At 40.1% G+C, this 116,388-nt stretch overlaps 4 protein-coding genes across 6 annotated transcripts; all 4 read right to left on the minus strand.

Annotated features, from left to right (window-relative positions):
- Positions 1-1,756: 1,756 nt before the first annotated feature.
- On the minus strand, positions 1,757-22,674 carry tnnt1 (troponin T type 1 (skeletal, slow)). Of its 3 annotated transcripts, XM_041969721.1 has the most exons (15): positions 22,627-22,674; positions 15,525-15,552; positions 15,416-15,429; positions 15,241-15,309; positions 14,999-15,016; positions 11,585-11,605; positions 9,623-9,644; positions 9,477-9,537; positions 8,220-8,336; positions 8,067-8,144; positions 6,565-6,678; positions 6,366-6,475; positions 3,286-3,376; positions 2,071-2,111; positions 1,757-1,972 (listed from the first exon to the last, which is right to left on the minus strand). In XM_041969721.1, exons 2-15 carry the CDS (start codon positions 15,548-15,550, stop codon positions 1,927-1,929), a joined length of 828 nt encoding a protein of 275 aa, XP_041825655.1. In that variant the 5' UTR covers positions 15,551-15,552; positions 22,627-22,674; the 3' UTR covers positions 1,757-1,926. The 3 variants fall into 3 exon arrangements, with proteins under 3 accessions (XP_041825655.1, XP_041825665.1, XP_041825676.1); XM_041969731.1 differs by lacking the exons at positions 11,585-11,605; positions 22,627-22,674; XM_041969742.1 differs by lacking the exons at positions 11,585-11,605; positions 14,999-15,016; positions 15,241-15,309; ... (1 more) ...; positions 15,525-15,552; positions 22,627-22,674 and adding an exon at positions 9,792-9,854.
- A 23,193-nt stretch (positions 22,675-45,867) lies between these two features.
- LOC121656950 (protein NLRC3-like) lies at positions 45,868-58,621 on the minus strand (the record flags this gene model as incomplete). The annotated part of the gene is made up of 5 exons (XM_042012217.1): positions 45,868-46,549; positions 46,681-46,690; positions 51,905-52,028; positions 53,391-53,564; positions 57,096-58,621. Coding segments are annotated over 5 exons (2,370 nt in total), but the record flags the coding sequence as incomplete, so codon positions are not given.
- A 22,532-nt stretch (positions 58,622-81,153) lies between these two features.
- LOC121649663 (NLR family CARD domain-containing protein 3-like) lies at positions 81,154-91,788 on the minus strand. Its single transcript, XM_042000668.1, has 6 exons — positions 91,578-91,788; positions 89,631-91,431; positions 86,619-86,792; positions 84,250-84,411; positions 82,038-82,084; positions 81,154-81,906 (listed from the first exon to the last, which is right to left on the minus strand). The coding sequence occupies exons 1-6, from the start codon at positions 91,753-91,755 to the stop codon at positions 81,380-81,382; spliced, it is 2,889 nt and encodes a 962-aa protein (XP_041856602.1). The 5' UTR covers positions 91,756-91,788; the 3' UTR covers positions 81,154-81,379.
- A 17,182-nt stretch (positions 91,789-108,970) lies between these two features.
- Positions 108,971-110,522, minus strand: LOC121656959 (stonustoxin subunit alpha-like). The gene is made up of 2 exons (XM_042012243.1): positions 110,435-110,522; positions 108,971-110,305 (listed from the first exon to the last, which is right to left on the minus strand). Exons 1-2 carry the CDS (start codon positions 110,520-110,522, stop codon positions 109,737-109,739), a joined length of 657 nt encoding a protein of 218 aa, XP_041868177.1. The 3' UTR covers positions 108,971-109,736.
- Between the last annotated feature and the right edge of the window lie 5,866 nt (positions 110,523-116,388).

Consider the following 116,388-nt stretch of genomic DNA (forward strand, 5'->3'; position numbering starts at 1 on the left):
TGGTAAAACTTGAAGAACTGGGACAACACACATGTATGTTAAAATCACCAGCAATTATCACCCTATCATATTTGGCAACAGTGCACACAAGAAAATCTGAGAATTCTTCAGTGAATTCAGTGGTGGCTTTAGGTGGCCTATAGATAACGGAACAGAATGTAGGTTGAGAGCCACAGAGAAGAAAGACCACGGATTCAAATGAAGAAAACGTATCATTAAGGAGGGCGGAGCTTTTGTAATCAGATCTATAGATCACCGCAATTCCACCTCCACGACCAGACAATCTTGGGTGATTAAGGCTAGAGTACTCAGGTGGACAGGCTTCAGTTAAGGGGATAGTACAGCCAGGTGTGAGCCATGACTCAGTAATAAATAAAAAATCAATATTATTTGACATGATGAACTCTTGGAAGGAAAGGACTTGTTTGTTAGGGACCTCACATTGAGAAGACAAAAATTAGTTGTGCGTGGGGGAAGAAAAGGAGTAGTAATTTTAACCTGAATTAAGTTTTTTCTAAGGCAAAAAGGAACAAATGATTTTAATTTGGACCCCATGGCACCATGGATTCTCTCCCGTACAACTGTTCCAATGGGAAATACCTGCAGTGGCCAGCAGGAGGCGACCTCAGCGGCGGTGGAATGTGCAGTCATCGGAGAAGAAGAGGCAGAGCTCACAGTGGGGGTGTTTGATGTAAATGTAAACAGTCATGCACGTGTGCAAGTTTGCACCGCGTGTTGCATATTAGCCGCAAGTATGCGACAACCCGACCTGTTCGGATGAAGGGCTACATACAGTTTTTTTCTTTATATAGTTACATATAGTCCTCCAGATGAGGCTAATATAAAGTCTGATCTAGTTTTTTGTAAATTTCTGGGGGCATTTCAAGAAACAGGGAGACATACACTGATCTGGATATCCCTTCAGACTGGGAGTGAAGAACTCCACTCTCAGTGACAAGTCTCTCATCAACCACATATTTAACCTCTTGCTTTTTGTTATATTATTGGGTTAAAGTTCAAATTGTAGTGATTGTGACTGTGAAGTGACTGTGCTCTTTACTGGAACTCAGGTCTGACAGATCACGTTCTTTAATTGGCAATTACACAAATTTATTTAAATTTCTTTGTAGATCTGATTCAGCTGAAAATTCATCAATACAAATAATTGCTTCACCCACTTCATATTTATCCCTTAAAACTATGGGTGTATCATCTGCTAGTTCAGTTAGGTTAAATTGTCCACCTAAAGAATTTATACCGTTAAATGTATTCATGTTTTATGTGTGCAGCCATGAGCCGTGCAACTAACCGAAATAATAACAGACTCACTGGGCAGCCCTATTTAATTCCATGATTTATACAGAATCTGGAGGATTCACTAAGCTGTTATATCCTTTATATAAATGTTTTACCGCTTTTTTTAAACCTCCAAATCCAAAAAAATCAGTAGTTTTATTCATTAACCTGTGACTGATTGTATCAAATACTTTATAGAAATCAACAAACAGAATGAAACTTCAGGGATCTAGTAACTATAATCATTCATGGCCAATATTAATCTTATGTTATGTTATGTTAATCTTATGAACCTAGCAGACAGATGGAAATTACTTTACTAAAATTCAAAGATACCGAGGTGTCCAGAAATAACTGATTCAATTCACCTTGCATTGTTAATTGAGCTTCAACAAGGTCATAAAATCACCACTGAATAAATGGAGCAGTGAAAAAAAAACACAACTCAAAACTTAGTGCATGGACTTTTATTATTAATTTATATTATCAGTATATTTTCCCCTCAGAAGCTGCCTTTACAAAGGCTCTGATACCAAAGGACCTTTTAGAATATAAGTTAAATTCTTCTGATGCTTTCCTTTCATGGTTCTCATTGTCTATCATAATATGTTCACCTTTATTTTTTTCTCTTTACTTCCAGCGACCGCCCACCTTCCCTTTTCCATGAACTTTTTTACTAAAGGAAAAAAAGGGGAAGGAGGAGGTAAGTAAATAAGCATTGAAAAATAAATAAATAGATGAAATGTTAGATTTTTGTTAAACATAAGTACTTACAATTTCTGGGCATGTTGGATTCTGTTCAGTAGCACAATGATCTGCAGGAAGGATGGAGAAAGTGGTAATAATCATGATGTTAATATTCGATAGCAACAGTTCAGAGAGCAGTGCCATTAGCAAACAATAAACATTTATCACTACATTTTTAAAATGTGGACTCATTTCCAAAATATGGATATGACTCACTCTGGAAGATGAAACCAGTTCACATGACAGCTGTTCAATGCATTTGGTCATGTAGACGTGGTCAAAATGATTCGCTGAGTACAAACTGAGCCTCAGGATGAGGAATAAAGGAACTTAAGTGACTTTGAACATGGCATCTCTGACCACAAAACATGGCCAACCTTGAAGCAGACTCATCAAAACTAGACAATCAAAGATGGAAAAACGTTGTCTGGTCTGATAAGTCTCCATTTCAGCTCCACATTCAAATGGTAGGCTGGTGGTGTAATGGTGGGGGGATTTTTTCTTGGCCCACTATGGGCCCCTTAGTACCAACATGGCCTAGTTTAACCACCACATCCTAGTATTCTAGTATTGTTGCTGACCATGTCCATCCCTTTAAGACCAAAGTGTGGCATCTTCTGATGCTACTTCCAGCAGGATAATGCACCATGTCAAAATGCTCAGATCATCTCCAGCTGCTTTCTAGAACATGACAATGAGTTCACTGTCCTCCAATGACCTCCACAGTCACCAGATCTCAATCCAACAGAGCAGCTTTGGAATGTGGTGGAACCATAGACTGTATATAAAAGATGGACGGAAGATAAACTTGACCTATTAATCCTAAAGTGGATTTTTGTACCAGGCTATAAACATATTTATTTCTGCTGTGAAGTTGGTCTTTAACTTGGGAGTCTATAGGGATTTGCTCTGTTTTGGAGCCAGCCCCTAGCGGATGAGGGGTGAACTGCAATTTCTTTGCACTTCTGCATACAGTAGGCTTCACATTTTACGGGCCGAGGTTGCCGCTTGGGTGGAATGGGAGATTCTCATCATGGATGTGCAGCAACTGTGTGACGCTGTCATGTCAATATGGAGCAAAATTGCTGAGGAACGTTTCCAATACCTTGTTGGATCTATGACACCAAGAATTAAGGCTTTTCTGAAAGTAAAAGGTGGCCCAACCACCTCGCACTAGAAGGTGGGCCTAATAACGTCACCAGTAAATGTACTTTGGAATACAGCAACTTTGTGATTATTTACCTCGTATTTCTGGTGTTTCATTTGCTCCATGAAGTCGAACTTATCCGATTCCAGCTGGTAGATCGAGTTCCACATCTCTTGAGCCCGTTTCCTTAGAAATACAAAGAGAGAATTCAGAATAAACTCTTACATATATTTATTGAGTTTTTTTCTAATTACAAAAATAAATGTCTCATTTAGATATAACTGCTGTAGCAACAATCCTCATTAAAGGGGTGATAAGTGGAAATTCATCATTTCTAGATTGAAAGAAATTATGGCTTCTATGTGAAGAACTAGAGATGTCATTTCATCTGGAGTATATCATGATTTCTCTGTGTTGATCTCCAGCTCTGTGTTTACCAGCTGTTCATTTATGTATGTTCATGTGAATCTCTGCCTTCTCTCTCCTCTCGTAGCCCTCAGCCATCTCTCTCTATAAAAGGCTTTAGCCAGTGAACAATGGCAAGGTGTAGTTTGAAGCTTTCTATCCATCTTCTATGTTCATTTTGTGTAACACATTTCAGTAAGTTTTCAGGTGCCAAATGGAGCAGTAGCACTGGAAATCGTGGGGGAAGTGTTGCGCAGTTTAGCTCTGCAAGAAGCTAAGATGTATTTAATGGCTGCACAAACCACTTCCATCTACTGTGGTGCCTCTTTGTCTCTTTCTGAGAATGTGCATTGGCTATGTTTACTGTGTTCTGAAACTGACGTAAAAGCTTGGTAGCAAACTCTGACTTCTGCACAATCCTCTAGTGAATGTATTGTAGAGATGGGATTTATGGCTCTTTGAAGTGAGCCGGATCTTGAGGAGCCGTTCCTTTCAAAGAGCCATTGAAAAGACTGGCTCGTTCTTACAATAACTTACAAAATTTCAGAATAAATAAGAATGACAAACAATCAAAATATGTACCTATATAAAATCTACTATACAAGATGAAAAAAATATAGGAAAAATATAGATAAAAAAGGATAAACCAGTCATTGGAAATTCTAGTAAATGTTTTGGCTAGAACTCACAGTATTATATATAATCTCTGCCCATAGATGCTTCACATGAATGAAGCATGTTGGACATCACACTTCTATGATGTCACAAATGTGGTGAAGGCAGTGCGGAAAATTTGTATATAAAAAGAATGGCTCAGAAATGAACGGCTCACAGCTGTGACTCGGTTCCCATTGTTCATTTAAAAGAGCTGTTCAAAAGAATTGATTCGTTCATGAACGTCACATCTCTAATACATATATATAATACATAATAATTTTGTTTAGCAACCATGCCAATGTTAAGGATGCATTAGAGTATGTAAGGCATGTGGCATTTGACGTTTGACACAGACAAAGCTATTTATAATCATAAAGTGCATAAATGAGCCCTTTATTTTCATGTGATGAAGAGGAAGCCACATACAGCTCTGGGAAGACCGTGCAGTTAGCTCTAATGTACTCTCATAAAACTAGAGCAGCAAAATGTCAACACATAGAGAAAAGCTGGAATTTATAAGTTTTACATAAGATGTAATCTACAAAACGACACATTATTAACCATGTGGAGTAACTATTACAAGTGACGACACAACAAATTTGAAGCAATCAGAGTGAGACATCATCTTCTTCCCTATCTCTGCTGATAGTTGCACATGTGCAATCTAGTCCCCCAGAGGAAAAAATGGCAGCGGACCAGGGAATAAAACGGCAGTAGAGGATGTTAAAAGTCTGAAATAACTTCACATTAAACTTACAAAATAAATGAGGTGTGTAAAGTGGACCTTGCGTGCCACGGAAGTACGTCTGCAATGCTCGAACATTTAAAGAGGAAACACGTCGGACTTACATAACAACCTCATGCAAGATTTCAAAGCTAAAAGTGAAATAAGATCCATTTATAATAATCATGAGATACATAATCCAATTGATCGACTAGTCGTTTTAATAGTCGGTGACTAATCAACCAATCTGAATAGTCATTAGTTGCAGCCCTCGATGTATGTGCGTGTTATGTTGACTTGATACTGAGAGGGAGATGCAGACCAGAAACTGAGCAAAGCTTAAACAGGCTGTGCATAGCCGTGTAAGTAGTGTCTGTCACATGACTGATCCATTTGTGGAGGGAATGCAAAAGAAAAAAAAATTCCAGTGTTCCCTAGAAGGCACTATGCTTCCTCCTTCATAATATAGAGGCTCTGAGATTATATATCTCTTATATTACAGGTGGGAAACACCTGATGGCTAAAATTCATTATTAGATGTTTTTCTCTCTGTGTTTAACAGGAAGGTAGCTTCACACAGCTTTGATATTCATCCTGCTGATTTGTTACCTAAAAGATCCTGAAATTTCCATCCTCTTTTGTCATATACTTTTGACTTTATTACAATAATATTTAAGTTGAGATTTAGAGGATATATGTTAACTGCTACTATGTAAAGCGAAAATTGCTGTATAAAGCAGCATATATATTTTTTTTAAATAAACCTAAAGTTATTGCACTTTTCTTAATTTAAAAGGTACTTTTAATATAAAAGTTTGCAATATATCAGTGATTTTTTTTAGTAACAATGTAATCAATCACAATTAAAAAGTTGCCCAGCAGTTATTTAAAACCAAACCAGCCTTTGCTGTCATGTGTACCGTTACGTAAAAATGTATTTCCTGCTCTGCTCATTCATTGTGAAAGTGTTTTTTTTTTTTTTTTTTTTGATGAACCTAAAACTTTGTGCACATTTGTGCAATGTGCCATCTTCATTTATTCTTTACTAGTAACAAACACTGATATTTACACATCCTAACAAATCCCCTTTTATTATGATTCCAAAAGTATTCAAACAGATGTTGCAGTTGCAAAGTTTTTTATGTATATTATGTATAAGTTTATTATAATCAGTTTATTATGAGTGTACAGTTTTTGGCCTAACAAAAAGGCACAGGGCTCAACGAGTTAATGCAGGTTTGCTTTTACAGTTTTGCTTTAAGAGGACCATTAATGTTCCCATAGAATAAATTCCATGGTAGGATCCACGTATAATGTAGAAATAAAAGCAAACAAAATAAACCTTGAGTGATGTCATCACAGTGCTGTCTGCAGCACAGCTTCACTCACCTGAGACCATCTTCCCTCATATTTTCGGTGCCTAGAGGCTGCCGTCTATCACCTAGAGTCTTCTTCTTGATCTCCTTGCCTGTCATACGTTTGCCTTTCCTTGACTCAGCCTGGAATATATCACACAGTCCAGTCACCCCTCTGTACGACCCTCTCTGTCACTCATTAGCACCACCGCTTACAACAACGGGTCTTTGACCTTGGCTAGGAATCCTCCAAAGTTAGCTCCCATGTTAGACAGCACTTTCTTTTTCTTGGCATCGTCATCGGCCTTCTTCTTGGCTTCTTCTTCCTCTTTTCGGTGACGTTCCTCCTGCCAGATGGAAAAGGATTTAAAGAACAAAATGCCTTTGTGTACTTACAGATTACAAACAGATTCAGCTGCATACTTAAACTACCTTTAGAGGGATTTTGCATACTTAAGAAAATCAGATCAAGACAGACAATGTATTAAAGTTCATTTAGGTTTTAAGAATAAATATTTTTAAGTTAGCCAAATTATAACCTATTACATTCTTAAGGTACAATGTGTCTGGCCCAGTCTTAATCTGTTGAACTGTTGAACTGTTTTGTAGTTAGCTTGTAAACAGCGCTTCTTTAAAATAACACATAATAAATAGATTTGTAGGAAAACCTTCTTTCACCTAAGTAATTTTGACAAAATGAGATCAGAGTGATCAGAAAAAAATAGTTCATATATTTCCTTCTTCAAGATTAAACATATGCAACTCCTTATGACTCCTTATGATTGTTCTTTCCCAAAACTGCTTTTAAATCCTTCATCTGATACAAAATGCTGCAGCAAGGATTCTGATGAGAACTAGCAGCAGAGATCACATACAGTTTTTTCTCCTCTTCACTGGCTCCCTGTTAAATCCAGCATATCATTTAAAATCCTTCTCCTCTCATATAAAGCTCTTAGTGACCATGCTCCATTGGACCTTAAAGATCTCAGAGCTCCACAATTTCCCGAACAGAACACATCCATCTCAGACTGCAGGTGTACTTGTGGTTACTAGAGGCTCTAAAAATAGAATAGGAGGCAGAACCTTTCAGTTATCAGACCCTCCCTGTGGAACCAGCTCTCAGTTTGGCTTCAGGAAGCAGAAACCGTCTTTACCTTTAAGATTAGGTTTCAAACTATCCTTTCAATAAATGTTATAGTTATGGCTGCCTTAGTGACCCTTGGTCATCCCTTTTGTTATGCATCCAATGATGCACTGAGCGCCTCCCTCCAGGTCTAGGTTCAGCAACATTATGTGCCCAAAGAATGAAGTCAGCTAGCTGTATAAACTGAATGACCATCAACAGATTTTTTTCTTCACTGATGCCACCACCAATAATCCAGAATGACAATCATTTTCACACATGGATTGGACACCACAGAGTCCAGACCTGAACCTCACTGAGAATCCAGTAAATGTGCTGGAGAGGATTTGTGCACAATGGCCTGACCCCCGTCATCAATACAAGTTCTTGAAGAAAAATGAATGCAACTCTGGATGGAAATAATGTAACATTGCAGAAGCTTACTGAAACAATGGCATATTTGAGGGTGTGACTTTTTTTTGAGGCAACAAGAAGTGTAAATGTTGTTATCATTAACTTATGCCTCATTTTAAATTTAAATTGAGTGAATTAATAAATATATAACATATTTATCGTATAATGTATAGTATACTTGTGTTTTGTGTATGTTACCGCGATCCTGTTCTGTCTGTCCTTCTCCTTCTCTGTTCTAACCCTTTGGATCTCAGCTCTCTCTGAACGACGGCGTTCCTGAAAAGAACATTTGCCATTAATCTTATTTACATTCCCAGTCTGACAATTTATCTGATATAAAAGTAGGCTCACAATTCGTTCCTTGAGGTAAATAAGTTCTTCCTCATCTTTCTTCCTTTGCTCGAAATGTACGTCAATCAAAGTGTGCAACTCCAGCAGGTCCTTCTCCATACGCTTTCTGTGGATGTCCTGGTAAAACACAAAAAGTATTTCTGATTAAATATGAGCAGAAGCAGGCAATAGCCAACGTTTTGAGACCAAAGGATGCTGCTACAGACTATTTCACATTATCATGAATTCCATTATGGCAATAGAGATCCAGATCAATTGTCATTAACAAGCACTTTTACTTTCCACAGCATAGTTCAAGAACCACTTCTCTGTTAACCATTTTCTGTTCCTGTAATTTCAGTATTTTTTTCCACTTAAAATGTAACAATCTTTTAAAACAACTACAACCTGAATTATACACATCAAATAGTAATGATAATTAGTAGTTTTTAAGCCTATATAGGCCAGTTTGTTTAGAAAACAATTTTTTAATGAAAAAAAAAAACATTAAAATAATAAAATAATTTCCATTAAACATATTTCAATGAGTGTTTCACTATTATTATTATTATTATTATTAATAATAATAATAATATAAATAATAATAATAATTTATTTATTTTTTTCATTAGGCCCATGACAGTAAATATGACATTTTTTTAATGAAAAAAAGAGAGAAAAAAAATCTTATAAAATGCTTTGTGTGCTATTAATATAAAAAAGTGACACAATCTGATGCACTAATATAAAAAATGAAAACAGAGAGCTGGTAGTCAAAATGAAACCTTCATGTTTATATGAATGTGGCATCACAAATGGCATTTACGTTTTTATGTATCTTAGCTATTTTAGGCTAATTCAAGGTACTGATATGAAAATTCTATATTTGTTGTTTTAAACAATTTTCTCTGGGAATTTTCACCTTTATTCAACACAACCAAAATGGTATGAAAACAAAATTCGATATGACACTAAATATCCCCCATGATCTCTTAATGTTTAAGTGAGTATTTAATGTGTCAAAAGCAGCACTCAAAACAGCAAGACAAATTTATCAACCCATCTTGTTTCTCTAGAAGTTAGAGATCAACTTTTCTCAGGATTAATCAATCATCTTTAAAATCTATTTTAGAGTATGACTCATCTGGTATGTATTTTGTGCCGTTCCCCGAGTTTATCTTTCGCAGCTGTGATTATGAGTGATTCATAAGACAACTGGAAAACCACAAAGGGATGCTAATGACACATCTGACTGGTTTTATCCCAGTCTTAACTTACGTCAAAATCCACTCTCTCACCCTCTGGTATTTTTGGAGGAGCAAGTTGGGGCACCATGGGTCTGTTGAAAAGAAAACAAGTTTACATAAAGAAAATAGAAGGGAGAATAACATCAGAAAATCTAGACCAAAAGATACGACACGTACTTAGGTTTAGGACGCTCCTCCTCTGTGGAGAAAAGAGGCAAAAATTAGCAGAAAAGAATCATGGGAGAATTTAAGTATTTCTCTAAAGTGTGTAAAAGGGCTGGGTGTTGTTTTAGTAGACTATTGAATAAAATAATATTACTGAAAACACAACAAGCAGAGTACTCACATAAAATGAGGGTTTATTTTTTAGACAATTAGTTGTGGCAGAATGAAAGCGTAAAGGCATCCTCCAAATCCAGTTCAATATACCTTCCTACAGCTACTTGTGTTGATTCTCCAGAAATGTTTTTCTAAAAATGTAAGATGCCTGAAAAGTAGTACATTTAAAATGTAAATTAAAAAAAAAAAAAAAAAAAAAAATCTAATCATTCCCAAATCTAATCAATCAATATTTTATATACAACATAACATAAACAACATATCAGCTGCTGAGACATTTTACCATTTTTGTGTAAAATACACACAAAACATTTCTGTAAAAAGTTGTAATGGACAAAAGAAGGCTTGAAAAATTAAGTTAAGTTAAAGTTAAAGTTAATTGGCAACAGGTCAATAACATGACCTGGGTATAAAAGGAGCATTTCAGAGAGGCAGAGTCTCTCAGCTGTAAAGATAGACAGTGGTTCACCAATATGAAACAAACTGGGTCTAAAAATTGTGGAACAATTTAAAAAATTGTTAATCTAATATGGAAAAAAAAACAATTTTAAAAATTGTTCCTCCGTGTAAAATTGCGAAGACTTTGAAGATCCCACTATCTAATACAGGGGTGTCCACCTCCGGTCCTCAAGGGCCACAATCCTGCAGGTTTTTGATGTGTCCCTCACACACACAAAAACAAAACCACCTGACTCAAATTGATGAGTCATTGTGCAAAACGTAATAGGCTGTTGGATCTATGTAATTTGAGTCAGGTGTGTTGAAGCAGGAAACCTTGGAAAATCTGCAGGACAGCAGCCCTCGAGGACCGACTCTGGGCACTGGGCACTGATCTAATATATATCATCATAGAAGATTCAGAGAATTGGGAGGAATCTCTGTGCGCATGGGACAAGGTTGAGTTTGAAAACTGGGTGCTGGTGATCTTGGGGACCTCAGGTAGCACCTAATTAAAAGCAGAGATGACTCTGCTAGTAATCACCCAAAGGCTTTTACAGTTTGCTTTCCTGCAGGTGCTCCTGATGATTGGCTGCTCTTACAGAGGCCATAGGATGTTTAGATTTTTTACAGGTTTGGCAGCTGGTTGGCTGTCTTTTTCTGCTTAGATTTGACTGTACAATTGTTGTGATTGTGTACTAGCTTATATACTGTATCTTTGTCTGCATTTTTTCTGTTCACACTCCCTGTTCTTTAGTCCCCACTGTCAGGTCCAACATTAATATGTAAATTCAGCAATAAACATATGTGAAAATTAAGAATAATGCCTAAGTGTCAGGGGGCTCCACTTTGCAAAGCAAATTTGTTCGGCACAATGCGGCAGGACTGTAGAGCAACTAGAATCCTGCATCAGACCATTATGGGACAACATTCCTCTCCTAACACTCCAGCAACTGGTCATTAAAAGAAGAGGGGATGCTACACAATGCTTAACCCCACCTTGGAACTACTTTTTACAGATGTGTTGCTGCCAATATATTTTCCATAAAATGTTAAAATGTCTCAGTTTTGACATCTGATGTGTTAGTGTTCTACAGGAAATAAAATATGATGAGATTTGTAAATAATTTCCTTCTGTTTTTATTTACATACATATTTAAACAAAGTGCCAACTTTTTGGGAAAAAAGTTTTAACATGGACTCATTTTATTCTGTTTTTGTGTTAAAAGCTGATTCTGGTTAAATTTATAGGACCAAATTGAATGTGTTAGATAATTATATTGAGGAATGTGGTATTGAGCTTGAGGAAAGAAATAACAGGTTTTTCCATATTAGGGGAACCACACTTCCACCATTTCTCACCTTCCTCCTGGGCATCTTGATCTGATGAACCAGCCACATAAAAACATAGTGAATGATGCAAGGATGGTAACAAAATTGTACATGAAATGACATAGATAACATTAATTAAATGTGAACATGAGGACAGTATGAAATGAGATACAGGAAGTGAAATAAATGAGACATGAGAGTGCAGAAAGCAGGAGGTCAGACAGATTAAGAGATACAGATGTGGAGATGGACATTGCAGGAAATGAAAGCAAAAAAGAAAAATGGGAAAACATACATGAAGGAGAGAAGATGGTGCAGCAAGACCACAAGAAGTACCAAGTTAAGATCTGATTCAACAGAAGCCCAAAGTTTAATGAAATAGCTCAACATTGACAATTTAGAACATACATCAATTGGCTTTATTTAGCAGAAGTTAGCAATAACACTCTTACATTGAACTGCTCATATAAAGGTAAACTCCCAAGTTAAAACAGCTTTAGATGTGCTGGAAGCTAGCTAGCTTTTTCCAGTGTTCGCTAAGCTAACAGGATGCTAGCTAAAGCTTTTACTGGAGGAACATGAATATACGTGCTTTTAATTATGTGTGCTTGTCTCTGTCATGGCTGCCCTCTGTGGGTTTGTTTGAAGCGTCATTTGAGTTTCCCATTCCGAGCCTCTTATGAAACATTGCAGATATTTTTTTTTACATTGTGGCCACAAGTTGTTATTTGCATTTGTGCAATTTGACTGGTTTGTTGCATTCAAGATAATATTTTTCTTCATATTATCTTATGAATGAAATTTGTTAAGTTGTGTGCAAATGTTAATATACTCTGCACCCATCACTAATGATACTTTAAGGGCTTCATGTTCTTAACTATTATGTAAAATACATTACACAAGTATTGCTTTAAAACTATCCTTTCCCCCTCATGCAAATAGTGGCACACTATTCATGAACTATATTATGTACCACTGATGGTGACTGTGGGGAAATGTAATCTTATGAAACATTCAGTGAACTTTCAATATTACATTTTGCACAATGGGATATTTTTGCTGTACAATTACATTAAAGCTGTAGTGTAAACATTGTTTGAGGTATAAATAATCACATAGACTGAATTAAACCTTAATAAGTCAGACTAAAGATCTATAGTCCAAGCATCTAACAAGCATAACTAAGACTGTGAGCTTTGCTGTAACCAATGGACAGCAGTCCCACATCATTATGTAAACAGCATAAGGCTTCTGAGTAGTCATTTTACCACATTTAAAACTAACTGTCAGCCAAAACATGGCAGCAATTTGGCACTGTCCTTTAGCATCTAGTTCAGGAGCACAAAGGCAGAGGTACAACATATATTGAAAAAAACAAAACAAAACAAAAACAATGTAGGACATTTAATGGTACAACATATTTCAAAACAGAAGCTGATTACAAAATCATATACTTGGATATAATCAATCTTTGTTCAGTCATCATTTGTGTAATCTTAGTAGCAGAGTTTTGTTATATCTGGTTCTACTTTGGATATAAATAAAGTAATATTTTACTCTGTCACAATATTTATTAATATTCATTTCTGAAAATAATGAGCTAATGTGGGTTTGCAACCTTCTTTGTGCAATCTGACAAAGGAACTGTCTACTGAAAATCTTCTGATTTCATAGTTAATCTTTTAGTTCTCTCTTCATCTCCCCTCCCTTTCTTGCTTTAACTTCCTTGAAATGTAGTTTTGCTTTGTTAAACACTGATTTAACTAATAACTCACCAGCTGATCTTTGGGACATCTACGTTCAGCTGTAATGTTTAGTCTTGTAATGTGATGGCAAAATTAACAGTGTTGTGAAAACATGGCTAAGAAGCGAGAAGTTCTTTCTTTTTCTCGATGCCGTTTTGGTCTGGTCAATTCACACACCACAAGAAGCTTCGTCCGCAATGGTGTGGGGATGGCTGCAAGGGGGGTGGTGTCTGTGTTAGTGCGCAATAAACAAATGGCCTTGTAATTTCATACTTAAAGGAGTAGTGCATCCTAAAATCGGTTTATTGAGCTGTAAACAACACAGTATTACTTAATTGTGATGAAAACTCCTACTGTTTTCAATAGTGTTGATAAAATTCATCATTTTTAAATTTCTTTAAAATGCAGGATTTTGTGGGTCAAAAATGGTTCAAAACGCCCCCTATAGGGTAAAACCAGGTTTTGTTTTTCATTATGTAGAGCCGTACTTGAACCATACTTGGTGCTTCTCTACATCATGAGAAATTTTTAAACCTCACAGCCCGTCCCTCCAGATTCAAATAGGCGGGTCCTCGCCTTGCAAGCATAGAAAACTGCACCCACCAACACCTATGAAGGGATGCAAACTTATATTGTGTAGATCTGATTGTTTCAGACTTCTATTCTTTCACAGAGTTTCTGATGACATATTCCTGCAAAGGGACAGATTTGTGCTTTTGAGGGGTGTAAAAGTAACACCGGACCTGATGATCCTCATCTGGCGACAGACAGCAGCTCAAATTGTAGCAGCAGCAACTTCCAGCAGCACTTCCTGCAGCTGCCACAACCTACCACGAGTCTCCACAGCTTTCCAGAGCTGCTGACAGACCAGCGTAACAGCGCCAGCGGCTCAGACTGATGCGGTTCAGGGTGGAGTTAATTAAAAATATCCGTTCAACCTTGCATCATTGGAAATGCAGACGTGACAACTTTCCGCTTCAAGCTTTTCAGCGTTAACCACACCCACCTCAAATGTCTGAACAATCACACAATTCTTCTTGGAGCTCTACAAGAAGAAAATTCTCTATGACTAATGCATAACAAACCGCAAGATGTCCTCAACCACAACATTTTGTTCTCGTGGCCTCGAGAAAAAGAAAAGAACTTCTTGCTCCTCGGGGAGTATCTAACAGCTTTTAGCAACTATTAACTAATGTCGCTAACTCAGCAGCTCATCTGTTCAGTTTTCCACTGGCTCTCCTTAGATCACCAATGAATTTTTCTTGTTCATTTTTCTGGTCCTCTTTCTTGCTTTCTTCCTTATGCCACGTTACAGCAGATCTGTGTTTATTTTAGGTAAATGAAGGACCGATACTTTAAAAATCTAAATGTCAATGCAGGATGTAGCCTACATAGACGTATGTTTTCAATCACAATGCTTTTCCTACATTTTAAGTCACTGGGTTTGTTAACCTGCACACTCAATTTTAAAATACAATCGTCATGAGCTTTCTGTTTTGAGTGTTTGAACCTTTAAAACAAAGGTGTCATGATGAGGCTATGAAAAAAAGGCAAAATGCATGATAACATGGCCTTTAGAATATGACATGATTTAATTTCTTTTTTTAAATTTATTTATTTAATTTTCTTTCTTCCCTTAAAGGTATAAATATTAAAGATCTTTTAACTTCATCAGGTTACAAAGTTTCTCTCATCTTACCTTGGTATTCCTGCTGCTCTGATGGGCCGGATCAGCACAGTATCAGCAAGTAGGAAAGCAGGATAAAGGATAGTTGATAGATAAGTACATTACCCATAACTCACACATAAGGGAGAGAGAAGCTGAACAACTTCCAGGTTTTTTGAGAGCATCTCAGACAACAAAGAAAAAACTTATCATTCTTTAAATATTTTCAACATAAATAATCAAAACTTTTTAAAATGAATTTAATCTGACCATACCTACTCCATCTTCCTCTGCCTGCTCAGCTTCCTCCTCCTCCTGCTGCTCAGGCTCAGGCTCCTCCTCAACTTCAAGGAGGAAAAACCAAAAGAGAAACAAGTCAGATACACGTCCTGCAGCTCAGAGTGTTTGTGAAGACAAAGAATGAAGACAAATATGAATGCATGAACTTACCTTCTACCTGCTCTCTGTGATTATGAAAAGGAACAGAGAAGCATATTGTATCAGAAACCATCATAGTTCATGGAATTACACTGAAATGTGACTGATTTTGTTCACTCACTCGTATTCTTCTTCTACATCTGACATAGCTGCAATACAAGAGACAAAAAATGTACGTCACAAGAAGACAATTGTTTAAATCTTATATGGATACGGAACATGTTTCATTTGAAATTTTCTTAAGTGGCAAAAATTTTCATATTTCTTCTTTATTTCAGGCTCTAAAGACACTCAACAGAATAGCTGAGGTAAATAATGGATATAACCCGTGTATTAAAAATGTGTTTTTGGCTTGTGCTGATGATACAGTGACATTTACTATGTACATTTCTGGAGCCACTGTTGTCTTATGAGGGTTTCAGCAGGTCAGAGATGATGCCTACATGGGGAACTTCACTATGTTAAGCTTTAAACATTAAAACTAAAAATTTAAAATTGACTGGCAACCAATGAAGACAAACTAAAACGGGCTTTATGTGTGATCTTCTGTTGGCGCCAGTTAAAAGTCTTGCAGCAGTGTTCAAAGGCTGAACCCCTAGCTCAGCCTTTGACACTAGCAGTCTGAGAACAATATAATGTCGTCAGCAAAGAGAATATTGTAACTGCTGCTGTTTATTTCCTTTTACAGAAAAGGTCATTTGCAGTGACCCATAAGTACTTGGAACCATGCATATAAATGTGGTTTCTTTGAAATTGGCTCAACAACTGCTTGTCCGTACTATGCCAGTACAAAGAGAAGTATTGATTAAAAAAAGATGTTGGAAAGACATCAAGGGGGCGGGAAGTTGGTTTTAAATGAACAAGCAAGGCACTGATGTCTGTAAAGCCCCATTTACTCTAAAGTTGGATTACACGTGTTACCCTAATCCCCCTGCACAAGGCTGGTGACGGCTTGACATGCACCTCTTCCAGAGCTTACCCCTTGGTGTCATTTATTTACCACCAGACTGTCGTAGTTTCCCCACTGTCATCTTTGGGAATTTTCTTTGTCCTTCTTAGTTTTGTCTTTAAAGCCGTGTTACTTTTAGTCATCCTGCTTGTGCAGTGCCTTAAGTTATTGTCATTATACCATCAATTCTTACATCTGTCTGGTTCCTGCTATTCACCCTGCCTTTGGGTCCTCATCCTCATCGCATCCTCATGACAAAAATGGGAAGGATGCCAGAGGATCCAATCTGAACCGTCCTATTTTTATGGGTCCCCCTTCCATTGGTGTCCCAGTCTAACCTATTCAACTCAAAAGGATGGAGCTTGACACACTGCAATCCACTGATCGATCTAAAGAGTCATCACTTTCTGCGCAATTTGGTAATAAAACAATGATGTCCACCATTCTCCTCCTCTGTTTCCGTGTCACATTTTTCTTTATTAATACCACTTTGACATCACGGTATTACATATCTGAATCACCAATCGCTTTCCGGTTAATACCCTGTTTACCAGGTTGGCTGTAAAAACGCAGCTAAAATAAGGGTTTACCAAACCAAACCGTCCCATACCAATCCAAACCCACTGGTAGAAACAGGGTTTAAGGTAACAGCAGTAAGAAAGGATCAATTCTCAAAGATAAGCAAATCACAAGCATGACTTGATAGAATGATAGAGAGATACTTGATGTGATGGCAACGACACTATTCACAAACACATTCATTACACTCAGACTTTGTGTACAACGGTACAGGAGGAAAATCAGGAGAGACATTAATCGTAATTGTATATCCCAACCGTGTAGATAAATTAATAAAGTAGTTAAATTTAGCACTCAGGGAAAACTATTTAATAGTGCTTGTTCATGTACAGATTTAATAATGGTGCATAAATTGTTGTGTTATCTTAACAAAAAACAAAAGTTTTTCTTACTAAAGTGTGAGCTTACATCCCAAATACACAAATGCTAACAATCATACTAGCTAACATCGTAAACAACTATACAATTAATTTGTTTATGACTCTGTAAGGACGGCGTTAAACTGCAGAACATCATGTATGAAATATAATACATTTAGCTTTACAGTGTTCCTTTTTTCTTATTTTTACAAAGATGAACAGATTTTTCTTTGTCAGTGTTCAGGGGAGTCAGGGGAAATGTGGGATTTCCCACATTTAAAACAATTTGGGCTTCCGGCTATGTGAAGAACAACAGGTGGAAGAGCTGATGTGGGGTAACTTTATGTCATTTCCACTTTGTGACAACACACAGCAATCATGAACATCCACTTCTATACATAATTGTATGACTTCTCATCAGACCCACAACAAATATAGAACTAATCCGTTAACAACTACATTGTGGATATTCTGAAAATGTCTTCATGAAGGCGCAGTGTCCCTCTCTGTGACAATGTTAACTATGCACCGGAGCCCCATGGTGAGGAATCGGGCCAACCTCCAGCTTTCTCTCAGAATGAGGGACTGACTGGACGTGTAGTAAAGGATGCAATTGCTGGAAATTCTTTGTGACAGGTTCTTCTCTGAATATGCAGCGATGAATGACAAGAGCATGGATCATTATATTTGTTTTTGTTGTTGAAGTTTGTTTCTGGGTTTATTTAATGGGGATGAGTTAATGTTATGTTTTATTGTTGTTGTACTATGCTGACAGGCTTAATAGGAGCTTATGCTACTTTTTTTTGGCTTGTTTAACGATTAAACAAGCCAGGTGCAACATATAAATATTAGTATATGCACTGACTGAATTCTATACTGACTAGATTCTATAATTTATTCAAATCTGAATTTTTACTGCAGTTTCCTCCGGAAAACCACCCAGTAATCCTACCCTTTGTTGGGATCGGGATAATCCTGTTTTCTTGGATCAAAGTTAACCAGATCCTACTCAAAAGTTTTGAACAACACAAACTGAAGGTTTTATCCGGATAACAACCATGATTGGATTACATGAACCAATCCAATTTTGGAATCCTTTTTTCCCTTGTGAGCAACCAATGGTGGCATGGAATGCATTACCAGTCATTTTGGTTTTAGAAACTGATATGGTAAGCTTTAAAAAGAAGCTGAAATTACTTCTGTTTACTCGGCAGGAATAATATTGTCTGTTTAGAAGTGAACTATTGAATTGTTTTCTTTACATTGTTTTGAGAGTGGTGAGATAATGTAATTCCTTAGTCAGGAGAGAAGAAAAGTAGAGTTACAATGCCATCGTTTTGCCTTCAGTGTCATAGATTTTATTTTTGTACTTTGAGCAAGTGTCTTTGTGTTTAATGTTTGTGTGGTTGTGTGCTGTATGTTATGTATTTTAAGTAATGGATGACCCTTAGGAAGAGTAGCTGCTATTAGAGTATCCAATCTGATAACCGAAATCTGACCAGATCACATTTGAACAACTGAGCTAACATTGGTATCTACAGCCCCACAGTTTCCAAACATAACTAAATTAAACATAGGAAATAAAAAATCAGGCTTGTGCATAGGCAGAGAAAAACACACTTCTACTTGGTCTGAAGACATGACGGAAGGGGTAATATTTTGATGCAAGTGCATAAATGATCTCATTAGAATATACTTTTCAGTTTGCTTTTATCTTCAGAGTCTGAATTTCTACTGTGTGACTGAATTTCTCTGAAACGAAAGGAAACTCAATTAACAGTATTCTGAATTGTAGGCTTGAAGGCATGAGTGGGTCATAATCACCAAACCACAGGTGGCCATATTTTCTACCCTCCTTTGATTAATTGCTTCAGTGATAGAGAGAAACACAGAGATGGTTCTAGCTATAAATTGTCCAACTGAGCTGCCATTGTTCTGACATAAAACCTTATCCAGACAGACATTCCCCCATGGGTGTGTGTTGCTGACACCTTCCTGGCTGTGGATGGGGGTGATTGACTGAGTGTCAACAGGTGAGAATGTGACATGGGGGTCAAACACATAGACACAACTGGGTAGATTGAGTTTCTCTCACTTTCTAGTGTCCCTTCTCATCCTCTTCAACTTCGTCCTGACACTGACTTGCTGTATCCTGGGCGGTCTGTGTGGTCATAAGTGGTCTGATGCTTTTAGATAGTGGGCAGACGAACACCTTAAAGATTTAGTGTTTAAACTTAATACATTCATCTTAACATCTGATTTACATCCTTACATGTTTGCAGATTAACTTGTTCACAACTGACAAACTTAAAATCTGTTATCAGCTTGGCTCAGTCAATTTCACATGCAGCCAAACATATTTCTACTATTACACAAAAGTACTTGTATGCTGTGTTTTTTTTAAAGATTAATTAAGGATTCCTCCTGTGTCAGGTTCTTTAACTCTGATGCCTTCAGGCAGAATCTTTAGTAAGTTCATGACTGTAAAGTTGTGTTTGTTATGCTGCTGTCTGCCCTTGTGCCAAATGTAATGCCAAACCTATCAGCATGGCATGCCAGAGCTTTCAACAGTACATCAGTAGGTCTCAAATCTTCCATTTAGTGCTTCTCATACTCTTTGTATACAATCAAGGGAGGCCTGTTGCAGCCTTCAGTTTTCCTAAACCAACTGTTGATTTGTCTCATTAAACAAAGAAAACATCTACACCTTGTTTAGCTAAAAACTACATGAGCCTAATACCACACTCGCCCATGTTTCACGAGAAATTTTAAGATAGAAATGTCTGTCCACAGGTATGAAAGTTGCAGGATGATAGATCTCGAGGACCGGACTTGGGCACCCCTGCTTTATTAGAATCCAAAAGTGCTGAAGAAATTTAACAAGCTCAAACAGTTGGCTGACAATCCATGGAAAACTTTTTTTTTTCTTTGCCTAGTCTGCTTTTGTATTGATTTTTTTGTATTATATACTTGTACAATGTTACGCTATTTTAACAGATCTTATATTGATGAAACAGCAGAGGATTGTCACCATACAGAAAACAGGGAACGTGATCAGAAGTGGCTTCCAGTATTTGCAAATGTTGATTATCTGTGTCTGATGGATCTAATTAGCAATAGAATTTTTACCACACCAGCTAAAGATGCCATTCACAGTGACAAAAATAATGTGCTACAGTTATTAGTCATCTTCAATTTAGAACTGTAGGACGAAGCCAGTATAACTTTTCCAGTTTTTCCCATGGAGGTGTCACATGTCTGCTTCTCAAGTTCATTGTGTGGACAAAGAAGTGGTGTATGTGAACTGTAAATGTTATCTGGACAGAAGTAAGAGAAATCTGTTGTATCTTTTGACTCTGTGAATAAAGGCATCAAGGGTAGTGTGAAGGGGTGGGTGGTGGGGGTGGGGGGGTGGGGGTGGTATGTGGGCAGAGAAATGGCAGATGGATGAATAAGAGGTGCACATTTCAACACCTCTGTTAGGACAGTTGGAAACAACCCACTTGTTGCTAAATGAGGGGAGGGTGGAGGTGTTAGAAAAAACTGGGGATTTAGGAGGAGAGTCATGTTCCAGTGGGCGACAGCCTTTAGTCGTCAAGGACAAGTGTGTGTGTGTGTGTGTGTGTGTGTGTGAGTGTGTATCAGGAGACCAGAAGAATGGGTGTGCAACAACGGGCCATTAGTGTAAAATGGAGTCTACTGTGTGCTATTATTGGGTTCAAGAGAATAGAAGAAGGTTTAGTAGAATCCATTTAAAAAAAATAATCCAGCTGTAATGGAACTCCACAGGACGGCTTTACTAAACAAAAACCAGAAAGGGATTTTAAGCTAGCTTAAATCTCAGTCAGACCTGGATTTAAGTTGTGCAAGGTCTTTTGAGTTCACCTATGAACTAAATGAAATGTACCCACATTAAATCTGTTTGTTTAAAAAGTATTTAACTCCACTTTTCTCTGACTGCTAAAGTAAAAAGTTAAATGTAAGTCAACCACTAAAGTAACTTAGGCTTAAGAAATAAATTATTGGTTCATTTAAATGATCACATTAGGTCAATTAATGTGTTTGTAGCTTGCAGTTTCATCAGGTAAAGACAGGACTGAAACAAAAGTGGATGATAGATGATGATAGATGTACACTAAATGGTATAATGTTGTTGAGTTTAGTGAATATGATTCTCATTTCATGTCAGTCAACCACTAGATCAAGTTAAAAAAAAGATGCTAAAGAAATATGGTTTACTTAAAAGAACACATTATGTCAATTAATGTGTTAGGTTAGCTAGCTTGCAATTTCATCAGGCATAGACAGGATTGAAAATAAAACTATGAAAGTGTGTGTACATTATTTACAAGTAAAGAGCAGTGGCATTTAAGTCAACCACTAAACCAACAAAAACAATATGCTTTAAAAAACAAATTATTGATTTACTGAAATTAACATATTAAGTCAGTTAAAGCATTAGTCTTACTGGCTTGGTGTTTCATCAAGTAAAGACCGGACCGAAGCAAAACTAGAATATGGATGTAAGTTTGTACTGTTTATAAATAAATAGTGACATGTCAGTCAACCACTAAACCAACCAAAAAATACAACCAAAATACATACAACATTAAATCAGTTAATGTGTTGGTCTTGCTAGCTCAGTGTTTCATCAGGGAACAGCAGGACTGAAACAAAACTACACTCTGGATGTGGGTGTACACTGTTCACAAGTAAAAGAACATGTCAGTCAACCACTGAAACATTTAAAAAAATACACCTAAGAATTGAATGACTAGCTTAACTAAATTAATGCTTCAATACAGTCTTTGCTTGGTTTAAATACAGATGATTAAACCCATGATTATGCACACATAGTCATTGACTAAGTTATACTTACACTACACACAATGCCTCCCCCCCACACACACACACATTTGAATACAATACATTTGAAGTCAAAGTTGTCATCAAAAAACATGATTGCAGATGAAGTTAACAAAATGACAATTTGTCAGTATTAGCCACTGATTTCTATTAAATTTACAGCATAACTCTCACTGGTCAACGCTTAAATCTAGGTAATACTTAGATTTCTTTTTCACAGGAATTCAATGTTGTGGATTTTTGTGATGTTATGGCATATCAGGCCTGCTTTTGAGAAACAGTTAAACTATAGATTTAGTATTAAAAATGGCTTTCAGCAGAGAAACGATTGTAACAAGGTCTTGCAATTACAGTAAATTAATGGAAACCAGTGACCTGGTAGTAAAAATCCAATTTCGATCACCTTAATTTTAGCTGTATTTAATTTCCTCTGTTATTCCACAAGAGTCAAACTTAAAAGATAGACATACCTGTTTTTTAAGGAGTGGTATCAGAACACACAAGAGACAAATGAAGAGAGACAAACAGAATGGCTATTGTACAAAGGCAAGGTCAGTTTTATACCTAGAGATGGGGGGGGGGGGGGGGGGGGGGCACATTGTGTGTAGTGTAAGTATAACTTAGTCAATGACTATGTGTGCATGCATGCTGTGGAATTACTGTGAGTCTGAGCATACAATACAAGAATAACTGCAAGTCTTTGCACATATGTGCAGATGTGTGTGTGTGTTGGTGTGTGGTCAGGGCTGGGGGCCACAGGTGGATTAAGCTGGGGCAGAAAGACGAGCACATCGCAGGATTAGGGAGAACAGAGGGATGACCTCACTGGACAAATGGAGGGGTGCCACTAGGCAGGTGGAGGGGGGATGAAAAAATAAGGTGGGTGTGATAGATGGGGGAGGGAATCAGGCAGCAATGAGATGAAAGGAGGAAGAAGCTTTTTGTGATGACACAATCTGTATTTTTCTTTCGCTCATTACAGCAGCAAATCTCTGTTATGTAAAGGAAGGAAAGGCGTTTTTGTGCTAAGTTAACTGAATGAATCTGTGCTGCTTTCATGCTGCATTTAAGGTGACGAGGAACTCTTTAATTCTGAAAATCTAACTTAAAATAAAAGATGCAAAAAGATGTCAAAATTCAGTCATATAAAAAGCAGCTTATATAATACCCGAACACAAACCATGCATTTTTTCCCATTCTTTAACCAATCAAACATTAGTGAACCTACCTAAAGCTGGGTACATGCATAACAATTCTTTTAATCTTATGACATTTTTTTATCCGGTCAAGACCTCACACGTGAAGATAAAAAAAATCAGTTGTAATCATTTTGTGTGTGGTGTGCTCCGAAAATATAATCACAGAACAACACACACATAACGATGCTGTCCCGCAACTCGTCGACAATCTTGTCCTCGATGTTGGACAAACTTTGAAACGTAGAAGAAGACCCATAGCAACAACTGGCAAAGAACGAAGAAGAAGTAACATAGTAACAATCAGAAAACACAACACTCAGCATGGAAGGGGATATATGGGATGAGGGAATGATGGTGGTCTTGGGACTTAAATCCCTTTTGGCTTCTCCTTTAGTTTTATTTTGTTAGTTAATTGGTAAGTGTAGAATGTGTTGGGCTAGTTTCGGTTTGTAGTTGTATATAATATTTTTGGTTAAATTTTAGATATTGGAGCTGTTTCACCTTGTGTTAATACACACACACACACACACACACACACACACACACACACACACACACACACACACATATATATATATAAGCAGCTTCGCTACCCCCAACAAGTGATACAGCACTGTTGTTTTTTGTATGGCTCCTCATTTCCACGTGACACAATGAAATCTGTCAACTCCCGGTTTTACATCTGTCCACAGTTCTCATTTTTTGTTACGCCCTTCATGCCCCTGTACTGGGTCGTAACAAATACTTATTTTTATTTGACTAAATCTAGATTAAAACCATTTTGAGTTTTTGTCAACTAAAATTGAGATGCCTGCCAAAAACAACACTGGTGGTGTTCAGCTATGATAAAGTCAGACTGTACTAACTTAATTATTTTAACTAAGTTCTAAAACTATTTGGTTTGAGATTCTAAATAGGAGGAAGGTTTACACTGTACCCTAATTTAATGTCAACAAATTGAAATGTATCCTTTCAGTTTTCTTTTACATGATGTGAACATTACTTTTAAAACCTGAGATCCCCCAACTGGGGAACTTTTCTCGCCTGAACTTTCTGTGCTAAAACCTCTCTAATTGTGTTCTGATTAATTTTTTTAGAGTTGACCTTTGGACAGTAAGCAAAGCAAGGTGCAGAAGAAACATTAAAAGTAAACTAAAATTAGAATAATTAAAACAACTAAAAGACAATTGTATCTAGGCAAGCTACAAATAGAAAGAGAATACACATACACTGAGTTACATGTGATACAGACATAAATAGGGACATACATTATGATCATCTTCATCATCAGAATACTTGAGGTTCTTAGATTCTTTAAGAGTACAATGGGAGGCAGAGCATTTGGCTATCAGGCCTCTCTCTGATGGAACCAGCTCCCAGTTTGGGTTCAGGAGGTGGACATCATCTCTACTTTTAAAACCCCCTTTTGATAAATCTTATAGTTAAGTTTGGTCCAGCCATCCCTTAGTTATGCTGCCATAGGCTTAGACTACAAGGGGACGTCTCACGATGCACTGAGCTCTTCCTTGCCTTTCCATATACACATTTATGACAGTATTGGCATCATTAACCTGTACTTCTCTTCTGCTGTCTCAGCAGGTCTTCCTAGCTATAAGTTGCAGTGTCTGTTAATCTCTCTTTCCTGCCATCTCCACCCTAACCAGTTGAGGCAGATGTCTGTCCTCTCTGAGCCAGGTTCTGCTGGAGGTTTTCCTTCTTGTTAACAGGAAGTTTCTTTTATTTTTGTTCCTCCAATCTCACTCGCTGACCTGTGAATGCTCATGATTGGAATAAGCGGTTATAGAAAATGGATCGAGGTTTGTATCAGACTTTAGATTTTTTGAAAGTTTGTTCCAGATAATAGGAACATAAAAACTAAATGCTGATTCTCCTTCTTTAATTTTAACCCTTGAGATGGAAAGTGGACTTGACTCAGGGGATTTTAGAAATCATAGTCACTCATATGGTCTCAGATCAGATCCGATAGATGCCTTTCAGGGGCGCAACGTCATTACGCATTCTACTTTACTTCTGATATTTTGAGTACCAAACACCGGAAGGGAGAGAGGCTCAGTGTTCGGTACAGATGTATATTTCTCATTTTAATCCATGAGAATTAAAAAGATACAACAAATAAATAGCTGTTATTGGATGTGATCCTTACGGAGTCACTGCAGAAGTTTTCCAACTGTTACCATCAACTGACAAGCTACCGTATTTTTCCTTTCACAACATTTATATCTACCTCATAAACAACCCCTCTTCGTATACAGGAGAAAGTCTGAAAGCTTTCAAAAACACGGATGCTTATCGATATTTCACGGCAGGCTGGGTCATTGACCCGAAAATATGGCATCTCAAAACAAGAAGATCTTTTTGCTGAAAAGAAAGGTAAGTTGTGTTCTGGTGATCGACTTTATGTAAACAATGGCTAATGCTATGTAGCTGTTAGCACCGCACAGGAGGAGGCTACCACATTATAAATAATCTACCGAATTATAGAGCAAGACTGATGAGCGATGTAAGAGTATTGTTAAGGTCCTAAATAAACTATTTTAGAATTACAAGTATTACGAGCATTGAAAGTCACCTGATACAAAGAATACACACAGACAGCTACTTGCAGTCGCCGTCCAGTTAGCCCTTCTGATCGATGAAAGCCATCTCTGACGACATTCTTCTTCCTTTGGTTCAGGTACACAGTGCAGGTAGTCAATATGGTGGCTAGCGTTCAAACGCAGTGGAACACGTCTATGATGTCAGCTGACATGTATGAATACAGCACATGTTGGATCACAACCATTCAGAGCCTTGTAAACAAGCAGCACAATTTTAAAATCAATAGTTTTTCTTATAAGATGCGAGTGTCAAGAGAACTGAAATGATATGTTCTTTTATTTAGTCTTTGTAAGGACACCAGTGGCGGTTTTCTTTGTGACAGTTTCACAGACACCTGTAAAAACTCCATCAGTGGTCAAGACTTCTGAAAACAAAGTTTGTCTGTTAGCAACATAACTCAATAATAATAAGGAACAAATTATTTGATTTTGGAGATGATCTGGATCACCTCCTGGATCCAGGAATTTTTAAAAGGATTACACATGCCCAAAATATGAGCAAAGGATGAGGAACACATACACATATCAATCAGCCCTGGAACATTTTCGTCTAGTCTCGTCAACAAAATGTCACAAACGTCTCATCATGTTTTAGTCATCAGAGAGCCATGTTTAGCTCATCACTGTCTCGTCATCATTGACGAAAACAACACTATACACCACCCCATTCAGATATCAGTATTAGATTAAAATAAGTTGTGTTTTTGGTTGTTAGAAAAAAGGAAAATTTTCAACATGTTCTTTATTAAAGACTCTTACCCAACTGTATCAATGTTTGATAATTTCCACTGGGATTGATGCTTCTGTGACTTGAAAGATTATATTTGTTTTTTTATTCGTTCTATTCTTTATTAACACCAGTTAGTGTTGAATTATGCATAGTTGGAAAAGCTTATTAGTCTGCTTTACACTGAGGTATGACTTGTAAGGATCACAGCTGAACGTGTAGGTCCAGTGCTCCGAAAATATGCACAGATCCCCTCCAATATTCTCATGTTGGTGTTCACTCTTGTTCTAAGTTTCTTGATGGATTGGATCATTTCACTCTCCAACGGTAAGAAGGAAAAACTGTTATAGACCTCCTTATCATGTGGAAAAACCAGATGTGATCCCAACAGCCAGACACCTCTTCCTCATGCTGGTCACCTGTCTGAACCCATAGATGCTCAGCTTGTTTGAGCTCTGGTCTCACGGCAGGTCCCATGTTTGTGGGGGAGTGTTGTCATCCTTGAAGATGGAGTTAGGTTCCAGTTTCTGACCCACTGGCTCCAGAATCTTATTCAAACATGTCCATCTATCACTCAGGTTCCAGTCAAACTTCTGTTTCTGACATATTGTCTTGTTTTTATCACTGTTTATATTAAATGATTTATCCTTATTTGCAACTCTTATATAATCAACTTTTCATTTTTATTGCTTTAATTGTGTGCTTTTATTTTTTTCTGTAAAGCACTTTGGGATGGTTTTATGCCTTTTACAAAATACAATATAAATAAAATTGAGCTGATTATTGCAATTAAATATGAATCTGTGTATTCTTAATTAATGACTGACGGTAGCAGCAAATGCTACAGATGTATTTGTTCCATAGAGCCAGTGTTATCAACATATCCATGTGGCTAACCAGTGTATGTGAAATACGGGAGGACATGTAACTGGGGTAATGAGCTTTGATGGTTTAGTGGGCAACCCTTCATTAGCCTACAAAACAGATCCATAAAGTTGATTGCTAAATGTTATTTAAAATCTGCAAACAGTTTTGTTTTTGGTGTTGGAAATTATTTGTAACTGTTATTTAAGGGTTTCCAAACACCTAAACAAATCCCTGTATTTCACAAACTGATTCTAAGCAAAGTTAACAATGACTTATTGGCCACCCCACAATAACTTCAGTCCTGGCCACCCCATTAAAACACCCTGGATACGCCACTACACACATTACCTACACCTACACTTGTAGTTTTGTTTTTCATTCTGCAGAAACATGATCCTTATAAGTTATACCTCATAAAGATGACTAATCAGGCCTTCCAACAATGTATAATACAACACTGATTGGTGCTATTAATAATGAGAAATAATTGACCAAACACATATTTCATTACTTTCTATGCAAAGCACTTACTTGCACATCTACTGTATAAAGTATGTAGCAAACTATAATGTAATAAGAGCCAATAATGTAATAATTTGGGTTATTTTAAAAGTGATAAAACCAATGATATAATAACTTGATATTATTATTTTATTATTATATTATTAAGTTATCAGCTGCTAGAAGGTAATAAGTTTATCTGTTCAGATACATGCTGAGTCTCTGAATTTAGCTCTGTGGAGGTCAGGATTCAGGTGGAGAATCTGTTTATTTTCATTAGTTTATGCCTTCAAAATTATTTAACCATCACTGATCACTGAAAAATACACCATAAAAAATCTTTTCAACCATTGTTTTCCAGTTATTTCCAGACTTTGCTTTGTCATTCCTCTGTTGGTGAAACTGACGTAGATGTGAAGTGATGTTCAGGAATCACTGGGGGGAAAAATAACTTCTCAACACAGAATCAAAGCCCATTACTTATCTGTCCCAAGGAAATACGTATGGTATGAGCTGTGAGCAGCCAACTGAGAGATGGCTGCAGCAGATCCAGAAATAGAGCAACTTCTTCATCAGCTTCCTTTTCCCATTAAGGGAATGTTTGCAGTTCACAGCATGAACTCTGATCTAAAATAGCCTCAGTAGCATCAGTAATTACAGACACATTATTTAAAGACCATGTAACACATAAAAAATTTTTAAGCCATTGTTACACAAGTTATTACTGAAAATGTAATGAAAACTCCTTCTGACATTTTCAGCTCGAGTGCAGCATTTGGAAGTAAGATGACAAAAAGCCAACCAGCAGGCATCAGTCTGACAGTCATGTGTCAGCTCAAAGACATGTGTTTACTGTAGTTAGCTGCTTTTTGAGACCCATACAAAAACAAGCATGAACACAAAGCACCTATGCCGTTCACTGTGTGAACTCAGCCATCAGTAAATGTAAGCAAAGCCTCCACTCACGCTACAAATGTGAACTATGCAGAAAGAAAAACAAATAAAAGTACATAGTAGGGTCAGAATGTCAGGCTGTCGGCACTTTTCAAGACTGTAAATCATGTTCACTCAACTGGAAGATGTTTTAAGATAAAGAGAGATTAGAACTGTATTTTAATCACTTTATTCCAAAAATATAAACAAGAGTTAAACCTGCATCTTCTTTTAGCAAGCAATGAGGAGTTTATCATTAATAAACAGAGAAATCTAACTATTTAACAGGAAAAAAACCCAAAGCACTTCTATTATTAGAGCATCTTTTTAGAAAAACAAACATCAGAATGTTGAACACACAGACTCACCAAAAGTGGGCAACAGAAGATGGAGAAACGTTGCTGGTCTGATGAGTCTCCATTTCATCTCCACATTCAGATGGTAGACTCAGAATTTCTTCATCATGAAAACATGGATCCTTCCTGCCTTTAATCAACAGTTCAGGCTGCTGGTGATGCAATGATGTGGGGGATATTTTCCTGCTCCATTTTGGACTCCACTTCGGTACCAAAGTAGCCTGGTTTAACCACCACAACCTACCTGAGTATTGTTGATGACCATGTCCATCCCTTTATGACCACAGCGTAGCATCTTCTGATGCTACTTCCAGCAGGATAATGCATCACAAGCTCAGATCATCTCCACCTGCTTCTTGAACATGACAATGAATTCACTGGACTCCAATAGCCTCCACAGTCACCACACCTCAATCCAACAGAGTAGCTTTGGGATCTGGTGGAACGGGAGATTCTCATCATGGATGTGGACACTAGGACAGCCTCAGTTGTAAGATTATGAGGCTAAAATGATGTAAAATGAATGTAACAATAGATATAGCATATTATTATATCCTATTTATATACAATTTCAGGGACATGAACCTCTTTTTGCTTTTTAAAACAGAATGCTATGAAGGAATATTAATGTCCATCCATCCATTTTCTGCCGCTTATCTGGAGTTGGGTCGCGAGGGCAGCTCTCTAAGCAGGGAAACTCTGACTTTCCTCTCCCTGGCCACACTCACCAGCTCGTCCAGGGGATCCCAAGGCTTTCCTAGCCCAGCTGGAAGATGTAGTCTGTCCAGCGTGTCCTGGGTCTTCCGCGGGACCTCCTCCCAGTGGAACTTGTCTACTCTGAGGTCACTACCCACATCTCATGACCATAGGTCAGGGTAGGAGCGTAGATCGACCTGTAAATGGAGAGCGTTGCCTTTTGGCTCAGCTCCTTCTTTACCACGACAGACCAGAGCAGAGTCCACATCACTGCAGGCACCCCACTGATCCGCCAGTTGACCTCCTACTCCATCCTTCCCTCACTCGTGAAGACCCCGAGATATTTGAACTCCTCCACTTGGGGCAAGACCTCATTCCCGACCCGCAGGAAGTCCACCCTTTTCCGGCTGAGGACCATGATCTTGGATTTGGATTCTCATCCCAGCTGTTTCACACTCTGTTGTGAATCACGCCAGCAAGAGCTGAAGATCACGACCTAATGAAGCCAACAGAACCTCATCATCCGCAAAGAGCTGAGATCAAATCCTAAGGTCACCAAACCAGATCCCCTGAACACCTCGGTTGCACCTAGAAATTGTGTCCATAAAATGTATTAACAGAATCAGAGACAAAGACCAGGCTTGGCAGAGTCCAATCCATGCTGGAAACAAATCTGATTTACTGCCGGCAATACAGACTAGGCTCTGCCACTGGCTGTACAGGGAGTGTACAGCTTGTACAAGGGGGTCTGGCTCTCAATACTCCCGGAACAATACCCACATGAGTCCCTGGGCGACATGGTGATGAGGGTGTAGAGCTGGTCAACTACTCCAATAAACTCACCAGGTCGGAGTACATTTGATGGCTTATTTCAGTTTGGTGGGTATTTTCTGTTTTAATACAAGAATGGCATCCAGTATGGTTCAGTATCTTTATTAGCTTGTGGAAGAAAATGAAGAAATAATTCGATCAGCCTCTCATCAACTTGATCCACTGGTTATTGTTTTTAAAAACGATGGTTACCACTCAAATTCAGTGATCCAGATCCAGAAACTGACCAATAACAAGGGAGTACCTCCGCGTAACCTTCAGTAGCAGGGGTGTACGTCAGGTCTGGAAGAAGTGTGCATCGAGCCTCTGCAGACCTAAGTGGCGCAACTATAAATCCGCCTTGAATGTTTAATTTTGGCTCAATGGGAGGACAGGACTCAACCAGAATACAGTATTTATGGTGAGAATCTTCCTAATTAAAGTATGGTTTCAGCATGGGATGGGGCAGGGGGTCTACAGCTTTTTAGTATTTGCATGAAGGGAAGGAAAATAGATTGGGAACCACTGATGTAGATCATAGATGAAATGACTTTCTCCTTTTTTCTTGGCATTGGGCAGCGTTTTGGTGCATAACCGCCACCAACTGTTGAGGAGGTGGAACCAGAATGCCAGATGGGACGACTGACTGGTCAGTATATCAAATGGGTCATACAGTGGCCATCCTCTAAATGTAAGGCTGGAAAGCTATCAGATTCTTCATAAATGAACAGGATAAAGTGGATCCAGGATCTAGTTTTAAGAGCACAAAATAAAAAAATTCTATAGAAGGCAGAGTTATGATGCAAGCTGGTGCAACATTTATGCTGAGATGAAGAAAAGTTTTCACCCATTTACTTAAGATTTAAGAAATGAGATGTGTTTGTCTCCTTGCTACATAGCACCTAAAACTATTCTTAATCTTTACAAACTTTTGGTTTCTTTCTCTATTTAATGTAAGAAATGAACCACATTCAAAGTCACATTCTGGACCTGGTTAATTCAAAAGGTATATTTCTTCTGTTGCGGCCACTGACTTGGCCTCGTCTGACCATTTTTGTATTTTGTTTTATTTACTGACCACTCAAAATGCCCAAGGCCAGAGAGCTGCATTTATCTGAAATAATTAACAAGAACGTCAACAATTCGCACACTCTGTTATAATTAAAAAAATTACAAATCCTCCTATACAGATAAGCCCAGAGCTCCTTTCCACTGAGAAATGCAACCAATTTGCCAACCTTTTTAGCCAAAAAATTAAAACAATTAGGCAAAATATTAACTCCACACAGTCAATCAAGAAAACTCATTGATGAGCACACCTGTTTTACATGGTTGGGTTCATTGTGGCTGCAAACTGTTCCATAACTAATATGAATCCTTGACATTTTTACATGATTGTAAGCTACTAAGTCAAACCCCATTGCCAGAACACTAAATCCTTTTACGGTAACAACTCCTTAAGCTCCCGTTTTTGTAAAGGCTATACCGGGGTACATTTAATAGCTTTATGTGATAACTGGCAACAAAACTATAAAAACCTGCTTCAGCAATGAACAAGCTCATTTAAGGAAAGAGTTTACTGTTAACCATTCAGGAACCCAAACCAACAGGCTAAACTTGACAGCCATTCAGTTCAACATGAACCTGAAACTGTTTGACCTTTGTGGAGGACTTTTCAAGCTCTTGTGGAAGTTATAGTCTGTATGTACAATGAAAACATTGAATAAATTTAACTTGCAAAATAAGACACATGACTTGTCTAAAAAAGACTTGGGATAAGATCCTTCAACAAATAAAAACTTAGTGCTCTTCATATTGTTATGATAGTAAAACTGATATGTGCCTCACGGATAAGAAGGTTTTATGAGAAGCTGCATGATGGCCCTCCTATACACTCTCTTTTCTACTTTTTATTATATATATTCTACATATTTCCTCTTTATTTGCAGGCATTATCACTGTTGCTCTGTCAACTAAAGTTGAACTTACATGTGGGTTGGGGCATGCAGGTGTTACCCCAAATTCTGTGACCCATTTGAACCAGTGACCACAGGAGGGCGACGACATGCATTTCTCTGCATGTACGTCTTTGAAGATGAGTGAAGTCTTGAAAACTTGTATTGAAGTCTGAGTTTATTATAATGCAGGCACACATTCTGATGGCTACCAGAAATGGTGACCTAGACCCCTCCCTCTTATTGTCTGGACTCCTCTAACATAATATCCGATATCGTGGACAGCTGTGAGGATCAGGGGGGCTTTATAACAGGAGTAGGACCAGCCCAAATATCCGCAACTGACAATACTTGCAAGAGACTTAATAGAAAAACAAGCTCAAAGTTGCAGAGAACAGGCAGATTTACATCGCAACTCTGCTGCTTTTCTCTGGCGCAGTTGTCTTTATCCCTGCTTTGTTTGATCTAGCTAAAGTTTATGGCTGTGCTGGGAACCTCACACTGATTGGCGGAGTGTACCAGCCCTTGGTCCTTGCATATGCAATTGGTCCTGCAAAATAACCAATTTTGCTTACAATTCAAATTTGTCTTATTTATTTAAAATAAGACATACATGACTCGTCTCAAAAAGACCCGGGATAAGACTGTGCAATTGGTCCATGTGTTTCCTTATGCACTTATGCAATGGGCTTATTAAAACAATGTTACCTTAATGTTTTGGTTGATTTCCTCTCACATTTACCTTTATACAACCTATTAAAATTTTTTTTCTACCTGTACTTCACCTACTTCTAATTTGCATCAGCAAGAAATACAAAACATATGTATTTAATTAATTCATCATTCATTTATACAATTATTTTATAGACTGACTTTTTTTTAAAGTTATATATTTTAATTACCCAGTTATTTAATGCTTTGTTGCATGTTTTTGGAAATTCTTCTGTTGTAAAGTTAAACATATACTAAATGACAAAATATTGTGAAACGGTGAAATGTTCTGCTTGTAATTCAAGTTTTTGTTGGTGTAAGCATTACTGAACCAAAAATGAAGTTAATTTATTTGTAATATATATTTTTTTAAAAATTGTCCGATTAATTGGTATTTAAAAATTTTTCTGCCAAATATCGGAATCGGTATCGGCCTCAAAACATCCATATCGGTTAGGCCCTAGTGTAAATCTATAAAAGTTCTGAAATATATTATAGCGGCTAAATCTACGCTTAAAGCCACTGAGGCGGTGTTTGCACGGGCACTGACGCGCTAACATCTGTTGTGTTATTGACGAATGAAAACGTATCAAGACTTCATCATTTTTCTTTGCTTAAGATTTATTATTCATCCAAACGAGTTGTCATTTTCTTGGCAACAATCCACAACACAGATCCATCTCCAACGTAAATTCCAATCATCACGTCAAACAATACAAGCAGTGACAGCGATAGCGGTCAAAAACTTGTTTGCTCCTTCCGTACAGCAACACCTGTCACCTGATAAACAGTTAACTGGTGCCAATTAACTGGTGCCACCTACTGGGCAAATTAACAATATCAAAAATGGCTCTTACACACCGGTTACTTACTGTTACTTTACATGACATTTCTATTACAAAAACAACAAAGAAAGAGCCATTATTAACCAAGGATGGAAATGCATACAAACAGTACTTATGATAACTCTTTAACCTTCGGTCTCATGTAACAAACAAAGCTTAGTCACGGGCCTTTCAATGACACTAGCCTTTGTTTGTAAACGCACTGAACGCACGAAATCCTTTCTTATCACGAACAGTGTCCAAAATCCTTCCGAGTGGCCAAGAACCTCGTGGAGCAGTAGGATCCATTATGTCTACAATATGGCCAGGCTTCAAATTTCTACATTTTTGATTCCATTTATGTCTTTCCTGCAGCAAAGGTAAGTACTCACGCACCCAGCGTTTCCAGAAAAGATCTGAAATGTACTGCAGTTGTTTCCATCTTTTCCATACATACAGGTCGTGGGGGTCAAACAGACCAGGAGGCAATACTGGCAACCACCAACTCTCAAGAGGCCTTTCTCTAGATATGGATCCAATCTGTGAACAGCACTTTGCCTGCTTACGGTGGTCTTCCCAGATGACAGCATAGAAATCTCTTCTCCACACCTCTGTTGCTGACAATACTGAACAATAGCCAGTTCAGCTTCCAAAAGGTCTTCTAAAGATAAGGCTGCTTTCCTTGACTTATCTTTGGCTCCGTGATCACCTTGCTGTGGGCTATGATCTCTATGAGTAGAAGTTTCTGGCATCCATTTGTTATGACTCCTTTGGAGAAGAGTCCTTTTCACCTTAAGGATGCATGCAACTGCCACTTTAAGCTTCCTCCAATCAGAGTAGTAGTTTATTAACTGACTTGTTTCATCAGGCATGTCCTTCACAACAGCATTCACTATGGCTTCTCTCTTGAGTTCAAGGTTGTCTTCTTCTATAGCATTTTCCACTATGTTAGTTGGCCAATCGCCTTCTGGTTTCTGTAGAAACTGTGGACCTTCAATCCACCTATTGTCATGAATGAAATCTTTTACTCTTACTCCTCTGGTGGCTGCATCTGCTAGATTTTCTTTGGACTTGACATACTGCCATGTAATGTGTAATGTGTGGCTCCTCTGATGACTGAGACCCTGTTTGCCACAAAGGTATGGAACCACTTATCTTCATGTATTGAAGCACAGAAGTGCTGTCTGTCCAAAAGACTGACTCTTGCAGCTGTAGATTCAGCTCAGCCTTTAGCATCAGGTCCACTCGAACAGTAAGTGCAGCAGCTGTGAGTTCCAAACGAGGAATAGTCACACTTTTTAAAGGTGTAACTCTGGCTTTGCCCATCAGAAATGCAACATGTCTTTCATGTTGCTTGGCATGTCCAACTCCTTCATATATTGCAACTCCTCCATAACATTACAACATCCACATAGAAAAAGAGAATAGACTTGCAAGGCTTTCACATCTTCAGATTTTATTGTTGCCCAAGATAACGCCTTTTCCATATATGCTGAAGCGATTTTAAACTCATTGCCAAAATGTTCTTTAAGCAAATGCTTTGCATGGCAATAACCTTGATCTGCTGCCATATGCTGCCAACAGCTCTCTAGGCTGACCTCTGGTGAACTGTTCCAGATAATACAAACAATCTTTATGACTTGCCTTTTGCTCCACTCCTTGCTCAAATGCTCTGATAAGAGAAATATATTGAAGAGGGTCACCAACAAACAAAGGAATTTCTCTTGCTGGCAAAGACCATAAATGTTGTTGTTGAACAAGAGCAGTTGTTATTTCATTTTGCCTTTGCATGATGGTGCAAATGTTGTTCAGCTGTGGACAATTTACAAGTGGAGCATTGGATAATGAGGATTGCCGATGTAGTGATTTTGAGTCCACTTGGTACTGTTGATGGGAATGCTGCACTTCAAAGTCACTTTGCTCATTTAGTCCATGACTGAGGCGGTGTTACTCTTGGACATGGTTTGTTTATTGGCAGTGACCAGTCTTCCCTTTGTCTTTGCCTTTCCCATACTACTGGTTCATATTCCCTTGCAGAAGCATTAAGCTTGCTTGATATGGCTGCTGCCTTTCTCATTTCCTTGTCCACATAAGAATTCATTGCATTGGATGCTTTAGAACCATGCTGACTGTCAGAGGCTTGCAAAACAGCTAATTTAGCAGTGGAGGCAGAAAGCAATGCTTCCAGTTCAAGTTGCTCTCTTCTCATCCTTAGCTTTTGTTCCTGCTCCTCTAAAGCATGTTTTTCTTTAAGTGCTGCTGCACGAGCAAGCAATGCAGCTCTTTCTGCCTCTGCTTTAATATTTACAGAAGAGGTAGTGCTTGATTTACCACTGCAAGAACTTTTTCAGTTTGAATGTTTGCTCGCATTATTTGAGACACTATCCTCTGGATTAACACCATCCTCTTCATTAACAATGTCACCAATATTACCACCATCAATGTTATTTGATACAACATAATCAGAGTCAGTAATCCAACTTTCCACCTCTGAAATTAATTCTTCATTTGACATAGTTTTTGCTTTAAACCAAGTGTCATGTTTTTCTTTTTCAGCAGCCGGTAGTAAGCACATTAAGGAACCATGAATATTTTTTTAATTCACCCCACAAGTTAAAGTCATTGAAAGCATCTTGCACTTCTGATGTTTTATTTTTTTTGCATAAGACCTTGAATATGCTTTTTAAAATAGCTAACCCTGTTAAGCTTAGCTTTTCTATCACTCTTTTTCTATCAATCTTTCCAACTTTTCTGCAAGTGCTTTAGCAGTTAACTTCACCACATGTTTTTCTTTGACAGCTTGTACACCATTACCATCAGTACTACTGGTAGTTTTGGCTAATTGCGTCACGCACTCAGCAGATTTGTTCACAGTTTCCTTTGCTTCCAGAATTCAGATATTTTCCCAGCTCATATGAACGAAGTAATGCAAACACAGTCATAAATCTTCAGACTTCAACCACCAATTCATTGGAATTACATCATGACTTTTGTGCACACTAAAGTGAATGGCCATTAATCCAAGGCCAATGTTAAGAAGACGTGGCTCAGATTCCAGTCCAGAGCCACTCTGCTCCTGCTTGATGACTGAAGAGCTGATCCCAATGATCCTCTGTGGCACACGTTGGCGTCCAAACCTCCCGAGCATCAGCTGGTTTGCGGCGTCCTCCCTACAATGAATAAGCATTGCAGGCAGATACCAGTAATGTAGCCTGAAGCTGACATTTAAATGTCCGATTTCCCGTGGACTCCCACTGATAACTCACAGCGACAACTAGCTTCCTTTGTAGCAGAGTTTGACTCCTCCAAATGTCACAGGAACAAGTTTTTGACTTATAGTATAAGCATAGCGGCTAAATCTATGCTTAAAACCACTGAGGCGTTGTTTGCATGGGCACTGACACGCTTGCCAAACTTCATCATCATTTCTTTGCTTAAGATTTATTATTCATCCAAACGAGTCGTAATTTTCTTGGCAATAATCCACAATACAGATCCATCTCCAATGTAAATTCCAATCATCACGTCAAACAATACAAGCAGTGATAGCGATAGCGGTCAAAAACATGTTTGCTCCTTCCGTACAGCAACACCTGTCACCTGATAGACAGTTCCTACCTATATGGTGCTGTAAATTAACTAGTGCCACCTACTGGGCAAATTAACAATATCAAAAATGGCTCTTATATCTTTAAACATTTGCCCTTCAGTCTTGAATGTAAACATTATATAATTTGTATGGGGGACACAACATATAAACAATTCTAAATTAAAACTCTTTAGACAAGCCCTGTTTTATTATTCTTAATACTGCCACTTCAACAGAGGTAGGCTGTAGTGCAGGAAGCACAGTTTCTCCGCATTCTCTCCATTGAGGGAGCTGTGCCTCTCCTCATAAATGTTACCAATAATGTTAATAATGTTAAGTTTTCGGTGCTTCAGTGAATAAATCTCCTCCCCTCTGTATTCACATCACCCCTTCGAAAATACGCCTCAACCTACAGCTGACAGAGTGATGAATGGTCGTTCTGTACTCTCAGATATTTTGTACACTTAAGTTATTTCTGTAGTTACTGGCTACTTAGCTAATCCTATGCTAGGTTGGGATAACAACAGCGATGTTTTTGCTAACAGACGGGGAGCACCTTATGCTAAATTAGCACAACTTTAGCAATGCAGCGTAAATAAAGAGCTGACTGACACAACAAAACAAGCGTCCCTCATCATTACACATGGCAAGCAGAGTTAAACTGAAACTGGAGACATGCTGAGTCATTAATTTCACAACATTATTATAAACTTGGCTGTTGGCAAGCTCCACTCAGCCCACTGCTGTAATGTTTCAATTAGCTATTCCTGTTGAAAAGACAGGGGGATGACTGTGGGATTGAATGGAATCAGAGCTTCATCTAGTGGGCAAACGCTGCAAGGACACCAATCTGCACGACTCTGACACTTGACAGCATCTACTGTTTTATAAAAAAGTAAGAATAAATCGATCTATAATCAGCAAAACAATGGCCAATATTACCCATTTTGAAAAGAGCTAATATAGGCCGAGTGGTCGGGCCCTAGTTTAGACTGCTTTATCAAAACGACATAGATTTGAATGTTGTTATGATAGATGGACTACTCGGAAAGAATACAGTTTACAAAGAGCTATGCTATTTTGATAAATAGGTTACAATGATACTTGATGTTTAATTTAGCTATAATAATTTCCAAGCTTAACATTTAACAAATTCAATCTCATGGCATTTTGGAAGAAAGCACTGGATGTTAATATGTCCATGCTTTAATGTTATTTTTCCCTTTAGCTTTAGTCATTCAAGAGATGCGTTTTAGCAGTGCGAAATTAATATGAAATATAATTCATAAAACTAACTGCTAGTGACTTCACAGTCGACTGTATGTCGAGTCGCCAATGCAATCTCTGTACAGTCAGTGGAGCTGAATTGATGGGTCATTTGCAGTTTAATGCCAAACTGTTAGAATACCTGCCTTAATGTTTTTATGGCTTTCCAGGGTGATTTTCAAACAGCTAAGTTATGTTAACAAAGGTTGCATCGTCTGTGAGCAGTGTTAGTGTGAAAGCTGACTGCGGTCAGTGAAGTGTGCTTCCATGCCAATTCGCAAACAATGAAGAGAGAGTCCACTACACCACTAATTTTATCATATTTTTCTAAGGAAGTAAGCACAAAACAGTCAGTCAACAGCAGAGGGACTGCAGTTACACCTTCCCAACAATAGTAAGAAGGAGGATGACCATGCAGCTAAGGGAGGGTCAGCAAGACAGCATGACTGAGACTCAGACTCAGACTCAGAACATAGCCACATCCCTACAAGGACCAAACATGAACAGGAAACAGATTATTTGCATTGCAGTGAGCAGCAGGGAGCAAGATCAGCCACAGAGAGCACTGGACCCAGAGGTAGGCCAGCCACTTCACCTGCACCTGGACCAACAGGTGAATTTATCTGTGTGTGCACAATATGAGGAATGGATGGCTACAGGTTAAAATCATGTTAATAAATTTGTGGTTAAATATGTTTAAAGTGAGTGAAGATGTTTCATGTTATTATATAAAACCTTTAGGATTCACCTTGATCAGTAGTTGATGTTCAGAACCGTCTGAATAAAAAAGTTGAAAGTTAGTGGGTATTTTTCTATCATAAAATAAGACACAAAGAACTCAGAGAGAAGTCAGCTTCATCGCGATGGGGAGAGACTGTGGTTCAGCACTCAGAGAGTGTCTGGTGTCAACTCCGAAGTCTCAACCCCAGTGCACCCTTTTTATTGAGCAGCTATCACACTTCAGTAGAGCAAGCAAAGTTCTCGCAAACTTCAAACAGGGAAACACATCAGCATACAACACTTTATGACCCTTATCACACAGAGCTGTGACTACCACATCCTGTCCTCTGCAGGGTGGGTGAGACCGCAAATCATTACCCATCCTTAAGGGAGAAACTTTAAACTGTTAACTTTAAACTGTCAACTTCGCTTACTCTAACAAAAGTCCAATATTACAATGTAATTACAATGAAGGACACTTAGTTTGTCACTATTTGTATTAATATTGTTCTTTTATTATTATTTTAAAATCCAATTAAATTGTTTTGTTTGTTGTATTCTAGATCTTTCTCAGACAAGAGCAGAGGGGCCAAAACAACCACAACTGAAGGTTTTCTCCAGGACTCTTCAGGGCGACAGAAGACAAAGTTTTAATAAACAGTGGTATTCCTTACACAACTGGCTTAATATTCTCAAGCCAAAGACTCTGCCTACTGCTATGCCTGTCAACATTTCAGTCTTCCTTCTTCAGGGGATTACTTCTGTAGATGGGTTCAGTAAATGGAAGAAGGCCATGTACAAAGATGAATTTTCAAGTTATTCTAAATCTGAACCACATCTTAATGCTATGTTAGCTTGGGCAGAATATGAGAAGGCAACTGCAAGCAATAGCTCTCTTTCAGAGATTATAAATGCACAATATCAAAAAGTAGTGAAGGAAAACATGGAATGTATAAAAACTATCGGTGAAACCCTCCTTACAGCAACACAAAATATTGCAGAGCGAGGCCACAATCAAACAGAAGGTGAGGACAAAGGTAATTTCCTGTCCATTATGGAACTTTTAGCCAAACATGATAGTTGCATGCAAAGGAAAATGATAGGCCCACGAAATGCAACCTACCTTGGTCCTGGAATTCAGAATGAAATTATTGACTGCGTGGCAGAATAATAAGAAGTTTCCCAAAGTGATGTTTTCAGTATTTTAGTTGATGTAACTAAAGACATAAGCAAGAAGGAACAGATATCCTTTGTAAATACGTAATATTACAAAGGAAAAGTACGTGACCGTACGTTTCCTAACACTTGAAGTGGCTGAGCATCTTGATGCAGAGCACTTGCACTGCAAAAGTATCGCCTTGCTCACAAAAACCACCTGGTAGGGCAAGGCCTTAATAATGAGTGGTAAAACACTTGTGTGCAGGCCCGCATTAAACAGAGGCTCCATTAGCTTTCTACATTCACTACAATGCACATTGCTTGGATTTAGTGTTAGTCAACACTGTAAAAAGCATCCTTGAAACCTACCATTTCTTTTCTTTTCTGCAGAAACTATGCATTTGTCTCTGGGTCATATGTGCACCAAAGGTGGCAAGAGGTACAGAGGGAGATGTTCCCAGGGATAGTCCCAAGAGAGTTGCAAAGGCTGACAGACTCATGGTGGGCTTATAGGTACAAGTCTTGGAAGACAGTGATGGACAGACTACCTGCCATCATACAACAACTGAAAGAAATATCATAAGATAGAAATGCTGACAGAGTTTTAGAGCCAAGAGGTCTGTTGGCCCAAATAGATTTGACATTTGTTGGTCTTCTTGTATCATTCACTAAAATATTTTTAAAAGTAAAATTTGTTTCAGATGTTCAACAAACTCCTCAACTGAATTTGGGTGCAGCTGCTACTCTTTAATTCACTTGTTGGCATATTAAGCAGTGTTAGAGAGGGACCTCCCTTTGAAGAGATTTGGGAGAAAGCAAAGCAGGTACTGCACCTCAAGGCTGCCAGGTCACACCAAGCCCTAGTCTTAAAGGCTATTACATTTCTACTCTGACTGTGCAAAAACAGGGCAACACAGATAAAGAATCATTTCATAAAGTTTCATTCATTCCAGTCACTGATGTGCTTCTCTCTGAGATAAAGACATTTTTTCACGAGAACTGTGTTATAATGGGAGACATACAAGCCTTGAATCCATGCAGTCCCACATTTTGTGAGAAAAATACAGTCTCTGCATTTGCCTCACTATACAACTGCAACTCTGAGGATCCAGAATTTGAATTACCTCAGCTTAAATGTATACTGAAAAGGAAGAGAAGCAGTGGCTTGGAAATACCAAATAGTTTGATGGAGCTTACAGTTTTCCTTTAACCATATATTGAGGTGTTTGACACAGCGTTTAAATTTTGCAAAATAGCACTTGCATTACCTGTGAGCTCTGCAATGTGCGAGCACAGTTTTTCTATGCTCAAATTAATCAAGACTCACTTAAAAAACACCATGAGCATTGAGTAACTTGGGAGTTTTGAGTATTGAATCAAAAAGAGCCAAAAGAGAGAGAGAAATTTTGCTGCATATGGTAATCACTCATATTTACCCATATAATAATCATACGTTTATTCAGTTTTCTTTATTCATTTATAATTGTTAATCCATTCACTATTACATTTTCATATTGTGTTCTCATTTTACAGAATATTGAAGTCACTGTTTTTCTGCAGGTTTATTGTGCATGCTTGTGTGAGGTCAGACTGACCACTCTCTTCCAGACCTTGGAAATGGGAAAGTTAAGACTGGTTGACGCAACTGCTAGATAGCAATAGCTGTTTAGAATAACAGCCTATTTCTGGTCCTTGGGTGCTTAAATCTCCTCTGAGAACTGGAGGAGAGTGGCGCCATTAAGTCTGCTTTCACTCACTTTATCAGTTTTGTTATTGACCCTCAGCTGGAGACGGGCTGAATAAAACTGTTTTTCTGTGATGAGTCAGGAGAGCCCTCTCCTGACTCACTGTGGGTCAGAAGACTGCTCTCAACTTGCAAGTAATTCTGTATTCAATAATTATCCTGTAATAAACTTTATATACTTTTACTCATTCCAGACTCTTGGTAACAACATATTTACCCGGTAAAAGAGATGTTAGTACAATATTTCCACTCTACTCTTTAATAAAAGACATAATTCCAAGATGGTGCCATCCTAGCGAGAGCCTGTTGTAGTAGCTCTCGGTATTTTTTGTTGGTCTTTGTAATTTAATTGTGTTTGTTGTTTGCTTTTTTTTAATTACTTTTTTCTTCTTTCACAAAGCACAACAGCGAGACTTTTTTCAAATGGATTGGGCACTTTTTACTAATTTTAATTGCACTCGGGTCTCTCCGGATTACTGGGAGCCATGCCTGCTACTCCGCTGGCCTTGTTTACACCGTCAACCAGCTGATGGCCCTGACTCTGTTGGCCAGAGAAAGACCCACCGTACCTGAGAAGCTTAAAAGGAGGAGGCGAGGCTGCAGAGCAGGGCTTAAACAGAGGATGAAGAAGAGAAAGATTAGACGTTTCCAGTGATGACTAGTCATCACTGAAACCATCGAAAGAGACACCATCGCAACTGGCAAGAAGAAAGAAAGAGGGCTCGCTGTGTCTGTGAATAACAGTTGGAGTCACCCCGGGCACATCTCTGTCAAAGAGCAGGCCTGCTGCCCGGACATCGAGCTTGTTACCGTCGGCCTTCGTCCATATTATTTGCCAAGGGAGTTTACCAGTGTAATCACTGTCACTGCTTACATTCTACCATCTCAAAACATAGACGCAGCATGTGACACCATTCACATTGTGATTGGGGGATAGCAGACAAAACACCCGGGGCCTTCATCATCATCACAGGTGCCTTCAACCATGTCTTCCTCTTATCCACACTCCTGAATTTCTACCAGTTTGTAACATGCGCCACCCATGAAAATAAGAATTTGGAGCTGCTGTACGCAAATGTTAAGGATGTGTACAGCTCTACTGCCCTGCCACCAGTTGGCAGGTCAGACCACAACCTAGTCCTGCTCTCACCATTATACAAGCCTGTGGTTCAGCAGCACCCAGTCACTGTGAGGAACTGTGAGGAAATGTTCTCCTGAGGCCATGGAAACACTGTGTGGAGCGCTGGAGGCTACAAACTATGCCTTCAAAGAGTGCCAGCACTCTGGAAAACATCCTGCCTGGTCCCAGTGCCCAAAAAATGACATCTTGCTGCACTGGAGGATTACAGGCCAGTGGCAATGACCTCTCACATCATGAAGGTCATGGAGAGACTGCTCCTGGCACACTTCAGACTGCTGGTGTGTCCATCGTAAGACCCCCTGTAGTTCGCAAATCAGCCTCATGTTGGGGTTGATGGCAATCATCCACATGCTGCAGAAGGCTTACTCCTCCCTGGACAGACCCAACACCTCAGTCCACATCATGTTCTTCGACTTCTCCAGCGCCTTCAACACCATCCAGGCTCAAGTCGTTTCATGTCTGCAACAAGGTGCTGCAGATGTTTTATCAGTCTGTTGTGGCAGGCACCATCTTCTTTGCTGTGGAGTCCTGGGGTGTGGGCATTAAGGCAAATGATGCCAACAGACTGAACAAAGTGATCAGGAAGGCACAGTCTGTTGTTGGCTGTAAACTGATCACCATGGAGGAGGCGGTGGACAAGCTAACGAGTAGCTTCAGGAACAGACACATTCAACCCTGCTGCTCTAAGGAATGATACAGGAAGTCCTTCCCACCTTCTGCAATCAGACTTTACAACTCATGGACAGCTACATCCTGACCATAACACCACTCTATGGCTCTACTGACCTCAGCTATGTATCCACACTCTGCACACTTTGCACAGGTGATATAAAGGCTAATCAGACTTGCTGGGCTTAAGTCACAGAGTTTAATGTTTGTTCACATTAGACAATAATACTGCCAGTTTCTAATGTTCACAAAAATGGACTTAGTTTTTATGGGGTCATTTTCTTTTTTCACCCACTCTCCCCCTTTTTTGTCATTTTCCTCCCACTTTATTCTTTTTTCTCTCTCTCTCTCTCTGCACTCTTTTTTTTTTTTGTATGGCCACACACGCACGTGTGATGCAACACAAACACACTTGTCTCTTCATCTTCTTCTGACTAGATGCTGCTGATGTTTGTGTGTTGGTATGTTTCTTTGCAGGTACGTTTGATGATTAATGTACTTTTTCAAATCATCATTATTCTATTTTTCGTTATGTATCATGTTGTACTGCGGTAGTTTGAATTTTTTTTTGTGATCTGTTTTAGGCAGCCTAGACAACTGTTATTTCCACATTTTAATCCTGTCCTTTTCTCCTTTTTTTTTCCCTCTTCCTCTATCTCCCTGTCAGGTTCAGCACTGACATATAAAGACTAAAGAAAATAAGATTACAACAAAAATAATAAAAATATCATGGGCAGCCATGTATATATCATGTCTCCCTTGGTAGAGCAAATCTGTCAAGCAAAATATGGCACACAGACCACCGTTCTGTATGTTAGGATGCTGGACAGGACAGGGTAAAAAAAAAGAAAAGAATAATTGAATTAAAATAAATAAAATTTAAATATGAAAATTTTTAATGAAAATTATTTAAATTCTAGATTTCATGAGAAAGTCAAACATTTGTGGTGAAAAATGAAGCAAAACATAAAATTTCTGAAGTAAAATGAATCTTTAATTCAACATGTGAAAATGTCAGAAAGTCCAAATAAAGACAGAATGAAGCAAACAAACTAAGAGTAAAACACTGGGAGGATTTTCATTTCCAGCATCATGAAGTGAAACTAACTGCAGCTGACATGAAGTGAACACAACATCCTGATATTCAGTGTGAAGCTTTGACTGGAAACAACATTTGGATCCTGGAAGAAGCACAGCTTCCATCTTTAAAGGACTGGAAGAGGAAGATGTTTTCAATGAATCATTTAGAAGAGTTTCACACAGAAACTGATTGAATCCATGAATCTGAAAAGGTGTTTCTGAGTGAAAGAGACAGACATGTACAGACTGAACTATCTGCCAGAGTTTCTCTGCTATGATCAGACTCTTGACATTCAACACAGAGACACCCAGGAACCAGGAAACCAGATCCCAAATCCAGCATAGAGAGGATGAGAGAATGTGGTGATGAAGGTCTGGAGGTGGATCAGTGAGTCAGAGGAGACTTTGTAGAAGGACAAAGAGCCAGCAGGACAGTCCACATACACTGCTACTCTGTTAGAGACAGAGGAGGAGGAGGAGGAGGAGATGGGTGTTTTTCTGTTATTGTGCCAGACAGAGTAACCTTCATCATCAGAGCAGCTCAGACTCCAAGACTGATCATTGCATCCAAACCTACAGTCACTGCTGTCTCCTCTCCTTCTGATTTCTCTGTAACTCACTGATATATAAACACCTCCTCTCCACTCGACCTCCCAGTAGCAGCGACCAGTCAGAATATTTTCACACAGCAGCTGAGGATACAAGTCAAATCTGTCTGGATGATCAGGATATGACTGAAGCTCCTTCACACACGTCACCTTCCTGTTGTTGTCAGACAGTTTGAGGTTTCTGTCCACTGTGTTCATGTTGATTGTGAGTGGACAGGAATCTGATGGAGAGAACAAACACAATCCAGCTGCAGTTATTGATCTATTGACACTTTGATGTTGACTGATGAATGAGTGATGGGAAAGTGTGAAGATGGTTGAATGTGATGAATCCAATGAAAAACACACTTACACTTCTTCAGACCTGGTCTCAACCATGGTTCTCCAGCAGGCTCCACCCTGAAAGCAGGAGAGGGGTCAGAGCATGCTAACATCCTACGGCATGGCTCTGATACACATGTTCTGTTCTATTCTATTCTACAGTCATTTAGCAGATGCTTTTATCAAAAGCAACTTACATCTGAGAGTAAGAACAGAACAAGCAAGAATTCAAACAGGAGGAGACATAATTAAGTAGTAGTCAGACTGCTTTGAGCTTACTGAAACCAGAGTCTATGTTTATCTTTGAAGCAATGTCTTACTTTTTTTCTTTTTTTTTTTTTGTTATATGACGTTATAGTGCTGACAGTAAGAGATTTTGGAGGAATGTTTTTTCTTTGTTTGCACTTAAATGTAAAATAGCTTAAACGTGTACTTAGGATTATTGAGTGCTTTTTAATACTAAAACAAGGAGTTGAGGATTTTGGGTTCAAGTGACAGGAAGGTTTTTGTTATGTTACTAATGGAGTTCTTGGGGAGCTTGCTATGTTTTTTTTGGCCGCCATCTTGTTGTGGGGTGGGTGGGCAAAAGGATGGTCTTTATGATGCCAGTATTGGCTTATTAGCCTTTATAAGTCACATGCAGTACATTTTGGGTCCACTATGTTCTTTATAATCCTGGAACTTTGACACCATTGGTATTTATCATTGTGCACACAGCTGAAGACTGTGGATAGAACATTAAAGTTTGTCAGCTGGAATGTCAAGGGTTTAAACCATCCTGTCAAGAGGAGAAGAGCATTTTCACATATTAAACAGTTTAAGGCAGCATGTATTTTTCCTGCAAGAGACATGCATACGTGGCTCTGATAGTTCCCACCTGATGTTGCAGTGGGCGGGGCAGCACTTCTACGCCTCATTCCAAGAGAAAGCCAGGGTGGTCTCTATTGTTGTTGACCAAAACTTTCCTTTTGTGCATCACATTGTTATATCAGACACTAATGGCCGTTTCATTATTGTCTCAGGGAAGTTATATAATACAAAGATGGTACTCACTAATGTTTATGCTCCAAATGTAGACAATGCAAGCTTTTTTGAACACTTCCTTTCCTCTCTCCCAGACCTGAGCTCATACACTCTTATACTAGGGGGTCATTTTAATTGCTGGTTGGATCCCACTTTGGATCACTCTTCTTTTAATCCAGATTTAGGTAGTAGGTCCTCCTTATTCAGTCAGTCTTTCTATCCTATTCTGGTGTCTCTGATGTGTGGCATTTCCTTCAACCAAATACGAGAGAATATTCTTTTTTCTTACACATACTTTTATTAGGATTGATTACGTTCTCATTGCTAATGAATTGTTACTACTGGTGCGATCCTGCAAAGTAATATCAGACCATGCCTCTGTTGTATTATCTCTGACCCTACCTGACCTTCTTCAAATTAAAAAACACTGGCTCTTTAATTGAACTCTCCTGTCAGATGATGATTTTATGACATTTATGAAAGAACATATATCCTTTTTCTTTCAGACAAACATGTCTCCGGATACATCCAGTCAGGTAGTCAGGGATACTCTTAAGGCGTACCTCAGAGGGCAAATAATTTCCTACACTGTAAATATGAAAGAAAAAGGCCCATAAAAAACAATAAAGATAAAAAATATGCTCAAGTTAAACAACTCGAATGAAGCTTCAAACCAAATTTGATTGGGCCTCAACCCATCCTATCAAGTGCCAATTCTTGAAAAACAAGCACTTGTTCTATATCCATGGTGAAAAATCAGGGAAGTTATTAACTAACCAGCTGAGAGGACTCAAAGCAAAAGGCAGATTGCAAATATAAAAATGGAAGATGGTAACATTACTTCAGATAGCACAAAGATTAATGACACATTCAGGAATTGTTATTCTCAACTTTACACCTTTGAATCCCCAAATAAAACTATACTAATGGATAATTTTTTTAACCAGCTAAAAATTCCCACTCTCTCCCCCGGCCGTAAAATGAGATTAGACGAACTCATAAAAAAAGAGGAGATAGATGTTGCTATTTCCTCAATGCAGTCTGGGAAGTCCTCGGGACCCAATGGGTTCCCCATGGAATTCTTTAAGGCATTTTCTTCACTACTCTCGCCTCAGCTAAGCACAGTGCTATCTGAGTCATCCGAGCAGGGCAAGCTCCCACAATCATTTTACAAAGCATGTATCACTCTCATTGCAAAAATAGATAAGGCTACATTGGAGTGTTCTTCATACAGGCCAATCTCTTAATTAAATGTTGACGCAAAAATTCTGGCCAAAGATTTGGCCTGAAGATTGGAGAACATTTTACCATCCGTCATATCTGAAGACCAAACGGGTTTTGTCAAAAATTGATATTCCTATTTCAGTATACATAGACTATTTGATATTTTATACCTCCTCTCTGGTGCGATGCCTGTGTGTCCTGTCTCTAGATGTGGAGAAAGCATTTGATCAGATAGAGTGGACATATTTATTTGCGACCCTAGAAAAATTTGGATTTAGTCTGAATTTTGTCACCTGGATCAAATTGTTGTATTCTAGCCCCGCTGCTTCAGCCCTCACCAACTCTCAGCTGTCACGACCTTTCAACCTCCACAGGGGAACCTGGCAAGGGTGTCCTCTAAGTCCTGTGTTGTTTGACCTAGCCATAGAGCCATTGGCAACAGCAATCCGCAGTTGTGAGAATATCTCTGGTATATCGAGGAATGGAGCAGGAGACATAAGGTGGCTCTATATGCAGACGACCTCTTTTTATGAGTGAGTTTCATCTCATATCAGGATACCTCCCTAAACACCATATTGTCTATACTGAATGATTTTAGCCAAATCTTGGGATATAAATTAAAATGAAATAAATCTGAACTTTTTGTTGTCAGTGAGGGGACACCAGTATCAGACTACTCCAGTTTCCCTTTTACGATTGTAGAAAATAAACTCATTTACCTTGGTATTACAGTTACGAAGAGGCACAAGTGCCATTTCAAAGAAAATCTTCTCACTTTGCTGAACCACACAAAATGGTGCCTGTCACAGTGGTCACCCCTTTCTACATCCTTGGATGGCCAAATTAATTCTACCCACCCTAACTCAGTGGCTGAGAGACGTTATGTTTTATTTAGGCCTAGAAAAAATGCATTTTTCAATTTGCAATTCCAGAGAAAAGTTTAAAAAAGTACGGGGACCATTTCTGGAATACTTCCATAACCTCCATCTAGCTAGGGAATGGATCCCTTAACCGCATTTTACTTTGTCTTTATATCAGCAATACCAGGTGTGTAAATCAGCCCTTTCTCGGGCTTTTGTTCTGATTCTTTCATGTACAAGTCTGGCTCGGTAATGATGGGTGGGCGGGGTGGGTTGAATAAGTTTCATTTTTCTTTCTTTCTTTTTCTTCTTTTTTGTGCTTCTTTTTCTTTTTTCCCTACTATATACAGACAGGTTAATTGTTCTCGGCTTGAGTTAAATGTATATTTAACAAACCTCCTGTCAACATTGTATAACTTATTTATTTGGAAACAAAACTTTAATAAAAATATCTTACAATATTGTACATTTCAGAATTATACAAAGGGAACACAAATGGGTTAGAAATTTAAAGCTGTCTTGCAGCAATGGAGGGTGATCAATCCTTGAAAGCCAGTGCTACTAATTCGCACAGTTGTTCCAACTTTGTTGGATTACTTACAACCTTGTAGTCTGCATAAATGCAGTGTTTGAACACACTGTGGCACCATACCCTTGTGAGCATCAGTATTGTACTGCAGAAAGTGGTCTGTTACTACAGAAATGGCAAGAAAAAGGCAGTTAACAATAGAGGAAAACGGTTTGCCTGGGCCAGGAAACACTGCCATTGGACTACTGAAGACTGAAAGTAGGTAATATGGACTGATGAATCCGAATTTGAAATATGTGTGACATACACTGTCAAACATGGAGGAGGAAGTGTGATGGTCTGGGGCTGGTTTGCTGGATCTGGGCTCAGTGACTTGTACAGAGTGAGTGGCACCCTGAACCAAAACAGCTACAACAGCATTCTGCAGCACCATGCAATAGCTTCCAATAGCTTTGCATGCACCTAGTTGGTCAGGGGTTCATCGTAAAGCAAGATAATGACCTAAAACACTATTTCAAGCTGTGCCAAAACTACCTCAGGAAAAAAGAACAAGATGGTAAGCTTGAAAACATGGACTGACCACACAGTCTCCAGAATTAAACCCCATCAAGCTGTTTTGGGATGAACTGGACAGAAGCGTTAAAAGCAAAGCAAACTACCTGTGCCAGACTTCTGCAACAGATATGGGAAAAACCCTTCAGAAGAATATTTGATTTTATTGTAAAAGGAATGTGTGTTCAATTGTTATATCTCCGAAAGGTGGCTACTTTGATAAGTCAAAAGTTTAAAATACATTTTGGTCTATAAATTGATTCATTGATTTAGTTTTTTTTTAACTATTTGTACTATGCTTTCATTTCAGAATACATTAAACTGCATAATTTACAATAAATAACTGGAAAAATTAGGGTGTTCTAAAACATTTGGCTGTTGAGTGATTATTGACAGTAAAGTGACAAAGTCTGGACAGTAACCCAATGACTCTCTCAGTCGTTCTGATCTGATTCCTGTCCTCATTATGAGTCCGAATCATAAAATGCTAAGAAAGAACTTGTGTGTTCCTGTCTAACTCCTCTTTTCAGATCAGATCAAGAGGAAGGGGTTCCACTAACTGTCTCAATCATTTTGATCAGCTGTGTGCAGCTAATTACAGGAAACTTAAAAAAATACTCCAAGTACATTCATGTGTGACATTGCATGGAGCACCGGCACCAACAGAAGACGACATGAATGAAAGAATCTAGAGGGAACAAGTCTTCAGGGACCAAAATACTTCCTACTCTATATGTGTCTCATCTAAATTCATGTTGTGGGTCTGCTGCTGTGATTCAGCATCAGGAGCCTCCAGTAAGTGGGAGAATCACTGAGCATCATCATTCATGGGAAGCTTCTCATCAATCATTTGCTTTAATGTATCTATACAGAGGTAGGAATACAGGTAGGAAAAGGCTCCTACATGTGTCATTGGTCATATAACACTCATATTCAGCATGAATCAGGACTGAGTGAAGAGCAGAAAAAAATGTCTGCAGATCTTTCTCCTCTATAAGACATTGTGTGGCTGCAGCAGCCTCTCCATACCTGAGTCTGTGTGGATCCTTCAGTGCAGCCATCAGCAGCTTCACTCCTGAGTCTCCTGGATGGTTGTATCTCAGGTCCAGCTCTTTCAGATGGGAGGGGTTGGAGGTCAGAGCTGAGGCCAGAGAAGCACAGCCTTCCGCTGTGATCAGACATCCTGACAGGCTGCAGAAAACAAGTATGACAGAAACCGAGAGAACTGCTGTGAAACTAAAGCTGAATGTCATCAGAAACACTGGACCTGTCTCACATTTTTGGCTTTGTGTCTTAATTTGTTCCAAGTTTATGACTTCATGACTGTTTGTGAGAAATGTCAAATTTCAAATTTACAAAATATGAACTTAAAATTGTGTTTTTTTTTTTTTTTGTTTGTTTTTTTGGTGATGAGAACAAAGTTGACCTGGAAGCTTGAGGGTCCTGTTCGGTATCTCAGCTGTTCCTAGGATTGATCTCTTCTGGATAGAGATGTCTGATGTTTATCCAGGTATCTGTTGGAGCCACTTCTACAGTGTAGGAGACATGGCCCCCAGTGCTCAAATGACCACTGGTACAACTTCATCTTCCAGGATTTCTCCAGTTCTTCATTGTGTCCTTGGTATTTCTCCAGTTTCTTGTGTTCCATTTTCATGATATTTCCATCTTTAGGGATGGCTACATCCATCACTATGGCTTTCCTTTGCTGCTTATCCATGGTCACAATATCCGGTTGACTGGCCATCACCATTTTGTCCCTCAGGATCCGGAAGTCCCCCAGGTTTTTAGCCCTCTCATTCTCCACCACCTTGGGAGGTGTTTCCTATTGTAACCTAGGGGTCTCCAGTCCATATTCTGCACAGATGTTTCTGTAAACTACGCCATCTACTTGGTTATAGTGTTCCTTGTATTCTTTTCCTGCCAATTTCTTACCCCCTGCTGTGAGGTGCTGGATTGTTTCAGGGGTCTCTTTGCACAGCCTGCACCTGGGATCCTGCCTGGTGCAGTAGACGTGGGATCCTGCCTGGTACAAATTTACCATCCTCACTCATGCAGACACTAGATAACTGGATAAGTTTTTAAATAGGTTCCACTGTAATGGACACTATGCAGTGAAGGGTTAACTGTTAATTCAAATTAAATAAGGAAATGCACATCATTTAGCTCTATTAAATCAAATTAAATTAGTTTGACTGAAAATTATTTTGATTTTCTTCTTTTCAATGGCAACTTATGAAAATGAGTGGGATTGACTTACCTCTCGTATTTTGCATAAATATTCAGCCCACATCATTAAATAGAACAAAAACAGCCCTAGAAAAAAACTAGGTTCATTCAGTTACTTATCTGAAAAGTTTTGTTTGTAAAGCACCTTAAACTTATTACAGACCCTGAACCAAGTTTTGAGAGATTCAGGATGTGGAACCGGTTACTGGTTCTGGTATGTTCATGTGGTATAAGAGGCCAAATTCAGAGACATTCGTACAAACACATTCTACAGGTTTTCTATTATTCATTAATAAAATCACATTTTAAAGTTTGATGAATCCTGACCTGAGAGTTTCTAGTTTGCAGTTTGGACTCTTCAGTCCATCACAAAGCTCCTTCACTCCTGAGTCCTGCAGGTCATTGTTACTCAGGTTCAGTTCTGTCAGACTGGAGGACTGGGAGCTGAGAACTGAGGACAGAGGTCCACAGCTTCTTTCTGAGAGACCACACGCACTCAGCCTGGAAACAACATTACAGCAAAACACAAATGATATATGTGATGAAAAATTCAGCCCTCATGGTGGAAGCAGACTGAAGGACCACCTGTAAGGCAAGGCATTATTTGTATAGCACATTTGATGTATAGGACAATTCAAAGTGCATAAAACATTGAAAGCATCACAGATATTAAGAAATAGTAAAATGCAGTAACAAATAGCAAGAATCATAATAAAATCATGAATTAAAATGATTAAAAGCAAGATAAGTTAAAAAGTTAGCATGCAGATTTCATGCATAATCGCGTGAGAAAATAAATGTTTTTAATCTGGATTTAAAAATGTCTACATTTGGTGAAAGTTTAATCTCCACTGGCAGTTTGTTCCACTTGTTTGCAGCATAACAGCTAAATGCTGCTTCTCCATGTTTAGTCTGGACTCTGGTCTGAACTAGTTGACCAGACTTCTGCTAAGTTTATATTCTGGGCATAAACCGTTCTGGTATTTGTAAACAATCAGAAGGTAGAGAAAATCAGGTTTCTAACCCTGTTATTGTCTCCATGTGGTGGATTTAATTGCTCAACAACATCACGAGTGAACAATGATTCAGCATGGTGGCTGAACATTAGATTCATCCAACAAAGTACATCATGTACCTCAAGAACTAATCCATCAGGTTGATGGGTGGGGCTGATTAATTTCAGATCAGTGAGGAATAGAGTTTAGCATTTATCAGCACATCATGAGCTTTGTGATGGTGGAGCTGTGTCACACCATCAATGAGCCTGTTTACATGAACACCAACAATCTGATCATGGTCCGATTCCTGGAATTAACAAGGTTAATCAAGTCATCATTTTGACAGCATAAACTGATATCTTTTATCAGATAATCTGGTTATAAAAAATCACATTAACACACCTCCATTCATCCCTAATACTCTTCTAGCTTAGTGCATGTAGACACACATCTGATTTCTTTGTTTTTTATATCTTTGTACAACAAACTGTACTATATTAAAAGATGAAAGCAATGCAGTCAAAACATGAGAGGAACACAAAAGAAAAATACGACGAAATGCAGCAGTGTGAAACCAGAGTATAAACAAAGTAAAGCATTCACAGGTAATTTGTTTTGCAGGATTATTAACTTTCACTTTTTTTTTTCTTTCTTTTTTTTTCTTTTTCTTTTTACCTGTCCTGTCCAGCATCATAGCAAGCAGAAGGATAGTCTGGTTGCTGTGTTGTGCCGAACAAGTTTGCTTTGCCAAGTGGAGGCTTAAGGGTATAAGGCTCCTCTTGATAATCAGATTCATTATTTAATGTATTGAATTATGAAATCTATTAAATCTTGCTGGATCTGACTGGAGGGGACAGAAAAGGAAGAAAGACAGCAAAAAGAAGCAAAAGGGAAAGCAGAAAGAAGAAAGAGAAGACAAAAACACCACAGACAAAAGGCAACAACCCTTCAATCCAAACTATCACCAGAGTGCTATGCTTGTACATAAACACACCAGCAAATTTCCTACAATTTTTACAGAAAACCAGAGCTGCCAGTGATCAAGAGTCCTTAAACAATAACCCAATCAAAAAGACATATTAACTTTCACATTAGCACAACTGATGCTAAGACTGTAGGTGATGTCATGTTCAACAAAGACCAGATGTTCTACAGATATCTGGAAGTTTGAATATTACATCACCAGGTATGTATACTCCATCAGAAATCCAATATCGGATGGAAAATATAGTCCAGGGTTTTTCATAATATCACATATCAGAAGTGCATATAGATGTGTCACAGTGTTTGGCTGGGGTCAGGATTTCCCAGCCGTCCCTGAAGGCATCCTCCCTCCAGCTCTGCTCTGATTGCTGATGCGCTCCACCTGTGCTATGCTCTTTATATACCTGTGTGTGACAACTTCTCTCTGCCAGATCGTCTTGGTTTATTCCCTGCACGTTTCCAGCCCTGTTCTTCTGCCTGCCTGCCTGAATTGATCTCCGACCTGCTTCTGACCCGGATCTTCTGATTCTGCCTGCCCCAGTCTGGTAACTCTGTTCTGTCGTTTGGATTATTCTGGAACTCTGACCTTTTTGGATTGTCTCTAGGACTAGGATTTTGGATTACGGACTTAACCTTTATTACTGGAAGGACCCCTCTGGACTCCCATCGGAAGGATTAGTCTGGAGCATATTAACCCACTACTAGCCCCATTCTAACCATCTTTAATTCAGCTGCTCAACAGAGTCGCGGTGGAAATCCTTCTGGCTGCCCCTATCATCTCATCCAGAAATATCTGCTGTGTGGGACTCCTTCATGCCTTCTGGTACGTGGCCCCAGTCAGTTGAGTTTTGTCACTGATTATTCTGCCTGCTCACCCCTCTTCTCCTATGTTCACAGACGAGCTACCTGAAAGGATCCTGACACCGCCTTCCAATCCAGTACATTGTTCAAATAAACTATCTTTACTCCAATCCTTGGGTTACTGACTTTCACTGGGTCCAGTCTGCTGAAACGTGACAAGATGTGTCTATATAATTATTACAATAGTGTGATTTCTCCCAGTTACTGAATTTTGATGGTCATGCATCTTGAAGCTGTTCTCGTCCACTGAAATGCTGCAAACCACATACCGCAATCAGTTTAATATCCAGATTATCAGATGTAAATTCAAGAGATCTTGGAAGATCTAATTAAAAAATCCTGCAGCTTTTCATGTGAAGCTATCCGCAAAAAACTGTTCAAATCTTTGTTCCATTATTTGATAAAAGAACTAGGGCTGTCAAATTAAAATTTTTAATCACATTAATCGCTGCTTACATAATAATTAATCATGATTAATCATCATTTGCAACTAAGCCTGCAATCTTCCAGTATTTTACTGTATTATATCAATAGAAAGAGCCAGTGCTTAAAACAAAATTAATGTTAACTGACCTTCCCTTGGGTAAACTTCAGTAAACAACTGTTGATAAAAATATATAATATTGGCTGTTTGTTTTACAAGTTTTCCTTCACTTTTTTACAATTTCATCACTTTAGTTTTAATAATCAATTCAATATTTTATCAAATCAAGATCTAAAAAGGTCTTATTTGTGCCTCCATTTTCCTGACCAGTGCCCCTCCTTGGCCCCCCATCAAATTATGTGTAGACGCCCTCTCCTAATCTGCTGAACAATAAATGCAACAAGAGAGACGTCTGTCATCATTCAACAAGAAGAGAAGGAGGGGGAGGAAGCACACTGCAAAGAAGACCAGAAAGCCACTAAACTAGATAGCCAGGTTTGTGATCAATTTTTTTTTTTTTAATGGGGAAAATGTGCAGGTGTGGAACCCTCACAACCCAAAAAGTGTGGGTGTTAAAACACCATCATCCTCCACTGGGAAACGCCCATAGGTATGACAGAGAAATAACAGCTTGTCATGCTACACAAAGGCAATTAATTGTGTTAAAAATATTAATGTAATTAATGACATAAATTATTTAATCAATCGTCTTTTTAAACTCCAGCAGCAGTATATTTCTCCACATCCTGCTATATATGTACTTACAGAGCTTTGTTGGAAGCTTTGACCACTGGCAGCAGCCTCAGAAGAACCTCCTCTGAAGGAGAGTATTTCTGCAGGTCGAACACTTTCAAATCTTCTTCTGATGACAGTAAGATGAAGATCAGAGCTGACCACTGAGCAGGAGACAGTTCATCTGTGGAGAGACGTCCTGATCTCAGGATTTGATGGATCTCCTCCTCTAGAGAACGATCATTCAGTTCATTCAGACAGTGGAACAGATTGATGCTTCTCTCTGCAGACACATTCTCACTGATCTTCTCCTTGATGTACTGGACTGTTTCCTGATTGGTCTGTGAGCTACTTCCTGTCTGTGTCATCAGGCCTTGAAGGAGGCTCTGATTGGTCTGCAGTGAAAGACCCATGAAGAAGCGGAGGAACAAGTCCAGGTGTCCATTTGGACTCTGTAAGGCCTCGTCCACAGCTCTCTGATGGAGATGTTTTAGATCTGGTTTCTTAAAAAATGTGGACCACCTGAAGTGTGATTGTTGTTCTACCATCAGGTTGACTCCAGAGTTGATGAAGGTCAGACGGACATGAAGAGCAGCCAGAAACTCCTGAACACTCAGATGGACGAAGCTGAATACCTTCTCCTGGTACAGTCCTCTCTCCTCTTTAAAGATCTGTGTGAACACTCCTGAGTAAACTGAGGCTTCTGTGATATCGATGCCACACTCTGTCAGGTCTGATTCATAGAAGATCAGGTTTCCTTTCTGAAGCTGATCAAAAGCCAGTTTTCCCAGAGACTCAATCATCTTCCTGCTCTCTGGACTCCATGTTGTATCTGTTTCAGCTCCTCCTTCATACTTGACCTTCTTGACTTTGGTCTGGACCACCAGGAAGTGGATGTACATCTCAGTCAGGGTCTTGGGCAGCTCTCCTCCCTCTCTGGTTTTCAGCACATCCTCCAGAACTGTAGCAGTGATCCAGCAGAAGACTGGGATGTGGCACATGATGTGGAGGCTTCGTGATGTCTTCATGTGGGTGATGATCCTACTGGCCTGCTCCTCATCTGTGAACCTCTTCCTGAAGTACTCCTCCTTCTGTGTGTCAGTGAACCCTCTGACCTCTGTCACCATGCCAACACAGTCAGGAGGGATCTGATTGGCTGCTGTAGGTCGTGTGGTTATCCAGAGGCGAGCAGAGGGAAGTAGATTCCCCCTGATGAGGTTAGTCAGCAGCACATCCACTGAGGTGGACTCTGCAACATCAGTCAGGGTCTCATTGTTGTGGAAGTCCAGAGGAAGTCGACTCTCATCCAGACCATCCAAGATGAAGACAACCTGGAACTCTTCAAAGCTGCAGATTCCTGCTTCTTTGGTTTCACTAAAGAAGTGATGAACAAGTTCCACCAAGCTGAACTTTTTCTCTTTCAGCACATTCAGCTCTCTGAAAGTCAGTGGAAATGTCAACTGGATGTCCTGGTTGGCTTTGTCTTCAGCCCAGTCCAGAGTGAACTTCTGTGTTAAGACAGTTTTCCCAATGCCAGCCACTCCCTTTGTCATCACTGTTCTGATTGGTTCATCTCTTCCAGGTGGGAGTTTAAAGATGTCTTCTTGTCTGATGGTTGTTTCTGGTCTGTGTGGTTTCCTGGATGCTGTTTCAATCTGTCTGACCTCATGTTCATCATTGACCTCTGCAGTCCCTCCCTCTGTGATGTAGATCTGGTTCAGAAGTGTTGGGTTTCCTGCTGTAGCAATCCCCTCAAACACACACTGGAACTTCTTCTTCAGACCAGATTTTAGTTTACCTTGGCAACCTGCAGCAAAATATTCTGAAAGAAAAGAAGAAATAAGATGAGTCAGTAAAGATTTCAATCCTCTGAGGAATGAGGATGTGAATATGTGATGTTCATGTGTTGAGACATCAGTAAATGTGTCATTTATCCAGCAGCTTCAATCTTTAGAGAAATCCTCTTACTGCTCTGCAGACGCTCAGCCAGCTCCTCCTGCTTCATCGTCCTCAGGAAGTCCACTGTGATCTTCACTAACGCCTCTCTGCTGCTCTTCCTCTGCTCCTCTTCCTCACCCTCCAACACTGAGCTTTCTGGGTAATCTGGACTCAGAAGCTTCTGGATCTTCTTCAGCTCCTTCTTCATGAAAGTGATCATGTTGTCCTCCAGCAGCTTTAAGAGAAACGATTTGAAGGACACAATCAGACTGAAATCATGGAGCCAAACATCAGATCCATGTTGGACACACTGACAATCCACTGGTCTACAAAGGTCAGCATGGAGATGATGTGAACAGAAGAGATGGAAAAGTAGTTGTTGTACATGTACAGACCATAAATATGGAGTCCAGCTGTGTTTGATGCTGCTGGGCAGACTGACCACTGGGAAACTCTGAGCTCTGCTGATCCACTCTGTGGAGGAATCAGGAAGAATCACATCACATTCTGTCACATGGAGAAGCTGCTTTCAGCTTTTAGGAAGCTCTCACCAACACCTTGATGAAGCTCTCCTTCCCTGCTGAAGTATTCTGGAGCAGGGCTGTCATCACCACTGTGTGGTTGTATCAGAATGGATTGACTGGGCAGATCCCTGTGTGAATGTCTTTGACTTTTTATGTGAGATACAGCTGATTATCTTTGAAGCTTCTCATTCTCATCATCATCTTCCTCATCATGGTTCAAACAGTGAGAGGAAGCCAATGTCAGATGGAGATCGATGAGAAGAACTGTTAGAGTTTTAAAACCAGAAATAGTTTTGGTTTGTTTGTGAGTCAAAGGGAGTTTTAGGGAATGTGCTTTACATGTGGAACATGCAGGAATTTTGTTCCGTGAAAGGTTTGGAAGTTTTCTAAAATAAAATAAGCCAAAAAACTTCAATCTGCCAATAATGTTCAAGTAAACCAACTCAACAGCATGTTCAAAACTATAATTTTCTACATGTTCACAGAGCAACTTTACTGTGTTTAGGAAATGGAAACAAAGGTGGTATTGGAAGCAGCAACACATTCAGCAACAACTGTAAATGCTGTGACAGCTTTTGTCCACTAGATGTCACACTTTATCTCATTACTGTGCTAACATTAGCTCATGGTGACTTCCTGTTTACTTACCTTTAACCAGGATGCTATTCTGTAAGCTCAGAGAGACCAAGGGCTAGCGGACATGTTAACTATATTGTCAAGCAAGACTAAGTTTAACCAATCCCCTCCCATTCGGAGCTACGAGCGGGCAAAGTGGTTCGTACAATTATTTTGTAACCTTCATTTGTTGTTCTACACTCTGTATGTTTGTAAACTCGTTGTTTATTTCATGTTTTTAGTTCTACGGTGGTGACGGTCTGATGCTAGCAGTGCTAATCAGAAGCCAATAAAGAAAACCATCTGTATTTAAAGAACCGGAGTCCTCGCATGCTTCAGTGGGCGGCATAGTAGAACACTTCACCGCGTCCAAGTTGAAGACTCCATAGGAAGAAGGAAGCCCGGTAAAGCTATGAGGACGTCGGGTAGAGGAAGTCTGCAGATGAAGATGTATCGAGTGCTCTGGTGAACCCCTGCACTGGAAAGGAGAAAGGAGCGGCGGTGTGAACGAGGCTAAACAAGCGAGCACGGTGAAGACGACGGCTCGGAAGTAGCGCGAGTTCAGAGCTGCCTCAGGACTTTCTACCGCACAGGGATTTCTCTGCGTTCATCATAAAGAAACGGCGGACTTTTCTCTACACCTGGCTGCATCATAAGAGACATGTGACTGCATGGGTAAAGTCATTCATGTTGACTGACTGCAAGTTCAAGGTAGTACGTTCTCTTCTCTAAGTTTTGCATTTCTTTGCATTGCAAGTGTGTGCATTGTATTCAGATTGTGTGAAAGTTGCTGTTAATGAAGATAAGTGGCCATTATTATTTGTCCTTTATATTGGCCTCCCTGATTGTGTTTGATTTCACTGAATAATATACTCTGGAAGTGATTTTGCGTTTATGTAGCTTTATAATTCTGAATTTTATGAAGCCAATTTGTAGGTGATATTTACTTATTGTAATTCCAAGTTTAAAAAGGTCAATTTTAAGTTGATATTTACATTTCATTATCAGCCAACTGTACGGTTTTCATCTCATTTTTGAGCAGTCTATAAAATAGACATCTGTTGATACATTCAATAATCAAGCTCAGGCACTGGCAGAATTCATTCTAGTCTGTTTATAGAAATTTAATTAATTTGTTGTGTCATATATGACTGTAAAAGATAAGTGTCTCAGATCAACTTAACATTTTCACTATCCATACTGAAAGTAAGAATAGACTGATCTTTCCTTCTAATACTTCATTTTAAGGTCTAATACTATTGTTAACATGTCACACAAAGGTGATGTAGACGATACATGTAGCGCTCTAGAGAACGCTAATATTGATGAGCCAGTAGGAGCCACTACTGAAGAAAGACAGGCTCAGTCTGAGACACATAAGGAAGCTGATAATAGTGAGAGAGCTGTGTCATATACACTAGACTCATCACCTCAGGCTAAAGCAGATTCTACATTGCCTGTAGGCGTTAGAAAAAGTGAACGCACGCGGACGCTTACTGAAAAAGGTCAAGCTCTTGTGGACACTAAGCTGAAGAATCTGAAAACGAACTTCAAGAAGGCGTATGAGAGGTGGAAACACAACATAAACGGACTGAAAAAATCCATCAAAAATAATGATGATTCTGAAATAATGGAGATCATGAGTAAAGTAAATACTACCCAGCTTGAGATTGATGCTACTTATGTCAAAATAAGAGGGATTTTACATCCGGATCATCCAGATTCAGAAATCCGTAGGATCAATGACACATGCCAAGCGCTCACCAAGGTTGCAAACAAAAAGGCTCAGCACTTTCTTAATGACACTGGTTCAGAAGTTTCGACGTGGCCTGATGCTGAATCTGTGTTTGAAACTACAACCTCTAACGTCTCTTTATCTACAGAAAAGACCAGACAGTCTAAACAGTCTTCCCACATGTCACAAGATGCTATACAAGCTGCAGCAGAAGCAGCTGCCACTAAAGAGGTACTCAAAATAATGAAAACACAGAGTGAGCAAGAAGAAGAAATTCGAAGACTCGAGCAGGAGGATCTAATGCTGGAGGCTGAAAATGAAGCAGAGAGCGCCAGGAAAAGAGCTCAGTTTATAGCAGAGAGTGCAGCTAGAAGGATGAAGCTAGCGGAGAAAAGGAAAGATGTTGAACGGTTAGAAGAACTTAAAAAGCTCAATGCTGCAAAGGCCAGGCTAAGGGTGTACTCCCAAAGTGTTCATGGTGATAATGAAGAAGATCATGCGTCATTATCTCACTTATCCAGCACCTTCCCCAGGTCTCTCATCAAAAGAACTGCTTCCTCTAGCGCTTTCATCACATCAAGCCAAGCCCACTCCAACAAACCAAGCCACAGTCCTACAGCCTCACCAGGCTGTTGTCACTCAAAGCCTGAACCCACATGCACCCATCTATACTTCAATATCTGTGCCACAGGCAGCCACTTTTATGAAGGCAGACATAAGTTATCAGCCCATGTCCACTAAACCTCCTCTCTTACAACAAACTGAATACCATCAAGCCTCTCCAACTCAAAAGGCTACACCAGATACATCCAACGATCTGTTGAGATTATTAGCTGAAGCTATCACTGCAAATCGCTTACCAATCCCAGAACCTGCTGTCTTCATAGGAGATCCCCTCAAGTACACTGATTGGAAGCTTTCTTTCTTAGCTCTAATCGATCGAAAGAACCTCCCAGTCCAAGAGAAACTGTTCTTCCTCCGCAAGTATGTCGGCGGGGCAGCCAAAAGAGCTATAGAAGGTCATTTTTTGGTGGGAACAGAAGCGGCCTACTGTGCTGCCTGGAGCGTGCTTGAAGACAGATTCGGTGATCCCTTTCTGATCGGCAAATTGTACCGTGACAAGATACATACATGGCGAAGAATTGCACCCAAAGATACTCAAGATCTTCGTGAGTTTGCTGATTTTCTAAGCAGCGTTGAATCAGCCATGCCCTATGTACCAGGGTTACAAGTTCTCAACGATTGTGTTGAAAACCAAAGGATAGCACAAAAACTCCCAGACGGGTTAAGTTCACGGTGGAACAGAGAAGTTGTAACAATCCAGGATGAGACTAATATGTTCCCTGACTTCAAGGACTTTGTATCATTCCTAAAGAAGGAGGCTCGTATAGCCTGCCATCCTGTTACATCTTGGCAAGCTATGAACTCAAAGGAAGAGAAATCAAGGTCAAGTGAACAAGAGCTCTTTAAGAAACATCAAAGACGCAACATTGGTGTCAAGACATTTACTACAAGCTCAAGTGAGAAGACAGATAACAAGTGTCTGTTCTGCAAAAGGTCAAACCACTCTTTACATAAGTGTCACAAGTTCATCGAAAGACCAATCGAAGCGAGAGTCAAGTTTGTGCAGCATGAGAAACTCTGTTTTGGCTGCCTCCAAACTGGTCATCACTGCTCAGGTGGCCCTGCCCCCTCCTCAATGCAGTTACTGCCCCCCAATTTTAACCCTCTTTTTTTAATTGCAAACAGCACATAATATATTCCATCACTAGTGAGGGAGGGAGGGGGATGGGGTCTTCAAGCGCCCCTGTCTCCATGGATGGCCCGGGGGCGGGGCGGGCCGGGTGGCCTGTCGCGTTGGCCCGGGGCGTAGGCGGGCTGTCCCGGGGGGTTTTGGCTGCTGGCCCTGGGGGGAAGGTGCTGTTTTGGGGGTGGGGAGTGGGGGGCGGGGGCGGGGTGGGGGGGTGAGGGCCTGGCTCGTGTCTCCTCGCCTCCTGGCTGGGGCTGTCCCCCCGCGGCGTGGGGTGGCGGGAGGATGGTGGTTGGGGGATGGTGTTTGTGTGTGTGTGTGTGTGTTGGGGGGGGGGGTGGTGTGTGGGTGGGAGAGTGGTGTGGGTGTGGGGGGATGGGTGGTGGAGGGATGGTGTGTGGGAGGGTGCGGTGTGTGGAGGTGGATGCGTGGTGTGTGGGAGGGGGGGTGGTGTGGGTGTGGGAGGATGAATGGTGGAGGGATGATGTATGTGTGGGAGGATGGGGTATGTGTGGGAGAATGTATGGTGCAGGGATGGGGGAGTGTGTGGGAGGATGGATGGTGGAAGGATGGTGTGTGTGCGGGAGGATGGATGGTGTATGGGAGGGAGGATGGTGTGTGTGTGGGGGAGTGGTGTATGTTTGGGAGAGTGGGTGATGGAGGGGTGGTGTGTGTGTGTGGGAGGATGGGGTACGTGAAGGTGGATGTTTGGTGTAGGAGAGGGAGGACGGTGTATGTGTAGGAGAATGATGTATGTGTGGGAGGATGGGTAGTGGAAGGATGGTGTGTGTGTGTGTGTGTGGGAGGTGTGAAGGTAGATGAATGGTGTATGAGAGGGAGGATGGTGTATGTGTGGGAGGATGAGTGGTGGAGAGATGATGTGTGTGTGGGAGGATGGGGTAGGTGTGGGAGAGTGTATGGTGGAAGGATGGTGAGTGTGTGGGAGGAAGGATGGTGTGTGTGTGGAAGGATGGATGGTGGAAGGATGGTGTGTGTGTGTGGGAGAACAGAGTATGTGAGGGTTGAATGGTGTATGCGTGGGAGGATGAATGGAGGAGTGGAAGGAGAGTGTGTGTGTTTGTGTGTGTGTGTGTTGGTCTGGGGGGGGGCAGGACTGGTTCTCGGGGTGTGCGGCTGGGCGCTGGGGTGTGGGGCTGGCCTCTGGTGGTGGCCGTCTGGGCGGGCCGGGTCCCCCCGGGTGGCGTGCTGGCCCTCGGCCTGTGGGGGGGGGGGGTGTCCCTGCGCTCCTGGGCCCGGGCCCTCTGCCCCGTCTGTCCCGGGCGGCCGGTGCCCGGGGGGGTCGGGTACTGCTGGCCTCGGCCCGCCGGGGCCGGTGCCCTGTGTCCGCGGGGCGGCTCCTGCTGGGGTCTCCTGCTGCTGCCTTCCTGGGCGGGCGAGTGGTCGTCTCTGTGGACCGGTCGGGATCTGTTGCCTGCGGGGGGGCTGGTGGCCTGGGTCTCGGGACCGCTGGCCTGACTCTGGCCTCTGTTCAAGTGAGGTGGCATCTGCATGATCACTCTGCATGGTCACTCCTTCCTGAACGTCTCCACACAGTCTTTGCGTCGCCGTGTGGCCGAGTTCTCCAACACATCCACACAGGTTTCTCTGCGCGTGTTCTTGAATACAGCAGTTTCACTTATATCTATTATCATATTTTTTTTTTTTTATTTTTTTTTTTTTTTATTATTTCTGTTCTTATTATTATTACTCTTACTCTTATTATTATTATTGTTACTATTACCAACTAGCTGTGTAATGACCTACTGGCTAGGATGATCTTAGCTATATATGTTGTAAGTAGTATGGATTACATGGTCTTCTGTATGATGTTTCAAGTCCCCACCCGCACTCCCCACACCCTTTCTGTCCCTCTCTCTCCCCTCCCTCTTCTCTCTACTTTCTTGTCTCTCTCTCTCTCTCTCTGTCCCCTCCGGTCGAGTCCAGCATTAAGAGTCTGATTTAATAAAGTTTTTCATGTCATCAAGAGGGACTTTATACATGTAGTATAAATCCCTGCTTGATAGAGTAAAATTGCCCAGCATCAGACGGCAGCCAGACAATCATTCTGTTTGCAACGATGCTGGACAAGACAGGTTAAAAAAAAAAAAAAAAAAAAAAAAAAAAAAAAAAAAAAAAAAATAGAAGCACATGTGACACGTGTGAAAAACACCACCCTACATGCTTACATCAAAACCGTGAGAAAGTGGGACAAAGACAAGGAAAGAAACCAAAGGAAAACCAGTCAAAGGAAAGTGATGACAAAGACAAGTCTGAACAAGACCAACCAAAGGAAAATGATAAAGATAAGAGATTTAAACCAAGGAAGACACTGGAGTCAGATGGAGAGAAAAGTGGCACTTACACATCACCAATTGTTCCAGTCTTTGTGTCCTCACAGACTGAACCAGACAAGGAAGTACTAGTGTATGCATTGCTCGACACTCAGAGTGACACTACCTTCATCTTGAAGGATGTAGCTGACACACTGAATGCCAAGAAAGATCCAGTTAAGCTCAGTGTCCACAATAACTTCAAGAACAAAGGTTGTGTCCAGCGAAAGAGTGTCAGGTCTACAAGTGAGAGGTATGAGGTGTGAAACCAAGATCAAGCTCCCAGTAAGTTACACCCGGGAGTACATTCCATCTAACAGATGCCACATACCCACAAGCGAGACAGCAAAGTCCTGGCCTCACTTAGAACATCTGGCAGATGAGATGTCTCAAGAACTGGACTGTGAAGTGGGGTTACTGATAGGCTATAACTGTTCACAAGCCTTGGCCCCCAGAGAGGTCATTCATGGTAGTGAAGATCAGCCTTTTGCTGTCAAGTCTGTGCTGGGTTGGAGCATTGTTGGCTACAAGAGTGGTGCCACTGACTATGAAGATGAAATAGGTGTGAGCCATCATATCATCATAAGGCAACTCACACCAGCTATCATGGCTCATTCAGAGCTTAAGTCTGAAGTCCACTTTGCCTCCAGAACCCAAGTCAAGGAAATGATCTCTCTGTCAGACATAATCAAGGTGTTTGAGTCAGATTTTGCTGAAAAGGCAAGTGATGGAGTACCAATATCACAAGAAGACCTTCAGTTCATTACAAAACTGAAAAAAGGCATCAAACAGAAGCTGGATGGACATTATGAAATGCCGTTGCCCTTTAAGGTAGAAAGGCCAAGTCTACCAAATAACAGAGCATGTGCCCAACATCGTCTAAAATGCCTGAAGAAGCGTCTGAAAAGAGATGAGAAATACCGCAAGGATTATGTAGCCTTCATGACGGACATAATCGAAAGAGGCGATGCTGAAAGGGTCTCAGAGACAGAAATAGATAGTCAAACGGTCTGGTATATCCCTCACCATGGGGTATACCATCCTAAAAAACCTGGAAAGATTAGAGTCGTGTTCGATTGTTCATCCAAGTTTCACAACACATCGCTCAACGAACATCTGCTGACCGGACCAGACCTCACAAATACCCTCATCGGTGTCTTGTGTCGTTTCAGAAAAGGAAATGTGGCTATCATGTGTGACGTGGAGCGCATGTTCCACCAGTTTCATGTGGCACCACAAGACCAAGACTATCTCCGATTCCTGTGGTGGGATGAAGGCAATATGGAAGATCCACCATCAGTGTATCGCATGAAGGTCCACTTGTTTGGCGCTGCATCTTCGCCAGGATGCGCCAATTTCGGGCTCAAGCACCTGGCAGCAGTAGGAGAAGGACAGTTCAGTGAGTCAACAGTGAAGTTCATTCAACGTCATTTTTATGTTGATGACGGATTGATTAGTGTTGACAGCGAAACGGAAGCTATCCAGCTTGTCCAAGAAGCAAGAGAGCTCTGCCAATCCGGAAAGCTCCGCTTACACAAGTTCATCAGTAACAACAAAAGGGTAATTGACACAATTCCTAAAGAAGAGTGTGCTGAAGGAGCAACTGGCCAGGACATGGCCCTCGGAGAACACAAGATGGAAAGAGCTCTTGGGGTCCAGTGGTGCATCAGCTCCGACAAGTTCCAGTTCCGAGTCGCAGTTAAGGAGAATCCTTTCACCAGAAGAGGAGTGCTTTCCATGGTAGCCTCAGTCTTCGATCCTCTTGGATTTCTTGCACCCTTCATCCTAACAGGAAAAGTTCTGCTGAAAAGCATGTGCCAGGACAAGATAGGTTGGGACGAGCCACTTCCTGATGACCTCAAGCCACCTTGGGAAGCTTGGCTGAAAGACCTCCACAATCTGTCATCGGTAGAAATACCACGGTGTTACACACCATTAACAGCCAAGGAAGTTCAGCAGTATGAACTACATCATTTTTCTGATGCTAGTTCATCTGCCTATGGAGAATGTTCTTACCTCAGAACTGTTTCCAAGTCTGGAGATGTCCACTGCACTTTTGTTATGGGAAAGGCAAGAGTTGCACCAACAAAGGTAACAACAATCCCAAGATTGGAACTTTCTGCTGCGGTAGTGGCCACAAGGATGAGTGACCTGCTTAGACGAGAGATGGAATTGGAAGGCCTGCAGGAATATTTTTGGACTGACTCGAAAGTTGTCCTTGGATACCTCAATAATGATGCAAGGAGGTTCCATGTATTTGTAGCCAATCGAATACAGCAAATTAAATCAAGCACCGAACCCAAACAGTGGCGACATGTTGCCTCTGAAAATAACCCAGCTGACTACGCGTCTCGCGAACTCACTGTCAGGGAGCTTACAGAGTCAAACTGGTTTACCGGGCCCCACTTCCTATGGCAAAGAGAACTCCCTACAGAGGAAGCGACTCAGGCGGAAGAGATTGCTTATGACGATCCAGAACTTAAAAGAGCACAGGTCCTAACAACCAAAGTGAAGGAGGAAAGATCGCTATCAGATCGCCTTGAGAAGTTCTCGGACTGGAGAAGAGTACTAAAGGCCATAGCGAGACTCAAACGTCGTGCAAGGGAAGTAAAGGGTTTGAAGCCAAAATCAAATGAAGCTACCACACTCGAAGAAAGACAAGAGGCTGAACACTTTGTAATCCAGTTTGTTCAAGGTGAAGCGTTCGGTGAAGAGATCAAAGCTCTAAGCCAAGAGAAAGGGATGCATCAAACCAAGTCAACCTACCTCCGCAAGTTAAGTCCCTTTGTGGACAGCCTTGGTATCTTGAGGGTGGGAGGAAGATTGACCCAAGCTGCACTTCATCCACATGTCAGACACCCAGCCATTCTACCAAAGGGACACCATGTCTCCCATCTCCTAGTCAAGTATTATCATGAGCAAGTATGTCATCAGGGTCGTGGCATGACAGTCAACGAGATACGTGCGAATGGATTCTGGATTCTCGGATGTAGTGGCGAAGTGTCATCTCTCATCTTCAAGTGTGTCAAGTGCAGGAAGTTAAGAAAGCCCAGTCAAGAACAAAAAATGGCCGATCTTCCACCCGAAAGGATGGAAAGTACGCCTCCATTTACGTACAGTGGTATGGACTGTTTCGGACCGTTTTATGTCAGAGAAGGAAGGAAAGAGCTGAAGAAGTATGGGCTCATATTTACCTGCATGTGCTCAAGAGCTATTCACTTAGAAGTATTAGATGACCTCACCACTGATGCCTTTCTTAACGCTTTGCGTTGCTTTATTGCAATAAGGGGCAACGTCAGACAGCTCCAAAGCGACCAGGGCTCCAACTTTGTAGGCGCGAGAAATGAGTTCAGCAATATGATGAAAGTATTACCTGAAGAACGTGTGAAGGAACTAGGATGCACCTTCATCATGAACCCTCCTGCTTCCAGTCATATGGGCGGTGTCTGGGAGAGACAGATTCGCACTGTAAGGAGTGTCCTCACAGCTATCCTCGAACAATCTGCAAGCCGACTAGACAGCTCTTCATTGAGAACATACCTATATGAGGTAATGGCTATTGTAAATAGCAGACCATTAACCGCTGTACATCTCAATGATCCATCAGGCCCAGAACCCTTGACCCCCAATCACATCCTCACAATGAAACCTTCAGTCATCATGCCCCCACCTGGCGAGTTTGTAAAGGAGGACCTATATCTTCAGAAGAGATGGAAAAGAGTTCAGTTTTTGTCAAATGAGTTCTGGACCAGGTGGAGGAGGGAATATTTGCTCACCCTGCAGCAAAGAAAGAAATGGACTAAGAACAGGAGAAATGCTAAAGTGAACGACATAGTCCTGCTGCTAGATGAGAATTTGCCAAGAAATCAGTGGAAGTTAGCAAAGGTAGTAGAAGTCTTCACAGCTGCTGACAACAGGGTTAGGAGAGTCAAGCTGTTAGTCAGTAACACATCACTGGACAACAAAGGCATACGCACATCACAACCACTTTATTTAGAGAGAGCCATACATAAAACAGTGTTACTACTTGAAGCTGAGTAAAGGGTTAACTGAAGATTTAATCGTTTCCTTGCTGTTGCAAACTATTTATTCTGTGACGTTTTAAGAATCACTTTGCGTGATTGGTGGGAGTGTAAATGCTGTGACAGCTTTTGTCCACTAGATGTCACACTTTATCTCATTACTGTGCTAACATTAGCTCATGGTGACTTCCTGTTTACTTACCTTTAACCAGGATGCTATTCTGTAAGCTCAGAGAGACCAAGGGCTAGCGGACATGTTAACTATATTGTCAAGCAAGACTAAGTTTAACCAATCCCCTCCCATTCGGAGCTACGAGCGGGCAAAGTGGTTCGTACAATTATTTTGTAACCTTCATTTGTTGTTCTACACTCTGTATGTTTGTAAACTCGTTGTTTATTTCATGTTTTTAGTTCTACGGTGGTGACGGTCTGATGCTAGCAGTGCTAATCAGAAGCCAATAAAGAAAACCATCTGTATTTAAAGAACCGGAGTCCTCGCATGCTTCAGTGGGCGGCATAACAACTGTTGGCAAAGTAGGCCATAAAAAGAAGCTCTACATGGAGCAGCATATTATTTCCTAACAGTATACGGACTGGATATTATATGTAATACACAACATGAACAGTAAGGAGGAGCTCATTCACACTGAAAACATGAATCACACTGATCTGACTGGGTTTGGGGATCAAACTGCATCTGTTTGTTGGTTGAACCATCTGATCCAACTCATCTTAACATTTGAGCCCATCTGAATGTCCTGATTCTCAGATACTATAGAAGCAAAACGATTCACAACACAAAGTAAAATCTGACAACTACTTACTGTCTGTTAGATTCAGGACTTTGATGGAAATCAATAAAACGTCTCTTTGATCGGTTGCTCTTCATGGAGACACAGCTGGGTCCAGGTCCAGGTCCAGGTTCTAGTCTCTGAAGGATCCTGATAAAAAAGCAGAAATGTTTTAAAATCTCAGATTTCAGCCTAAAACCCATCAGAGACCTGCTGAAGTTCAGAACAGATGTTTTTAGTAGAGCTCATGTCTGATGAAGAGGAGCTGTCAACGAGACCAGATGGACATTGATGACAGACTCAGAAGTTCTCCCAACATGATCAGAGATCTAAATCCAGCTCAGCCTGCTGATAAAAAACCTCTGAAAGACCTCAGTTCAGTCTGTAACCATACTGACACACTCATCCTAATTCTCTGATAAAGTTTTTACTGGTTGATTGATCAGATAAATTCTGCTCCTTAGTTGACAAACTACACTGGAAACAAGCAACACTGGAACATCTGATGTTTGCAGGTAACAGTGGAATTAAAAAGAAAGAAAAGAACTTTAAGAGAATGATGTGAACAGATCTATTTGCAGAGAATGAATCATTGTAAAGTGATGGAGGTCATTTTGATGGAAAGTTCTGCTGAGCTAAAATAAATAAAAAACACAAATTTCTGACTTTGAACGTGAACTTTAATGTTGTTCAGTGAAGCTGTTTTCACACATGAACTGCAGCCTTGAAATGTTCTAGAAATGTTCTGGATGCAGGTGAGAAGAAAAATTCCTGCAACATTCACTTGTAATTTCTTGCAGAGATTTTGCAGCCAGCTGTCTGATCAGAGATCCAGAAACCAGGAGCTGCAGCTGCTTTTTGGAGGTGAAACCATGGAGGAGGAAAGGAATTTATCTAATAAGCAGCTCTTTCTGTTAGAAGGTCCAACAGAGTCAGACTGATGTCCCAGAATGTTCCAGAAAGCAGCAGCAGCTCATTCAGACACCAACATGTTCTTCTTTCTTCATCGGGTCCGATTTCATTTCCACATCTTCTCCTGAAAGGTGCAGCAGATCTCAGCTGATGAAGCTGGTGTGTCTCTGCTTTGATCATCGGCTTACGGACCAGGAGGAGACAAAACTGAAAGACTTTGGTGACACAGCTGATCTGAGGAAGCTGCTCAGCTGTTTTCAGGGAAGAGAGCCACCAGATCTGTGGCAGCTTCCACAGCTAATGATCTCTGAACTGACCAGACTTTCTCCAGGTGATGAAGACCTTGGAGCTGAACTTTAATCTGCTGCATCACGGACAGCTGCAGCTGCAAAGACTGTGTGAATAAAGTGTGTCAGCTCTATGTTCCATGTAATAAGTGGACTTCAGAGGAGACATATTTGTATGGAACATCCAGTATGACCAGTAAGGAGGAGGCTCCCTCACACACTGGAACCATGAAGCTTTGAAACACAACTGAGTTTGGAGAGAACAGAATCAGATGAAATCAGACTGATCTGACTGGATTTAGGATCAAACTGCAGCTGTTCTATAGTTATTGGAGGATGCAGGAAGTTCAGATGTGATGAATCGGATCAGATTGTGCAGCAGCAAAGATTCACAGTAAAACCTCCGATTCTAAGTTCAGCTTTGACTTTTACATTTTAATATTGGCAACTACTTACTGTCTGTTAGATCCACAACTTTGTTGGAAATCAATAAATTGTCTCTTTGGCCGTTTGCTCTTCATGGAGACACGGCTGGGTTCAGGTCCAGGATGGTTCCTGTGAATCCAGATGTTTGGTGATGTGAGTTCTGATCTCTGACATGGAGAAGAGTCATGGACAGTTAAAGATGGACATCTCACCTCTGAGTGGTTTTAGAGGGAGGGACTCCCTCCTCTCTGTCCTGATCCATGATGCTGGATTCACATCAGCTCACACACACTTTCTATCTTCACCTGCAGAGGAAACACACATCATTCATCTGAACATCAACTGAAATCCTCCTTTCCATCATCTGCTGCTCCTCCTCTAATATGCTCTGAGTTTCTGCTTCATATCAGAGTCAGATGGATGCAGTCAGACAGCAGTGAGGAAGAGGAAGCTGCCTTCAGCTGCTGGACTTCTATCAGGACACCAGATGGAGGGATGGAGCTACAGACCAGCACAGACCATGATAATGAAACTATTTACAAGACAAAGAGGACTATAATATGCAGAATAATTATCATTCACCATTACATTTCATTCACATTTTCATAGCAAATATAAACAAGAACATAAAACCAACAGAAGCACATTAAACACAGTGGAAGTGGGACAGTTTGAGTTAGAAAATTTCTCTGAGTGGGTTAATCAGATGTTGGAGCTGAAAACAATCCTCCAGATGAGCTGAGAGTGAAAGATAAAGAGTTCAGCTTTAAGCAATCTGAAAATGAACAGAGGAGCTTGACCATGAAGAGCATCTAGAAGTTCTCACCACAAACCAAATGAACTGGAAACCATCACAACAGCATGGCTTCACAGGAGAAGAGTCCAGCTGCTGAACTGGCCTGCCTGCAGTCCAGATCTTTTACCAATACAAAACATCTGGAGCATCATGAAAGCAGAAATCTAGAAACCAAGGTCCAGGACTGTAGAGCAGCTAGAATCCTGCATCAGACCAGAATAGGACAACAGGACTCCTTAATCTCCATCAACTGGTCCCCTCCCTTCCCAGACATTTACAGACATCTATTAATAGAAGAGGGGATGCTACATGATGCTAAACATCACCCTGGAACTACTTTTTAGACAATGCTGACCATCATTCTGGAACTACTTTTACACACGCGTTGGTGCCATCAGATTCACTATCAGCTCATATTTTCCATCACATGGCAAAATGTCTGTTTCATCATCTGATATGTAATTTATCTTCTACTGGGAATAAAATATGACTTGACGAGGTTTATAAATGATTGAATTCTGGTTTTCCACACTTTTTCACAGAGTCCCAACTTTGTTGTAATTGGAGCTGTTTATGTAAAACAAGGTGGAGGTGAATTTTGATCAAAGAAATAATGTTACAACCCTTAAAACCTGAAAAATCTGCCTGTTTTTACTGCGAACACAAAGAGAAACTCAAAGTTCTAGTTTTTCTGTAGAGCCACATTCCCGCCTCATTACACATCAACAAAACCACAGTTTGATCCTCTGAGAAATAACGATCTGGTCATTATGTAGAATTTTCTTCAAACAGCAGAGATCAAAGTTGGAGCTGAAATCAGAAGTGAACAATTTCTCCAAAAATTCCAGAAACAAAGAATAAAGTTCAGACTTACACTTTGTTCAGAGAAAAAGAAGAAGAAGAATCTCCACTGATACACAGGTGAGCTCCTTCCTGGAATGAGTTGCATTTCTACTTGTGATGGAGGGAGTACAGGTAGGAGGCAGGACAGGTAGAAGAGAGGGCAGGTAGGATGCAGGACAGGTAGGTGGAGCAACATCAGACCTTCCTCCACCTCTTTACAGTTTACACTCTTACACAAACATGGCTGACATGTTTTACAGTCAGTTTAATCTTAAAGTGTCAGATTTTTCTCATCAGTCTTGTTTTCATCTGGAATTCCACACATTACCTGTTTTCTACCTCACCTGTCTAGTTCTTACTCCTGTCAGTCCCAGTCTTTTCATTTCCATCATCATTAAGGTTTTCTCCTGTTTAACCATCTTAACATAAATAAAACTGAATTTGTTGTCTCTAGAGACCATGATGCAGATTTAATTTCTGAGCTGGTGACTCATAACTGCAGCCTGCATCATAAACACGTGGAACTTACTGGTCAAAAAATTTGTGGACCCCACTTTAACACACAACTTTCCTATGGCTGAACTGGCCAGAACGAACAGTTCAATGTTGGTTCTCTGGTCTTGGACAGCAGCTGATGTGGCTGAAGCTGCAGCCCATCTGCCAGACCTGACACTATCAGGTCCAAAATTAGCTGATGATGTCCTTGTCTTCTGCTGAGAAATCAGACCTACTGGTGCTAAAGTCCACAGACTGCTGTCCATAGGAATGAAGGTCACTGATATAGCCTGTTGCAAATAATAACTACCAAGTTGCTATCGGCAATCTCTGCCAGGCAGTCCGAACTGCTTTCCCTGCTGACATTAAGCTCACTAAAGTGTACACCTGCAAACAGACCAGGCGAATCCTCTGAGGATTATGTCCACCAGCTCTACACATGGTGGACACCCAGTACCAGATAATGGATGGGATGGAAACACTCCTGGAAGTTGGATTGCTCTCAAACTGATAAAGACATTGTTGGGTGGGAAGGTGCACCTCCCAGCAGATGTCTGCAGATATGCCAGGCATGACAAGACCATCGTCAACAATCTCACCTCTGGAAATGACCATGAATTCTGCCCTATCTGATGCTGGAAAAGACAGAGGTGTGGGACGAGCTCGAGGGAGGGGCCGTGGACACATACAGAAGGAGGGGAGAAACAGATGGGATACAGAACTATGTTATCTTTGTAGAAAGATTGGACATTAGAAGACTGTCCTCGGTTCAAGCTGCAGTGTCAGATCACACTATTGGACTGACAGGAGAAGGCAGAAAGGGAGGGACCGGTGCGATGCTCCCCTCCAGAAAGTGAAGTAGACGCTCACACATCTCTTTCTGAATCTTTTCCTGCTTACTTCAGGGACTCAGGAACTTCACTGGAGACCTAGCACTAACTAACATTTTTACCATTTCCCTCACTCAGGCCAGAGTCCCCAGATGCTTCAAAACATCCACATCCACAAAGAAATCAGTCTGAATGACCACCGCCCCGTTGCTCTGACACCAGTTGTGATGAAGTCCTTTGAACGGCTTGTTAAAACACACATCACTGCCAGCCTACAGGGATGTACAGGGATGTACAAGGGTAGAATTGAACATCTAGATGGCTGGTGCAGAGAGAACAACCTGCTGCTCAGTGTGCACAAAACGAAGGAGATTGACTTCTGGAGGTGAAAACCTGAGCATGCTCCTTTCAGCATCAGTGTCTGTACAGTGGTGAGAGTGGATAACATCAAGTTTCTTGGAGTGCAAATATTGCAGGACCTTAACTGGAATAGGAACACCTTCGCAATAGTGAAACAATCCTAGCAGAGACTGCAATTCCTGAGGAAGCTGAAACAGGTACTGGGGGCCTGAGGTTATGAGATTATCCAGTTCTACTGATTAGAGACAGAATATACATGTGGTGAAAGGGTCATTGGCCATTAAAAAAAAACAAAAAAACAATCTGGCTGATCCATGGCAGAGCTGACTCAGAGATGGAAGCAGTCATGTTTGACATGATGATGGTGAGATCCTTCTGATTTCATACTATAAATAATCAATGACTTGATGCAAAACTTTGTTAATATACTAAAGTTAAACAGATCTTACATCTTTTATGGAAAGAAAGTGCTATAGAGTAAACAGAAGAAAGTTTAATTTCTAGACATTTCATACACATAAAATAAGTTCACAGTTGGAGCAAACACATACAGACACACACACTCATTGCTGCTTGCCACTGGTCCACATGATGTGCTATTAACCCTGTTTTGTTTTCGCAATTTACAAAGAAGAGAATATGTTTAGTGAGCTTGTGACGACAACCTTTCCTCAGTTATTCAACACTGATTGACACACCTTTGACAAAACATAAAGATAAATAAATAAAAACAAGATGGAAAATAATATTTTATTTGATCCCTTCAGATAAATTATTATGGTGACTCACTGACACGTGAATTTATATTTCCTCCAGATTACCCCGTCTAATTGCTGCTGCAGGATCTGATGAGATGGTATTTCTCTCATTTATACATCTGGAGAAATGGGAGTGAGTAAATCCTGTTTCTACCTGAGGTTTGAATGCCAACATACTGATCCTTATGTGCATTCACATAAATACTGAATGGCAGTTTTCCCTGGTTGGTTCTGTGTGGTGAGATGCAGGTTACAAGTCCCCTGATTTCCTGAAAAAGGGTGTGCGTGATTTGCACTAAAACTGTTCATGTGTCTCTGGGTCCTGATTATTTAAATTTTTTTCAGAATTGGCTCAAGTTAATGTTTTGATAATCCTGGTACTTTGTTTATATATATATATATATATATATATATATATATATATATATATATATATAGAACAATAATTGAATCTGAAACAGCTTTTAAGGATATAGACTTAAGGCCTGATCTTTTTCAGTCAAGTGCACTAAGGATCCAAAATTAGTCTGAAAACGGATGTGTCATGTTTCTGTGTGTATGTGTGTCTGAGTCTTTCAGGTAGGGCCGAGCAGGTTGCCATGAGGGTGGAGGCTGGAGCCTCAATTGACACCACCTTACCCAGAACTCAACTGCATCTTGTAAGTTCTTGGGAAAATTCTTTCCCTTCGCACCTGTTAAAGCTGTCCTTCCAGTCTTCACCCCCATTAAAAGTAATCATACCTGTTTTGTTAGAACCAGTAATACTGGAATTAAGGTTGTATTATCCCCTAGTTCTGGTGTTTAACTACTGTTAATGTTTCTGATTACTCATATTATGAGTAAACTATTTGTTGCTAGAGCTGATCTCTGGCAGTACTATAGAAGTCGCTGCCTGCTGGGCACATTGCCTGGAAATTGGCTGGGGGGGCTGAACAGTGCTCTCCCTGGTCATGTCAATCAATCTTTTCCCGACTACCGCTCCCACTTTAATTGACCGTGCTCACATTGGTAGTCTTCTCTCCCGCCATAAGAGAGCCACGTCAACTAAATTCTCCATAACCCATAATTCTCCTGTCTACACAAATGCCGTCAGAGTCCCACGAGGTGTTCCAGATTAGTATAAATTAGTGGACCAGGTTGCAGGTGGTTTTGAATCCATTTTCTTGTTTATTGTTGTAAATAAGAATGTGGATGGAATAAATTACGTCCACTACAATATCCAAAGGTTGACCACCCTTACTAAAGATGCTGTTTCTGGTCTTTACCAGCAATTGGATGCTACTTAGCTGATGGCTTAACAAAATAGGATGGCTTTAGATTTCCTCTTAGCAGAAAAAGGGGGTGTATGCTCAATGTATTTATACTAATGCTAATTATGCAGCTCCTGATGGCTCTGTTTTCCATGCTTTGTCTGGTCTGCAGTCTCTTTCTAAGGAGCTCAAAGAACAGTCAGGTGTGGATACTCCTTTTAATGACATGATGACACGTTGGTTTGGGAAGTGGATGGGTGCTTTGCAAAAGGGAGAATATGTAGATAAATTTATTGGGATACTAATCAAGGAATTACTCAGGTGTGCTACTTATTTGACTTTATATTCTTACTCTATTAGTTATATTAAATATCTCTTATTAAAAAGTTTATATATTTTACTAACACTGTGTAATGAATGCATGTGAAACAATGACACTCTTCATATGAGGAGGTGTGAGAAGAACATGTGAGGGGCTGACTAACACTGTGTTTCCAGTAAAAGAATATCTGACATGTTGTATTGGAGGAAATTTCTAGGTCAACCTGAGTCCAGGGGAAATCCCTTGCTTGTCTGTGCATGGTCTTTTTTGTTTTCTGTTTTTAGAGTATAACAAGACACTGATGGATCGTTGTCACAAAGAAGGCTGTAGACATCTGCATGTGGTTGACCTGTGACTGCATCTGATCTGACTCCAGCAACTGCAGCATTATTCAGCAAAAATTGTCTACAGCAATAATGTATATAAGGGTTCAGAAATCAGTTGGAGGGTTTCCTGTCTGTAGCGGTGAACACGACATTTCTTATGTCTGTTTGCCAGGGATAGATATAGGCCCAGGGCTCGGTAATTTGCACATTCTCTTACTTTGTAAATGAATAAATTGTCAACTGAGAGAAGTACACACTTGGACAAAATTGTTGGTACCCTTCAGTTAATGAAAGAAAACCTCACAATGGTCACAGAAATAACTTGAATCTGACAAAAATAATAATAAATAAAATTCTATGAAATATAACCAGTGAAAGTCAGACATTGCTTTTCAACCATGCTTCAACAGAATTATTTAAAAAAATAAAAACTCATGAAACAGGCCTTGGAAAAAATTACAGTACCCTTAACTTAATATTTTGTTGCACAACTTTTTGAGGCTATCACTGCAATAAAACGATTCCTGTAACTGTCAGTGAGACTTCTGCACCTCTCAGCAGGTATTTTGGTCCACTCCTCATAAGCAAGCTGCTCCAGTTGTCTCAGGTTTGAAGGGTGCCTTTTCCAGACAGCAAGTTTCAGCTCCTTCCAAAGATGCTCAATAGGATTTAGGTCCAGACTCATAGAAGGCCACTTTAGAATAGTCCAGTGTTTTCCTCTTAGCCATTCTTGGATGTTTTTAGCTGTGTTTTGGGTCATTGTCCTGTTGCAAGACCCATGACCTGCGACTGAGACCAAGCTTTCTGACACTAGCCAGTACATTTCTCTCTAGAATCCCTTGATAGCCATGAGATTTCATTATACCTGTACAGTTTCAAGACTGTCATGGTTCATGGTGCTGATTCCTGATTCTTGTTTGATTTTTGTCTGTTTTGGTTTGTTATGCCTTGATCTTGGTTTATAGTTTTGGTGTTGTGTTCAGCTTGTTACGATTATGGTTTAGGTTTTCAGTTTTGTCATGTTTAGTTCAGTTTTCCTGTTTTCCCTCATGTGCTTATTTCTCTATTTCTGGCTCGTTACTTCACCTGGTTAGATTTCTCATTCACTTCACCTGCCCCTAATTATTCCCTCTGTCTACAAATACCCTGTGGGTTTAAGTTTGTAGGCATAGGACGTGTGTGCGCACACTTTGATAAATCTGAAGCAGGACTAAGGTCCAGTAAGCCTAAGACTAACATTTTTCCATCGTCTGTATTCAAACACATGTGATTAATGACTTTGGTCTGAGCAGTCGCAGTGCTGTGGTGCTGTCTAAAACCTGACTGGAAGACATCATAGCAGCTGTTTTTGTTAAAAAGTCATTTAGCTGATGAAAAACAGCTTTTTCGACCTTACTTAGAAAAGGAAGATTTGAGATCAGTCTGTAGTTGACCATTTCTGTCCTGTCTAGATTGTCCCTTTTTAGCATAGGCTTGATTACAGCTGTTTTTAGAAGCTCTGGGAAGATGCCCGAAATTAAACACAAGTTCACAACCTGTAACAGACCTGGCTCCAGATTCTTTGAGACCTTTTTGAAGAAACTTTTGGGCAGGATGGCCAAACAGCAAGAGGCGGAGTTCAGCTGACATAAGATGCTGCCCAGATCTTTGCTGTTAATGGTATTAAACCGTGTCATGGTGTTTAAACTGGTTTTCAATGGACATAGTAGCTATGTCTGTTGAACCTGCTGTTGATTCTGGATTTTTTCTATGAAGAATTTGGCAAACTCATTGCAGGCCTTGGTGGAATAACGTTCAGGTGCTACTGACACAGGAGGATTTGTTAATCTGTCGACAATCGTGAATAAGACCCAAGCATTATGATAGTTTTTTGCAATTAATGTCAGAGAAATAGGACTTCCTTGCATTCCTCAGTTGTAAATTAAAAGAATGAAGTTTTTCTTTACACGTGTCATAATGAACCTGTAGATGTGTTTTTCTCCATCTGCACACAGCTTTCCAACACTCTCTTTTTCCATTTTTCACCAGTGTGGAATTTCTCCATGGAGATTTCCTCTCCAGAGACAACCTTCACCTTAATAGGAGCAATGGCATCCATAATATTTAACTTTTTAGCATTAAACCTTTGATGCATATTGTCCACTACAGAGGACATTTAATATTTAAAGGCTGTTTTTAAATGTATGCATGGGTGTGGATAATACATTAGCGACTTCATTGAACATTAGTGAGTCACCAATACTCTGCCACATATGAAGAATAACTGTCGTGGCTGTAACCCCTGAACCCGTTGGTGGGCACCGGCAGTAAGGAATGCCATCAAGCTGAAGAAGGAGTCCTATCGGGCCTTTTTGGCCATTTCAGAATCTGTTTCATCTACTGGTTCACTGGAGCCGTCATCATCATCATCATCATCATCATCAAGAAGAAAGATTCAAGGTGAGTCACAACAGAGAGAAAATATATTGAATGATTTATTAAACTAAACAAAGAAATTAAATATAATAAAAAACATTAAAACATCTCAAATAAAATTCCAATGAGTTGCTAAAATAAAACAAAGAAAATTAATCAAATGGAATTTGATATTGTATATCAAAAACACATAAGAGAAATTAGAACATTATATTTTCTTCATTAAACATCAAATATTTTAACAAAATGTAATGTAAACAAATTTTAAAGTTTTTAATGAAAATTGTTTAAAATATACATTTCAATTAGAAAGTCAAACATTTGTGGTTGAAAATTAAGCAAAATATTAAATTTCTGATGCTGAAGCTTTAACTGGAAACAACATGTGGATTCTGGAAGACGCACAGCTTCCATCTTTAAAAGAATGAAAAACGAAGAAATTTCCAAGGAATCATTTAGAAGAGTTTCACACAGAAACTGATTGAATCTACAAATCTGAAAAGATGTTTCTGAGTGAAAGAGACAAACATGTGCAGACTGAGCTATCTGTTCACCAGTCAGAGTTTCTCTGCTATGATGAGACTCTCTAGACTCAACACAGAGACACCCAGGAACCAAAGGACCAGAACCCAAATCCAGCATAGAGAGGACAAGTGAATGTGGTGATGAAGGTGTGGAGGTGGATCAGTGAGTCAGAGGAGACTCTGTAGAAGGACAGAGAGCCAGCAGGACAGTCCACATACACTGCTACTCTGTTAGAGACAGAGGCAGAGGAGATGGAAGTTTCTCTGTTATTGTGCCAGACAGAGAAACCTTCATCATCAGAGCAGCTCAGACTCCAGGACTGATCATTGTATCCAAAGCAAAAGTCTCTGTTGTCTTCTCTCCTTTTGATTTCTCTGTAACTCACTGAAATTAAAACGTCTCCTCTCCACTCGACCTCCCAGTAGCAGCGACCAGTCAGAACATTTTTACACAGCAGTTGAGGATACAAGTCAAATCTGTCTGGATGATCAGGATATGACTGAAGCTCCTCCACATATGTCACCTTCCTGTTGTTGTCAGACAGTTTAAGGTTTCTGTTAACTGTGTTCAACTGGATGGTGAGTGGACAGGAATCTGATGGAGAGAACAAACACAATCCAGCTGCACTTATTGATCTATTGACACTTTGATGCTGACTGATGAATGAGTGATGGGACAGTGTGAAGATGGTTGAATGTGATGAATCAAATGAAAAACACACTTACACTTCCTCAGACCTGGTCTCAACCATGGTTCTCCAGCAGGCTCCACCCTGAAATGAAGAGGGGAGTCAGAGCATGCTAACATGGATATTACATGGCTCTCATACACACTTTCTTCTACGCTGAGAAAGGAACAGTCCAACATCTGGATGCGTCCACAAGGAGCAGAATCAGGAAGCTGATTGGTCCACACCCACACCAACAAAACTGCTTTGTAGAAGTCACAGTTTCTTCTTTCAACCATCTTCTCCTTTTCATCTCTTCACAGATGAAGAACTCTGCAGAAACTCCTGATCTAACCAAGAGCTGCATCTTCTCTCTGCCCTGAAGTCTTGTTGATCAGCTTCTGACAATAATATCCTCTGCAGAGCAGATTGGCTCAGATTCTTTGTTCTGACTCAGCTGGGAAATGTTAAAGTGGCTTCTTTTCCTGCACATGAAGCTAAATGACTGTCAGAGACTCTGTTTGAGGCCATGATGTGTGTGTTTGTAGCTGCAACGGCTTGTTTCCTACTGACCACTAACAGCTGCTTCACCATCACACTGATGATTTGTTCCCCCCATTATTACTGCAGATCCTGCTGCTGTGTGGACACAAACACATTTCTTTCTAAAGCAGGAACAAATCAGAGGGATCAGCAGCATCAAATGGTAAATAGCCTGTACTTACATAGCGCTTTTATCCAAAGCACTTTACATGTATGTCACATTCACCCATGCACACACAAATGGTGGACGCTACCATGCAAGGCGCTCAACCATGACCCATCAGGAGCAATTAGGGATTCGGTGTCTTGCTCAGGAACACCTCAACGTGAGCTCTCTGGGCCGGGCTCGAACCGGCAACTCTTGGGCTGTAGGACGACCACTCTACCCACTGAGCCATGCCGCCACAACTCACCACACTTCTTCCACATCTGATCCAGTCTGCTGATTCATTTCCAGTTTGAAGTGCAGTCACATCACCCAGCTTCTACCTGACCAAAATCTACACTGTTATTGAAGCTGATTGATCATCTGATGGATTATTGAATTAGTAATTATTGAATCAGCACCATGGGATCATCAAAGCTCTAAAGTCCTGAGTGAAGAGGAGAGGTTAGACTGCCTCTGGTGGTCAGACATGGAGCTGCAGCTGCTGAAATACAGGATTTGACAGGATTCAGGAAAGTCTGTCTCATCTTTCCTCAACATCAGCTGTGAACATACTGAGTCCTTTCACATTAACCAGGAAAACCGATGTATCATCATCATCTTCATCACAACACATATACACACTGCGATCTCCAGTCACCTCCTCCAGCACCCAATCCAGCCATTATCACATGACTGAATCAATATTATCAGTAGTTATCAGTCATTTCCAACAGGAAAGTAGGGCTCTACTCCTCCTCCTAGTGGCTCCAGTAGGTCCTTATCATCTATTTACACCACTGATCAGCAGCACTGATGCAGGAAGACTCCTGATTCAGTTTGACAGGAATCCAGTCTAGCTGGCAGGTCTGAAATCTTTAGGATTATGGTGCATTTTCTGGTAAAACAACATACATTTAAGTCACTTGACTGAGTGAATATTAACTGTAAAGTGGCAAAGTCTGGACAGAAATCCAGTGACTTTCTCAGTCATTTTGATTCATGTCCTTATTATGAGTCCACATTATAAAACACTAAGCCATACTTCAGGAGCATGAAGAAGTAAAGAACTTGTGATTTCCTGTGTAACTCCTCTTTTCAGATCAGATCAGGAGGAGGGGTTCCACTAACTGTCTCCATCATTTTGATCAGCTGTGTGCAGCTAATTACAGGAAACTGATAAATACTCCAAGGACATTTATGTGTGACATTGCATGGAGCACCGGCACTAACAGAGGACGACTTAAATGAAAGAATCTAGAGGGAACGAGTCTTCAGGGACCAAAATACTTCCTACGCTATATGTGTCTGACATATGACAGAATGTCCCTTTAACCTGCAGAGATGTTTCCAGAAACTCTGACCAACAGACAGTTATCACAGTTGTTCCTGCAGATGTTCTCCTTGGAGACTCTCCTACTCAAATATCTGCTGTGAGCAAAGGAAAAAAGCTCCTACATGTGTCATTGTTCATATAACACTCATATCCAGAATGAAGCAGGACTGAATGAAGGACAGACAAAATGTCTGCAGATCTTCCTCCTCTATCAGACATCGTGTGGCTGCAGTAGCCTTTCCATACCTGAGTCTGTGTGGATCCTTCAGTGCAGCTATCAGTAGCTTCACTCCTGATTCACCTGGATGGTTGTATCTCAGGTCCAGCTCTTTCAGATGGGAGGGTTTGGAGGTCAGAGCTGAGGCCAGATAAGCACAGCCTTCCTCTGTGATCAGACATCCTGACAGGCTGCAGAAAACAACACGTATGACAGAAACTCTGAGAGAACTGCTGTGAAACTAAAGATGAATGTCATCAGATGTTCAGAAACACTGGACCTGTCTCACATTTTAGGCTTTGTGTCTTCATTTGTTCCAAGTTTATGACTTCATGACTCAGTTTGTGACAAATGTCAAATTTCCAGGTTTCTACAGAGATCGACCAATTATGTTTTCAGGGGAGTTTATATCTTTCAAAAGGCATCAATCCTCTTTCATTTAGCCTAGTTGAGTTAGAAAGAGGCTGCTCTGCTGACTTTACTTATTCTGATTAACACATGTGGAATAAAGTATGAACTTAAAATTATGGTTTTATAGTGAATGAGAAGAAAGTTGACCTGGGACCTTGAGGGTCCTGTTCAGTGTCTTAGCTCTTCCCAGGATTAATCTCTTCTGGATGGAGATGTCTGTTGTTTCTCCAGGTATCTGTTGGAGCCACCTTATCATTGTGTGGGACACGGCCCCCAGTGCTCCGACCACCACTGGTACTACTGTTGCCTTCACCTTCCAGGCTTTCTTGAGCTCTTTGTTGAGTCCTTGGTATTTCTTCAGTTTCTTGGTATTTTATTGTCTCATGCGCCTTTTTCCTGATATTTCCATCAGCGGGGAAGGCTACATCCATCACTATGGCTTTCTTTGCTGCTTATCCATGGTCACAATATTGGCCACCACCATTTTCTGGGTCTGTATCTGGTAGTCCCACAGGATCTTACCCCTCTCATTGCCCATCACCTTGGGAGGTGTTTCTCTTTGTGACCTTTGGCTCTCCAGTCCATAGTCTCCAGGGATATTTCTGTATCTGTTTCTGGATGTGGTCTACATGGAGTTTGTTAAGGCTCTGGATGTTGCAGGGCTGTCTTGGCTGACAGTTCCCCTCTACTGGCAGACTGGGGTGGTGGTCCCCCTCTTTAAAAAGGGGAATCAGAGAGTGTGCTCCACCTACAGGGGGATCACACTCCCCGGCCTCCTTGGTAATGTCTATTCAGGGGTCCTGGAGAGGAGGGTCGATCGGATAGTCGACCCTCGGATTGAGGAGGAACAGTGTGGTTTTTGCCCTGGTCATGGAACAGTGGACTAGCTCTACACCCTCTTCAGTGTCTTGAATGTGGCATGGGAGTTTGACCGTGTCCCCTGGGGAGTCCTGTGGAAGGTGCTCTGGGAGGATATAGTTATGGCGTTCCATGTATTCTTTTCCTGCCAGAGTCTTCCACCTTGCTGTGAGATGCGGGATTGTTTCAGGGGCCTTTTTAAACAGCCTGCAGCTAGGATCTTTCCTGGTGTGGTAGACCTGGGTTCCTGCCTGGTGCGGTAGATCTAGGATCCTGCTTGATAATAGTTTACCATCCTCTTCCATGCGTACACTAGAAAAACTTTTAAATACATGTCCACTGTAGTGGACACTATGAACTGAAGGGTTAACTATTAATTCAAATTGAATAAGTTAATGTTCATCATTTAGATCTATAAAATTAATTTACTTTGACTAGAAATTATTTAGATTTCTTGTCAATGGCAACGTTTGTGTCAGGCGAATCCAGAGAGAAGCCGAACAGTGCAGATAGGAATAAAGGGTATTTAATAAAGTCTCTAAGCACAATAATGACTGCTGTGAGTTAAGAGCAGGATAAAGAATACTACACAATGCAGTAGTCTGTGCAAGGAGTATATAAAGGCAGATGATCAGGCGCAGACTGATGATGATGATGATAGGAGGCAGGTGTGTCCAAGATGGCTGGAGCAGAGGGTTTCTGGGTAGCGTGGTGCTGTAACCGGTAATCAGTACTCAGGAGATGCAGAGCACACTCAAAAGGAGGGAGCAGGCATGACAGTATGAAAATGAGCAGGTTTAACTTGCTTAAACAACTTTGCATGAATGTTCAACTCACATTAATAATTTGAAACATAGCAGGGCTAAAATTAAACTGGATTCATCCAATTATTTATTTGAGTGCATCTGAAAAGTTTGTTTTGTGAAACACCTTAAACTTATTACAGAACCTGAACCAAGATCTTATTTGTTCTGAAAGGATCAGGATGTGGGACCACTTACTGGTTCTGGTAAATTCATGTGTTGTAAGAGGCCTAAACCAGAGACAGTCATACAAACACCTTCCACAGATTTTCTATTAGTCATTAATTAAAAGCTCTTTTTAAACTCTCAGTTTGATGAATCCTGACCTGAGAGTTTCCAGTTTGCAGTTTGGACTCTTCAGTCCATCACAAAGCTTCTTTTTTCCTGAGTCCTGCAGGTCGTTGTTACTCAGGTCAAGTTCTGTCAAACTGGAGGACTGGGAGCTGAGAACTGAGGAAAAAGGTCCACAGCTTCTCTCTGAGAGACCACACACACTCAGCCTGGAGACAACATTAAAGAGAAAAACATAAATAATATGTGTGACAAAATAATCAGCCCTCATGGTGGATGCAGACTGAAGGACACCTGTAGAGAAAATCCGGTTTCTAACTTTATCGTGTCCATGTGGTGGATTTTAATGCTCAAAGATATCACGAGTGGAGGATTCAGCATGGTTGTAGAGAATCAATGACAATCTGAACAACTGATTCATACAACAAAGTATATCATGTACCTCAATACACAATCTATCAGGTTGATGGGTGGGGCTGACCAAATCACATCAGAGAGGTATATAGTTTAAGCACACCATGATCTTTTTGTGATGTTGGAGCTATGTCACACCATCAATTAGCCTGTTTACATGCACACCAACAATCTGATCATGATCTGATTCCTGGAGTTAACAAGATTGATCAAGTCATCATGTAAAGAGCATAATCTGATATCCTGGATAACCTGGTTATAAGAAATCACATTAACACAACTCCATTCATCCCTAATACTCTGATATCTTAGTGAATGTAAAAACACATCTGATTTCCTTGGGTTTGATAACTGATTAAGTCAATATGATCCAAGCCACATTAAGTTACACTGATTACATCGTCTCTACTGGTGAGTTGAAACGCAAGACAAGAGTGTGTCTTATGAACATGCAAGTGTTACATGTTACGTGATCTTACACCACCGGTAGCCAATGTGCCACCACCCATTTTAGTCCCAATTACTACTGGTTGTTCTACTCTTATTGTGGTAAATGTTCACACTGTTTTACTTGATGATATTTTATCCACAAAGTTCATATCCTGATTAACTGCCTGACTGTCTAATTCAGAGATGTTAAAATCTCTGAACACCTTTGCCACAGTGGTACACCCTCTGACATCTTTACTGAACCTAAAAAACAAAATTTGTGTGGACTCTGTCGTGCCAACATGCATTTGAGAGCACAAAGTCTCTGCTGGTGCATGCTCCAGTTCTCGCTTACCTGAATCTGACCAAATCTTTTAAACTGGAAATTGATGCCTATGCTGTAGGAGCAGGTGCTACAACCTGACAAGAAGACAATCTTGAAATTTGTGTGTGCCCTAGGCCTGTCAACTTGTTGGCCAGGTATGTAAATGGGACTGTGCCAGTACTTGCAGGTAAATGGCCGCTGTTCCTGTGCCTATGGAACCACCTTCATTCTCCAGGATTGGTTGCCATCTGCTCTGTCTCCCCTGTGGCTGGCCAATCATGAAGGCTCCTCACTATATAAGCTCCTGATAGCCTTCTTCCTGGGCAGCTGTGTCAAATTGAAGCACAGTTTGCCATTGTGGGCAAGACCTGAGTTTCTCAGTCCCCATATATATACATATATATATATATATATATATATATATATATATATATGTGTGTGTGTGTGTGTGTGTGTGTGTGTGTGTGTGTGTGTGTGTGTGTGTGTGTGTGTGTACCAGTAGAAAACTGAGAGGAAATAAGGAAATTATTTTTGTTTATTTGTAGAAAATATTTTCCCTTGAAATTACTCTAAAAAAGAAAAATGCATATAGAACCATACGTATAACTGCAACAGATTTGAATGGAATATTTTTTCATTTATTTATTTAATTATTAATGTTGTTTTATAGGCAATAACAAACAGTCTCTGTTAGTTCGAGGATCAGTGTGTACAATAAGGTCGTTTTAAAAAAGGCTTTTAATAAACATTGAACCAGTCCAGCCCTCAACTTGTTCCAATTTTGCCATCTTGGCCCACTGTGTATTTGAGTTTGACACCCCTGTTCTAAATAAATCCACTTTTATTGAAAGTATCCATCTCCGAACATTTATGTTGCCACCGAATTTCCCCTAGACTCAGTAAGGGTTGTAACACTAACAAAAACAACGAGTTTAATATCCAGATTATCAGATGTAAATTCAAGAGATCTTGGAAGATCTCGTTCAGAAATCCTGCAGGTTTTCACGTGAAGCTTTCCGCAAAAAATTGTTCAAATCTCTGTTCCATTATTTGATTAATGCACTAGGGCTGTCAAATGATTAAAATTTTTAATCACATTAATCACTACTTACATGATAATTAATCATGATTAATCACCATTGGAAACCGAGCCTGAAATCTTGCAGTTTTTTACTGTATTTATCAATAGAAAGAGCCAGTGCTTAAAAAAAAAATTAATGTTAACTGACCTTCCCTTGGGTAAACTTCAGTAAACAACTGTTGATAAAAATATATAACATTGGCTGTTTGTTTTACAAGTTTTCCTTCACTTTTTTACAAACAAGATGATCCCTTTAGTTTTAATAATCAATTCAATATTTGATCAAATCTAGATCTAAAAAGGTCTTGTTTGTGCCTCCATTTTCCTGACCAGTGCCCCTCCTTTGCTCCCCATCCAATCTTGTGTAGATGCCCTCTCCTAATCTGCTGAATAATAAAAGCAACAAGGGAGACGTCTGTCATCATTCAACAAGAAGAGAAGGAGGGGGAGGAAGCACACTGCAAAGAAGACCAGAAAGCCACTATACTAGATAGCCAGGTTTGTGATAATTTTGTTTTTTTATTTATTTATTTATTTATTTTAAATAGGGAAAATGTGCAGGTGTGGAACCCTCGCAACCCAAAAACTGTGGGTGTTAAAACACCATCATCCTCCACTGGGAGACGCCCATAGATGTGACGGAGATATAACAGATGTATTGGGCTTGTCATGCTACACAAAGGCAATTAATTGTGTTAAAAATTTGAATGCAATTAATTACATGAATTATTTAATCAATCATCTTTTTAACCTCCAGCAGCAGTATATTTCTCCACATCCTGCTATATATGTACTTACAGAGCTTTGTTGGAGGCTTTGACCACTGGCAGCAGCCTCAGAAGAACCTCCTCTGAAGGAGAGTATTTCTGCAGGTCAAACACCTCCAGATCTTCTTCTGATGACAGTAAGATGAAGACCAGAGCAGACCACTGAGCAGGAGACAGTTTATCTGTGTAGAGACGTCCTGAGCTCAGGAACTGATGGATCTCCTCCTCTAGAGAACGATCATTCAGTTCATTCATACAGTGGAACAGATTGATGCTTCTCTCTGCAGACACATTCTCATTGATCTTCTTCTTGATGTACGGGACCGTTTCCTGATTGGTCTGTGAGCTACTTCCTGTCTGTGTCATCAGGCCTTGAAGGAGGCTCTGACTGGTCTGCAGTGAAAGACCCAGGAAGAAGCGGAGGAACAAGTCCAGGTGTCCATTTGGACTCTGTAAGGCCTCATCCACAGCACTCCGATGGAGATGTTTTAGATCTGGTTTCTTAAAAAATGTGGACCACCTGAAGTGTGTTTGTTGTTCTACCATCAGGTTGATTCCAGAGTTGATGAAGGTCAGACGGACATGAAGAGCAGCCAGAAACTCCTGAACACTCAGATGGACGAAGCTGAACACCTTCTCCTGGTACAGTCCTCTTTCCTCTTTAAAGATCTGTGTAAACACTCCTGAGTAAACTGAGGCGGCTGTGATATCGATGCCACACTCTGTCAGGTCTGATTCGTAGAAGATCAGGTTTCCTTTCTGTAGCTGATCAAAAGCCAGTTTTCCCAGAGACTCAATCATCTTTCTGCTCTCTGGACTCCATGTTGGATCTGTCTCAGCTCCTCCATCATACTTGACCTTCTTGACTTTGGTCTGGACCACCAGGAAGTGGATGTACATCTCAGTCAGGGTCTTGGGCAGCTCTCCTCCCTCTCTGGTTTTCAGCACATCCCCCAGAACTGTAGCAGTGATCCAGCAGAAGACTGGGATGTGGCACATGATGTGGAGGCTTCGTGATGTCTTCATGTGGGAGATGATCCTGCTGGCCTGCTCCTCATCTCTGAACCTCTTCCTGAAGTACTCCTCCTTCTGTGTGTCAGTGAACCCTCTGACCTCTGTCACCATGCCAACACAGTCAGGAGGAATCTGATTGGCTGCTGCAGGTCGTGTGGTTATCCAGAGGCGAGCAGAGGGAAGCAGTTTCCCCCTGATGAGGTTAGTCAGCAGCACATCCACTGAGGTGGACTCTGTAACATCAGTCAGGGTCTCATTGTTGTGGAAGTCCAGAGGAAGTCGACTCTCATCCAGACCGTCCAAGATGAAGACAACCTGGAACTCTTCAAAGCTGCAGATTCCTGCTTCTTTGGTTTCAGTAAAGAAGTGATGAACAAGTTCCACCAAGCTGAACTTTTTCTCTTTCAGCACATTCAGCTCTCTGAAAGTCAGTGGAAATGTCAACTGGATGTCCTGGTTGGCTTTGTCTTCAGCCCAGTCCAGAGTGAACTTCTGTGTTAAGACAGTTTTCCCAATGCCAGCCACTCCCTTTGTCATCACTGTTCTGATTGGTTCATCTCTTCCAGGTGGGAGTTTAAAGATGTCTTCATGTCTGATGGTTGTTTCTGGTCTGTCTGGTTTTCTGGATGCTGTTTCAATCTGTCTGACCTCATGTTCATCATTGACCTCTGCAGTCTCTCCCTCTGTGATGTAGAGCTCTGTGTAGATCTGGTTCAGAGGGGTTGAGTTTCCTGCTTTAGCAATCCCCTCAAACACACACTTGAACTTCTTCTTCAGACCAGATTTTAGTTTATGTTGACAAACTGCAGCCAGAAGTTCTGAAAGAAAAGAAGAAATAAGATGAGTCAGTAAAGATTTAAAGCCTCTGAGGAATGAGGATGTGAATATGTGATGTTCATGTATTGAGACATCAGTAAATGTGTCATTTATCCAGCAGCTTCAATCTTTAGAGAAATCCTCTTACTGTTCTGCAGACGCTCAGCCAGCTCCTCCTGCTTCATCCTCCTCAGGAAGTCCACTGTGATCTTCACCAATGCCTCTCTGCTGCTCTTCCTCTGCTCCTCATCCTCACCCTCCAACACTGAGCATTCTGAGTAATCTGTACTCAGAAGCTTCTGGATCTTCTTCAGCTCGTTCTTCATGAAAGTGATCAAGTTGTCCTCCAGCAGCTGGAAGAGAAACGATATGAAGGACACAATCAGACTGAAATCATGGAGCCAAACATCAGATCCATGTTGGACACACTGACAATCCACTGGTCTACAAAGGTCAGCATGGAGATGATGTGAACAGAAGAGATGGAAAAGTAGTTGTTGTACATGTACAGACCATAAATACGGAGTCCAGCTGTGTTTGATGCTGCTGGGCAGACTGACCACTGGGAAGCTCTGAGCTCTGCTGGTCCACTCTGTGGAGGAATCAGGAAGAATCACATCACATTCTGTCACATGGAGAAGCTGCTTTCAGCTTTTAGGAAGCTCTCACCAACACCTTCATGAAGCTCTGTGCCGAGGTGCCCTGGAGCAAGGCAGCCACAGCCAGTGTGTGCTTGGACGAGACTGGTTATATATGGACGAGGTAAAGGGGCACAATTTGTTAAATAATTAAAATAATAATTAAATACATAAATGTATTATTAAATGTTACATCAATGAGTTCATCAAACTGAGTTCGATGGGCTAGGTTGACAGATAAAATAAATTCATGATGCTCTGCAACACACGACCATGAAACAATTTATTAAATAGTGATAAATTTATAAATGTTTTTTACATATATTCATTTGTATTTTAATGAATTGATACAAATGAATGTATTTAATTATCATTTTAATAGTTTAAGTAATTATTTAATGATTGAAGAAGTATGATGATGTATTCAATTCATTCATTTTGTCACTTTTAATCAATTAATTAAACATTTAATAAAACATTAACATGTTTAATTATCATTTTAATTATTTAATGACACATTTAAGTAATTATTTAATGATATCTTTAATTAATGCATTGTGTCACTTTACCTCCTCCATAGTTATACAGGCCAGGTCCCAGTATAAATGTGTATGATGTTGGAATTTTTAACTAAGAAAAAGTTTGGTGTGTTTGTGAGGAGCCAAACTGACTGCAGGTCACTTAGTAACTGAGGTTCAGAGAATCTCCTGAACTTCTGGAAAACGTCCAGAATCTTTTCCTTTTTCCAGAGGAGGAAAAACTCTCATCTGCTTCTACGTTACACAGATGAGAAAGTTGAATTATGGAGATTCTATGTTTCCTGCACTGAGACAGAATCCTCCTGATTATTCTCAGCTCACAAGAAACATTTAATAAAACTCACATGTTTATTATTAGAGCTTTATCTGGATATTTCAACATAAAATACTGAAGATATTCTTTATTATTATTATTATTATTATTATTATTATTATTTTGAAACACAAGATGGAATAAAACTAAACTGATGTAACAATTTCACACAGCTCACCTCTGTGGGTCTGATTTAAAATCGGGAGGAGATTCCTTCGACCAGTCGCTCTTAAAGGACAAACAGCTGGGCCTGGGTCCTGGTCCAGGTCCAGGTCCAGTTTCAGATTCAGATTCAGGTCCTGCTCTAGGTTCAGGTTGATTCCTGTGAATAAAGATGGTTCAATGATTTCACAGCTGAATTCTGAAATTGTTGAACATTTAGCTTGAAGAAGAATCTGGAAGACGAATCAAATCTATTATGACAATCATGATGCTGCAGATTCGTCTCAGCAGAGGCGTCCAGAAATGATGAACCTGAAACTGGTTTTCAACTGAAAACTGATCCAACCTCCACTGGACTCTGACTGATACTCACTGCTGGTCGGACCTGAAATCAGGAGGTTTATTCATCGACCAGTCGCTCTTCATGGAGACACAGCTGGGTTCAGGTCCAGGTCCAGTCTGGTTCCTGTGAATCCAGATGTTTGGTGATGTGAGTTCTGATCTCTGACATGGAGAGGAGTCATGGACAGTTAGAGATGGACATCTCACCTTTTAGAGGGAGGGACTCCCTCCTCTCTGTCCTGATCCATGATGCTGGATTCACATCAGCTCACACACACTTTCTACCTGCACCTGCAGAGGAAACACACATCATTCATCTGAACATCAACTGAAATCCTCCTTTCCATCTTCTGCTGCTCCTCCTCTGATTGGCTCTGAGTTTCTGCTTCATATCAGAGTCAGATGGATGCAGTCAGACAGCAGTGAGGAAGAGGAAGCTGTCTTCAGCTGCTGGACTTCTTTCAGGACACCAGACGGAGGGATGGAGCTACAGACCAGCTGCACAGTATGATGAGGCAGATCAAAAGAGGAAATATTTCTCCTCCTTTTATTACCATGAAAAGAAGCTGAAACTAAATCAGATGGAAGATTTAAAACAGGAAGAAGAAAAAAAGTCTGACATTTTCTGTCTGAAATAGAAACTAAAGTTAAAAAAGGAAAAATGAAGTGATTCCAGTTTCCGACTGAAGAAGCTGGAGAATCACACACTGTAGGTTCTGATCCGGTAAACTGCTTCCTGTCAGCCACTCCTCATCTTCATCATCTTCACACTCTACAGGTGGATTATCAGCTCCATCACAGCTGCTCACACTCAAGCTTTTTTCCACATTTAGACTCAATTTTATTTCAGTTGTTTCAATGAAAATCTTCCTGCAGCAGTTTGACTCAAAGAAGGTGAAAGTGTTTAGATCAGAGCGGAGACCAGCTTTATTTCTTTATTTATTTGGTTCATATAAAACTGTAAATAAATTCAGATATTGAGAGGTTAAAACGTTCAGATTATTTAGAAAATTTTCCGTAAAGTTCCTGATGTTACTTAAACGAAAAGCATTAATTGTACAACTGCAGACAAAATGGTGCTACTGTGAGTCATTAAGTCAAAAGAAAAGATCATTGGCCGTCCCCTACCCCCCCACTGGATAACCTATATAACCTTGTCATAAGCAACCTAGGCTGTCGCCCATGGCACTATTTGTTGGAAGGGGCAACAAATTGCAGTCAAAAAAAAAATTTTTTTTCAATGCTCATTTGATTTCCATTCCATTTCATCATAAATAATAACTAGACCAAACAAATTTTAAAAATAAAAGAAGCTACAATATTTTGTGATGATGACAACCTCCTTGCCTGATCTGCTGCTCCTGCCGCTGCGGGCTGGCAGGTGGGAGAGTGGAGGGAGGGGAGTGGTGCACCCAGGTTTGTAATGATAATACTAATGGATGACATTATCTTGTGGTGTGTTGCTAACAAGAACATCATTTAAAAAGTTTATAATGAAAGGACGATCCAAGGTGCTGCTTACAGAAAATGTAGGAAGGAGGAAAAACAAGCCCAAAGTAGAGGCATGTCTGAGTTACTGAACATTAAGGCAGCGTGTGTTGACTTTTAATTTTGACAATGCTAGCTAAGACAGATACTATTATACCATAACAACAATATCTGAACAACATATTATTTAAGTTCCACCTATTTTATGCAAAAAAAGCATACATGTCAAAATTACATAAAGGTTTGATACAAAATAAAAATGTTCTAATTGTAATTGCAATACAGTATTTATGCAACTGTCTGTATATTGTAAGTAATGTAAGTAATGTGTTAAATTTATATTTGTCCAGATGTGCTGACAAAACTTTTGCAGCCACAACAGCACCTGTAAAAGAGGAGGCCTCAGCCTCATTGTCTTCACCAGAGCCTCTCGGAGAGGAATGTAGGTTAATTCAACAAAGAGTAATGACTGCAGTACTATTACGTTTAATGTTTTTTTTTTATTTAACAACTATTAAATAATATTTGTATATGTGGCAAGCAGAATTAAATGAAGAACACTGAATGCACAATGTAGAAATGATTGAATCCAGACAGTCTGTGTCTCTGAGTGGTGGCCTGGTGGCTGGAAGTGCATGAGGGAGATATTTTAATAACTAAACCACTTTGTGTTACAACTTACATATGAAACAATTCTTCAAAAATTTAATTTGATAGCTTAATTGATTTTTTGTTTTACACAGTAGCATTTTTTTGTTTTGTTTATCATAATTGTAGCAGTTTAATAATTTAATGTGTTTTTTCATTTCTTGCCCTGAACTTTGGCATTAAATGTTATTTATTTTTAACTAAATGTTATTTATCTGTACATTATATACAATGTACAACCTGCAGGCTTAGGGCCAGCCCTGCTTGTTACATCATGCTACCTTCAAGCATCATAAAGAATCTCTCCCACCCTGGTCATCACCAGTTTGAACTACCCCCCCCGCATTTGCTATTAGCCTACTGAACATAAAATGACTAACTCATGACCCCTTGCACTTTATTAAGCACTAGTCTAGTCACTTTCGTGCAATTTTTATTTACTTATTTAACTGGTATTAGTTTTTTTTAAACTGTTTTCAATATAAAATATATTCTATGTGTTGGTGTCATTGCCTCTGTTTTATGTAATCGGAGTACCTAGCAATCTTGTTGCACTACTATGTGTGATGACAATAAAGTCTTTGAAACTTTGAAATTTAAATAATTGGTCAGTGTTGTGTGTTTATTTCTGATCATACATCAGATTATCTTTCAGTGCGATGGACAGCAGCTTTCTTTGTTTGTTTGTTTGTTGTTGCTGTGAATCACTTCTTTTGCTTTAGATGGTTGCTAGAACAACTTTCTGTCCCTACGTAACAGGATTCTGTTTGTGTTAGCTGCAGACAATAGCAGGATGTTTCTGGAAAAACCTTTTCTCAAATGTAAGTCGCTTTGGATAAAAGCGTCTGCTAAATGACTGTAGAATAGAATAGAATAGAACTCATGTGGCTGCCTCTGTGCTCTTGGGGCTCGGGGGCCTTTGTTCTGGCTGCCCTGGATGGCTGGTGCCTGGCGGTGTCAGTGGCTTCCAAACTTGGCCTGCCAGGACCTGTGCCCCATGACTGTGGGGGCTCTGGCTGGAGCCTTCCTTTACCACCATTGGGGTGGGTCCGGATTAGTCTTTGTGGGGGGTGGCTTGGGTTCATGCTCCAGGATTTATGCTGATCGCCCAGGTTTCTGGGCTGCCCTAGTCTGCCTCTAGCCTCCATAGAAGCGTGTTCATATTTGTATGATCTTATTCATCTCTGATCCCTCATCCTCTGCATGCTGACACAGTCACTGAGTTGTCCAGTGGGTTTATACACTAAGAGCTACTTTGGTTTAGGTTTTTAGGTGTGTGTCTTTGGTACTTTAGCTGTTGGGAAACATCTTGTTGTTACTGTCTTGGTTATTTATTTATTTTTTGTTTTACAAACTACTGATGAGTTTGACAGCTGTAAAAGCTGTAAGAATTTCTCTGTTGTGTTTCTGTACAGGTGTAGCAGTTGGTTGTGTGTTGTTAGATTGCTTCTATCTAGTGTATCTTTTTCTCAGCTTCCTAACTTTCTACTTTTCTTTTTACTTTTCTTCATTATTCAGCTTTTTTTTTTTCAATCCACTCTGATCAGGTCCAACAAGATTAAAGAAATCCCATAATTTTAAATAAGATAAAGCAATTAATTAATAATGAAATAAAAAATGAGATCATCAAGAGGAGCCCAAGAAGCTCCCCTTAGCAAACCAAGTTTGTTCAGCACAACACAGTAGCCAGACCATCGTTCTGCTGCTACCATGTTGGACTGGACAAGTTAAAAAAAAAAAAAAGAAAAACAGGAAGTCGGATCCCAAACATTAAAACAAACACTTCATCTTTTCCAGATAATCAAACATTATATGAATATTTTGACATGACTCACTTTCCAGGTTTACACTTTTAGTTGCTCATTTCTGGTCACTTTGCTGCTTTTAAGTTTTGTAACTAGTTATTTTTTCTTAACTTCTGCTTTAAGTCGCCTCATTCACAGCAACCCTTCCTGGTCTCAGATTGTGCTGTTCTTTGTTCCCTAATGTCCTCTGTGGTTCTTTTGGACCACTTCTCCTCTATCCTGGTTCTGGATTGTTCTGGACCTCCACTCTGATCAATTAAACCAAATAGAAATGGCTTCAGTTTTACCTTCAGATGGAGGATTTCACAGAGAAATTCAGCTGCACCACGATGACCTGAGAGGAAGTGAAAGAAAACCCAGAGAGCTGCGGTTAAGCCAGCCTCCTCTCATGTATTCATGGTCAAACAAGCCCCCACTGTTTTGTAAGTGAGCATTTACTCTCAACTTTGTGGTAAAAACAAAGAAACAGCTCTGGAAAGCTTTTGGAAATTATTTTCTATTCCCTCTCTCAGTCTCACACACGGGGTGGAATTAAGGGATGTATTTTAACAGTAAATGTTGGTTTATGAACCAAAAGAACATTGACAATGTTCAATTTAAAATGTAACTGCACACCGTACTTTTTGCATAATTCCACCCACTGTCAAATTTGAAAAATGCCTGAAACTGCAAGGGTTGGGGTGTGAGGTGTAGGGTGATCAGGGGGCAGAGAGTGGGCGGGTCAGGATGCACAGGCAGAAATGATTGACAGACTGCAGCTCAGCTCAGCTCACTGACAAGATGGAAAGCGAAATTCACAACGCAGCTACACCAGAGAGCGGACTTTGAAGTGGAAGACTTTTCTTCTCCAGAAGAAGAACCAGAACCAGGTAGTCCTGAACAGTATCAGTCTGAGCTGTTAGTGCTGTTATGGGTTCGACAAACGGGAGGCAACGTCGCTCCTTCTCCATTCATTTCCTATAGAACCTGCGTGTTGAGGCGAAAATTGCTGTCCTCCTCCAGCCAAGCGACAGGCGACATTCATGCATGTGAAATGTTGTGCTGGTTCTTGTAGGCGTGCACACGGTGCTTGCGACGGAGAAAATAAAAAAAAATGTTTAATTTTTGTCACTGTCGCCTGGCACTACAGCCATAGAGTCTGGAAGTACAAGAAACACAAAATATATGTATAACGAAACAAAATAAGGGCTAATACTCTCAAAAGTTCAAAGTAACATAATTTTGATTTCCGTCCACAGTATTCCAGTAAATGGGAAAACAGCCTTTTTCAGGGCAAAACGAAGGATGATGCTCTGAAAACCCTTCACAGATGAAGTCTGGTGGTGAGGGCTCAGTTTTGCAACATCCTTCAGAATTCTTTTGTTTATCAGCACCTTCTTTATCTTGTAGAATGCTGGGGGTGCTACAAACAATAAAAAATACATATTTACATACATATTTGTTAACTTGTCATTTTGACATCAACAGTGGGCTAACGCTAAATAAGATAGATATTATTGTACCGTAACAACGATATTTTAACAACATAATAATTAAACTACATCCCATATTAAGCAATAAAAACCATGCACACCATAATGTCAAAATGACATAAAAGTTTGAGATGACAAAAATTTTCTAATTGTATATGCAATGCAATTAAAAATGGAACTTTTTGCTAAGGCACATTAGCTCTATGTTTACAGACTGAAAAATAAAGAGAGGGGGTTGTTGCAAAAATAGTGGTCTGGTCCAGACCACTGTGATGAGTGGTCCCTGCCACTAGGAGATATTTAAATCAGTGGTAGCTACATACTATACATTTCAGATATCAATATAAGAATAATATATATATATATTTTTTTTACATTTTTAATGGAAGAACAAAATTAATCATGAATAAAAAAGAAATTTGGTAAATTAATATGAAAAATGAAGTATTAGAGCATTAGATTTATAGTCATTAGTGGGTACCATTAAAATTAATTTGTTAAAAGCTTTTTTTTTTTTTTTTTAAGAAATTTTTTTAACAAAGTTTTCTCCCCATGCTTCCACTTTATGGAATAATAGAGTGATAATCATTAATAGGAAGCCAATATTTATGAAAAAGGCATTGTCTTTGTAATGGACTTTCTTGACATAAATGGAAATATTTTATCAACATTTTTCTGCTAAATTTATTTATTTATTTTTTTTTTTTTCAAATTTTTACACAATTTCATAAAACGCCCTGTAAGATCCAAAGTCACAGAAACACATTTTGAAATTATTGTACTCCATTCTACAGTTATTTAGCAGACGCTTTTATCCAAAACAACTTACATTTGAGAGTAAGAACAACACAAGCATGAATTCAAACAAGATGGGACGTCATAATCAAGTGGTAGTCAGACTGCTTTGAATCCAGTTGGACTCAGGTGCTGTCATGTAGTGCTAGAGGCAGTGCATATAATTTTAATTTCTTTTTAGTTTTAAATAGTTTTTTTGTAAGTCATTTTGTTTAAATGCAAGATCACAATTTCATCAAACAATATCAACTTGGACGTAAGTGCACACAGCTTCTTCAGTACTTGGTTGAGCCAAAGAGCTGGACAAATCTTTCTAACTCATTCTGAGTAGAAGAGTTAAGTTAAGTGTGGAAATGCTCCTTTAACAACTGAGTCTTTAGCTTGCTTTTAAAAGTGGATAAGGACTCTGCGGATCAGATGGAGTTTGGTAAATCGTTCCACCACTGGGGGACAACACAGGAGAAGAGTCTACTACTGATTTTGTGCCATGTTGTGTTGGGAGAACTAGGTGTTTTTCGCTGGCACAGCGTAACTGTTGAGAGGGAGTGTAGCTCTGGATTAAGGAGTGAAGGTAGACCGGAGCCGTTTGGGTTATTGTTCTGTAAGCCAAAGGCAGAGCTTTGAATTTGATGCGTGCTGCAACTGGAAGCCAGTTTTTATAAAAAATTATAAATAAAATTATAAATAAAATCTATCCAGTAACAGAAATTTTAAAATGTAGATTTAAATTTAAGGTGAACCATGCTCTTTCTGTAAGGTTGCAATAAAATCCTTACAGCGTTTTTTTCCTGCACTCTGTCAAACTGTTTCTGGGTTGATGTCAGAGGTGGCTGTCACTAAAGATATACAATATTCCATCCTTTAGGCTTTTGACATTATGCCTACTTTATAGTTAACCTAAATCCAAATTTTTCTGATGTTATCAACATTTTTATTTTAATGGGAATATAGAGAAATAACAAAGAAGTGGATTGGCTAATCCGGTGCATTCTATACATTTATAAAGTGTACTTTCCTCACAAAAGATTATACATATTAGCAGTATTAATAAAGAGAAAATACAATCTGCTGCACAATCGTTTAAATTGATTTATTGTTTTTAATGTTTGATTGTGGCGATTTATATTTTAAATGTATTGCACTTTCATTTTGGTATTTTATTGTAATGCATCTGAGTGTCATGGCAAGCGCTTTATTTTATAAATACAATGCCCAGGACCACTGTAATGAGTGGTCCCAACCACTAGTCAATGGTCCAGACCACTGTCATGAGTGGTCCCTGCCACTAGTCAATGGTCCAGACCACTGTTATGAGTGGTCCCTGCCACTGGGTGGAAACTAAATCAGTGGTCTTTCTGTGGTCCTTATTCTCATCACCACAGAGCTACTCAATTCTAATAATAATTAGCCATTTGTGATAACCGAGGCCAAGGGGTTACTGTACAATAATTTAACCCACTGTATAAATGTTTCACCTAGATCAAATGAATGTAAAATATGATGCAGATAAGGCCACTCGACACGGTCAAAGGCCTTCTCCGCATCTAGTGAGATGACCAAACTGTCCACATCTTGTGCTTGACATATATTGACAATATTCAAAAGTCTTCTGATGTTATGACTGGAGCTCCTACCCTTAATAAAGCCCGTCTGATCCTCTTTTACTATAAAAGGTAAAACCTTTTCCAATCGTAGTGCCAGAACTTTTGACAACAGTTTAAGATCTTGGTTTAACAAGGCAATAGGCCTATAACTAGGGCAGTGTTCTGGGTTTTTGCCTTTTTTAAGGATGAGTGTAATATCCGCCTCCCTCAATGATTGGGGAAGAGAAGAGGAGATGAATGAATGCTCTAGCATGGCCAGAAAAGGGTCCAGCAGCACATGATGGAACTCCTTATAAAAGTCAGAAGTCAAGCCATCTGGCCCGGGAGCTTTACCTGATTGCAACGTTTTAAGCGCTCGAAGGGCCTCTTCCTTGGTGATAGGAGCATTCAATTCACCTTTCTGATTCTCAGAGATAGTAGGAAGAGATAACCCGGACAGAAAGGACACCAACTCCTCAGAGGCTCCTGAAGGTAAATCTGACTTATATAGTTGCTCGTAAAACTCCTTGAATGTATTATTAATATTTATATTCAAATATTTTGATATATATATATCAAAATAGCGATTGCCAGTGGCATCAACAATTGAGGTGATAATTTGGGGGTCAGTGTGGGCCTTTGTTAGACATGATAAATATCGGCTAGGCTTGTTACCAAACTCGTATAGCCTCTGCTTGGAAAAGAGAATAGCACTTTTAGCCTGCTGAGTTAGCAAAGCATTTAAAGCGGCTTGTACAGCGCACTTGTCCTGCAATAATAATGGATCAAATGATGTAGTCAACACTCTCTTAATATCCTGCAATTTCTTTTCAAGCTTTTGTTGTTGCTCCAGCTGCTTTCTCTTTTTGGAGGCAGAGTAGCCAATGACCAAGCCCCTGATGAATGCCTTAGACGTTTCCCATAGTAAGGAGGGATTATCGCTAGACTGTGAGTTGATGTCAAAGAAGATTTTAAACTCTCTGATAAAATATGATAAAAATGTATCATCTTTCAGAAGACGCATATCGAACCTCCACTGCCTACTCCTCGTAGAAGTACCAGAGGCAAACAGTTCTAGATAAAGCATTGCATGATCGCTAACCACAATATTTCCAATTTCGCAGGAAGAGACCTGATGTATATGGGACTTGGGAATGAAAAAATAGTCGATATTTGTGGCATTTGTGAGGAGGAGAGTAAAAAGTGAACTCTTTGTTAGTGGGATGAAGAGTCCGCCAAATATCAGCCAGGCCCATTTCAGCACAGATGGCAGACAGGACATTGGCTTTCTTGGTTAAAGACAGGCCTCGGGTAGGATATCTATCCACCAATGGATTGAGTAAGCAGTTAAAGTCACCTCCCACCAGGGAAGTGGTGGAGGGTAATTCAATGAATTCAGAGAAAGTTTTAATTAAGAAATCTGGGGGGTAATTTGGTGGGCAGTACAGGTTCATGATAGTAATTTCCTCACCCCACAAGATGCCCCTGATAATAACATATCTTCCATATTTATCCTTGACACAGGTCTCTATCTTAAAGGCGATATCCCTATTCATAAGTATGACAACACCCCTGCTACTGGTTGTAAAAGAGGCAAAATAAACCTGGCTAACCCAGCCATATCTAAGTTTCAGATGCTCATTATCATTAAGATGTGATTCCTGTAATAGCGCCCCATCCACTTTCTCCCTCCTTAACAAAGCAAGAACTTTCCTCTGTTTAATCTTTCCCCTCAGACCCCTAACATTCCATGAACAAAATTTGACCTTATTAAATGACACCATGACAGTAATTCAGATATGTGATTTCTCTGTAAGAGTGGAGTAATTCTAATACCAAGATATGCACCTCAAAACATAACATTAGACCAGTGCTAAGCCGAAAGAACATCCAAAAACACCAAACATGGAAACAAAAAATAACAAAAGACGATGAACTATAACAAACTGAAATGAGAATTTAAGGGATCTCTCCCCAGATTGTGTGGGGATCGCTTTCCTGAGGGGCACCTGGGAAAGGTGCACAAACAGCCAGCAGAGATGGCATACCCCATGGCAGGGAACTGCCCAAGCGCAATTAAACATGTAGAGTTAGGAGTAGATTTCTCTTAATGCAAAAAAGATGCCAGTTATAAACAAGGTGGGTTATAAATGATAACATCTTAAACAAAAACACAGGGCATAAACTAAGTCTTGATAAAGTTCAGTCGCATCGCTATAAACATATAACCCACCGCCTTTTATCCTCCTTCAGCCCTTGTTAGCACTGCTGGATACATACGACAGAGCCTCCGCTGGCGAGAGGAAGGTTTTCCGTGCTCCGTTGAGTGACACCTATAGCCTCGCTGGGAAAAGCATGGAGTATTCCGCACCGATTTCTCCCAGACGCTGTTTGGCCAGTGTAAATTCCTTGCGCTTTTGTAACACTGCAGCGGACAGGTCGTTGTAGAAGGAGATCCTCTTTCCATCCAGGATAATTTCGCCCTCCGCAGACTTTCACCGCACCGCCGCCATCACTTTCTGTTTATCTGGAAACGCATAGAACCTGATGATGACCGGGCGCGGCCGCTGCCCGTCCCCATGCTTGGGTGCCAGGGAGCGGTGTGCTCTTTCAAGCTTGACTCGTCCCCCTTTCATATCTATGCCGAGGAAAGTTGGAAGCCAGTGTTCAAAAAAATCTAGAGCATTATTACCCTCCATGTTTTCAGGAATATTAAAAATGCGGACATTTTTGCGCCTCCCCCTGTTTTCCAGCTTGTCGATGTGATCCGTAAGAGTTTCCTTCTCCAGGGCCCGTATACTAGCATGGAGCGGTTCGTTAGCCGTCTCTAGCTGTAGCACTCTGGCCTCTGCTTCATCTAGTCGCTCACTGGCTCTCTTCAATTCAGTCGTATGTGAGAGGACTGTTTTAGCCAGAGGGTCCAGCTTATCGTTGATCGTCGACATAAGTTTGAGCGTCATTACCTCCAGTGTTTTGGCGAGTGCAGGCTCCAGCTCGACATCACTCTCATCGTCCTGTTCACCATGTTGGGCCATGTGCATGGTAGAGTTATCAGCTAGTTGTTTGGTGGTTCTACGTTTAGGATTCTGCATCGTTTGGTGCTGTTTGGTCCAGAAATGTTCTAAAGTCATAATACTACCTCAGCACAGAAGAGAAATATGCAAACTCTAGAGAGAGTTTTCGGATATTCCTTGGGCACCTGCGGAGCTCCCAGCAAACACGTCCGTCCCCTAAGCTGCCATCACGTGACCCCCCATTACTCAGCTTTTTAAAAAAGAATTACCATGTTTAATATTTCATTTTAGATGGTTAAAATCCATTTGCATTCCTTAGCTGCTAGGCTGCACTTATGTTTTCTGGAACTAATTGACTGGAATTTAGGCCCATTATTTATTATGATTTTATTTTGTTTTTGTCATAGCAGTTTAGTCACCTGTTCTTAAATGGATAAACTGGCTGTGTTTTCTTTCTGCCATTTGTGGGAGATTAAATGTGTTTCCTTGACTTTGGGTCTTACAGGAAATTCTGGTATAATACAACAAATACACAAAAATACACAAAAAAGCACAATAAAATGAAGTAGATCAGTAGAAAAATAGAATAGATACACTTAAGGGCACTTGTGAGATGATAATATAATAATAGTAAAAGTGACAGTGTAATAATAACAGCATATGATTGTAGTAGCAATAGTATATGCTAATAATAATAATAATAATAATAATAATAATAACAATATATACACATATAATTTTTTTCCTATATATTTACCATGTTCAACGTATGCAAAGATAACTGCAATGTGATGGAAAAGGTGACAGAAAGAATTAGACCAGGTGTGTAATAATAGCTCTGACACAGGAAGGAAGACTGGGCTTTATCACAGAGACAAGTTTAGAATCTGCTGTTTGTCTTATGTGTCAATCATAATTATGGAATATCTTAGATTAAACAATGTTGTAATCAATTTAAAAAAAAATGAAGTCCTCCAACTGCAATTTTTGTTAAACTTGGTTTCAGAAGAGAGTATTGCAAACCATTGTGTAAGACAATAAGCAGGGGTACAGGAATGGTTTGCAAACCTTGATGAATTCTATTTTAGGAAAATATATAAATTTAGCAGAAAAATGTTGATAAACATTTATTTCCAGAAAGTACATTACACAGACAATGCCCTTTTCATATCAATTCTGTTTAAATATTGGCTTCCTATTAATGGTTATCACTCTATTATTCCATAAAGTGGAAGCATGGGAGAAAAGCTATTTAATGGTGCCTACAAATGACTCAAAATCTAATACTCTAATACTTCATTTTTCATATTATTTTACCAAATGTAAAAAAAAGGAAAATAAATAAATGAAATTAGCCTTTTCTTATATTGATATCTGAAATGAATAGTATGTAGCTACCACTGATTTATATGTCTCCTAGTGGCAGGGACCACTCATCACAGTGGTCCGGACCACTGATGTAGTACCCCCTGGTGGCAGGGACCACTCATTACAGTGGTCTGGACCAGACCACTGTTTTCGCAACAACCCCTACTGAAAATGAAGGTGTTTTACGCTGGCTGTGCTGCGTTCACAGCCCCGTGGGTAATTGAAATCCCCTGCGATCAGAGTAATGTGCTCTCTCGATTGAGAAATGCGCTCTCCAGGGTATTTGGTACGCTCATCAAGGTATTTGGCAGCGATGTAACACAACAGAAACCAAAGAGAAAACTTCCTGCTTAAACTGGTGCCAGATGGAGGAGGATTTGTGACATGCTCTACTATACGTACAATATGCAGTGAAACGTAAACCCAGTCACTTCCAGACTGCAAATATCAGATCTGGGGTACACATCCCACAGAGAGCACAATTCAGATCTGTTTTGGAAATGTGGATTCAATAAAATGTGGACAGGAAGTCCAGTACTATACTGGGAAATGACCAGTATGGGTGGTGTTCATCTGTTGCTGCAGGACACAATAAAACCAGAAATGAGTCTTGCAGCCAAACTGCTGGAATCAAACACTTGGAGGTTTACTTTTATAAAATGAAAGATGAGCTAATTCAGTCACAAGGATGGAAATTTCAACGTACAATCAGTACATGAAGTTTATTCAGCAGCTACACAAACAAAGGTTTTCACTGGAAAGAAAAACACTAACAGTAAAATTCTGAAAGAAGAGCTCCATTATTCGTATTTTTAAAAGCCTTTACTTCATCAGTTCATTAAACTGACAACCTTCTGTTCACATTTTCACCAGCAGAGGGAGACAAATAACCATCAATGAAGACTCGGCTGCCTTCATTCACATATTACTTCAAATAGAGCTGAACTAAACATGGATAAATATATATATATATACATATTATATATACTGCCCTTAAGTGTATCTATTCTATTTTTCTACTTATCTACTTCATTTTATTGTGCTTTTTTGTGTAATATATAGTAAAGTTTATATCCATGTGCCGTCATTATGCTTTTGTAGGTCGTTTTTAATGCCAGCTCTTCTTCTGATCTCCAAAGTATTTGTCATCTTTATGTTTTGACCTCCAGTAGTTCCCTCTCCTCCCCATGGTGGACAGCCTCCTTTTTGTTTTTGTGGTGCAGAGAGTTTACCTCTCTTTGTTATAGGGATCGGGGTGGGGGTGGGGTGGGTACTTTAGTACCTGGATTTTCTCGTTTGAGATGTACGCATTTTCCATTGATCTTGTATCACAGGAAGGGCTTCAGGGTCCTCAGTTTCCCATGTGTCTTCAAAGCTTGATTTCAAGGGAAGTACCCTTTTTTTCCTCAGTGTAATTCCATTTAGTTGTCCCACTACGAACACGTGCTGAACCTGGAGAAAATCCTCTGCTCTCCTGTGTAATTTTTAATTACACAGAAGAGGACGACTGTTTTTGTTGTGCAAAACCAGTTCTCAACAACAGCATTACTGTCCCATGTTTTCCCAAGAGCTGTCAGCATAAGACCTGTCGAAAGAGGAACAATGCCTGCATAACGCAGGAAGACATCAACAAGTGACTCACAACAATAAGGGTTTGGTAGTCCATTTTCCTCTGTGTCATCCTCCATGTCGTCTTGTAGTCATTGCCTGACAACCCATGCAAAGGGAGAAAAAAATGGGGATGATTTTGAGATGAATTTTCAAAATCAACAGGGCTTTCCTCGTCATCTGCCATGTCATCTTTGATTTGGTCAGCATTCTGTGTTTTTATTGTGTCCTTCAGTGCCAAAACTGTAAAATAAATAGCCTTCTTTGCATTTTAACCATGGTTCTCAACCATGGTTCTCCAGCAGGCTCCTCCCTGAAAGGAGGAGGGGGGTCAGAGCATGCTAACATGGACATTACATGACTCTCATACACACTTAGTTCTACATTGAGAAAGGAACAGTCCAACATCTGGACACGTCCACCTGATTGGAGCATCTCCAGACTAGAAGGAGCAGAATCAGGAAGCTGATTGATCCACACCCACACCAACAAAACTGCTTTGTGAAAGTCACTAGGGCTGCACAATTAATCTGATTTTGATTGTGGCCACGATTTTGGTGGCCGCATGAAAGTATTAAGGATGGCGACATATGACAACGTTGGAAACAGACGTACCTATTATGTATGTAAAGGACCATAAATGGGCTATTAAGCACATTGGTCTTAATTTTAAACCAACACAGATCACGGTGTTAAAAGCACCAAATAAATAAATAAATTAAAGGGAAAATTACAAGGACAAGTAAATAATTAGGTAAATTAATAAGGAGTATTAATACAAACTTAAATTAAAACATATTTTTCTAAGCTGCTTAATGGAAAAAAAAATTCCATATAGATTTGTTTATTGACCTGTTTTTTTTATTTCTGTGTTCATATTTATTTAGGCAGTTTCGGGGCTCCATACAACTTGACCTGAATGTAAAAAGAAGTCGGATCACAATTATTAAACACTTCATCTTTTCTAGATAATCAAACATTATAGAAATATTTTGACATGGCTTACTTTCCAGGTTTTGCATTCAGTTGCACATTTCCGGTCACTTTGCTGCTCTTAATAAGTTTTGTAATAAGTTTTATATATATATATATATATATATATATATAAATTCGGTCAACATTCAACCCTTCCTGCGTCTCAGATTGTTCTGGTCTTTTTTCCCTCGTGTCCTTTTCGATGGTTCTCTTGGTCGACTTCTTCTCCTTCCTGGTACTGGATCATTCTGGACCCTCAGTCTGATAAATCAAACCAAATAAAAATGGCTTCAGTTTTACATTCAGATGGAGGATTTCACGGAGAAATTCAGCTGCGCCATGACGACCTGAGACAAAGGTAAAGTAAACCCAGAGATGCGTTTACTGACCCAATTAGAAATACAACACATGGCAGTCGGTTCTGTTGGAGTTGAACTGCTCAGAACTGCTGGGTGTTTCCACATAAGATAGAAACCTGATCCTGGACCTGAATCTGAAACCCTGAAAGCTTTTAGTTCTGGTTCGAGCTTCTTGGCTGGAAATTCAAACCAGCCCTTAAACTGTATTTATATATATATATATATATATATATATATATTAAAATATTAAAATCACAAATTTAAATAAAATGGGGGAATTTAGAACATATTTATTTTTCATTAAACATCAAATATTTTCACAAAGTCTATAATAATTTTAATTAAAACAAACATAAAATTTTTACATGAAAGATTTTAATGATTTGAATCATGATTTTGAATTCTTTAAATTCTACATTTCAAGTAGAAAATCAAACAGTTGTGGTGAAAAATGAAGCAAAACATTAAATTTCTTATATGAAAATGATTCTTCAATTCAACATGGGAAAATGTCAGAAAGTCCAAATAAAGCCTGAATAACACAGAGCTGAGTACCAGTTAACACTTCTATTGTATATTGTATTCGTTGTAATTTACTAGGGAAAAAAGATAGGAGATGAGGATGGTGTGAAAAGCAGGTCTGATTTCCTGAGAGGAGCAAACAAAGGACAATTGGAAAAAGGCTGAGGGGAATTTCTGACAAACTGAAAGCAGAAATGGTCAAGTGCTGTTACCTCTGGGTAAACTAACAATGTGGTGATGACTGGAAGGCCACAAGCAATTATAAATACTGCTTCTGATTTCAGATAAGGTGCAGGTAAAGATTCTGGTTGCCAGGGAAACAGAGGCACGGCCACCACAGCCACACACATGAGAGCAGTGACATGAACCAAAACATATTTGTAAAATCATAAAAATGTGTATTATCATAAATCATAAAATTCTGTTAATTGGTTCCTCCTGACTCCACAAAGCTAGAAGAAATCTCGAACAAAACTCAAACTAAAGCTTGGGACTAAAGGTTAAAGGACTGGAAGAGGAAGAAGTTTTCAAGGAATAATTTAGAAGACTTTCACACAGAAACTAATTAAATCTAAGAATCTCAAAAGATATTTCTGAGTGAAAGAGACACATATGTGCAGACTGAACTATTTGTTCACCTGTAAGAGTTTCTCTGCTGCGATCAGACTCTTTAGACTCAACACAAAGACACCCAGGAACCAGACCTGGACCAGACTCCAAATCCAGCATAGAGAGGATGAGTGAATGTGGTGGTGAAGGTGTGGAGGTGGATCAGTGAGTCAGAGGAGACTCTGTAGAAGGACAGAGAGCCAGCAGGACAGTCCACATACACTGCTACTCTGTTAGAGACAGAGGGGGAGAAGGAGGAGGAGGAGGAAGAGGAGGAGGAGGAGGAGGAGGAGATGGGTGTTTCTCTGTCATTGTGCCAGACAGAGTAACCTTCATAGTCAGAGCATCTCAGACTCCAGGACTGATCACTATATCCAAACCTACAGTATCTGATGTCTCCTCTCCTTCTGATTTCACTGTAACTCACTGATATAAAAACACCTCCTCTCCATTCAACCTCCCAGTAGCAGCGACCAGTCAGAACATTTTCACACAGAAGCTGAGGAATCCAGTTAAATCTGTCTCGATGATCAGGATATGACTGAAGCTCCTTCACATGTGTCGCCTTCCTGTTGTTGTCAGACAGTTTGAGGTTTCTGTTCACTGTGTTCATGTTGATTGTGAGTGGACAGGAATCTGATGGAGAACAAACACAATCCAGCTGCAGTTATTGATCTATTGACACTTTGATGCTGACTGATGAATGAGTGATGGGACAGTGTGAAGAATGTTGAATGTGATGAATCCAATGAAAAACAGACTTACACTTCCTCAGACTTGGTCTCAACCATCGTTCTCCAGCAGGCTCCACCCTGAAAGAAGAAGGGGGGTCAGAGCATGCTAACATGGACATGACTTGGCTTTCATACACACTTTGTTCTACACTGAGAAAGGAACAGTTCAACATCTGGACACGTCCACCTGATTGGATCATCTCCAGACTAGAAGGAGCAGAATCAGGAAGCTGATTGGTCCACATCCACACCAACAAAATGCTTTGTGGAAGTCACATTTTCTTCTTTCAAACATCTTCTCCTTTTCATCTCTTCACAGATGAAGAACTCTGCAGAAACTCCTGATCTAACCAGGAGCTCGGTCTGTGTACTTCGCGGCCATCCGTTTTTCGTGTTGATATTGAAAAACGAAAATCGGAAATTCATCCAATTTCCAATTTTCGTTTTGAGGAAGGTAAACAAAAAACGAGAAACGATTCATCTCCCGTTTTTCGTTTGGAAATTGGAAATTGAAAAACAAAAAACGAGCCTTTATCTGATTTTCTATTTCGGGCGTACTTTTACAGAAATCAGGAAATAAAATACGACTGTAATTCTTTTATTCAAGCTTGCTTTAACTTAAACCTGAAGTACCTTCTTCTTCTACTGCTGCTGAAACTACACTACTGCCCCATGGTGATATGTGGTTGACTTGCTGCCCACAGTTTACTGTAGATATTCGATTTAAACCGAAAACGCAAACATTGACCAAGTGATGGAGTCATTTGTACTTTTTCGTGGTGGGAGAAGAGTCAGCCTCCGAGAGGACGATATGACGGTGGAGAAAGTTTGCAGGATTTTTCAGGTGGGTAAACATGACAGAAGTCTTGAAATATTTATTGTATTATCCTTTATTGTCTTTATTTTCTTCTTTTTTGTTCCCACTTGTAAGTCGGCGGGCTGAGGAAAGTCATCTTCAGGAGCTGATAGGCAAAACTGAACAGCTGAAGGATGCTGCTGAAAGCCTCCAAGGCATCTCAGATAGCATCAAACAGCTGTCTGAGATGGCCAAAAGTAAAGTTAAGGAATTGGACATTCAGCCAGCAAAAGAGGCTTTTTCTTGCCTTGTTTGTAAAGGTATGTAGTACATATGTAACAAAGGCAGGCCTACTTGTGAAGTACAAGATATAACCTTAAGCTAATTTAGATGTGTAAATTTAAATAATCTGTTTGTTTTATTATCATTTATCTAAATAAGCATTTTATGTGTTTAAAACCTTGCAGCTACTATGGATGAGCCCACATTCAGTAGGTGTTGCTGCTCGCTGGTGGGGTGTGGAGCCTGTGTGAGGCAGTGGCTTCTAAATGCAGACCACTGCCCGAAGTGCAGAAGCCCAACTTCGAGACCAACATCCACTATGTTAAGGGTCTGGATGCTGCCTTGGCCTCCATTAAATCATTGATCAATTGATCACTTTTTTTTCTTTTACCTTTCTTGTTTAATCTGGGCCTGTTATTTATAAATGTCTGCACTTTCAATATAGTTCTGATAGCCCTGCTGTAAATTTTAATCCTACATGTGCACTTTATTTTACTGTAGCAGCTGATTGTTGTTAAAATCATCTATTATTCTTAAGTAAGTTCAATGGTTTTTCATATTTCAGGTAAGGGCTAAATATGTTTTTTTTTTTTTTTTTTTTTTTTTTTCCTGTACTGTAATTCACTGTAAAAGAAAAGATAATTCAACCCTTTTGAAGTTACTTTATTGGGAGAAAAAATCCACTCAGTAGGAATAAATGATCCATTAAAGTAATTTGCATGTTTTTGTTTTTTTTTTTTTCTCTTTTTCTCGTCTTTTATTGACTGCATACATGGACAAGGTATTGCAGAGCATCCAGAAAGGGCCTTGGGTTGTCACTGATGATGCCATCAAATAGGGCTGTGATGTTCTCAAAAGCCTCTGAAAATCGCCTAACAGCCTGTTGTCTTTCTTCATCAGTCATAAAAGGATCTGTTCCAAAACTTGAGATCCTAGTCAGGGATGAACCCTTCTCAGCATCATACCAGTCTGCTGCTACTGAGGCACAAGGAAGAAGGTTCTCAGCGAGCTTGACTGGACAGCCATCTGATGCCAAAACATTGAGGATCCCTCTCCCTGCAATATGTTATAAAATGGGCAAAAGGGACATGAGTTGCATGTTAAGGAATTAAACAGTCAGTTTCCAGTATATCAGATCATAATTGGTCATTACTGCTCGTTAGATTTGTCTTAAACTATTACGAATAAAGACAGATAAGCTAAGAGCCTAGAAGGATAGATAGATACTTTTCTCAAATAAGAAAGAAATTTACAAATGAACAAACTTTAAACAAGATAATGAACCAACATGCAAACAGTATAATTTGTTCATTCGAAAGTGTAAATATTGTAGTCTTACTACAAAATTACCCTACTGATACTGAACATACTGCATCTGCAGCATACATAATGAATGTATCTACAAAGTGACTGTAGCTACAAACAAAACGAGATAATTGCTACTATTTTAAAAAGCTTTAAATGTATTACAAACTAGATATCAGAATGATCCCCCAGGTAACATGGCGTTTTTGTTTCCTTTTGTGTTCCCACCATAGACTGTACATAGAAAATAAGATATAAAGTAGGTACCCACGCATTTGTTTATTTATTCATTCATTTTATATTCCTCTCAGCCACTGTCAGAACCGCTGCACATCGGCTGCTACCGCTTTCAGGTTAATAGTGGTTGAGAGAACGCAAAAGTATTGCGTGGTAATGCAAAAGTAATAATAATAATAATAATATTAATAATAATAAGTCGTGTTACCAGGGGGGGATCATTCGGATCTATATTATGAATTATTATATTTCATGATTATATTATATATATTATTATATATTTTGAATCAAGGGGCGACGCTCCTTACCTCAGCTGTGGCTGTAGCTACTTCAACTTGGAGTTGGTCATCACTAACGTAGCTAGAGAGACCGTGCTCCAAAATCCACCTGCGAACATTTCGCTCTGAAAGGCCTCAAATATGACCAAATTGCCTGCACAATTGTGCTGCGATTTCACTAGAAGTCATGCCATTGGTTTTCATTTCAGCAATAAAGTTGCCGTAGCCGTCTAAAGCCATGGCGATCCCAGAAAACTGTCTGGCTGGGATAAACGCGTGGCAAGTCAACCATATGACCAGGGAAGCAGGAGCAGTAGAAGAAGAAGGTACTTCAGGTTTAAGTTAAAGCAAGCTTGAATAAAAGAATTACAGTTGTATTTTATTTCCTGACTTCTGTAAAAGTACCCCCGAAATAGAAAATCAGATAAAGGCTCGTTTTTTGTTTTTCAATTTCCAATTTCCAAACGAAAAACGGGAGATGAATCGTTTCTTGTTTTTTTGTTTACCTTCCTCAAACGAAAATCGGAAATCGGATGAATTTCCGATTTTTGTTTTTCAATATCAACACGAAAAACGGATGGCCACGAAGTACACGGACCGAGCTGCATCTTCTCTCTGCCTTAAATGTCTTATTGATCAACTTCTGACAATAATATCCTCTGCAGAGCAGAGTGGCTCAGATTATTTGTTCTGACTCAGCTGGGAAATGTTAAAGTGGCTTCTTTTCCTGCACATGAAGCTAAATGACTGTCAGAGACTCTGTTTGAGGCCATGATGTGTGTGTTTGTAGATGTGATGGCTTGTTTCCTACTGACCACTAACAGCTGCTTCAACACACTGAGGATTTGTTCCCTCACATTATTACTGCAGATCTTGCTGCTGTAATTGAAGCTGATTGATCATCTGATGGATTATTGAATTAGTAATTATTGAATCAGCACCATGGGATCATCAAAGCTCTAAAGTCCTGGGTGAAGAGGAGAGGTTAGACTGCCTCTTGTGGTCAGACATGGAGCTGCAGCTACTGAAATACAGGATGTGACAGGATTCAGGAAAGTCTGTCTCATCTTCCCTCAACATCAGCTGTGAACATACTGAGTACTTTCACGTTAACCAGGAAAACTGATGTAACCATCATCACCTTCATCACAACAGACACACATTGCCATCTCCAGTCACCTCCTCCAGCACCAGCTCCAACCATTATCACATGACTGAATCAATATTATTACTGATTATTAGTCCATCCCTTTGGGACAGTAGGGCTCTACTCCACCTCCTAGTGGCTCCAGTAGGTCCTTATCATCTATTTACATCACTGATCAGCAGCACTGATACAGGAAGACTCCTGATCCAGTCTGACAGGAATCCAGTCCACTGTCAGGTCTGAAATCTTTAGGATTACGGTGCAGTTTCTGGTTAAACAAAGTACATTTAAGTCATGTGACTGTTGAGTGAATATTGACTGTAAAGTGACTAAATCTGGACAGAAATCCAGTGACTCTCTCATTCATTTTGATTCATGTCCTCATCATGAGTCCAGATTATGAAACACCAGACAGAAGCCAGACTTCAGGAGCATGAAGAAGTAAAGAACTTATGATTTCCTGTCTAACTCCTCTTTTCAGATCAGATCAGGGGCAGGGGTCCCGCTGACTGTCTCCATGATTTTGATCAGCTCTGTGCAACTAATTGAAGGAAACTGATAAATACTGCAACAACACTCATGAATCTAGAAGGAACAAGTCGTCAGGGACCAAAATACTTCCTACTCTATATGTGTCTCATCTAAATACATTTCCTGGACCATCTCTGTTCCTGAGATTTAGCATCAGGAGCCTTCAAGTTTCAAGACTCAAGATTCAAGATTCAGGATTCTTTATTTGTCATTATACAAGTGCAGGACACAGGTACAACAAACTGACTTCCAGTACAACCTGTCCAAGACTACACAGCAACAACATGTAAAGACAAACAGGATCAGGCAGACTGAGGCAGCAGCCACAGCGCGGTGCACCTATATTAGTGTTAGATATAGATGGAAAAGATAACATGAGGGGAATAAGATGAGGCTAGAGAAAAAAAAGCAGGACTGAGTGAAGGACAGACAAAATGTTTGCAGATCTTCCTCCTCTATCAGACATTGTGTGGCTGCAGCAGCCTCTCCATACCTGAGTCTGTGTGGATCCTTCAGTGCAGCCATCAGCAGCTTCACTCCTGAGTCTCCTGGATGGTTGTATCTCAGGTCCAGCTCTTTCAGATGGGAGGGGTTGGAGGTCAGAGCTGAGGCCAGAGAAGCACAGCCTTCCCCTGTGATCAGACATCCTGACAGGCTGCAGAAAACAACACATATGACAGAAACTCTGAGAGAACTGCTGTGAAACTAAAGCTGAATGTCATCAGATGTTCAGAAAAACATGTCTCACATTATTGGCTTTGTGGCTTATTTTGTTCCAAGTTTATGACTTCATGACTCAGTTTGTGACAAATGTCAAGTTTCCAGGTTTCCACAGAGATCCACCAATCATGTTTTCAGGGCAAGTTTTATCTTTTCTTCAGGCATTAATCCTCATTCATTCAGCCTGGTGGAGTTGGAGACCTAGGCTTCTGTGCTGACTCTACTTATTCTGATTAAAATATCCATCCATCCATCCATCCATTTTCTTCCGCTTATCCGGAGTCGGGTTGCGGGGGCAGCTGCCTAAGCAGGGAAACCCAGACTTCCCTCTCCCCGGCCACATTCACCAGGTCATCCGAAGGGATCCTGAGGTGTTCCCAGGCCAGCCGAGAGACGTAGTCTGTCCAGCGTGTCCTGGGACTGCCCCGGGGCCTCTTTCCAGTGGGACATGCCCCGAACACTTCACCAGGGAGGCGTCCAGGAGGCATCCTAACCAGATGCCCAAGCCACCTCATCTGGCTCCTCTCGATGTGGAGGAGAAGCGGCTCTACTCTGAGCCTCTCCCGGATCACCGAGCTTCTCACTCTATCTCTAAGGGAGAGCCCGGCCACCCTGCGGAGGAAACTCATTTCGGCCGCTTGTATTCGAGATCTCGTTCTTTCGGTCATTACCCACAGCTCATGACCATA

This window comes from Melanotaenia boesemani, chromosome 2 (assembly GCF_017639745.1).
Source record: "Melanotaenia boesemani isolate fMelBoe1 chromosome 2, fMelBoe1.pri, whole genome shotgun sequence".
Taxonomy (NCBI): domain Eukaryota; kingdom Metazoa; phylum Chordata; class Actinopteri; order Atheriniformes; family Melanotaeniidae; genus Melanotaenia; species Melanotaenia boesemani.

Coding starts and splice junctions, on each gene's coding strand:
- tnnt1 (XM_041969721.1), bottom strand. CDS start 15,550: ATGTCAGATGTAGAAGAAGAATACGA. Junction 8,337..9,476: donor GTGAGAGAGTGGATTTTGAC/GTAAGTTAAGAC, acceptor GTGTTTTACCAG/GACATCCACAGAAAGCGTAT. Junction 6,679..8,066: donor ACAGACAGAACAGGATCGCG/GTAACATACACA, acceptor TCCATCTGGCAG/GAGGAACGTCACCGAAAAGA.
- LOC121656959 (XM_042012243.1), bottom strand. CDS start 110,522: ATGTCCATGTTAGCATGCTCTGACCCCCCTTCTTCTTTCAGGGTGGAG. Junction 110,306..110,434: donor GAGACCAAGTCTGAGGAAGT/GTAAGTCTGTTT, acceptor GTTCTCCATCAG/ATTCCTGTCCACTCACAATC.
- LOC121649663 (XM_042000668.1), bottom strand. CDS start 91,755: ATGAAGAACGAGCTGAAGAAGATCCAGAAGCTTCTGAGTACAGATTAC. Junction 82,085..84,249: donor AAGGATCCACACAGACTCAG/GTATGGAAAGGC, acceptor TCTTCATTTCAG/GGTGGAGCCTGCTGGAGAAC. Junction 81,907..82,037: donor GAGACCAGGTCTGAGGAAGT/GTAAGTGTGTTT, acceptor TCTCTCCATCAG/ATTCCTGTCCACTCACCATC.